Source organism: Trichosurus vulpecula, chromosome 5, assembly GCF_011100635.1.
Source record: "Trichosurus vulpecula isolate mTriVul1 chromosome 5, mTriVul1.pri, whole genome shotgun sequence".
Taxonomy (NCBI): Eukaryota; Metazoa; Chordata; class Mammalia; order Diprotodontia; family Phalangeridae; genus Trichosurus; species Trichosurus vulpecula.
Window position 1 is genome coordinate 197,231,961 of NC_050577.1, and position 144,179 is coordinate 197,376,139.

Below are 144,179 nucleotides of genomic sequence, written 5' to 3' on the forward strand. Positions count from 1 at the left end.
CAATCTAAGTGAAATGAATAAATATTTACAAAAACATAAACTAATCACATTAACAAAAACAACCCTATCTTAAATAACCCTATCTTAATTGAACAAGCCATCAATGAGCTCCCTAAGGAAAAAATCACCAGGACCAGATCAATTCACAAGTGAATTCTACCAAACATTTAAGGAGCAATTTAATCCCAATACTATTTAAACTATTTGAAAAAATAGGTAAAGAAGGAATCCTACACCATTTCTTTTGATACCTAAACTGGGAAGAGCAAAAACAGAGACGGAAAACTATAGACCAATTTCCTGAACATCAACGCAAAATTTTTTTAAATAAAATACTAGCAAGCAGATTACAGTAATGTATCACAAAGATCATATGCTATGAGTAGGTGGGATTTATAGCAGGAATGCAGGGCTGTTTCAGTATTAAGAACACTATCAGCATAATTGACCATATCAATAACAATAACCATAAAAATCATATGATTATATCAATAGATACAGAAAAAGCCTTTGACATAGTACAACACCCATTCCTATTCACACACACACACAAGCATAGGAATCAATGGAGCCTTTCTTAAAATGATAAGTGGCATCTATCTAAAACAAAGAGTAAGCATTGTTTGTAAACAGGAATGAATTTGAAGCTTTCCTAAAAAGATTAGAAGTGAAGTAAGGATGTCCATTATCACCACTATCATTCAACATTGTATTAAAAATGCTAGCTATTTTCTTCCATCAAATGACTAATATAGAAATATAATATAGAAATGTTTTACACAATTTCATGTGTATAACCTATATCAGATTGCTTACCATCTCAATGAGGGGGGAGGTGAAGGAGAGAAAGAAGGAATTTGGAACTCAAAAAATGTTTTAAAAACCAATGTTAAAAACTGTTTTTAACATGTAATTGGGGGTGAAATAATTATTTTTTTAAATTTTAAATACTTATCCAAAAGAAAAGAAAAAAATGCTAGGTATAGTGATAAGACAACAGTGACTTTCCACTTGCCACAGAGCAGGAACTAGGTGGTGCCAGGCCTGGAGTTATGAAGACTTGAATTCAAATTCAGCCTCAAACATTTATTATATATGACCCTGGGCAAGTCACTTAACCTTTGCCTTAGTTTCCTCAACTTTAAAATGGAAATAATAGCACCTACCTTCCTTCCAGGGTTGTTGTGAAGATCAAATGAGATATTTGTAAAGTGCTCAATAGTTGGCACATTAGGCACTTAATAAATGCTTCTTCTCCCTTAGGCCAAAGCCTTTGATCCTCTTCCTTCTTATTTCCTCTGGGAACTTTTCGCTACTCTTCAATCTCTGTTTATCTGCTGCATCCTTCACTGTTGTCTCCACCAGTAGGACATAAGCTCCTCAAGAGAAAGGAATACCTTCATTATGTGTCCCCCAGGCTTTGTACAATGATTTGTGTGTATTAAGCATTTAATAAATGCCTTTTCATTTATTCATTCAACATACTTCTTGGTTGGTCCTTATGTATATCTGTGCCTGTGGGGATGAACAAAAAAGGATTGGTGACTGAGCTAAGAAGAGCTGCCCACTTTGTTGACCATAAGAAGAAATAAGAAATGGGTCCTATCTCCTTTGAGATGACCTCTTTGTTGAAACACAGCAAATACCTAGATCTCCCTTGGACTTCCACTAAGGTAGAAGAAAAAGAGGAGGAGAAAGAGGAGGAAGAAATTTCTCTCCTCTCCCCACCCCACTGGATTTCCTAAAATGCAATAGAGATTTGGAGGCAACTCTGCATTTTAGCAGATTCTTAGCTCAGGTACAGTTTTGGTACAAAATGAAACACTCAAAAGTCAATAAGCCAACAAAAGGAGGCTTAAAATATCTTAACACAGAAAAGGATCCAGTGGACATGTACATGGCTCATCTCATCTTCATATGGAAACTCATCTAGTCATCAGGGTATGATATGGTGAAGGACATAGTGACTCATGTGGTCTTCAGAAACCCATCAAGTCAGAGAGGCCTTGACTGCTCCCCAACTACCCAAGGCTAGAACTTTTTATTCTTTTAGGGCATCAGCAAGCTCCACGAAGTTGCATCAAGAAGCAGAGCCAATTAGGTTCTAAAGCCATCTTTGCCACTTTTGGGGGGAAAACTAATCCTTAAGGATTAGGAAAGGAGTAGGGGCCTAGCCCCACCCCTCCCCCACGCCCCATTTCCCATGTTGTGAGTGGAGGGAGGGAAGCTTCATCAGGGAAATGCTGATAAATATTAGTCCCGTCACAAGAGTTAATAAGAGAACAAAGAGATCTTACAGGCCATCTAGCCCAATGCCATTTTATAAACAAGGAACCTGATGCTTCCAGATGGGAAGTGACTTGGCCAAAGATAAATCATGCAAATTGGAAGTTTCCAGGCCTGGTGGTAACCTCATGGGTTTCAGAAGTTAGGAATCTTTGAGTCCACTGCTGGTTACCTAGCAGGTGGTGGTTTCCACAACAACTTCCTGGAATGGAAGATGCCCATCTTTGGAAGGATGTAAGGCTTGCCAAGAGAAAGTTATCTCTACTTCCTTAGAGAGTGATGGGTTACTGTGTCACATTTTGAGTATAGCAGGTTTTGGAGAGAACAAACTATTTGTAGCTTAGTTGGAGTGGTCCTCTCTCTCTTTAAACTGCTACATGACTTAGGTTACTAATTCTTAGCCTAGTTCTAATGCAACCAAGGGAGTGCCTTCTGATACTCCCTTATAGGTCAGGGGAAAGGGACAGGGACTAGATCTGCGATTTCACTAATATAGAGAACTCCCAGATAAGGAAATTCTGTCTACCAATGCAGGTTGGCACCTACTCTCTCCCTTAAATAACACAGACAGTTGCTCAGAGTACTCAGAGATTAAGCAATAACTTTTCCAAGGTCACACAGAAAGTATGTGGCAGAAGTGTGACATAAACTCAGGTCTTTCTGACTCCAAGGTCAATTCTATATCTAGTATACCACACTGCCTCACTTGATATTTCCTCATAAATTATTAAAACTATAATATTACTCTTGTCGATTGTCAACTAGCTCTATGGCTAGTTAATGTAATTAGCATTTAATTAAGGCTAATTGATGTAATTAAATAAACTGAAGAAATCTCTTTTCCCATAAGCTTCACTTATCATTGCCTATATCAATCACCCAGTCTCATAGGTTTAAATAACATGAGTGTTACTGGCTATACAATTAACTAAACATGTAACAAAAATAATACGAAGACAAATTTAAATATTTCAGTAAGGTATCACAGTGAAAAAGGTAACAACTGAAGGTTGCTAATTCAAATTCTTCTCTTTTGTTCTGGAAAAAGAGTCCCACCATTCATCTCTCAGAGGACAGCAATAAAAGTCTTCTCAAGAATTCTCCTCATAATTTATCTTCACACGATAAAAAAAGATAACCTAATCACTCAGGAAATTTCTCTTAGTCTCTCTTCAGTCACAACAGTTAACAGAATGTTAACTTTCTCCAGAACAGAATGACAGTTAAACATAAGAGATTCCATTCTCTTTTAAAGATATATAGTATCCACAGTCTCTGTGGGAGAAACTATTTAAATTAGGATTACATTAAGTATTTGTCAACCAGAATGTCATCTTTCTGTAGCTATTCCCAACATAAACTCAATGGTTAGGTGCCCGATCATTAGATAATCCCAAGGTCAAGGTACTCTATGGATACTTCTAAAATTGTAGCTCATGAACCCCTACTAGTGCATGGATCTTCAAGAGTCAGCCAGTTGACACAATTAACAAAAGCATTTACTGAAATGGCATTGTATGAAGTAGTAACAGAATATCTCCTTCATAAATGTGGAGTGCACTCTCCCACAAATACATGCAGCATCAGTGGGAAGAATGGGCAAACATATACATAGAGTACAATAGTAGAGAGGAACATATATAAAGAATAACATATAGTGAAGGCAACTCACACCTTGGAACTATAAGATACCAACGTCCTCTCTCTTTTCTTGGTGTCTTTATGCAGCTCTCCCTAGACATAACATCTCTGATACAGCATCACTGAACTGGACTCCCTGGTCCTAGTCTTCTCTGCAGTTGTACTCCTGACTGCCCAGACTAGCTTTCTCTCAAATTGCTATCTGATGAGCACAGTGTCTCTTATTTGTCAAGTTGATCTGATACTTAGCCAAAAAGAGTAGGGCAGAGAAATGCCTCTGTCTCCTCTGTACTCTAGACAAAGTACCAGGGAGAAGGCAAACTCCTAGAAAAACTGCCTACCCCCATTGCCTCCACTTCTCCACCTCCCACAAACTTCTCACCTCCTTGCAAACTAGTGTGTGACTTGACCACTCATCTAAAACTGTTTTCTTCAAAGTTACCAGAGGTTAAGGTCAAGTTCTGCTCAGATATTTACTTAGCTGGGCATGTTGCTTAACCTTTCTGAGTCTCAGTTTCCACATCTGTAAAATAGTCAGGGTTATTGTGAGGACTAAATGAAATTATATATATATATATATATACACACACACACACACATTATATATATATAAAATAGAGAGTAGAAAATGTGAATATAAATGCTACTTATTACTATTATTTCTTAAATGCCAAATCCAATGGCTTTCTGTCAGTCTCCAACCTTTTGACCCAATTGTAATCAAAAAGTAGAAAAAGAACTGACACTAGTATCTTCCTAGTAACTCCCTTGGTCAATTTTTGTGACACTGCTCTTTCTTTCTTTTCCTCTTATCTGTCTGACTTTACTCCCCAGTGTCTTTTTCAGAGTTATTATCCCTAATTGTGGGTGTACCTCAAACCCTCTTCTTTCTCTCTACTCCCTTAGTGATCTCATCAGCTCCCAGGGTTTGAAATATCCTTGCAGATAACTCCCAAATGTACATATATCTAGGCCTCATTTCTCTCCCAAGCTTCAGTTTTATGCCACCAACCACCTGCTGGGCCCTTACACCTGAATGTCTCATAATTCCACATGTCCAAAATAGATTATTATCTTTCCTCCAATACCTGTCCCTTACCCCAACTTCCCTCCTCCAGTTAAGCACACTGACTGACACCCTCCCAATCATTCAGATTCAAAACTTCTGACTCTTCTACTTCTCCCTCATCCTTCTAATCAGTTGCCAGGTTTTGTCAATTCTCCCACCACAGCATACGTTTCATCTGTCTGCTTCATTTATGTAGCCTTCATCTGCCTCTTTGTCCCTCTCAACTACTGAAATAGCCTCCAAATAGGTCTCCCTACCTCCAGTCTCTCCCTTCTCCAATGTGCCTTCCATATAGCTTCCAAATTAGTATTTCTAAAGCACAGACCTGACCAAGTCACTCTCTCCCGATTGAAAATTTTCTTAATTTCTTTACTGCATCCAAGATAAGATACCTAACTCCTTTGGATGGCATTTATAGCCATTCACAATCTGCCTCCATTCTACCTTTCAACAGTTATTTCACATCACTCCCCCTAATATATTTTTCAAACCGGCCTTTCTGCTGTTCCACAAAATAAACATTTCATTTCCCACCCCGCCCCTCACCTCCAATCAGTGCCTTGACATAGGCTGTCCTGAATGCCTAGGGGTTCCCTTTTACCTTCCAGCTCTTGTACCCTTAGCTCCCTTCAAAAACTGGCTTAAGTGTTCTGTCCCTCACTCCCTAACCCCTCCCCCCATTACTTCGTGTATAAACTCAATAGATGGATCAACAAGCGTTTATTAAGCATCTGCCATTTGTCAGATGCTGTGTTTGGGGTGGTGGTAGATTTTGGATCTTCCATTAGAATGTACATTCTGAACCCCTAACATGCTATATACTACTCGTCACCTTTGGCCACTAATTTGGTATGAGGTCTTTGGCCTCAGTTTTCCATTTCTGTTAAAACGAAGGAGGGAATGTGGTATTAGACCAGATGACCTCCAGGCTCCCTTCCAGTTCTACATCCTGATTTTAAAGAAAGGGTGGCGGAAGAAATAGGAGTCTAGATGCATTTCTGTCCCAGACTTGGGAATATGTTACGTATAGCTCGACTCACCTCGCAGGGAGTTCGTGCCGCATTTGCGAACATTATTACACCACATCCCTGCTCAGTTTTCTCATGCGTTCTATGACTACACTCGTGTACCCTCCCCCACTCATCAACCACATTTTGGAAAAGGAGAAATTCAGACAGGAAGCTTCGACTCTGCCTCCGCCTACTTCCTCAAAACCACCACGCAAACACCCTATAGATATCAGGCTACTGACGTCGCTTTCATCACATGCTCTCGGTACATTACGGTCTCCTAATGTACTTACTCCACCCCCCAACCCCCCCCAAAATTAGAAAATTCAAACTGCAAGAAATGACCAATAAGGGAGAATGTGGTAAGTGGTAGGAGGAAGAGAAAGACACGTAGGGAGGAGTAACTTGAGGAAGGGAGGGCTAAAACGGGGCCATGGAGGGTGTTTTCTTATATTGCAGAGATCCAGAAAGGCTTAAACCCAGGTAGCAATATCTCGCGAATCCACCTTAAATCTGAAAATGTACGCTGCGCCGGGGGTCACTGAAATCAGCCAATGCCGATCGAGTTCACTAGCACCACCGTGGTACAGGGAAGGAGGACCGAGAAAAATAAATAACCACACCCCCCCTTCCCTCCTCCCTACCCGAAGCACCAGCACCCCACCCCACCCCGCCAAAAAGAGCGTCTGTAAGCAAAAAAAAAAAAAAAAAAAAAAAAAACTTTTGCAAAACGGCCCGGGGAGACTGGTTTCTGGGGCTTTTTTTTTTTTTTTTAAGGAAAAGAAGGAAAAGCAAGGACTCATCCCCAACCCAGCGCCATGATAGTTGCTACATTTTCCCGAGGTGGAGAGGTTACAATGATGCAATCCTTGGGTGCGCTGGCTCGGAGTTGTTTTTCCTTGCCTTTTATTTGCATTTCCTTTGAGACTCGTGGAAAGACTTCGAACCTCCGTCGACTTTTTTGCACTAATTCCTTCGTGTGCAAACGTTTGTACACATGCACATAATATATAGGACCACGTACATAGACGTACCTTTTTATGCCCCCTCTCGCTACCCGGTTTGCCTGGAGACCTCGGAGTCACTAGTCCTCCCTCTGGCACTTGCATGGCATGTTTAAAAAGGTCCCTACCCGATTACCACATTCACCCCTAGGATCCTTGGGACCTAGAGGAGAGGGGTTGTCTTCTCTTCCACTCCAAGAAGACTTTTTTGGCCAGTTCGCCCGAGGCAGGGCGTGGTTCAGGTGGATCATATGGCTGCCTTTAATTTTGTTTAAATCCGTTCTTTTAAAAGCTAATTGCTCACCCTAAAGAAATATTTATTTTTATCTTCTAAGACACCAAAGTTCAAGGAGACAAACTGCAAATAAAGACCAGGAACGACTGTGGAATGAAGACTTCCCTCGGTTGTCCAGAATGTTAATTTCTGGGAGGATTAAGCAGCCGTGGGTGCATCCTATCCCGGGAGTACCTACGCCTCCCGAGTGCCCCCCTCCCTCCCCGTCACAGTTTCTTCCCAGTTTATCTCCCCGGACCCAGCCCAACTCTCCCCACTCCCTTTCCGTGGGGATCTACAGCAAATAATCGCTTCTTTTCCCGTCTGGGAGCGGCGTCTTCTCCCCGTGTCCTCCTACGAGCTGAGCGAGCTTTAAATCCTTTCGAAATGCGCGGGCTAAGGATCATTGGAGCCCGGGATGAGGGGTGGGAGTAAGCAGCCTGCCCTAGAAGATCGGTTCATTCTTAGGGATTTTCTCTCCCCATTTTCTCTCCATAACCTTGGGTGGAGAGGGGCGGAGGAAGTTTTTGTTGGTTTTAGGTTTGGGTCATCAAAGTTGCATTTTGTTTCTTTCTTATATCCAGGGAAGAGCTGGGCAGGGGGTGTTTCTAAGAGAAAAAAATAACCCCCCAAAGCATCTACAGACGACGGCAAGGCTCTATTTCCCTGGCCTTTCTAGTGAAATTGTGGCAGGGCTCGCCTTCCAGCCTGAAGTCCCTGGAAGCAATAAAGGCGCAGGGGGAGAGGGAGACTAGGGTTCGAGAGGGGCACCAGGCACAGTTGGCTGGAAGAGCGCTCAGCTAAAAGAATGATTTTCTGTTGTCACCCGCCCAGTCAATTTGCCATACCTACTACGTTCTATTGGCAGTCCTCCGTACCTTAGGGATGGCCAGTTATAAGAGTCGAATGCAATAGTGACCAGTAACGCTGGAGGGAAAGAAAAGATGTCAGCCGCCACTGACCCGAGCGATGTCCGCAGCGGGCTCCGGGGAGGTCGCTCGCGGGTTACTCACTGCAGCCCGGGGAAAAGCAGCCGACAGTTAGCCGGCCGGGCGGATTTTAAATTCGAATTCTTAGTACAGGCGCGTAAAGGGGAAGCAGCTGTAGTTGCTCTTGGCGCTATGTTGCACTAAATTTGACTGGCACAGCGAGCACCCATTTTTCTTCGCCCGGTCACCTCAAATCTTCGAGTTATGTAGCTTGTCCTGACGCACGAACTTTGATAGAGAGTGCTGTACTCGCCCCTTCCTTTCTCTCGCCAGCTGTGCTCCAAAGAACTGGTAGCGAACAGACCTGGTAGAATTTTTTAAAACCTTACTGTTTCAAAGTTAGACATTCTTGGATAAGGCAAGAGTTCTGAAGCATATTACGGGATTTCTCAGCAAAATAAGGTACACAAAATGTAAATATCAATTTGTGAGTTGACAATTATATCTTAGGCCAAAGTTTAAATTGTGATTTAAAATTATTTTTGCTTACTTTCAAGAGTGTAATGCCAAATATCTTATTTGCGATGGGAAATGATGTTTTACATTTTTTCAGTTGTATTTGAATTAAGATTCTAAAATTTACACACACACATATTTCTGAACTAAAGGATTTTTCTTTCCAATAAAAAGTGGTATCATCTCAGGGGTCAACTCCACTATCCAACGATCCATACTATGTCTGTAGCAGGGAATGGTGTTTTCTCTAAGGCCTAATCAATTCACCTAAATGGAATTTCATTTTAATTATGTTACAGGAGTCTGATTTTTGAAAAGAGCACAGGAGACTTTCAAGTTCTTATTTTGCCACTAAAGATGTGATCGTAGGCAGTTACTCCACCTCTCTGGGCCTCAGTTTTCTCATTTATTAAATGACATTGTTGGCTTAGGTGTTCTCTAAGGTCCTTTCCAATCCTAAAAGGCTTTGGTGTATCATACACTGGTTTAGTTATCAACATTTTTTATAATGTGCAGAATTTTTTGCTAATTTAGGAAGTAAGAATCTTGTCCCAGTTAAGAAAACCTCAGTACTTCTATTAGAGTTTTAATTTATTACCTTTTCTGGGCTCAGCACTGAATTGTATGTTATGAGGAATGGAAGTTATCTCATATTTGTTTAAAATAAGGAAAAGAGTTCGAAGAGAGATGGATAAAGCACGGAGTGATCAGGAATGTGGAACTTGAACTGGACCTTGAAGGATAACTAGGATTTGGCTGGCCAGAGGGGAAAAGGGGAACAGTCTGGTCAGATTCTTATGTTGTCAGATTTTAATGGGATCAAAATTAGGGATAAAAAAATCCAGATTCTTCTGAGAATTAAAAAAAATAAAATTAACAATTTTCTATTTTCCCTTAAGCCATGATTAAAATCTCAGGGAAGAATAATACACACTAATTTTTAAGGGCTTCGAAAACTTTAAATGGGGATTAACATTCAACTCTCTAGGTAGTGGTGTAAATAAAAAGGAGGGAAAGGATGGAGAATTACCTGCTGTTGACTACTTTGTTCTTAGAGGCCTAGAATTTTAATGCTGGAAAAAGCTTTCAAGATCTAGTCCAATCCCTTCATTTCACAGATGAGATAACTGAGACCTAGAGAGGTAACATGGTTAGTGACTGAATTAAGATTGGAATTTGAATCACCTGACCTGATTCTCATTTCTTCCTAACAGTCTTCAGTGGAACAACTGATGAAGAAAAAGAGGAACAATGCAAAATTTCTACAAGGATTTGCAATTGAAATCTTCCTGGGTAATGAGCCAAATCGTAATTTGGAAAGGTTTTTTGAGAGGACATCTTCTAAGAAAGCTGTACCTAAGAGATCATTCCATGGAAGAAGATTGTAATTTTTTTCTTAATCTCTAGAGAAGGTAATTACACAATCTCCACTGAAATATTATATTTTCTTGTCTCTCACTCAGAAGGAAGGCCTTCCAAATATTTAGCATTAATCTTTCCTATAGGACCAAGCCCCTTTTCTCTTGGGTTAGATTGAACACCTAGCACAATGCCTTGTCCTCGGGATAATATGAAAAGGAGTTATGACTTTTTTTAATGTAAGGCACTCCCTCACACCAACATACTTTGAGGATTTGATGGATGAGGCCTAGAAAATTGTCTAAAACTTCTTTTGGAATCACACAGCTAGTGTCAGAGGGCCAACCTGAACCCAGGTCTTATTTTTCTATAAGTGGAGACTTAGTGTTTGTTGAATTAAATTCTGATTACTACAGTCAAACAAGTTTTCAAGGTCTATTTTACTTCTATTAATAGGGGAGGGGTGAAAAAAGGGATTATTGGTCAAAACATTGTATTTGTGGTGGTGGTTAAACTTTCAAAGTAATATGAGAAAAAATGAGCAAGATATGAATTACATGGTAAAATATTGGTAATATTCCGATTGTTACCTGATTTCCAAGGAAGAGCTTTCTATTACCAGATCAGTGTCTTTGGACCCTGCATCTCTTGACTGTACCCACTAACATTCTTGTACCTCATTTATACAAGATAACCACACCCTTCCCAGCCCCTGATCCCTGAAATCATCATTGGGGTGTATTCTTTTAAACAATTCCAGGAGCTTGATTATTTCATTTCAGACACCATGGCCATGTGGTAATACTGGGAAGAGCATTGGATTTGTCATTAGAGCCCCTGGGTCAAAAATCTTAGTTCTCATACTTTAGTACTTGTATGACCTTGGACAAATCACTTCTCTGGGCCTACTTCCTGGTCTGCAAAATAAAGATTGGACCATGTGACCTCCAAGGTGTTTTTCAAACTGTAAAACTGTATGATCCCCAAAACTAAATGGAGAATTAGGACAAGTGTATTCTGGCCAATATAACACTCACTCAAATTTGGGCCTAAACTTTTAAGATCCTTTGCCGATTCATGGTGTGTGTCCCTATTAAGGCCACTGTAATATCAGGTGTAATGGCTCTAAGGAGCAGCCACATCAGTACAATTCATTTAATAGCTATGGCAGTTTTATTTATTGATTGCTTGATAGGGAACAATTACACATTACAAAAAAAAGTTATACTTGGCTCAGTAGGCAATCCTTTTAAGCACAGCCATATTATTTAACAGAAGAAAAAAAAATCCCTAAAGCCTACCCAATAGAGCATTTACAAATGCACAAAACATGCCACTTTGGCTTTTATATCTTCTAGATTTAAAAAAAAAATCTTTTTAACATAAATAAGTTAGTATAATTTTCTCAGTATCTTTACAGAGTTATGTACACAGGTACACTTTAAAATGTTTCATACACATACAGCAATGTAGAAATACTGTTTAAAGATGCAGTATCCATTTCCCTCTTCTACCAACAACTACCTCTGATCCATTCTCACCTTCCATTAAACACATCACATTCCTCTGGGTAAAATAGCCAAGACCAAAAGAGAAATTTTAAATTAAAAAAGGGTTCCATTTTTTTTTTTTACCTTGAATCTCAATTTTTTTTTTTGTTCCCAGAGAGCATTATTTAGGCCATGTTTACAAGCACAAAATAAAGGGAATGTGTAGACAATTTTCTGGCTTATCTGAATAAGTATAGATTGCCAATTCTGATCATTCAGAACTCACAATTTTGTTTTTGCTCGAATTATGTGGTTTGCTTAAGCCTTAATTAATTGGATAATTACTTCACTTTAAAGAGGTCTCCATTTTATAACCCTCCTTTTAAAAAAAAGCCTTTGCTCTAACATAATGGATACATCAGAGCTCCAGATTCTTAGTAAGTGTAATATGATAAACAGTAATCAGCTGTTGACTGTTTTAATTGTTGCAATTTTCAAAAAGATATATCAGATCTCACTGAAAGGGATATTACATCTTTAAAGGAAAAGCTTAACCACCACCCCCAACCCAAGGTTGCTTCTTTTGATGCAAGTCATACATTTATATTCTTGCTATATAATTTGAAGCAAGTTTGCTATTTTCTTCATATCTTAGCCCACCCCACTGCCCCCCCTTTCCCAAAGTTTATGTGCTACATAAAAGATAAAAACTATATACACAGGTAGTACAATGAAGCAAATAAGGAAAAACCTAATTGCATGATGCTACATCCGATGCTTTTAGAGGCACATCTTTTAAGAGCGCCTACAACTTTAGTGTTACTGTTTTGTTGCTTTTCAGTGCTTAAACAGGATATCCATTCCACGAAGTCAGAGATATGTATTCTTAAATTTGAATTTATATCTTCCTTGTTTCATCAAGCTCTAGTATATCCAATGAACAAGGACACATTCTTAATTCTGCAAAACAAAAGATTAGGGGGAAAAAGTGCATTAGGGGCATTGATATAACTAATTCTAACAGCAGCAAAGTAAATCACTACACTTGGTAAAAATTATTTTCTCACTGTCTTGCTTGCTCAAGGGCTTGAAGTGGGTGGATTATATACACAAGCTAAATGTAGAAGGCTAATAATGACAGATAGATGAGGTCATCTCTTTGGTCATTCATTCTTCCAAACTGAGACCCATAAAGATTTCAAATAGCAAAACTAATTCACCTTAGCTTAAATTGTATCTTATCTTACCACCACCCCATACGATGAAGGAATCTGGATTGATGACTGGGAAGAAAAGGAGAGATACAGAGGGGAAAAAATAAATTGTAAGGGTTAAAAAAAAAAAAACCCCAACAACTCACCTTTATTTGAAAAAATGCCTAAGAATAGAACGAGGGGAAGCATGGCCTTGGAGTCATGAAGACCAGAGTTTAAGTTCTGATTTGTAAATCAATGAAAGTCTCAGTGTCCCAGGCAACTTCAGAGGTAAGTTGTTGATCTGCTTTGGTAGAGGAGAGCACTGGGAATTGTTCACATGGCTAAATGATCAGTACGAAAAAAATTAACAAGATGCAAAATGTATGGGGTATAGGTAAACTGTATGAAAATACAGTTGTGGCCCTTCAAGCTACTTCATCCAGCTGAAAATAACCTTTGGCAATATTTTATGACTATCTCTTAAGCTAACGGGATAAAATGTTTTAAAGCTCATCCTTGTTTCTTGTGATGAATATATGTGTACAGCTTTTTGGTTTGTTTTTTTAAGTTGACAATGTCCCAAGTTAATATTTCTAAAGATTCTTTGAATTTGAAAAGTCCTGCTTGGCCGAATAATACAAGACCAAAAATTTATCAGAGTCTGATACACAAAAACACATGAAAAAGACCTGGCAGCACTGCAGGTATTGATTGACACCCTCAGGTGAATTAGCCAACAATTTTCATCCAATTTCATCCACTATATAGAGAGGTTTTTCAACAAGCCTTGAAGGTAGACACTTTGTATTGAGTAAAGGTTACATACATTTAATCTGTGTAAAAACAAATTGGAGTGACTTTCCAGTTTAAGAAATAGAAACACTCCTCCCCCCCAATTTTAAAGTGTCCTATATCTCTTTATTGTAAAGATTCCATCGACATTTAATCAATGTTTATTGTGTACCTACCATGTGGCATCCACTGGTAAAGAATACAGGGAAGAATGAAACTCAGTTTCTACTCCTAAGCAATTTCAATAACTAGTAGAATTAGCTGGCCTGAAGAATTAATTAAGGCCCCCTAAATAGAGCTTTGGGGACTGAAATATTCCTTCTATCTATCTGATCAGATTCAGCAGATTATTGCACATCTCCACTTCCCTAGAGCTAGGCAGACACAGCCTTAGCCAGCCCTGATATTTATTATTCCTTTTCCCATTAAATACCCAAATAGTGAGTTGTTCTAGCACAATTTGCATATACATGCTGACATGTTCCAGATTGCTTAAGGGGGACAGAATTCATTAACTTTTACATTGCAGCACTTCAGAGCTGTGGAAAAACTTTGTGAGTAACTTTTAATGATTCTGTGTTTTCTTCTGCATAAACAGGTTCCCTCACCCTCCAAAAACCCAGTAGAAGTGGTATGACACTAGAAGGATCAAAATAAATGAGTTGCACATGCCACTTCATCCTATTTCTAAACTCTTCTGTGAATCACTGGAGCTGCGTTTATTCTCAAATGAAAAGATTAGACCATTTGTTTCCCTTTTTTCCCTCTGCGTCCAAATAATGCCTTTATTTGAAACCACTGAAAAATGATAAACCTTAAAATTCCTCTGCTGGGTCAGGGAACAACCACAGCCCTTATTTAGGGCTGAAAAAAATCTCATCTTCCAATCAAGTTTTTGTGAGGGCTCATAAGAGGATGATCTCCCTTTCCCCAGGAACTACCTCCAGGATAAGAAGTCTTCATCCAGGATGCTACCCTTCACTCTGGAGTAACTGCACAGTTTTTCTAAAGAAAAGGTCTGCTTGATGGAGAAAATTTGATATAACTCAACGACGCTTTCCCTACTCCTTCCCTATTCTTTCAACCCCACAAAACGTGCATGAGGTGGGGCGGGAAGGGGCCTTGTCAAACTAGCAAACTTCTTATCCATAGACAACTAATAAATAAAATGTGTTGAGGAGTTTGCAGAGACTACCAGTTCCAAAAGTGCAGTTTGGTTTCATTTCTGAACCCTAGCTAAGCAACCCACCTAAGTAGTTTACGTTTGATGTCTTCTGAGACTGGGCTTCTTGGGCGTCTGCTCCACTGAACTAGCATTGGGAGAAGTGTCTGAAACCTCTTCTTCAGTAATGTTGGCTCTTTTGTTTTGAGGTGAGACATCTAGCAGGGGAAATTGCGGAGAGGAGGGGGGGAAGACAACAGATTTTATTAAAAGCATTAGCTAACAAAAGTTAGCCGGGGGAAGCGGGGGAATACTACCACCACCCACAATCCTGGGTCAATCGCTAATTGTCTTAAAATCCTAAAAATATTGTTGCTATTGACAAAGACCTCCTCCCATGTCCCCGGTACCTATCGAGGGATAATATAGCGCAATCTTTCACGAGGGATAATTAGGAACATCCTAGCTGCAAGATAATAGTTTGGGTCATTCACATACCTTATGATGGCAGACTGGGGGAGGGGACAGGTGTTTTGGGGAGGCGATGGGTTTTAAACGTTAAGTTTACAGATAAAATTTTTACACCGACTGGCAGGAAACTCACAACTAGTAGCTTTTAACTTCAAAAGAAATGATAACTAGTTGGATGATAGCACCGGAGCATAAGGTTAACAGCTTCAGCTACCCATGGAAAAGCCAAGAACTGAGCTGGTGTTCTCTAGACACAACTTCGGGGACGGACCTCCAGTAAAGCCAAGGAGTGGCCCAGACAGACCGAGTAAACAAGGGAGGGGTTTGTTTTATTTTAATTTTAAAGGAGCGATTACCATCCGTGGCTGGTCGTTTCCTCGTCTCAGTGCACTGGTCTGCCAAACTCGTCTGGCTTTCGGATGCACCCTCAGTCTTTTGATCTCTTAAGTGGGTGTCCTCTGAGATTCCCTGAGAAGCAATAAAAAACCCCGCTTGGCGCACTCCGTTTAGATCCCCGTTTTCTTGGCCGGGCCCCTGGCATCTCCCTTTGGGGTTCCGCGGGGGCCTGAAATAAAACTCGGGCAAACTATCTTTCTCCACAGGTTGCCACTCATAACTCCCCTCCAAGGGCTTGTGATTCCGAAAGTCGAAGTTCCACTTGCGCTGGCAGTCCTCCTCGATGTCCCTGCAATGCTTCTTTAAGTCCTGCGTTAAATCTTCATGGTTCACTGGGCCGAAGAGGTTGCGGCAAGCTGAAGGCTTGGGGTACTCCGCCGGCCTGCCTTCCATCCGCTCCAGGGTCGGGCTCCCATCAGAAATACGCACGTTTGACATCGTCCTCCCTCGTCTCCACTCAACTTTTAAAAACGACAACAACAAAAAAACCCGAACACGTAGCCCCTTTTATATAGGTCCCGCGATTCCCTTTTGGGGCCAAGGGAAACAAACAACCACCAATAATTACACAAGCTTTAGGATCAGTGTTGGGTTTGGGGGAGGGGGCAGGGGGAAGCCCGGGAGAGCCAGCAGAACAGTCTCCCAGCAGATCAAGTGTAAGGGAGAGAGGGAGGGAGGGACGGAGGGAGGGAGAGGGAGGGGGGAAAGGAGAGAAGGGGAGGGGAGGGGAGGGGGGACTTGGAAAAGCTAGTCCAAGACCAAGCCGGTACGAGCCTGTGGGTTTCCCAAACCGAGCCGCGAAGGAAACAGAACGGAACAAAACAAAACAAAAACACCTGGCTGATCTCAAAAGTCGTGGTGTAGGAAGAGACTGGGAAAAGGAAGGAATATAAAAATACACCCCGAAAAGCCGAGCACTTTTTTTTAGTTGCCCAATATGGCGGTGGAAGGGAGGCTGCAGAAGGAGAAAATGATTGACATTGCAAATCTATTTAAACAGAGAAGGGGAACCATTGGCTGTGGTGTCGGGAGCCACCCCGCGGAGGCTGGCTCGTTGCGTTTAGGCTCTTTGCCTTAAGGTAGTCCGGCTGCAGTTCTACCAGACACCTCTCAGCGCTACCGAAATCGTGGGGACTTGCAAAGCCGAAGAATGGGACTTGTGCGATCGCGAGGTATCGGGGGTGGGGAGTTGGGGGTGGGGGTCTGGAGTAAGCAACACTCTCAGGCCACTGTTTGATAAATTAAAAGCCAAAAATAAATAACATGAATTAGGAGTTAATGGAGTTAGGCGAGCGCAGCTATTCTCTTGGTTCGGATCATGTTCTTCCTAGTTTCACCGACGGGGGGAGGTAGCGGAGACTTTGGGAAGGAGGCTGGTTCCATACAGTTTGCATGGTACCTAAAAGATCTGCTCATCCTGCTCGGTGGTACCCCCGCCAGATTGGGCTGCGAAGGTCAGCAAACGTAAAGGATATGGAAGTCGCCTGCCAGAATTGGAGGGAGAGGGAGGCGACGGGGCTCGGAACTCGGGGTGGTGAGCCAGCTTGGCGCTCAGGCTTAACTGGAAAACTCCGTAGCTTGTACCGACGTCTCCCTTAAAGAGCAGCCTGATAAGGAGCGGAGGGGCCAAGAGGGTTAGGGAAGTAAACAACAGTTAACTTTTCTCAGAAAAGTCAGGGGTAGTGAGCAGAGCTTGGGTGACTAGAGCATTTAGAAGTCCATAGGAAAGAGGAACAAAAGCTAGGAGACCACATCAAATAAAAAGTAAGAATCATCTGGAGCTAATCCCAAGATCAAAGGCTTTGCCGCTCTCCCTACTGGAGTCCAGGAAAAAAAAAAAACAAAAAAAAAAAAACCGATGTTTCTGTAAATGTAGAAACCTGTTTCTGTCTCTAAATTCAACAGTTTCCCAGGCTGTAGCAATTTCCTCCACCTGAGACCAGCCACTAGCCAACAATATCCTCTCCTCCATCAACTGTTCCCTCATCTCTTTTTTCACTTTTGCCTGTTCTCACTATTACACCTTTCTTCCTACCCACCCCCCCAAAAAAGAAAAAAAGACCCTCACTATCTGCAGCAGCTCACCCAGGATAAAAATTTCAGATGCAAGCGAAGTGATACCTGCAAATTACTGTAAAGTGTATATCATTCTCATTGGACGTGTTTATTGGGATAATTATAAAACTACTACTGCCATATCAGCTCATCTAAACTAGCGATTATTTGGATACTTTGCCAATCTGTTACCCTCTGCAACACTGGCGCTAAGAAACAGCATTTTTCCCCCAACAGTGCTCAGGAAGTTAAAACAGGAAAATGGAGGGGAGTGGGGGGAAGGTGGGACAGAGGCCAGATATGATCACAAAGCAAGAGGTTTTGTGTAAGTACCTCCACTCCATATACAGACTTCTTCATATGAGCCAGTTAGTGCATTTCAGTATAGGGTAGCATCAGGTTTTAAGTCTGCTTTGGAAGAGTTTGATGTGAAACTTGTGCCCAGTCATAGGTGTGTCGGATTCTTGAATTTTTCAGAATTGAATTTTTCTTTTTTGGAGGACTATTTTGGCCTTTTTTTCCCCAGAGGAGAGAGGTGGGAGGGAGGATGTGGAGGATCATTTGCTCCCTGTAGCAGAGAAAAGATTGGAGCATGGATTATTTCTTCGGTGTAATGAGAGGTGGTTCTGTGGATAGCCTCCAAGATATCATGAGATATCTTATGATTCTGTGGATTATATATAGGAAATACCAAAATACCAAAAAATACCAAAGAAACAGCACAACTCCCAGAGAACAGGTGTAGGAGTCAGTGACAGAGAACTAGAGATATTCTTTCCAATTTCTAAACATGCTATATGTTTCCTTTTTTGTTTTTGTTCTCATTCAAAACCTGATGTGCACCAAGAGACCTGAACATTTCCTTGTACAAAGACAAAACAGAAAAAGAGCTTTGCTTATATGAGTCAAATATACATGGGTTGTGGTTTTTTAACATGGATTTAATTTATCACCTCCTTCCAAAAGCTCTTCTGATTGTGTCTGCAAATGTTATGTCCCATTCTGTACCTCTAATCCATTCACCTCTCTGTCAAAAGGTAGAAAGCACATTTCATCCTCCGTCTTAGGGAGTCATGGTTGGTCAGGTCCTTCAAAGTTGCTTTTCTTTACAATTTTGTAGTTACCACTTAAATTGCTCTCCTACTACTGCTTACTTTTCTCTGCATCAGTTCATATCTCTTGGTAAGATTCTCTGAATCCTTCCAGATCATCATTTCCTGTGACCTGATAACATTCCATTATACTTCTAAGGGATTTTTGTTCAACCATTCTCCCAATTGATGGGCTTCTAGTTCATTGCTACAAAAACAAATGCTCTGCTATGAATATGTACATATGAATTCTTTCCATCTTTCTTTTGTCTTCTGGATATATGCCTATTTGAGGTATTTCTGAGTCAAAGGGTATGTACAGCTTAGTGATAGATGTGGTTTTTAAAGAGAGTTTTCTACCTGTCTGTTGTCAAAGAGTTCATACTTTGTAAGTGTATGCCTCAAAGCCCACCTCTTCCTCTCACCCTATGTCTCAGAAACCCTTTGGTAGAGGGAAAGGTCAGGAGGATGGAGCTTGATAGTCTGGGCCAACCTTGTGGCCTACTGCTGCATGCAAATTAAAAAAAAAAAACCTGAAGAAATCATCCAAGAAAGCAAGGTAATTCTAATCTTTTGTGCTTGCTCCTTTTCTAAGGGTGGTAAATAGATTTTAACTTTTACAATTTCTGTTATTGTTTGTTCCTTTGGGAGATGTTTTTAATAACAGTTATATTAATAATATTTCTGTCCCTTCCTTTCTAAAATTAACATGTCTATTGTAGTTAGTCTCTGAAAGTTCAAACTAGGATCATTCCACCTTAAGAAATTCAAACAGCCTACAGAAAGGTTGTATCTTTTGGGGAACTCTATAAAGTGTTTTTTAAAGTCAAGGCACATGCATCTGTGTGGCCAATAATGAGGAGCCAAGGCCTCTGTTTTAGTAATAGAAGCATTTAAAAAATACTGTGGAGCTCCCAAGAAAAGGGAATCTGAAATGATCAGAGTGCCATTCTTCTCCCTAAAGAAGAGAAGGAAAGAAAGGAGAATACTTTGCAGGAAAACAGTCCAGAGTTACTTCCATGTGTCCCAGGTGCCCTCAAAGACTCTAGGTTCACACAGACCCAGGTCTGATCTGGAGGGGCTGAGCCTAAAGGAGGTGTTATTGCTCTTTGCTCCCACTCTGAAGTTTTTACTCTGGAAAAAATCTGAAGAAAGCTTAAATGTAACTCACTCAATGTTTCCTCAAATGTAGGCAAGTGTACCCTAGTCATATATAGCATTTAATGTAAAACATAGGTATTCATTGAATGTGGGGCGTCCTTTATTTCACCCTCTACATAAAATTCTTAAAATGCAAAAGTCACAGGAACCCAAGTACAGAAACATAAAGCACTCAAAACACCCCTTAGATTGTCCCACTCCCCCAGAAGGTAAAGGCACTTCTGGGGAATCCTGAACAAAAGTATTCCCCATTGGCAGTCTTAGTGGCAAACAGATGCTTGGAATCCTTGCTGCTGGGGAGGCTGAGATTATTGGACCCCTTGAGTTCAGGAGTACTGAACTGTAGTATGGCTAAGGTCAACTGAGTCTGACACCAGTATGGTGAGCCCCTGGGAACAAGGGACCAAAAGGCTGCCCGGGAAGGGGCAAACAGTCCCAGGTTGGAAAATTGAATAGGTCAGCTGATCAGCAGTGGGATTGGGCTATGTATGGCTGCTACTCTTTAAATGTGTGTGTGTGTGTGTGTGTGTGTGTGCGCGCGCATGCATATACATGCACACATATATACATATGCATATGTGTGTATGGATGGATGTGTATGTATGAACATATATATGTCTATATGTGCTCCCACCTACCCCTGCTTTGCATGAGTTTCATCCCCTTGCTGAGCTACAGAGTGATCCTCTATCTCTTCTGTCTTCTCCAGTGGTCACTGCTAGGAAAATCTTTTCCCTTCAGAACAGTGGTCTCTAAACTTTTGTCTTTGGTATATATGCAAAGAGCCAGCAACACAGTACAGGTAAATAGAGCTATTATACTTCTACATTACTGTTTGTAATATAAATAGCAAAATGATAAAATAATAGCATAAGTCAATGCCATATAGTAATTAACAGATGCATCACTAAACATATGTAATTACATATAAAACATACCCTACATGAGTAAACATTAGTATTACTGTATTACTTGTATAACCACTTACCCAGTCTCACCTGTAACATCATAGGTTAATCTGTACACAGGTTAGATATGTCTTCATTACTCTCTTGTAACTTGCTGATCTTTCTGCCCCTATACCTGAACTAATAGATGATATGGGCTGACCATATTCCTTAACATAACCATAGTCTTGCACTCATAAATACAAATTTGTGGAGGGTTTGGGTTGGTTATCATTGTTACTAAGCTTTGTGGGGTGTCTTTTCACCCTATGAGTCTGAATGGCTGAAATTCTAGGCAAGAAATGTGGTAAGTCTGGGTTCAGTCTATTCCTATTGTCAAAACTGGATCCAAGCAAGGCTGTTGGATTCAGTAAACAGTGTCTTCTTTGCTGGAAATGTAACTTTCAAAGCCAATACCTGCTTTAGACAGTCTTTACAGCTGGAGGGCAGGCTTTTACTTAGAGTCCAATGAGATAAATGTCCATGACATGTTTCTGCTTGCTCCTCACAGAATCTAACTTTCCTATAGGCAATAAATAGTTGTGATGAATTGTCTTTATAGGGGCCCCATCAGTCTCTGAGGCTGTTTTTCAAACAAGCAAGTTGAGCAGTGTAAGGAGTACCTTCCATTGATCTGCCAACATGTATTCCTTGAACATCCAAGTATCCTTGTTGAAGGTCTTAGTAATGAACTTGGGCATCATAGCATCTTTTCTTCTCTTAGAGGTCTTCTACCTGAAGACATGGCTAATTGATAGGCATCTCTCAGTCAAGAGATTTACTGGTTGTGAATGTTTGCATCCTCTAACATGCCAAAGCACAAGTCAGTAGGTAGGCATGGCTTTCACCCAAACATCAGCAAGTAGACCCTGTGGCATAATTCCTAGTAGAGTCCTGTATCTGCACTAGAAATGCTACATATTTACTTGGAGACTATTGTTCTGGTCTCAGGGTTCTTATGTGTTCAGTAGCGTGCAGTTGAAATGTTCAGGTTATGGGTTTCCTTGAGGATAGTAAAGTATAATTCTAGACTTCTTTATACCAACCAAAGTTAGTATTTCCTTGAATAACTTGCTTCCTGAATCTCTGCTCTGACCAAATGGATCTTGGCATGAAATCCATGCTCTAAGAAATACTTCTTTGACGATAGCTTAGAAAATAGGGAATGCTTTCTAGGTCCTGGGAGAGTTTGCTTTGCATACCTGGTGAAATGGTTATCCAGCAATATATGACACGCTCTTGCTTTCTCCTTCCTAAGATTAAGAAGCCAATGAAGACAGGTTCCAAAGGTTTGCTAGTGCTTATATTCTCCAAATAGGCAGCACAGGTTTGTAGTACCCTTCTTTGAACACCTCAAGTGGAAAGCCCACACTGCTTTATGGCATGTGCTGCTGTGTTAGGCTGATAGAATCTGTCTCTAACCACTTCCAGGGTCCTTTCCTAATTCATATGTACAAAGTCATTATGCAGTTTTTTCCAGGAATGCGTTGGGCAGCACTAACCACTTCCTACAGCCATCTGGTGGGAAAAGTAAGAGAACTTGCTTGATACAGCACCGCATTGCACAACTCCAACTTCTATCCTCGTTTCAATAATAGGGTGCCCTTTTGTGGGGGTAGAAAAAGAGTCTTTTAGCATCACTGTCTTATTTCGTAGCTTGCTTTCCATCTCCTAGTACATTATCAGCTTTTACTGCCGGACACCCACAGACAACTGAGGCAGAAAGTATTTGTTCACTGAAACAATGTCTACAGATGCTAAGTGGGCACCTAGGTGGCATAGTGTATATAGAGCCTGGAGTTAGAAAGACCTACTATCAAATCTCACCTCTAATATTTACTAGCCATTTAACCCTGGGCAAGTCATTTAACCTCTGTTTGCCTCAGTTTCCTTATCTGTAAAATCAGTATAATAAAAGCCCTACTTTCCCAGGGTTATTATGAGTATTAAATGAGATAATATTTGAAATGCTCTTAACACAGTGCCTGGCACATAGTAGATGCTATTTAAATGTTATTATTAGCTACTGGCATATTGTCTAATGAAGCTGTGTAGCCCAGCTTTTTGGGTGTCATAGATAGCTTTCATCATAGGTCACATGGCCTTTGAGACAAAGCATCCATGACTTCCCTGATGGGTAGTAAATGCTGAACTCATAGATGGCCAGTGTTCCTACACATCTGTAGCTGGCAGCATAAAACTAGGCACTGGTCAGAATATGTCAGTGGATTGTTATCAGTTTGTACTTACAGTCTTGCTCCACTTATATATTCTTTGATCTTTTCAGTAACAATGTTACTGAACAGTTTATAGATGGAAGGGTGAGTCTTGCTGTCTCTCAGTGAGTCCTCTACTGGCAAATGCGATTGGCTTCTAGTGACCATCACTCTCTTGGTATAGGACTACTCTCAAGCCCTCCAGGTTGGCATGGAAGACAAAAGACTTCTTTCGATGTATAGAACCATACATTGGTGCTTACAGGGGGCAGTTAACTAACTTGATAGCTTGGGCAGACTTATCCATCCATCAATCACAAAATAGATTGAAGTATTTTAGGAAAATTTGGTCTTCTACTACTACAAAAATATATTATGGACAATATGAAACATGCACAAAAATAGACATTTTAAAGGACGAGATAAAGCTGAAATAAGTGTGATTTTAAAATAATTTTATTTAATTTATTAATGATAAGAAATTTTCTAAAATAATATGACAAAAAATATTTTCTTGAGAGCAGTGGAGTGGGATTGAATATGCTTTATTACTTTTGAAAATCTTGGCTCAATGCTTCATGATGATAATTTAAAGCATTGCTTTTAAGTAATGTTTCCTTCAATATTTTATTTTAATAGCTGCCACAACTGAAAAAGATACCTCACAAAAGCATGTACATCCAAATGGAAGAATTCTATCATTGGCTATATTTACATAACAATTATTTTTCAAACCTATCCACCAGTTATGCAAAGGTTTTTGGTAAAAATTGAGCCAGTAAATTTCTCTCTTGATGTATTCTGTCTTGCCATATCCTGATATACAACTGATTGCAGTTGTTTGTTTTTTGGTTTGTTTTTTTTTTAGGGGGGAGAGGGGAAGACAGGGCAATTGGGGTTAAGTGACTTGCCCAAGGTCACACAGCTAGTAAGTATGTCAGATGTCTGAGGCTGGATTTGAACTCCTGACTCCAGGGCCAGTGCTCTACTCACTGCACCACCTACGTGCCCCAGATTGCAGTTGTTTTTAACTTGAAAACTAATCAGAAGGTGTTGCATTTTTACACTTTTAATTAACAAATGGGGTCAAATTTACTGAAACTCTTTATTTGGAATATCCTTAAATAAGTTAGAAAATTCAGTTTCCAGGTTTTTTAGGTGTAAAGATGAGTTTTCATGGGTGACATAATTACATTGTTTTGGGCAACAGTGACATAATATTAGAAACATTTCCAAACAGAGCATTTTCAAAATGTCCTATCTATTATTGCATGAGTTTCTTTGGAAAAGCAGTACCTTTTCTCACTCATTCTTAAAATGTCACCTTTACCGTGAAGTAACGAATTGATTTCTATAATTTATCAATCTATATCTGTTTAAACAAACAGTTTTTTTTATTCTGTTAAGTAGAATATTAGTCAATAAACATTTGTTAAGTGCCTTATCATCACAGAAACCGTGATCAAATTTAGAATGTCTGTTATTTTGTAAAAAAAATGCATATGACATCTTTAAAGGTGACAGTTCTTTAAAATACTTTGGCAAGCGATAACCAGTGAAATGTATGCTACTATGTATGTGTTTGTATATATGTGTGGGTTTATTTTCACATATATGTGTGTATGTGTATTTTTCCTGGCTACTGCCTATCTCATTAGTAAATATTGTAAATATTTTACTTTAAATAGTAAAAAGAGGGCTACTTTAATACAAATTAACCCTATTGGGAACATCCTATCTTATCCTATAGTATTGCACTTCTGTAATGGCTTGCTTATAAATGATGCCATGAATGAATTTCACATGTGATGCTCTCTCTGCTAGAATCCTTTATTTATTCCATTCAAATCAACCACTCCATCAGTGGCTGCAGTTATATAGTTTTCTTGTAAAACATTGTTTATATTAGAAAAGTAATACATTGTTAAGAATATATCTCTTCTATTATATCTCTTCCTTAGCGGCTTCTTCTCAAAAGGTGTTCTTCATGTATTTGCTAGTTGAAACAATATAGCAAGTGACAAAAAAATCAGACATGCTAGAAACATCTGTACTTTTATCCAGCTTTATAGCAAACCTCACACACTGTAATTTGAATACTTGCTTCTTCAAATCTTTGCCATTGTTTTCTATGTGTTTGCCAACAGTATTGACTGACAAAGGAACACATTTTAATTTCTCACCATATTGTTTTTCTTATATTATTTCCGCCATTTTTACCATAGCATGAAGAACAAGAGTTTCTCCAAAGGTGTGGCTTTTTGTCTTTTGTTGTTATGTAAGGAATCTCCAAAGAGGCTTCTAAATATTTATTGTTGGAGTTAGCAAAATTTTGTAAAGTACTAGATTATTATATGGCTTTAAATATTGCTGGAAATTTTGTAGATGTTTGTCCTTGTGCTATGGATGCTTGGTTTTCAAAATGTTTTGCTAATTATTGTGGCTTCCTACTATGACTAGCTAATATGTCAAGGCTTAACATACACTTAGGGTGAAGTTCATCGTTAATGATAGTGGATGTAAATCCATATTTTAAATAATCTTGATAATTTTTTACTTGCCAGACCCAATTCAATCAGCATTAATTTCTCTTTGTAATATGTCTGACAAGGAGCTGCTACTTGGAGTAGAAACGACAGCCTTGCTGTTGTTTGATCATGCTTATGTTGTTAGTATTATCTTCATTTTGTGGTTTCTTTTCAGCAGTCTTTTAAGGCTACTTATCCACTAATTTAGTTCAAATGATACAATCTGTAAATCCACTTAATCTGACACATGTAAATTGAAATAATTCACAATACACTAAAATAGAGTGAAGTCACCATTGTCAACTCCTCAGCTTTGTGGAACTCTTAGTTCTTCCCATCAGGATAGCTTTCTTACTGCATGTGACATGTGACCATCAGAAAACAATCAGTTTCTGAGGGCATAGAAATGGACTGAGGGCACCGGTGTCAGTCTATGTATTGCTTATTTTTAGAAGGAAAAAAGCAAACTTTTAAAACTAAACTTTGCAATTTGAGAAATTGCTGCTACAGTACCTATATGCCAGAATAACTTCATAGACATGATGATTTTACCTTTAAAATATTGTCTAGGGGATAGGGTACACTTTTTAAGTAATCATTGGTAGTAATTCATTATCCTATTAATTTGATCTATGTAGCTAGCCAACTAGATGAATGAAAAATGATCCTCACCAAAAAGGAAACTCAGACCAGGGTCTTAATCAGTGGCTGCTTCCATAGTGTGTAAAACCAGCAGAAAGGAGTTCACTACCACAGTGATGCCTCTTAGGACACCAGGAGTATGTACATTGTGGGTGGAAAGGGGAATTTTCCCAATGGTGCCTGTGCAGCTGTGTATCTGGGTTGCAGATATAAGCCACATGGAGCATCTGAAACCCAGTGTGAAAGGGAGTAGGTATGGCATTTACACAAACAGTGGGACACCACACGAAGGGGAAGTGTTGGGCAACAGGTGTGAAGCAGTAGTTTTTGAGACATGATTATCAATTGGTTACCAAGTTGAAGGTAGGATGTGACCCATCTTCTAACTGGTTGGTACCATATCCCTATGGATCATCTTATGCACTTCCTTGGGTACACACAACCCACTGGAGACAACAAATGCTCTCAGGAGGCTGGTGCTTAAATAATCAAACTTAGGAATTCTTGATCTCTTGGGAACTTTTAAACATGCATAGAAAAAGAGTTCTCATAAATTCTAGTTTCTGACCTCTATTAAGAAAGAAAAACAGAAAGAAAGAAGACACTCAGGAAATGTAAGCCCCAAAACTATTCTCAGGTTACCTGGGCAAAGAAGAGGCCGCTTGCCATCTGCTTCTGCAAGTATTTTTTGCTGAGGGTGGGTTGCAGAGAAATAAAATTTCTTTCCTTTCCCCCCCTTTACTCATACCATTGAAAAGAAAAGAAATGAGCCACTTCACATCTCAGTCTAGATTCTAGAGTAAGGAGAAAGCATGGCATCTCTGACAAGTATCCATCCTCCTTGATTCTATAACCAGTGATTTTGGAAGCAGCTCAAGTCACTGGAACCAATAAGAGCATTTCCCTGCATTCCCTCACAGCAAGAAGCTAGGCTATCTGTCTGCATCTATGGGAGGTGCCCTTCCAACAAAGGAGGCAGCCTTCCAAATCCCATCAAGTGGATTGGTAGAACTCTTCAAATAGATCAATGATTCCCCTGATCACTTACCTTATACAAGTGGATTCACAGAGAAGTCCTGCCTAAGATCCTGGTTGGAGATAGCTCTATGAACAGAAAAGGCCCATTCCCCCATTTCCCTGAGGACTGAAGTTATAAACCAGTTCATCCCAGTCACAGATCTGCCCTTATCTTAGGAGAACTAAAATATGTCAGTCACTGAAGCCTTATAACAGCAATGTTGCTAGCAGCTGCTGTGGAGGTGAAAGACCAACAACAAGAGTACACAGGAAGGCTGCTAGCACAGGTTCATTGATCTGCTTTTCTAAGTAAAGCAACTTCAAGGGGTTAACAATGTTACTTTAATTAAACATACATATATCATTCACTTAGTTCAGGGGGGAAAGTTAGCACCCTGAACTTTAGAGCAAACATAAACAGATCAACAGACAGGCTTTTGTCTGATCAAGACATTACCAGAAAGAGAAGCACCAACATCTCAGTTTTCAAAGGGGGGGTGGGGTGGGGAGCTCATTAGTGGCTACCCAGAGTCTCCACACCAACACTCTTCCAATGACTGTGCCCCCAAAAACAAAATGCCAACCTCAGAGCTCATATACCCTGTTCAGGGACCTGAGGGCTCAGAGCCTACTTAGCAAAACGGAGGGTGTGGGAAAGATCTTTAATCACTAGCACCACATCATATACATTGTTTCCAATCCATCTAGCTTGATTCAAACAAAGACAAGACTCAAAGATACCTTATTGCCTCAGTGCTGGAAAGCATTCCAAAACAAAAGACCCCACTTTGCTTGCCATTACATTTGAAAGGCAAAATTTATCAAAGGTTCTTGATTATCTTAGCTTTCCAAAAGAGAAAAGAGTTTAAAAAAAAAAAAGTCCCACACTGATTACCATTACAATCCTCAAGAAAAAGATCCAAGGAATATAGGTATCTCTTCCCCTAAGCCTAACTTGAGTCAGTTTCTTGATAATTTAGATTCAGTGTTGGAACAAAATGAGAGACTTGTAAGTCATCCTACAGTTAACAAAAAGAGATTTAGATTAGATTTTATTTGTTATTAGATTGTAAGGTCCTTGAGGTCAAGGATAGTCTTTTGCCCCTTTTTTTTATCCCTAGTGCTTAGTAAGGTACCTGGCACATAATAAGCACTTAATGTTCATTGATTGATGTTACCTTAGCCATAGATGAAGGAGAAGGATATCTAATAAGGATAGGCACTGAGGTCATTCATTCTGTTGAATAAAGCTCCCTTGCTTGAAATGCCCATTGCTTTCCACCAGCCAATCATCGAAGAGCATACCTGAAGTTCCTTGTGGCTGTTTTGTACTCAGATGACCAGAAAAGGATGTCAGCAGTCTGAGCCAACCAGATATCCAGGGTGGTCTAAAAACTTTTAAGGAAAAACTAGGCCAACTTGCGTGGGGATAGTGGAGGTAAGGTCCTTAAAGACTTCTAAAGAGTTTTTCCACAACTTAAATTATTTCAAGACTGTTACTGGTAAGTCCTGCCTTTTCATGTTTAAGAAGCCTGATATAGATAGTCATAAAGGAGGAAGAAAAGAACTAAAACAGAAACACAGCAAAAATCAAAACTACAGAACAGTAATGACAATCTGGGAGAGTCCCAGGAAAGTCTGAGTCCCAGGTCTGTACAATCCCATTTATGCGATGGATGTAAAATCTTTATAGTTCATAGTGGGTCTCACAGTATAAAAATGTGCCTGACCATAAGCAGGAGGAAGACTGGAAATATTAAGACTACAGGAAAGCTGACACTTTCCTGAATAATTACTGATCCTCATCAGAGGTTAGGGAGAATTGCTCAGAACCACCACTGACTATGTTTCCTGGACCACCATCCAGAGTCTCTTCCTTCCTGGGAGTCCTGTGGTGATGGGGGGTGGGGAGTCACAACAATCTTTGCTCAATGAGAGGCCTGTAAGGAATTGCCCACCTTCTTTTGTAGGGGTTGGTTAGATACTTTCAACTCTTCTCTTGCCAAAAAAAGCAAACCCCCTCCCAACAAGGCCACCCCTTGGTCCTCCAAGCCCTCCCTGGGGAATTGTACAATGATTAACTGGATGTAATTAAGAGTCAATCATTTCCAGATTTCAGTAAGCCATGGGCTAAATGGACCTGCCTTTTGCCATTGTTCATGCCAGTGTTCACTCTTGATCCTGGAGCTCTTCACTCCCTCCACTGCTGGCACCCTTGTCTCTGCCTGCTCTCAGAGATGATTGCTACAGTGCTGCGCCCTGGCCTGAATGGTATCTCAGGTGCTGCCACTTCTTCCCTGCGCCAGGGGGCAGGACAAATGCCACTACTGGGACTAGAATTCTATTGCCCTGTGCTGATCCTTGCAAGCATTGCCGCCACCCCCTCCCCCTCCCCCCTGCCCCATGCTCAGCAGGAGCCCTTCAGGTGCTGTTCCTGCTGGAATCTGACTCTGACCTCCTGTGCTGGGGGAAGGCCAAGAAGCCACACAAAAAGCCACACACACACATGCACGCACACGCGCCTAGAAACACTTCTAGGCCAGTATTTGCCATGTGCAAACAATATCCACTTCTATTAGGGTTGAGGAAATGCACCTGAGACCTGCGCTATGCATTCTGCAGGAGCCCCTTACTAGAAGCTCCACAGAAATTTACAATTCACAATTCATAGTTCAAGGGCAAGAATGGGAACTTTTTAAATGGATGCAGCACCTCTGCCTGTCCTAAGCTAATTAAATTGGGGTGCAATTGGCACAACTGTCCAGATTCTCAATTCCGAAAATATTGGGGTCCCTAGGGAGAATGAAGCATTGTCCTTTCAAGTGCCTTCCTCAATGGCTTGCAACAAAGAATCACCACAAAATCCATGTGATAACATTTGGGTTGGCCTCTCAAATTACAAATTAAAAAAACAAAACTCAAAACAATTTCTTCAGCATAGTTATTAGACAATTCTAAAATTTCAGAGATCTGCCCTGGTTTGCATTCTCTCGCTGTCAATGAGAGGCCATCCCTCAATATCTGGTTATATCCCTGTACAATTAAAGGACTGAGGACAAGCTTCAGCTTCATTGTAACTTCCAAAAAAACCATCCAAAACCAAACAGTTCTTCCCCTATCTACATAAAAATATAATTCTTTTAAAACTAGGAGGGCTCTTCTTTGAGTAGGACTCCCCCAAAGTAATTGGGAGATGATGACTATTTGCAATATAAAAGCATCCATTCCCAGCAAAAGCAAATTCATTTTTTTGAAATTGTCCTTTTCTAAATGAAAAGAAAATCAGTCCCCCAGAATACAGTTTTCTTAAGTTTCTCTGAAGATTAACTGAGTTCTGAAGAGCAATGCTTAGTAAAACCTGGAGGCATCTTAAATTACCACCCTGGAAGGTTCAACCCAGGCACAGGGCCTAAAAGCCAGCTTACTGCAGTTATTTTCAAGGTACAGTTCTTAAGGACAGAGCACATGGTCTCTGTCCTTGCAGAAAGACCACAGGCAGTTAACCCTCAAATATCCCAGGTGGGGATAAGCAGCCATTTCTAGTGGTATCACCAAAATCACCACCAGAAGTATGAAAACAAATCTTGGCTCCCTTTCTGCACTGATAATTGTCCATTTCAAGGAACTCATTACATTCTAAGCCCTCACGACTACACCAATCATTCTAGATTGGGCCTGACTCAAGCCAGTTCTCTGGGAGTTTAGTTTACATATTGGAACAAAGCGAGGCACTCATAAGTTATTCAATAATTAACAAAAAGATTGACTTAACCATAGTGGGAGAAGGATATTGAAGAAGAATAGGCATTGAGGAAACCTCAATTTGATTCAGCTGATCAAAGCACCCTTGCCCATTGTTTTCCATCAGCCAAGCCTCAGAGAGTAAGCCAGGAGTTCCATGTGGCTGTTTTGTACTCAGGTGTCCAGGAAGTGATGTCAGTGGTCTGAGCCCTTACTCCCCTGAGTCAACCAAATTTCCAGGATAGTCCCAATACCTTTTAAGGAAAACTAGCCTGACTTGTATAGAGGAGGAGGAGTTCAGGATTTTGCTCTTACCACATTCCCTTTTAAGAACAACACTACCAATTCAACAGGCTTCATCGAGGCAATAGGGAACTTGCCAAGTGTGATAGGCACACTGACCTAGTACCTATTTATGTGACTATGAATGACACTCCTAGTTCATATACTAATCACAGAGGCTGAGAGTTGCAAGAGACTTCAGTGGCCATCTAGTTTGTCCTGCTCCTGAAATAGAATTCCTGTTACCATACACCATTCAGTATTTCCCTGAAGACCTCTCACTACCTCCTGAAGCAGGGTATTCCATTTTTAGATGGCTCTAATTGTTAGGAAATTGTGCTTTCTAGCAAACCTAAATCTCTGCAGCTTCTGCCCTCTGGCCTAATTAGAGCCAATCAAATCATTCTTTTACATGCTTGCTTTTCACATAATTGAAAACAGCGATCATGTCTCCCCCGTGTCTTCTCCAGGCTAAAAATTCCCAGTTCCTTCAACTAATCCTCATTTGTCATGGACTCAAGGCTTTTAGCAATTTTAGTTGTCTTCTGTTTTTGCAACTTATCAATGTACCATATGGCCCAGGGGCTCCAACAATGAAATCTAACTCAAGACACTGACTTATTCCAGGTGGTGGGTTATCTCTGACACTGGCCCTACCCCAGAACAATTCCAAGAAAATCTCCTGTACAAAACTTAGATGTAGTTCATGTTTAGGTTCTCCTTAAAATGTGGATAAGAGGGTTCCTTTTAGGAAAAGTATTTAGTATACAATTTGGGTATCAAGTTATAATAGGACCTGCATTTCCCTGATGCAGCTTCTTTCCTCCCATCCACAAGATGGGAAAGCTTTATGTAAAAGAAGACAAAGCTGCTTCTGGAACCTGACCTGATTGGTCCCTGCTTTCGGGTTTTCCTCATCAACTAAGTACATAAAATGTCGTAGAGTCTTGTCTGTCTAACTTAATGTGTACCTAAGACCACATGAGTCACCATATCATGAGAGGCCAACCCAAATTTTACTACATGGACCATCACACCTTTCTAGATGGAGTTGAGAGGGACCACTTCAAGAAAAACTAAGTGCCACTGTATCCTTGTTTCATATTACTCTTTTAGGGCAAAGTAAATCTCTTTTGTTAAAATGAATGTCTAATGACAGATGAGCACCTCATTTCATCCTAACGTTGAACCTGAACTAAAGATGCTGGCATTAGAGTCATGCCTTCAACCTAAGTATAGAATTTGCTGAACATTCACTTCAGACCTTCACTAACAAGGCAACTCACAAAGTCCAGATCTGCCAACTGGTTGGGGCATCTGTGATAGGACCATTTGATTTCAGGCTCCTTGAAAGCAGAAACAGCTTTGACTTTTTTTGTATCCCCAGTTCCTGACACATAGTTGGTGCTTAATAAATGCTTGTGGGTTTGACTTGATTTGCCCAACATCAGCCAGGGGTCCCCTACCCCTAGTACAAATTAGAGTAGTTTTTCTCTGATATGTAACAAAGCTGTTGCTTGGCACTTGATGGGAGGTGGGAGGGAAGGGTGGGTGAAAGCTTACACTACACTTTCCTAGATGAAGCTTTCTGGTTTACTCTGGCCATATTGACATGACTTCATCTAAGGGAACAAAAAAGTCCTATCTATTTGTGGTCAGGGTCCCCCAGACCTGGAAGATTTTGCAAGAAATTATTAGATGTCATTACACCTTGTCCTGCTGACCAGATGAATTTCCGTATGGAGATAAGAGGGTGAGAAGGGATCCACTCAAGCTGAGTGCTGGAATACTGGATTATCCCTGTTGAGTATCCTTTCTATGCTGTAGATAAATAAACTTTTATTAATGGTTGAGTGACCTACAAGTGCCTCATTTCATCCCAACATTGAATCTGAAGTAATAGGGTAACAGCCTGAGTCATTTCTGCCCTAGTTTTCTTAAATTCTTCAGCCACAAGAAAATCCTGATAATTACATTCTTTGAGAAGCATGCTAGTAAGAAAATCTCTGGGCATCTGGTGCTCAATTCAGGAACCCCTGAACTCATAAAGTAACCACCATTGCTGGAAATGTTCATTTCCCAGGATTGTTGGAAACATCCATTTCTCAGGATTGTAGTTACTGATCTGAGCTCAGGGAATGAAACAAAAAGCTGAAAGAAAGCAGCTGGAGACTTGAAGCTATTTTCGGACTTGCTTAAGCAAGCCTCTCTTACTGTTGGGGAGGGAAGCTTGGGCAGACAACACCTCTCCACTTTCTTGGAATGCAAAAGGAGAGAAGTACTGGGAAAGAGTCTTAAAAGAGAAAGGTGGAGCCATTCTTTCCTCAGCTGTTTCTGTGGGGTAGGGGAAGAAACTCTCAACAAGTTTTTATCTTCCCTCACTGTTTCCAATCATCATTGAAGCAGCTCCCATTTACTTGGAGAACCAATCAGGAGTTCTATGTATCATCCCTGCAAATCACATGCCCATCCTGAGGCAGGGGGCCAGAAGAAATGTACATTTCCATTGGAGATGCCACAGTTTAGCAATAAGCTGTGCAGCTCAGAACTGAATACCATATTCCAAATGTGATCTGACCAGGGCAAACTTGAAGGGTTTAAGAAGGCTATGGGATAAGACCATATAGAGTTCCTGTTCTTTCCATTAATAACACTGTGTCTTTTAAATAGTTTTTTACACTTTCTTGTTTGTTCTTATCAATTAGCTAGATATTACTATTTCTAACTGATATACAGTAAATCTAAATGACCATTAGTACACTTGGATTCCTAAATCTTAATCCAGTATTAATGCTATGATACTACCAATAGAAGATGGAATGAATGGGTAGCTTTTCAAGTTGATTTCAAATACAATACTTTGGTTTCTTTTCTATTCCAGAAAGAGTCTGCCAAAAAGGAGAGCTTCACCTGCCTAGAAAGAGCAAAGAACACATTCGTAGTTACCAAAACACCAACATTCCAAGTTCTACAGCTTTGAAGTTATTAAAGTTTAAAATAGCACTAAAACTTTTGGGACATCCTATTTTTTGAAATCTGTAGCATTGTAGCAACACAAGTCCTCTGACCTTGAATTTCTATCCGTAGATTATGTTGGACTAATCTATCTCCTGATGTACTGGTTTCCAAGTTCCATTCATCCAGTCTTATCAACTTAGTTGCAAGCAGCATGACTCCACTACTTACTGAGATTTCATCCATGTTCTATTCAGTCCAACTTTTCCTACAACTTGGCTGTGTCTTGGTCCATCCAATTGTGCCCTTGGAAATTCCTTCTCCAAAAGTCATACTAAGGGCAGAAAGTCTTTGATGCAGTGAAACAGCATCAGACAAGATATTTGTTGCAATTGTCTGAGAGATTTTATGTTCTCTGCTCCTACATAAAAGCACTGAGTTAGCCTAAATGTGAAACTTTTTCTAGAAATTGGATCTAAGTGTAGAATTCTAGCTAAAATCCTGAGAAAAAACTGGGAGAGGTGACACCTTAACTTTAGGCTTAGCCAGATCTCCCTATTCCCACCTCCTCTGACCAGAGAAGGATCTTCTCAGCTTCTAAGAGTCCGAAGGGTATTGGACCTCCTCATGTTCCTTGTACTAGCAGTGTCCCTGGACCACCTGACAGTAGTGTCTGCATGAGGAGCCAAGAATAGATATCCACAGATTCTTCAAGTATAAGGGGAACTTCCTGAGCACCCCACAAATGAAAGAAAATGACTTCAAGCAAACAAGTGCTATTTTATGTATTCCCTCTTTGCCACATACACAGTCTAAGCTTGACCCTGCTTTTCATTGGACTCTGTGCTCTAAGGGAAAGTGCATCACACACTTTGGTGGGGCACTTTAACCACCTGTTCTTATTGTACAACTTTAGTAAATAGTACCTTTTCAATTATAAATTTATGTTTTTATTTCTAGTTTACAACACTCAGTTTCACAATTTTTGGGGTTCCAAATTTTCTCTCCCTCTCCTCCCCCCACCTCCCCAAGACAGCATGTAATCCAATGTAGGTTCTACGTATACCTTCACCTAGAACTTATTTACATAATAATCCAGTTGTAAAGAAGAATTATAACCAATGGAATGAATCATGAGAAAGAAGAACCAAAACCAAAAAAGAAGTAAAAGAGAGCAAATAGTTTGCCTCAATTTGCATTCAGACTCCATAATTCTTTCTCTAGATGTGCGTAGTTTTTTCCATCATGAGTCTTTTGGAGCTGTCTTTGAACCTTGCATTGATGAGAGGAGCCAAGTCTATCAAAATTAGCCTTTACAGACGCAGTGTGTCTGTAATCATGTATCTCCTGGTTCTGCTCCCCTCACTCAGCATCAGTTCATATATGTCTTTCCAGGTTATAATGAAGTCTGTCTGCTCCTCGTTTCTTACAGCACAATAGCATTCCATTACATTCATATACCACAATTTGTTTAGCCATCCCCCAATTGATGGGCATCCTTTTGATTTCCAATTCTCTGCCACCACAAAAAGAGCTGCTATAAATATAATACTACCTTTTCAGAAAGTTGATTTATGCTGACTGACTAAATGATATTTAACTGATAATCTTGGGGCAAAACACACTGGTGGGGACTCAAGCCAATGGCATTAGATAAGACTCAAGACTATCTTTAGACTCTTGATGGTGTTACATTAAAAATGACATTAGTAACTCTATTTTGCCTTTATCTGCCATTTTTTGAAGCCAAGTTTCAGCTGCTTGTCTGTCGCCTGATTTTGGATAAATCGCAAGATTACTCCCCCACCCAAAGGTCACCTGACTTAAGAAATGCCACAAAACTACCCCTCTCACCTCAGTCCCTCCCACTCTTCTCCACCAATAAGAAACAAGATGTCTCAATCCCTATAATCCTGGTTTTTTATTCCCTCCAAATTGTGTATTAACTGTGCAGAAATCAAGATTCTGGGTCCTTGGCTACTGAGAGCCTTGAACATGGTTTGTTTCTGCAACTGCCAAATAAATTATTCTCAGGGCAGCCAGGCAGTGCAGTGAATAGAGCACCGGCCCTGGAGTCAGGAGGACCTGAGTTCAAATCCGGCCTCAGATACTTGATACTTCCTAGCTGTGTGACCTTAGGTAAGTCACTTTACCCCAATTGCCTTGCCTTTCCCCCTCCAGAAAAAAATAATAAATAAATCGTTCTCTTGATGAAAGCACTCAGTTTCTTTATTCTACCATAACAAAGAGGCAAAAGCTAAGTTCTTGGGTTAAGGATGCTCGAGTGCACACACAGGCTACATTATACGTCTACCTCTTCCACTGTCTCATTCACACTAAAGCAACTCTTCACTCACTCCTATCCTCCTATTCCATCGATCCATTCTGGCTTCACTTGCTTTGTACTTAACCTTGACCTTATCTTTCATTTTTAAAATTCATTTAAAAAATTCTGAACTTTTAAAAAAAAAGAATTTCCATACACATAGAATACAAAAAAAGATACTGTATGTAACTACGAATCTCCATTTAGCTTGTTTTTTAAAAAAATGTATAATAAATTCATTACTTCAGACTTCTGCTTGCCTGTGCTTCCTTCTGTCCTCTTCTGTGTATTTACAAAAATGTTTCAGTAATGCTTTTTTTTTTTTTTGGCACCACTACTAGTTTTCAGGGAATACATTGATTCTTATATTTTTACTTTTTTACTTACTTTTCCAAGTGAAAGATAAAATATCGTACATTTTCTTCTCTGTGAGACTGAAAATATTAAAATATTACCAAAAAATATTCCTGTTTGCCTAGTTTTCAGGGAATCCATTTGCTGGATAATGCTTGCTATGTTCTCCTCTAAGCAATTTATTCTCTTTCTTTTGGGGAGGCGGGTGCTATCGGGTTAAAGTGACTAGGCCAGAGTCGCACATGATGGTAAATGCCTGAGTCAAGCTGAACTTGGGTTCTCTTGACTCCAGGGCCAGTGCTCTATCCACTGCCCTACCTAAGCTGTCCCATATTTATTCTCTTTCTAATCCTTTCCTCTGCTGCTTTAGTTTTTCAATCTCTTGCCTCATTTCTTGTAGGTATTCATGTTGTTCTGCTGGAAAGTTCTTTTTTTTCCTTTGAATCTCTGCTTGCAGCTGTTAAGTTTATGCTTTCTTTTGGGGGATCTCTAGACTTGCTATAATTTTTTATACCGGTCAGTGTTTTCTTTGATTGACTCTTCTTTCCATCTTTAGTTCCTAAACTGGGGCTCTGTAACATGGTCAGGTTCTGCCCCCTTCTGTGCTTTGGATGTGATAGTCACCTGGCTTCTTGAGCTGACCATTACCTCCCAGAATTACCCCGCCCCCTTGATCTTCACAGCTTAAAGTGCTGAATCTTCAAGGCCCTCTCTAGCACTTCAGGATAGGGTGCTATCCCAATCTGCAAGCTACCTCGCTGTGTACTGGTTGCTGCTGTTGCTCACTGCTGCTCTATAGTACTTCAGAGGTCCATATCCTGGGGCTTTCTGATCACCCTGGGGCTTTCTTGGGGGAGCCCTCAATGACTGCTGCCTCAGTTCACAAACCCTTACAGGCTACATGTGTCTCTGGCAGTCTCTGGTTGGTGCTGCATGGCTCCCAGTGCTGGTACTGGCAGACCCCCTTTCCTGTTGCCTACAGGGATCCAATTGATCTCTTGTGCAGCTCTGGGGTAGAAACAATCATATACTGTAGTTTCTCATTGGATTTTTTGATCATTATTACATGTGGTACAAACTTCAGGGTGCTGGTTTAGATATGTGGGAGCTAAATGGTCTGCCTCTTCTTCAGGTAGCCAACTTTGCCAGAAGTTCCCTATGATCTGGGGCTTTAATTTGTCACTTATATCCTAGAATCCCTTCACTCCCTTCCCTTCTATCTTTCCTAGCCTTCTCTATTCTCTTCCTTTTCTTTTCTTCTCCTTTTGCAACTTCCCACCCCTTTTGCTCACATTATTCTCTCTCAATCTCTCTCTCTCTCTCTCTCTCTCTCTCTCTCTCTCTCTCTCTGTCTCTCTCTCTCTCTCTCTCTCTCTGTCTCTCTCTCTGTCTCTCTCTCTCTGTCTCTGTCTCTCTGTCTCTCTCTCTGTCTCTCTCTCTCTCTCAAAAAAGCCAAGGTCTTCCATTTCCTCTGGGGCCATCTCCAGTTGTTCTGACCTATGTCTTACCACTGGACTCAGATGACTCTGGAGGAGAGAGTGAGGCTGGTAACTTTAAATGGCCCTGCCTCACTTAAATCCAATTCACTTGCAAGTCAAGACATCACTCTCCTGGTGGCATTGGTCCGCTTCAAGAACAAAGGACAAACAACAACAATCCCACCCTCTTTGCTGGCATTATTCTCTTTACCTTGTCATATGCTCCTTTCTCCTCTTTGCTGGTAAATTTCTCCCCAATTCAAGTGCCACCTCACCTCTTCCATGGTACTTTCCCTGATCTTCCTTGTTGGTACTTTCTCTACCCATGGTCTTCACATGCCTCTCTCCAATACATTCATCATATTGTATATTACAATCATCCATGTTTATGTTCTATTCCCTATTAGACTATAAGCTCCATGAAGAGAGCTGAGACTTATTTAGATTTTATTTCTCTCATGGCATTTAGCACTATGTTTGGCAAGTGGGAAGTGTTTAATAAATAAAGCTAACTTTGGTCAAGTTCCTTCAGGCAAAGAATCCTAACGTCTAAGTAAAACATAGGAAGTAAGTAACAAGATTGCCAAGCATACATATATTTTGAGAATAGGAAATAAACATGAAAAACTAAGCTTTCAATCTTAGCAATAATAGTAATAATCTCTACAAATATTGACTTAATATTCAAAACATAGTGGGATAACTTGCATGCCTGAAATTCAGAAACAGAAGGAAACAAATGATGGCCATCAATTCACATTTATTCAACTTCATTATCTTTTTTGCACATGAAAGGTCATGGAAAGGAAGCTCTTCCCAAAATCTCCTCTCCAATTCTTTCAGATTTTCATCCAGACAAAGTTAGGTTAAAATGAAAAAGCCACTATTTCCTATCTATCACCTATGGTTGTTTGAGATGCAGTGTGTCATGATGGATGGGGCACCAGCTTCAGAGTCAGGAAGATCTGGGTTCAATTCCTGCCCATGACAGGTATTAGTTACGTCACCTTGGACAAAACATTTAAGGTCTGACTTCCCCAGGCAACTGGTTACAGAGCAATTGTTCTCCCTCTCTGGTAGTTCCCCACCCCAATGAAATAGCACGTCTGCCCCCGTCTTCCTTTCCACTCTATTCCCCAAATGGCTGCCTATGCTGATTACACAGAGATTATTTCATAGCCATGGAGATGGATAGATGGACAGATAGATAGACGGATGGATAGATGGACAGACAGGCCTACTGGTCCTGGAACATAATTGATATAGAGAACTCCCTGATGAAGAAAATCTCTGCCAATGTAGATTGGTGCCTTCTCTGCAACTTATACTCTCAGAGTTTCCTTAGAGCACTGAGAAGTTAATTGACTTGCCAGGGGTCCCACAGTCAGTATCTTAGGCAGGATTCAAACACAGGTCTTCCTCACAGTAGGGGCAAAAATCTCTCCATTTTGCCAGTCTCAGTATAAATACATGTTTATATGTGTGTGAGTATAGTCTAAATTCTGGATATGTCACACATGTAGATTTTTTTTTGTTTGACCTTTTCCCCCCTTTCCTGCTAGATTCTTTTACTGAAATTGTAAATATTAAAGGCTATTAATGCATCATTGGATTATTTTTATGAGTAAAATGCATGCTCCTTGGGGGCAAGGATTATTTTTTTAAATTTATGTCCCCAGTACATTGCATATTGCTTTGTACATAGGCCAGTTAATATCTGTTCATTGATGTGATTTTAATTAACTAATAGCCGAACGAGACCTTAGAGAAAATCTAGCTTAGCCCCTTCATTTTGTATATTTGGAAACTGAAACCCAAATAATTGACTTACCAAAAGTGACACAGAACCTGGATTCAAACCCACATCTTCTGACTCCCAAATCCTGTATTCTTTCCATTATAATAGGCGACCTTTAAAGAAGTGTTGCCTGTATCTCTCCCAGGTCTTACTTTTGAGCACATTCTTGTTCTGTTGAGGTTGAGGGGAACTTAAGTTGATTGAAGTTTGTATTAAGTTGGTTTTTTTGTTTTTGGCTTTATTCATAAGTCACTTTTCTGACCTGGAAACTTTTATCATCATAGTTGTTCTTCACTTTGCTAATGGAATAGAAACAACGATTTGCTAGACCATTCGTGGCCACTGGAGGACAGGAAAGCTTTAGTAATAAGACTGCCTGAGGCTCAGATGATAAGAGAGGATCTGCCACACTGTGGAACACACACAAGAGGGCAGCAGAAGGTCAAAACACTGAAATTTAACTAGTTCATAGTTAACTAATTCATAATTCTAAGCCATGCCTATTACTTCAAATTCTTATATTGTCGTCGTAATACTTTATATTTATGTAAAGGAGATACTGTCAGTTTGATCAAATTAAGTTTTCCGACAACTTCGATAATAATGATAGATAGATAATATTTACATAGCACTTTGAGGTTTGCCAAGCACTTTGCAAATACTATCTCATTTAATCCTCGTGACAACCCTGGGAGGTAGATGATATTATTTTCCCCGTTTCATGGAGGAGGGAACTAAGGCAGACTGATGTTAAATGAGTTGTACAGAGTCCTACAGCTGGGAAGTGCCTAAGGTTGGATTCGAACTCAGATCCTCCTAGCCCCGGGTCCAGCATTCCTTCCACTCAACCACCTAGCCGCTGCCTAACAACAATGAGAAAACTCCTCAATCAATTGGAATTATATTATATAGGGCATTGACCATTGCCCTATATGAAGACAACTGAGCAACGTGAGAAGTAATCTTGGGTGACTTTTAGTTAAGATTGCAACATGAAAGGACATATTAGAGCCCAGCTCTCCCACACACACCACAGATAACATAAGAATAAGATCCCACATAGACCAACTATAAAGAAACTCAAAGAGAAAAAGAAATACTAATCCAAACTGCATTACAAAACACACACACACACAGCAGCGAGAGTGTGTGGAAGCTGGTAGAGGGGTAGCGCAACTGAGCTTGGGTAAATGGGCTGAGAAGAACCGTTCTGTGGAAGCCAACATTAGCTTCTGCAAATAGTTGTGAAGTGAGCCAGCACTCTGAACAAGGGGGTCATCAACAAGTGTGAATTCCAATAATCAAGGATCTAAAATTCACTCTCTACCCTGGCCTCTCAGAACAGGGACCAAAGCCTAAAACCCTGGATCTCCAGCTAAGGCAGTCTATCCCGTATACAGCTTGTTTGTATATTGTCTCCCACATTAGATTGTGAGCTCACAGTGCCTCATTACATAGTAAGTGTTTGGTTAATGTCTATTGACCTACCCATCTTCTCCTGTTTCCTTCTGCAATCAGTTAACTGGAAATCACTGGTTTTAGGCTTTGGTCCCTGAAATGGTCCTACAGAAGACAGCACTGGCTTCAGCCTGCTTTCTTAGAGTATCCCCATACCACTCTTGACCAGGTTTCTGTGCACCATCTCCTCCTGGGAGATGCCACTCCTGCAACAGCGCTTCCTTCAGCTTACTTGATCTTGGAACCCAAAATTCACAAATAATTATGAAATATTTTTAGATGTTAAGATGCCACTTTAAATGTAAGAAAAATCATTTCTACAAAACAGCCTATAACAATTTCTCAGGAAGTTCAAGAAGCATTTCTAAAAGTAAAGGATGCTCACGAATTTGTAATGATCTGAAAAAGAAATGTTCCATAAGTCTCAGGATGAAGTATTGTCATCACTGAGCAAATTGAAGTAGCAGGTATTGAAATATTTAACTGATTTTCAGGTAGCCCTTAAGAAAATTAAAACTAATAGAAATAGGCCTGGCAAGTTGATATAAAAAATATAATTCGGGTTTACTGACATTAGGTATTGAACTCTACATACTATATTGCAGCCAACCTGGCTAGACTTATGGTTCCCCATACGCAACATTCCATTTTCTTTTTTCTGTGCCTGTGCATAAGCTGTCTCCCATGTCTGGGATGTACTTACTCTCTCCTCTTCTTTGCCTCACAGAATCCACTTTCTTCAAAGTTTAGCTCAAGTGATATCTCCTGTAGGAAGAAGATCCTCCTAGTTACTAGTGTTCTCCTTCCCAGGTATATAGACAAAGTAGGTATTAAATTATACCTTCTCTATTTAATTTTCTGTGTACATGAAAATAGTGTTTGTGAATGTGAAAGGCCAGTGGATTTTGATTTGAGCACATGGGCTCAGATCTCAGATCTGCAGCTTGCTACCTCTGTGGCCTGCTGCTAGTTATTTAACCTCTACGGGCCAGTTTCTTCTCCTATAAAATGAGGAGGCTGGACTAGATGGCCTCAAGGGTCCCTTCTTGTTCTAAATCTTTGGTCCTATGAACCTATGTTGTTTTTTTCCAATTGAGTTTATACTCTTGGACACAGGGACCATTGCATTTCTGTTTTTGTCTTTCTAGCACCTGGCACATTGTACAACAATTTGTTGTTGTTGTTCCGTTGTGTCTTTCTCTTCCCGACCCCACTTGGGGTTCTCTTAGCAAAGATACTGGAGTGGTTTGCCATTTCCTTCTCTAGCTCATTTTACAGATGAGGAAACTGAGGCAAACAAGATTAAGTGACTTGCCCAGGATCACACAGCTAGTAAGTGTCTAGGGTCAGATTTGGGCTCAGGAAGATGAGTCTTCCTGACTCTAAGTACAGCACACCATCCACTGCACCACCTAGCTGCCCTAGGTTCTTAATTAATGCTTGTTAAATGAATGAGTGAAAGAAAGCTATAGTTTTATGTCTCTTCTATCTTTTACTGTCAAACTCCTTAAAGAGTAATCTACACTTTCTTCTGTACCATTCTCTCACTTCTCAGTCCTTCAAAATCTGGTTTCTATTCTACAACTTGACTAAAACTACACTGTCCAAGATTACCAGTGATCTCTTAAATGCCTGAATCCAAGCATTTTCTCAATCCTCATCCTCTGTGACATCTCAATAGCCTTTAATCCTGACCTACTTTTTCCTCCCAGTTACTGCCTCTGCTTGGCCTCCATGACATAGTGCTGGTTCTCCTACTTGTAGGACTGCTCAGATTCTTTTGCTGAATCAGCTTCCTCCTTATCATGGATATTTCCTAGGGCTCTGTCCTGAGTCCTCTTCTTTTCTCTGTGTATTCTCTCTTTTTTAGATATTTTATCATCTGCATAAGGTTATCATACTCCATAGAGTATCATCCATAAGAGATGATACTCTACCCAAATGACTTCTCATTCTATATATCCATCCCCAATATTACTCCTGATCTAAAGTCACTCATTTTCAACTGCTTACATGATATGCTTTCCTGGGTGTCTTGCAGGAATTTCAAACTCAAGGCCACAAAATAACTAATTGTCTCTCCCTCCATTCCCAACCCTATCCCTCCTATACACACTTATTTCTGTTGAAGGCACCAATCAATAAGCATTTATTTATTAAACTATTAGGTTCTAAAAGCACTGTGCTTAGTACCACCATCTTCCTAATTAACCAGCTTCTTCATAATCTCGGAGTATACCTGACTTAATCCTCTTCTCTTATCCCCCATATCCAATTAGTTGCCAAGTCTTACTAATGTATCTCCATGACTTCTCTTTCATCTTATCCTTTTCTCTGCAATCACATAAGCACCACCTTAGTTCAAGCCCTCCCTGCCTCTCTCCTGAACAATAGCAATAGCCTCCCAATTGGTATCATTTCCAGTCTCTCCTCCATGCAATTCATTCTCCTCACAATTGCCAAAATAATCTTCCTGGCACAAGTTGTGCCATGCTTCTCCCCAGCTCTAAAATCTTCAATGGCTTTCCATTATCCATGGTATAAAATACAAACAGCCTGGCTCTTAATGCCCTCTACAATCTGTCCGCAGCTGCTTTTCCAGCTAGACTTGATACCACTCCCCTTCATAAACTCTGTGTTCCAGATGAACTGTCCTACTAGCAGATCCCAGAATTTAATATTCCATCTCATGCCTCCATGCATTCATCCAAAATGTTCCCTATGATGGGAATGCACTTATCCCTCATGTCTGTATCACAGAATCCTTCTAACAAGGATCAATTCAGGTGTCACCTCCACTTTTCATGAAGCCTTCCCTACTCCTACCCCATTTCACCCCCTAGTTGTAAGTACTCTCTCCTTAGTTTTTCTTGTACTCAACAGTTACTTGGACTCCTGATACATCCCCAAATTAAATGTAAGGTCCTTGAGGGCAGGGACTATCTGTTTTTGTCTTTGCATCCCCAGTACCTAACGCAGTGCTTTGCATGCAATAGTCACTTAAGAAATGTTCATAGAGCACTATGCAGTCAAATTGCAGCTAAACTAGATCAAGTGGGTTGCCCCTCAAAGCTGGCTCCTCACCAGACTTGGTTGCCACAACTATGGCAAGCTCTGCTAGGAACTTTCATCAGTGGACCACCGGTGCCTCTTCCAACTTTTTGAAACTCAAAAGATTGTTCTATAAATAATGCTCATTAACCTTGTATCAGGAAAGAATAAACACATCAGAGACAAAAGAAACAAAACACCATGTGTTCAATGCCACGTGGTGAGCAGATGCAGAAGGGACTCTACCACTTAGAAGATTTCTACCTTCTCACTAGAGAGCAGAAAGAGATAGGGAAGGAATGAGGGTAGGGGTGGGGGAGGGGAGGGAGACTAGTGGGGAAATGAATTCCTCCATTTAAGCCTTTTACATGAATCCACAGTTCTAGTTCAGCAACCAATTAAAAGGCTTTTCATTACCATGCAAGTCACAGAATACTTATGCTCTGAATCAGGGATAAGTCAGTATGATAACCACACATTTCTGGAATTAGTCTCCCCAAACAAGCCTCCACTCAAATTACCAGTAGGCAGAACATACTGGTTCATACTGCACATGCTCCAAGGATTGAGCTTTCACTGTCCAGTCTCCCATTATATTTCTGTTATTCAATCTGCCCTGAATTGAGTCCACCAATACCTACCTAAATTAGTCCAGCCAAGTGGCTTCACTATACCCAAGATCTTAGATTACTGTTCCAAAGGAGATGTAAATCTCATCCAGGTATGGTCTGTGGGCCAAAATCCAGCTGCCACCTGTTTTAGATGTCCAGTAAGCTAAAAATGGTTTTTACATTTTTAGATGCATTAAAACTTTATTCCAAATGTAAAAACCATTCTTAGCTCATAAGCTTTGCAAAAGCAGGCATCAAGCAGGATTTGGTCTAAGGGCTGTAGCTGAACTTCTAGTCCACTAGTCCACATCCCTGTCAAAACTATTGAAGATAGGTATCAACTGTCTGAGGTCTCACTACGTCAGAGTACCTCCATGAAGTCCTCAAAAATCTACTAACCAACAGCTATGTTATCACAATTAGTATGTCTAGATAATTTTAACACTAGAAATCCCATCCTTGTTCAGTCTATGAGGAAATTCTGTGGATTTCAGGTAAATTTGTACCCGAATTAAAAAAGTGCATTTGAGTACTTTAAAAAGGTGTCCTGAGAGCTCACCAGACACGTAATGATGTAATAGGGGCTTATCTTAGATTCTCTGTCAATGACTGTCCTTATTGAGGATTGCCAATTGTCTTCTCATGCTGACATTTTCTAAAAGGTACATTTTATACACATTTCTAATTGTAGTTTTTTGTAGCTGTATCAGGGGTAAAGGGAATCTGTTCTCTCAGAGTTATCACTTTTTCCTTTGGCTCTGGAATCAGTCACTTAGTATTGTCATACATAGTAGGGTAGAGAGAAGAGACAGACCATATAGTAAATATAATACTGGAGGATAGCAGTGTGGGTGAGGAGGAAGACAGACAATCCAAAAAAAAACATGAAGTCTCCAAAAACCTGTGAGCATAAAAGTTAATAAATGGTAAATAAATAAATTAAATCCGTAACAGGAAAGATTATTCTTGTGCGAAGGTGAAAAGAACTATTCTAGAGTTCTTACATTTCCTTCCTCAGGAACGTTTAACTACATACACCCAAACTAGGCCTGCTACTCAAGACTGCACCAAAAACTCAAATATCTACTTCACTCTTTTCTGTGTAGGCACAACCTAAATAATCCAAATCTAATAGTAATCTCTAAGCACTTTTAAAAGTATCTGAGTGTAAAGAAAAGAACAACTTTACTATTTGACTTATTCATTCTGTCTGGCTCATTTTCCTAAAGAAAATATGGTATATTTAGGCAAAAGTGAGCACAGGATTAGAAGTATGGGATAGGATAACAGACTTTTAACATGATTTCTATATTGGCTGTCTCTGTGGTATGTATGACATGTGTTGAGGCATATCTGTATGCCCGATTCTGTAAATCACTGAGAAATGATACTAATTTATTTATGTTAAGGATGCAGATTTTGTCTGAACACACAAGGATAAACTTCCTAACAGTTAACCGAAAATGGACTGGGTCAATTTACAGGGTTCAAGGTCCCTTTCACTGAATGTCTTTAAACAGAGGTTATATAATAACTTTGTCTTGAGTTGTACATGGGACTCATGATTTGATTAGATAATGGACTAGATGGCTTCTGATGCTCTGTTTTAAAAATAGATTTTCTTAAATGTGGAACAAGCCAAAATGGTATGTTTTGTATATTTTAGAATGCTCTACTGAATGGATTTTGCTTTTTAAAATCTTCTGTTAAATAATAAAGTTACTTTTAGAAGATGGTACATTGAGCCAAGTGTGATTTTTAAAAATGATACATGAAAAGTACACTCTCAGCTGGGGCCTGAATTTTTACAAACTGAAAGTTAGTATTTTCACAACAATTTTCCCCACATATATATGCTTATAATTATCTTACAGCTGATTAGATGTCAGCCAAGTGCCAGTCTTAAAGAAAATGGCAATTCTTTGTGACTAATTTTTGAAACTAAAATAGTTCAAATGACACCTAAAAGAGTACCCAAATTTTATTATATTTAAGTTTTAATTCAATCTTTCATTAAAAAAAACTAGCCCCTCCTAGAGCTAATGTTTTTAGGGTATTTGCCCTTTTTTAATTCAAGAAAATAAAATTATTATCATTCAGTCCTTACGTATCAAATGCTAAGCTTTAAGATGTCCAGATATTCCACTTTGAATAGGAATCTATTTCTCATATTCTTTCCAGAATTATTTTGTGAAGCTAGAGCTTTTATCCAGTTGCACTATTTTAAATAGCCTCTCTACATTAGAAGTGATGGGGCTTGGGGTGAGTTAAGTTTGCTGTCTCCATATTAATTTTGAAATCTTTTCAGGGTATAGGGTCAGTAACAATTGAGCAGTGAAAGGGCCCATTAGGTAAATTTGGCTCTAGAAATGTTAATTGAAAATCCCCTTCACCCATTCAGTCCTTTTCTCTCTGCCTTTCTTCAGTTGCTGGGGTCCCATGGTGACCATCATTGAAAGAAATCATCCTCTTTAGCAGTTACACAACACCATGGCAACTGGGACATCAGCTGAGCTGGATAGATGCTAAATACACAGCTAGAGGCTTCTTTCCTACTTTGTAAATCCTACTCTTTATGAGGCCCTAGGGAAGAGGACAAAGGCTCATAAATATGCACAAGAACACATCTGTTCATATGTACATATGTATAAATACATGTATACATGAATATGGGTGTAAATCTAGATTTATTATGATAAAAACTCTCCTGCCCCCTAATCCAGGTCAGATATTTTAAAAGTTTCAACAGGAAAATACAGGGAGTTAAGGGAGTGGTTGGGGGGCAGGATATGGGAGGAGTAACCCTTGGTTCAAAGGGAAATGAAGCACATTGTGTTGCATAATCAATCAATTAATGGGAAAGGAAGTCAGAATCTTAAAAATATGTCCTGACTTGTGGTTACATGCAGGGCAAAAAAACCTCTTATTTCACCAAATGATGAAATCAACTAATTCCTTTAATCACCTCTCGGGCAGGTGGGACAATGCTGTCCTTGGTGCTGAAGATATTGTCCTTCTTGGGGTAAAAATGTTCTGAGAGAAGTTAAAGGAACATCCTTCCAGCTCTGAAGTCAGAGTAACTATTCTCTTCAATGGTCAGATACAGTCTTCATAGTGATTAGAGAGTGGGATGGAATAATGATAGGGGGAGAAAGTACTATTTTCATCCTTAACCTGAAAATCTTGGAAAACCCAGATGAAAACCTGAGGTGGAAAACAGAAAGGGAATGGGGCTTTTTCGTGTACTAGTAAATGCTTCCTTTTTCATGCTGATTTTCTTGCCTAGAACCAACCAATCTAGTTCAGATATTTCTGCTGCTTTGTTGCTGAAAAGAAGGGGGTAGGGAGATGGTTAGATTCTTCCACTAAGCCACATGATCGATTTCCCATGTGACACATTCCAGAGCCCTGGAAAGAAAAGGGGAGGGGCGCTAAGAGTGGGGCTGGGGGCGGGTGGATGGTTTAGTAGTCAATCCTGCAAAACGTCATCTTGTCTCTATACCAGGAAGCAGGCAATGAGCCAGGGGAAAGGCAGAGAATAGACATGACTGTGCACCAAAGCTTCTCCTGTGATCTGTGGCTTTTTCTAGACTGTGGTTCAAGGGGAATTACCGGCAGAAAATACCCAAGAAGAAGACATCTGAGATCAGGTCATGAGCAAGGTAGGTAATAGGTACCCTGCAACAAAAGAATTAAAATCTCTTTCAGACGACTCGATGTATTTTTCCCTTCCGGGAAATTAGGAAATTGAGACCTACTTGGGACCTGGTTAGGGTCTTTGAGACTGGAGGTTTTATATGAAACAAAATAAATTAAGGAAGGCTTCCGTTGAGAACAAATTTGACAGAGATTGTATGGAAAAAGCTGATCACATGTTTCCTACCGAAAAGGAAAGAATTAGTTTTCATTGAATCCTAGAAAGTATGTGGGGGAGAAGGGACAGAATCACATTGATGAAACCTAATTTTGTTTGCAGTAAAATTCATTATCATCCTTTTAATCTACTCTATCCATGCTGACGTTCTCAGAGAATATTGACAGAGTTTTAGGGTATTTAGGCAGATATGAGCCAGCCTTTTGCCTTGCAATTATCCTTGTTAGGTTTTCACTAATAAGAGGTCTTATACTTTAGGCCAACTCTGAAAGGAAAATTAGAATGTGAAACATTAGGATGATATGACTAAGGAGATCACTTAGTTTTCAGAAGTGGAGAGGCTATTTGCAACAAGAATTTCTTGTAGACATTAACCTTAGCAGATCTCACCATTTTTACACAGCACAGAGTGAAATGGAGAATTGGTAATCACCAGGTTATTTCAAATGATATACAGCCAGCTTGGCCAATTCAGGATTTATAACTGGTCGATCTGCTAAAAAATCCCTAGAGTAGCATATAGAATGGATTATGTTCATTGTTAATTACCCCGAGGAGGCTGCCTGTATAGCCCCAATCACCTAATAATCGGCAATCTTTTCCTTCCTTTCATGGTACCATGATAACAAAGTGCTTTTTAAAAAGTCTAGAGAAAAGAAAAGCTGGGGAAAGGTCACAAGTTTTCTTTATCAATCAAAAAGCATTTATGAAGTGTCCACTATGTACCAGGAAACATGCTAGGTGCTGGAAATACAGATGCAATGAATGAGACAATCCCTACGGACATGTAGGTGACATCCTAATGGAAACAAGGATAAATACACAGAAAAATATATACAGAATAAATCCAAACAAGTACAAAATAGTTAAATATTAGGCGGTTGGGGAGGAAGGGCATGGCAGTTGGAGGAAATCAGGAGAGGCTTCATGTAGAAAGTGATATTTGTGCTGCATCTTACAGGAAGAGAGGGATTCCATGAGGGGGAAGGGAGGAGGCTGGGCATTCTAGGCAGGGAATGCTAGAGCAGAGGCTTGGAGACAGGAGATGGAGGCTCCTGTGTGAAGAACAAAGAGGGTCAGTTTGCCTGAAAAGAGGAATGTGGGAGGGGGAGAAATGCCCACTGAGGCTGGAAAAATAGGCTTGAGCCAGATTGGGAAGGGCTTTAGAAGGTAAACAGAGGAATTTATATTTAATCTTATTTAATTTTAGTCAATAAGGAACCAATGAAGTTGATTAAGTAAAAGAGTAACATGATCAGAACTGTATTTAAAGAAAATTACTTTGTCAACAGTGTGTAGGATGGACTGGAGTGGGGAGAGACTGGGGGGAGGAAGACCAATCAGGAGGCTATTGCAATAGTACAGGTGAGAGAGGATGAGAGCCTGAACTAAGATGGTAGGGTTTTCTAGTAGAGAGAAGGGGTTGGATGCAAAAGATGTTTTAAACATAGGAACAGAAAGATTTGACAACTGATTGATTGATAGGTGAGCTAAGAGAGAGTTATTGGGGCAGGTAGGTGGTAGGGTGGATAGAGTGCTGGGCTTAGAATCAGGAATACCTGAGTTCAAATCCAGCCTCAGACCCTGACTGGCTGTGTGGCCCTGGACAAGTCACTTAACCTTTCTGCCTTGATTTTCTCCAATGTAAAATGGGGATAATAATAGCACTTATGTCTCAGAGTTGTTGAGAGGATCAAATGAGATGATAATTGTAAAGGACTTAGCACACTGCCTGGCACATAGTAAGTGGTATATAAATGTTAGTTATTATTACTAATGCTGAGATTATAAGTCTGGGAGGCTGGGAGGATAGTGGTGCCTAATACAAAAAATTGTGAAGTTTGGAAGAAGAAAGAATTTGGAGGTTAGGTTGGCACATGTTGAATTTGAAAGTCTCTGGGACATTTAATGCAACCTTTTAAAACCATTCCCATTTAAAGACCAGGTAGCTTACCTAGATTTTCGGTAAGGGCACTCGTTTCTGTAGTTAAATAGTTTTTTTAAATCTAAACATATGAAATACATATTGAATCTACTATTTAGCATTTGGGTTTATTGTTGATTTAAAAAGATAAACCATTATTATACTTTCAAATAACCTAATGCTTCCATTGATAAACTAAAAGATTTTTATGTTTAAATGAGCTAAAGAAAAAGTTTTTGGATATTTCTCTTTTCTACCCCTTCTCCATATTCAACCCTTTACATCTGGCTTTTGACCTCCTTCAACAGAAAGTGACCTCTCCAGAATTCCAAATCAGTTTCTCAATTGTCAAATGCAGTGCCTTTTTCTTCATCTTCATCCTTCCTGACCTCTCTGCAGCACTTGATACTGTTGGCTGTCCTTGCTTGGACACTTTCCTCTCTAGGTTTATGTAACACTCCTCTCTCTCTCTGTCTCTCTCTATCTCTCTCTCTCTTCTCCTCCTCCTCCCTTTCTCCCTCCCTCTCTCTCCCTCCCCCCATTTCTTTCCCTTCTCCCCACTCCCTTCTCTCTTCCCTCTCTCTCTCTCCCTCCCTCTCCCTCCTTTCTCCTTTCCCCTCCCCCCTCCCTCTTCCCCCACTCCCATTGGTTCCCTGTTCCCTTCAACATCAAATGCAAATTCCTCTATTTGGCATTTATAGCCCTTTACAACCCTCTCTGACCTACTTTTCCAGTCTTTTTACCACTCTTAACACATCCCAAGGTCCAGACAATTGGCCTCTTCCTGTTCCTCATACACAGTATTCCATCCCCTTTCTCTGCATCTTTATACTGGCTATCTCCTGTGCCTGGAATGCACACCCTCCTCACTCCTTTCTCTTAGAATCCCCAGTTACTTTAAAAGCTCAGCTCAAGTGCCACCTTCTACAGGAAATCTTTCCTGATCCCCTAGCTGCTAGTGCCTCCCTCCTCCCCGCTAAAATTTTTTAACCTAGTATTTATTTTGTATACTGAACATCTGATCCATAACTTTCTGAATATATTGTCTCCCCTGACAGAACACAAGCTTCTTAGTTGTAAGGACTGTTTCATTTTTGTCTTTGTAAGCCCAGAATCTAACAGGTACCTGACACATAGTTGGTGCTTAATAAATGTTGGTTAGTTGATTGATTGTTGGTACTGCCAGACCCAGACTTTTGGGAGAGACTAAAGCCATGTACTATCCCCTTTGATAAAAGTGGATTTACCTGATGTCCATAGAAAGTAAGGTGTGTGTTGGGTTTATCCTGAGTATACTGAGCAAAACAAGTAGGTCTACATATGAAGAGAAAATGAATAGGCCATATCTCAAGTTATGTGAGATTCTTTACCAGATCAGTTTGAGGATACTATGCTTCTATCTTTCCTGAAAGGACCCTCACTCTAAAGCAGAAATTCTTACACTTGTTTGTGCCATAGACCCCTTTGTCCAGTGAAATCATTGGACACTTTCTCAGAACAAATACGTAAAATAAAATACAGAGAATTTTGAAAGAAACCAATTATATTGAAATAGTTATCAAATACACACACAAACAAACAAGTTTGTAGATCACAGGTTATGAATCCCTGCTCTAAAGTCTCATCATCCTCTACCCTAGGCCAAAAACATCCCACTAATCTACTCACTAATTCACCACTAGAGCTTCATTCTCCCGGTCTAAAGATAAAAAATATCATAGGTTTGGAACTGAAGGGGCCTCTGACACCATCAAATCCAACCCCTTCACTTTATAAATGAAGAAACAGGCCTAGAAAAGTTAAGCAACTTGCCCAGCACCATACAGGTAGTTATCCTTAGTATGAATGAAGTACTTGACCAAAGGTTTTGATGCGTGTATAGGAGACAGAATAAGGAGATTGGGGACTTGAATATGAGAATAAGTGGAGTGTATCAAAGGTTAAAAAAATTACACAAAATGTGAAGACTAGGACAATGAAGACCAAACTTGCCTGGCTCATAATTTTGCCTAAGAACTACCCTGCTGCCCAAGATGAATATCTTTCACTTTCTAACACTTTCTCTGTAATTTGTCTCTCAAATGTTTGCCTCATACTTTATTCCAAAAGTTTATCAATTGATCTGAGAGTTTCAGAGTTTTAAGGGACATCCATGGTCATCTAGTCCAACCCACACCTGAACATGAATTCTCTTTATAGCATACTCAAAAAGTGGTCATCTAGCCGCTGCCTGAAGACTTTCAGTGACAGGGAGCCCATTAACTAACTGCTCTTTGCAATTTCTAGTCATTGCTTTTCTAGTCCTGCCCTCCAGAACCAAACAGAATTATCTGACCTCCTCTTCTATAATACAACCCATAAATACTTGAAGAGAGCTATTCAGTCTTCCACTGAGTTGTCCCTAGGCTAAACATCCCCAGTTCCTTCAACTGATGTCATATGGTCATTGACACAAGGCTGTTCACCATTCTGAGTCCCTCCTTTGGACTGCCTCTAGATTTTCAATGTCCTTTCAAAACTGTGGTGACTAGAACTGAACACAATCCTTTATTTACATGGAGGCAACACGATGTGGTGAAAAGAGAATTCGATTTGGATCCTAAAAGACCTAGACTTAAATCTGAAGTGGACCACCCTACTACCCTTTGGGGAAATCACCTAACTTCTCATCTTATTCATCTGCAAAATAAGTCAGGTTAGACTAACTTACCTCTAAGCTCCCTTCCAGCTCTAAATCTAAGATTCTATGACCAGGGCAGGGTATAGCGGGACTCTTATCTCCTAATTCCTGTAAGCTATTTCTCTTCATGTAACCCAAAAGTGCATTCCGATTTTTGACCACCGTATCATGAACTAAACTCAAACTGAGCTCTCAGTCCACTAATCAGTCACTCAATCACTTAGTCAACAAGCTAAATGCTTATAATGCTTACACTGTACTAAAAAGTGGATCTACAAAGAAAAAGGGAAAATCATCCCTGCCCTCAAGAAGCTTACATTCTAATGGAGTAAACAGCGTATACATAGACATATATACCAAAATCCCATATCTTTTTTTCATACAAACTTTTTTTCATGTTTCACCACACCATACCTACTTGTATTTGTGAAGCTGATTTTTTTAACCCAATCGTAAGACTTTTTTACTTGCCCCTATTAAATTTCATATTATATTTGGCCCAGTGTTCTAGCCTGTCTTTTTGGGTTTTTCCTCTTGGTGTGTTAGCTCTCTCTATCAGCTTTGTGTTATCTACAGATTTGATAAGCATGCCTTCTTATGCCTTGATAGATCTAAATCATTGATTGAAGTGTTAAATAGCCATAAATATTTATTGAACAAGGCACGAGCTGGCAAATCTGCTATGTCCATTGAACAAGTTGGAATCTAGCTGTAGGGAAACTTGGAGAGTATTTGGTGGACACTATCAATAAAGTAAGTTACACAATCCAATGTGGAGATAAACCATGAGTACCCAAACCAGTGTTCTGCAAACAGTGTGAGGGCTGGGAGTTGGTGGGTGAGGATGGTAAATATTTGTTGAATTAATATTTCAGTGCGAATTAAGACAAATACATCTGGATGAACACTCATTGAATTCATCTGAATTCACTATACACAGTCAAAATATCTGCCAATAAGGTCATGAATAGCTTCTAATACTACACACTCCTTGAACACAGGAGGAGTTCAATAAAAGTTTTATGAAAGAAAAAATATAAGAAAAGAAACCATGAGATCAAGTCCACAGGATGAAAGTGATTCTAACCATGTGATATTTGGAGATATACCTCTTTTTTGTCATTTCCTGCACATCTACAGGGATAGAGGAATAAAATAGATTATAGAACCATACAGGCTCAGAGATGGAAGGCACCTGGAAGGAGCTACCAGTTTAAACTCCTACATAATACATAATTCCCATATATAAAAACTCTCCAACATCATAACCTAGCTTTTTCTGGAATGCCTCAAATGATGGGGAGCTCACAAAGCTGACTAAAGTCCATTTCTAAATCTCTGTAATGACTAGGAAGTTCTTTCTCACTCACAATGGAGGAAGGAAGGAAAAGGCATGTATTAAGTGCTTACTACATGCATGGCACTGGGCTAAGTGCTGGGGATACCAGTACAAAAAAAGATAGTCTCTGCCCATAAGAATCTTATACTCTAACAGAGGAAAACAAAACTTATTGGGGAATTGTGGGCAAGGAAGGGTGAAATCACTCCGTTGGTGAGCAGAGCCACAGGACAGTTGAACGATGTGCCTTTTCTAGAAGCAATGATTATTTTTGTAAAAATGCCTAGCACAGTGCCTGGCACATGGTAAATGGCATATAAATACTTATTCCCTCCCCTTTACTGCCAATAGTAGTACTGAGCTCATCATTATTCATGGAACAAGAGGTGGAAAGGGGCATGGGATGGGGGGAGAAGGAAGAATGTTTGTGCTGGCACAGAAGGAAAATGGTATGGTTCATTGGCTAGGGCTGGCCAGATGAAATGACCTTTCACCAATGACCAAGGCCCACAGCAAACCACTGCAGGTAGTTGGAGTCATGATAAAGGATGGACAGCCTAGGAAGACTCCTGCTCATCTTGCTACAATGAGCTCCAAGACCACAAGTCGCTCACCAAAGAAGCAGTGGCTCCCTGGAGAATCCTTAGACATTTGGAATTTGCTTGGACTTAGGAACTATGATGTCTGCTCCAATACCACAGAACTCTCAACTTGAACCTCTGGGCCAATTCCAAGGATACCCAGTGTCCTTGGAGTTTAGTTAGACCTGGCAGTCTAACTAACGTCTTGGGGTTCATTTCTTAAGTTTAGTCAATTTCCACTCTGTGATGGCAATTTTCTTGTCCAGTAAATGACTATTTTCTGAAAAGAGCAAAAGTTATATATGATCAGAGCCAGTGTATCCTCCAGTTTTTTGCAGATGGGCAGGCAGTACTGAGAAAGGAACACACCTCACATTTCCCCTGGATGCTAATACCATCTCCCCACCCCCATTGCTGTCATCTAATTCCCCTTCAAACAAATTCAATAATAAAAGGATACTAAAAAAGCAAAACCAAAAAACACCATACCTAAATAGGACTGGCCTTTTTGGGAAAACCTTTATGTCAATACCAGTGTGACACAAGGTTATCGATTACTTCTTCAGGGCCATATCTATTAAAGAGAAACAAACCAGAACAGCATCTTATTTATGGCTACCCACAACAGGAAGACCCTGACTGAATAGTGCTAGATCCAGAAGCAATGTCTTCAGTACATGATATGCTGAGACAAGCTATCTCCCACAGCTTCTGAACCATCTTTTATGATTCTGCTTTCCTGCTCCTTCTTATCTAGTTTGATGAGCCAGGAGGCCTGGATCCATATTCTGATTCTAACCACCTCACCACTCTGAGCTTCAGTTTCCTCATCAATAAATGCAGTACAAATTCAAGCTGCAATTATTTCATTTCTGAGTTAGTAGGAATAGTAATTGTCCCTGTGCTGAAATCAAAGAGGTAGTAAAATACAGCCCAACACCTTTTGAAGAAGTTGGTATAAGGGGATAAGATAAGACCTACCCACTAGGCTATTGCAGTTACAACCAGGATCTTAATGGATGTAATTGTTTTGTTTCCAGGGCTTTAATGGGACACACAAATGGACATTATAACTAGGGCAGTTGGAATAGTGGAAAGAGCACTAGGCTTCAGGTCAGAAGGCCTAGGTTCCAGCCCCAGATCTGCTGCTTATTAGCTATGTGAATATGGCTAAATCACTCACTTCAGCCTCAGTTTCCTCAAAAGTCAAAAGGGGTTAGTAGGATTTGCACTTCTTCACACAAGTTTGAGGAAGGTTTACTTTGTAAATTTAAAAGCATGGTATAAATATGATCCACTATTAATAACAGGGTTCAACTATATATATCTACTATACAGTATTTGCACAATTGTCATGATAATTTCCAGGTGCAAGTAGGACACAGTCAGGAAATAAATCCAGACTTTGAGGCAAATAGTTGGTACGGTGTATAAAGACCTGAATTCAAATCTGATCTTAAACTTTTGCTGGCTGTGTGGCCTCAGCAAGTCAGTTTCCTCATCTTCTGAAACAGAGATAATAATAGCATCTATTTCCCAGGGCTATTGTGAGAATGAAATGAAATAATAAAGTTTATAAAGTGCTTTGCAAAACTTAAAGCACCATATAAAATCTAGCTATTATCATTATTATACCTGGCCTTTGAGTCTCATTTAAACTCTCTTTCCTTCAGACTTCTTCCCTACCATGCCAGAAGTTAACACTGAAAATGTGCCTGTCTGGCTACCCGGCCCAGTAATCAAGCTAGATCCAACAGTATGGCCAAACAGAGCAAGCCCTAGTCAAAGGAGGCAATTTTTATGCCTACATGGAGTGTTTAGGGAGGGACTAAAAGTACATACCCAACACTATATCCCCTTCTCTGCATATAAAGTCTACCATTAGATTTATTCTTTTGAGTTAAGGTGTTCTTTTCAGAAGGTTCCTGTTATAGAGGAAGGATATCTTTTAAAAAAATATATTATCACTCATTCATTCTTTAACAGGGATTGCTTTATCAAATTCATCAAATAAAAAAGCAGGATCCTAAGAGAATGGGAGACAAAAGATAAGAGAAATTTTGGTAGGAGGAAAGATATTGAGAAAGGACTGGAACATGGGCTTCTGCTGGGGAAGAACAAACCTGGACGAGCTGCCATCATGAGAACCTGAAACATACTGTGGGAGTCATTGAAAAGAGGAGGAACGAATCTTAAAGGAGAGAAATATGGGAAGAGGGGAAGCAAAAAAATACATTATATGCTCTGAAATTTTGCTTTGGGCTAGATCTACAATCCCACATAAGCCTAATGGACCGAGCAATATGAGAGGAAGACAAAGAGAAACTCTCCTCTGTATTCTAAGGGAGAACTATACAGGGTGTTCCTAAAGTCTGAACACATAGGCAAAAATTCATATTTTCAAGAAATGAAATGAATGAAATTTTCAACATTTTATTTAATTGGAATATTAACAAATAACATCTTCAATATGATTTCCATCATTTGTGATGCAAAGGTTGATGCGCTTCACAAGAGTCATGTGAACTCGATGCAATAACTCCACATTTCCTATGTGTCCAGACTTTAGGAATGCCCTGTACATTCAAACCAGGACTCACAAACCACAGAACCATTGCAGGGACTTAATAGCCTGGAGATCCTACTTGCCTTTTGAATATGCCAAATGGGAGTGTCTAGTAATAGATATGGATGGTTCTAAAGAAACCCACAAATGTCCAAAAGGAAAAGTAATTAGTCCTTGGTAACATCATCATACTGCTCTCTGCTATGCATCTCCACTGAGCTGTTCTCTGATGAACACATATTCAAAACATCTAGTCTCTTCTGGGTAGGTTACCTAGATTGCTCACTGCTACCATCTGCTGGTCTTCAACTGTGATGCAGCTTCTTTGCAGAGCTGTGGCAGCAGTTAGGACCTCAACGCTGAACATCCCACAGCCTCAATTTATCTCTTTTGATAGTCAGACCAGACCCAGCCAGGTACCTAGAAAAGCCTTTAAGAAAACCTTGTGTTTTGAACTTCCCATTCCTCCTCTATTGCTAATAATAATAGCTAGCATTTATATAGCTTTGCAAAATGCTTTACATAGGTTATTTCATTTGATCCTCACAGTGACCCAAAAGGTAGGCGCTATTAGTATCCCCCATTTTAAGATGAGGAAACTGAGGCTGAGAGGTTAAGTATCTTGCTAGTGTCTAAAGCAGGATTTAAACTCAGGTCTCCCTTATTCCAAGTCCATCATTACCAAGTCCACTATACCATCTGTTTGTTATTCCCAATTAATGTAATTCAGTGGAAAGAACCTCTGGATTTTCAATGGATCCGTGTTTGATTCCTGGTTCTACCACTTACTATCTATATAATATTAGATGAGTTCCATTTCTTATCTAGGCTTCCCCATTTGTGAAATGAAAGAGTTAGGCTAGGAGAATTCTAAGGTCTTTTCTAGCTCTAATTCTGTGATCTAATATATTACATCTCTCAGTCTGTTACCATTCTGTTTTCTTTGTTGGTACAAACCTGTTATTTCATCATTGTATTGTCAGGAAATTCTTTTTATTTCCTATTGTATTTATAGACTTCCCAAATCATTCTCAAGGGCTTTAAATAGCAAAATGACAAATGACCTGTGTGCACTCATAACTGGAAATAAGCTGGAATGAGGAGAGACTTCTCAAATCCCCATCATGCCTCTTGGATACCATCTAATCACAAGAGCTGAGCTAGGTAGAGAATACCAAAAAGGGCTAGTGATCTTTGCCCTGATTCCCTCCAGCAACAAAAGAGTTGCCTTTCTCAGTATATTTATAGGGTATGGAGTTTGATACTATTTTAATGTGTAAGAAAAAATAAAGAGAAAAATCAAGAAATTATAACCTCAAGGGTGGCTAGCAATAATAGCATTTTCACTTGAAAAAGCTTTTCTAACCTCCACATTCACATCTCCAACTACTGATCGGACATCTTGAACTGGATTTCCTATATCAACATATCCAAAACTGAATTATCTCTTCACTTCCTCTTCCCCACTCCACCCCCACCAATCTTCCCCTTCTTTCTAGCTTCCCTAAAAGGGTAACATCATACTCCCCGTCATTCGGGACTTGCAACTTAGGTGTCATGCTCAACCAATCTCTCTCCCTCTCAATCTCTCTCTCTCTCTCTCTCCCTGTCTTTCTCTCACTGCAGCCATATCCAATCTGTTGTCAATTCCTGTCAATTTTTGCCATCATAACATCTCTGGTAAATGCCCCCTTCTCTTCTCTGACACTGCCATTGCCCTGGTGCTGGCCCTTATCACCCCACCACTGGACTACTGCAGCAGTCTGCTGGTTGGTCTCCCTGGCACAAGGTTCTCCCCACACCAATCTGTCCTCCACTCAACTGTCAAATTTCTCTTCTTAAAGCACAGGTCTGACCATGTCACCCTACTATTAAATCTATACCAGTGGCTTCCTCTCATCTCCAAGATCAAATACGAAATCCTCTGTTTGATTTTCAAAGCCCTTTATAACCTGGCCCCTTCCTACGTTTTCAATCTTCTTACACCTTACTCATCCCCACATACTCTGAGATCCAGTGACACTGACTTGCTTGCTGTTCCTCAAACAAGACGTTCCATCTGCCATCTCCAGACACTTTTACTTACTGTCCTTTATGCCTGTAATTCTCTCCCTCCTCATCCCCCACTTCCTGGCTTCCCTGGTTTTCTTCGTGTCTCAGCTAAAATCCCACATTCCATAAGAAGCTTCTTCCAACTTATCTCTTAATACTAGTGCTTTCCTTCTGTTAATTATCTCCAATTTATTCTGTATATGTCTTGTTTGTACATAGTTACTCTCAGGTCGTCTCCCTCATTAGACTGTGAGCTTCTTGACAGCAAGGTCTGTCTTTTGCTTTTCTTTGTACCTTCAGTATTTAGCACAGTGCCTGGTACATAGTAGGTATTTAATAAATGTTTTCTGACTGACTCACTTTTTTTGTATACAACAGAACAAATATTAAGTACCTTCTAGATATGCAGGCAAAGACTACATGAAAATATATTGTAACTGTATTTGTATTTATTTATAATTATACACAGATTACGAATGAATGAAGAAGTTTCTACTGTTTACTGTGCACAAAGCACTGTGTCAAGGCAGTTTTTAAAAAATACTGGGTCTCCCTAATTCACCTGGGCTGGAAGTACAGGGATTACTCATGGACCCCTACCCTTCTGTGATTGGCATGGGGACCACTCTAGAAGCAGCACTACGGGGGATGGAGATACTGCTGTTCCAGGGGTATTAGGCAAAGGGTCTTGGATAGTCTCCAATGGAGTCAGAAGATAGAGTCAGTAGAGTGGCAGGTGGTGGTTTGGCTCCCTTTGCCCATGCATCTTCCCTCAGAGTGCCTTGAAGCTTTGTCCGGCCAGCCCAAGGCAACTCATTGGATGGATCCACTGGGCCTGGAGTCAGGAACAACTGAATTCAAATCCGGCCTCGGACACTTACTAGCTGTGTGATCCTGGGCAAGTCTCTTAACCTCTGTTCATCTTAATCCACCAGAGAAGGAAGTGGCAAACCAGTCCAGCATCTTAGCCTAGAAAACCCCAGATGGTATGGTCCATGGGGTCACAAAGAGTCAGACATGACTGAGCAACTAAACAACAGCAAAATAGATGCATGTTTAATGTAAATTCATATACATCCTTTATTCATAGCTTTATCTTCATAACATCCCTCACAGACGCCCACTTCTCTCCTCTGACATTACTACCACCCTCATGCAGACACTCATCACCTCACACTTGAACTATTTTAATAGCTTTGAAAAGGACTTTAGCAATCATTTAGCCCAAGCCAAAAAAATCTTACAGATAAGAAAATTGAAACCTGGTCCATCTATTTATGACTTTATGGAAATTTCTAGTGGGCTATACAGAGAGGTCATATTTTGTCAATTTGTTGATGCTTGTTGACATGCTCATCATGTGGAACAGATATATAAGTGCTTATGAACAACAAACATTGAGTAACTATGATACTTGCCAAATGCCAAATATCTGCTTTTCAAAAAATTCCCTGAATTCTGTGCACTGAAATAACTCTCTCTTCTCCCTCATTTCTGGGTTGTCTTGATAATTATAGATGCCTAATTATTATAATTCTAATTACACTTAGAAACTGTCTAACCAAGAATGGAGGGTCATGTTATAGTCAATGAATGAGATGTAGAAGGTATTGCAATTCTCTGGGGTGTGTGGAAATAAATGAAATGGGCAAGTAACTATAGAGCTTGACTTTTTTCCCTCTCCACCCATCTTTGGAAAGGAAAATTCATGACAGGCTGGCAGAGCCAGTGTGTGTTTATAAAAGAGAGCAGGGCAGGCCTGAGGTAAATACAAACCTCTGTGCTTCCTTTGGGATTCCTGCTCTGATGTGCTTTAGTGGAAAGAGCACTGGGTTTTGAGTTAGAAGACCTGGGTTTGAATCTTGGCTCTGACATTCACTTACTACTTAACAATGAGTGAGTCACTTAAACTCTTTGAATATGTTTCATCATCTAGGAAATGGAGAAAACAGCATTGAAACTACCTACCTCACAGGGATGTTATGAGAAAAGCACTTTGTCAAGTGAATTATATCAATGTGAACTATTACTATTACTACTGGTGGTGATGATATGGATTATGATGTTGGTGTTGATAACGATGATGATGATGACATGCTGCCTACCTAGAACAAGGTCACAGAGGAGTTCATTCAGGCCTCAGCAAAGATGGGCCCAACTTCTTCCTTCTCTGTCCTCCAACAAAATATACTCCAATTGTTCCTTATTCCCTTAGTTACTTCATTTACTTGGGATAGCGGTGAGGATAAATCTATTAAAATACACTGATCTCTATTGATATGTTTCCTAGTGACTGACTGTACTACACATCCCAGATAACCATGTCTTAACTCATTTAAAATGTCCTGTGAGTCAAAGAATTTCAGAGCTGAAAAGGAACATGGAAATGACCACACCCAACCCCCTCATTTTACAAATAAGGAATCTTTGGGCTGGATAGGTTAAGTGACTTTGTCATAATGACAGAGGTGGGACTGGAACATAAGATTCTTGACTGCTAATTCATTATCCTTCCTACTGTACCATCCTGTCTCCCATATACTATTTAAAGTCTTTAAAGAGTTATTTTTTTCTTTGAAAAAAATTTCAATTTATTGTTTTTAATGTTCTTTTCTTTCAAATTTTTGAATTCCAAATTCTTTCCCCCCTTCCCGCCCCCTCCCATACCCTCTAAGAAGGCAAGCAATATGATATCTATTATACATGTGAAATCATGAAAACATATGTTATTAGCCATATTTTAAAAGCATGAAAAATAAAGTGAGAAAATTATACTTCAGTTTGCATTCAAAATTCATTAGTTCTCTCTCTGAAGTTGGATATCATTTTTTCATCATGAGTCTTTTGGAATTGTCTTGGATCATTGTATTGATCAGAGTAGCCAAGTTAAAGATGATTTTTAATGCTGTTAAGTTCATACATAAGGTAAGGATAAGTTTGTGTAGGGTGGCCTTCTAGTACTTTTCAAATTATCCCATGGGGGCAAGCTGCCTAGTGTTATGGGCAAAGCCCTTTCAGGGAAAGATAATAATTAGGTCACATACTCCCTCTTCAACTCATCTATGTGGAAGCAGAGGTATTTTCTCCTTTTTCTTGACATGAATTGCCTCAAGGAATAGGTTAGAAATGGAGGGAGGCAGGGCAACCTACAGTATAGAGTCCATAGAGCTAACCACTTTCTGCCATCTCTCTCTCTCTCTCTTCTCTCTTCTCTCTTCTCTCTTCTCTCTTCTCTCTCTTTCTCTTTTCCTCTCTTTTCCTCTCCTTTCACCTTTCATCTTCATCTTATCTTTCTTTTACCCTTTTTTTTTCTTTTTGGCAGCTTCTAGGCATTGCTCAATCTAACTGGTAGCACTTAGGACTAAAAAGGATGTTAACACGATAGACTAAAGAGAACTCTAGTTAAGACGCCTTTAGCTGTGGTATCCAATTACCTTTGCCCATGCTTTCGGCTGATCTTATGATCCTGTGTGTGCACACACATGAATACACATATACCATTCCTATTTTTTCATCATACACACACACACACACACACACACACACACACACACACAAAGTACCTTCTGTGTTTTGGGTTTTCAAAGTCTCTGCTTTTTAAATCTCTGCAACTCTCTTTAAAATGCAATGTAGTCATTTTAAAGTAAAGCAAATACAGCCGAAAGGCCCCTCTTTGACAGTCTTATCTCATCTGCCATTGCCCAATTCCAAGCCTAGGAATAATACTGGATATTTTCTTGGCAAAATGATTCATATTTAACCAATATGCCAACAGGATCATGTTTCCCCTGGCCTTTTACATAAAGCTTTTCACTGTAACTTCACACTGGGAGACTCTGATATATCCTTAGCACCGTGACAATCCAGTTTAGCTCCTCCTACCCCTAAAATCAAAATCCTAAAAAAAATTAAAATAAAATAAAAAAGTGATGCCTTGCACCAAATATAACAACTCTGAAATAAATGAAGTTCTTGGCTTTGGAAAGGAAACTAATACAGGAACTACAGAAAACTTGGTATATTTTTACATTTGCCTGCTATTGTCAATTGTTCTCACATTTCTTCTCATGGTCATTCTTTCACCTTCTTAAGTAGCTTTTCCAAAGTCCCTCCATCCCTCCTCACCCTCCAACCCCTGTGTAAAGTTACAAGCTTTACAAGAGTTTGACCTGCAGCTGAGTAACTGCCAGGCTGCACACAAAGTTCAGTGGAGGAACAGAGAGCCTAGTGCATGGAAGATAGAAGCAGGCCCTCAAGAGGACAAAATTAAAAATACAAGAATCCAAGGTTCTGGCTGGGAGCTGTTGACAGCCACTGCTGACTGCTAGGTGTCCTATAGAAGAGAGACAATATTGAAGTTGTCTCATAAGAAAGATGTGTGCGTGCGTCTGCAATGCACAATTCAGCACTCTTACTCTATATTGTCTTGTATTATTCTCTGTGATGGTCTTCTCCCCTTGACTAGATTGTAAATTCCCTGAAGACAAAGAGCAAGTCTCATATCCATTTTAAAACTTTCATGGTACCTAGCATAGTAATGGACATGTAGCATGCATTCAATAGATAATTGAGCTATATCCTTAAGTGGTATATTATATATGTAATAGTGACTACTCTGGCTCCTACTGGCTGAAGTCCAGATAAGTGACATTTCACCTCTCCCCCAGAGTTCTTCAGTACTCTCAAAGGGTGTTTGGGAATGTCTAGTACAACCGTGGGGAAACCTGTGGCCTCGAGGCCACATGTGGCCCTCTAGGTTTTCAAGAATCCAAACTTTTTCAGTCAAAAGGCCACACTTGAGGACCTAGAGGACCACATGTGTCCTCGAGGCCTCAGGTCCTCGAGGCCTCAGGTTCTTCATCCCTGGTCTAGTCTCTCTGCCATTACTCCAGCCCCCCCCCCCCCCGTAGTGTTTCCTCACATCTGCAGGGTTCCTCTGCACTTCAGTTCCATTTAACCACTAACAGTGAGATTAGTTCTTACAAAGGAATATTTACTTCAAAGATATAACAAGGACAAACATACAAAGAATGAAGGAGGGAGGGAAGGGAACAGAGAAAGAAGGAGAGAGAGAGGGAAGGAAAAAGGGAGGGAGAGAAGGAAAGAGGGTGGCATGGAAGGAATGAGGGAAGGATGGAAGAAAGGAGGGAGGGAAGGAAGAAAAGAGGGAGGGAAGAAGGGAAAGAAGGAAAGGATAGAGGAAGAAAAGAACACCAATGAAGCATTTTAAAATGTACATAAGTGAACAGGAGGTTTAGAGGAAAACAATCGAGCAGGATGGCTTTTAGGGGAGGCGAGGAAGCCATGCACATTGAATTTATTATGTATACATATATTTTTAAACCAAAAACTAAAAAGGAAAAAAGTAGTCAAACTGGGATTCAAATGCAGATCCTCTGACTCTAATGCTCATTCTACTGCACCATGCTGCTTTGCTTCTTTAATTCAAATTTTAAATAATAATGTGGAATTTTCCTATTCCAAACGATTCTTTTGATGAATTCTTCCCTCAAATCCAAACTGTGGAGTCCTTCCCTTTTTGGTTTAAAAGGCTGACAACTACCTTTTCTAGGATCATAGGTTTACAGCTGGACCTCACATGCCATCTAATTCGACTCCTTCATTTTAAGGATGAGGAAGGTCAGGTCAGAAGAGGTTGCATCTTGCCCAAGGCAAGTCCCCTGATTCCAGAGGCAGTACTCATTCCATTATACCTTGATTTCTACCTAGACATTCCAGTTGACCTTTATTCTTTATTCCAATGTTGCATCTCTAGATCTACATGTAAAGGTACGTGGTGATACATGGTGGGCGGATGTGATCATGTCTCTTTCAGACCTTCAATATGTCACATATACCTCTGCTACCATGCCAAAACAGATGTATCTGTGGGTGAGTGAGAGATAAATAATCATTACTAGGAGGTTAGGGGGGAACAACAGATGTCCCTAAGATTCCTGAATTGAGGGAGTCAGTGAAAACCTAATAATATGCCTTTTCTCTCCTCTGAATACAATCCAGCCCTCAGTGACCTTGCATGGACTCTAACTAAAATGATGAACCTGTGCTTATACACATCCTGCTCATCTATTTAAGATGAGCAGAATATGGAGTATGTTTTCTATCCTAAAGAAAACCGTATTTCTACTGCTCATTTGAGCCATTTGGAAATCAACACTGTGACGAATCAAGTTTAAGAAATTAAATACATGAATAACAATAGTTAATTTTAACATAACACTCTAAGGGTTGCATTTGATCCTCACCATAACACTGGAAAGTAGAAGCTATTATGAGCCCCATTTTACAGCTGAGGAAACTGAGGCAGACTGAGGTAAGGGGACATGTCCAGTATCATATAGCTTATAAGTGTCTGAAGCTGAATTTGAACTCGGTCTTTCTGAGTTCAGGTCCAGTATTCTACCCACTGTTCCACCTAGCTGCCAATAGATCATAAAGCTAGAAAGAATTTTTACATATTAGAATCTCCTATAGTATAAGAGTATGTGTGAATAAAGCTTTTTCAACTTCAGGAAGGGAAAGTTAATGATGAGAACCTCAGAGATAGACAAGGTTTAGCCAGAGATTGCTCATGGCAAATGTCCAGTTCGGTAGGGCTCCTTTTCTTTGCTTCTGTAGCATTCTTTATGTCCTTTCCTTCTTCCAGGCTTTTTCATGCAGGCCCTGATGGTCTAGATACTTCCTACCCCCAACCTCCACTGTATACCACAAAAATCTTCCTTGGTTACAGTCCCACACCTTCCGTCAAAGTGGTACCTGCTCTGTTCTATTTCCCAACTTGAGATGACCCAGTTATCTCAGTTTCTACATGATAAGAACTTAATATGCTTACTCTTCAAAATAGCACTGAATTGTAATATGTGCTTTAATACCTTAACTCAAAATAAGTGAATAATATCATCCCAGAATTAGCAGAAATGTTTTGCATCAAGCCCCAGAACATTGCAGAGCCTCCTGAAAGACATCCCTAATTATTTCATGGAATTTGGCCCATCCATCAACCCAACACCAACCAAATGGATGAAAAATGTCTATTGCCCAGCTTCCAACATGCGGTTGGATGGACACCATATACAGCTTGTCCACCAGTATGCATTTCTGTGACATAGTACAAATGGAAAATAAGTTGAACCCAGGAGTTGAACAGAAGATATAGGGCATTAGATTGCTTTGGGAAATTGCAAAGCACTTTTACTGACCTAAAACTGTCCTTGAAAGCAAAGGTCTATGTTTTCAATTTTAGCATTTTATTGGTGTTGCTATGTCAGTAAAACTTGAAATAGCACTGCCTCCTAAGAACAAATAATGAGTATCATATAGAGGACAATAAGGAAGTGTATGCTGGATATGAGCAGATTGAAACTTATAACAAAGCCACAAACCCAAAAAATAAAAATAGTAAGTAAAGGACATCCTGAAAGAAATGTATTATATTGTAAAGAAGAATATGAGAGGTAGTGATGTAGGTATCTCTTCATGTAGCATTTTATGGATTTTTTCATGGTTACTGTGTTAGGAAAAGTGCATATTATCAGAATTAATGTTTTGTTATAAAGAATTTTATGCACATAAGTGTATTATCAGCAATCTCTAGTGAAAGATTACAGTTTTTGGTGATTGTGGAAATTGTTAATGCCCTATTTCCCATAAGTTCAATGTATCAATATTCATGTTTTAAACTTCTGCACCATTTCCTAGGAAAATTACCACTTCAAAAGTTGAGGATTGACTATATTTTGAAATTCTTTTGAAGACTGTCGCTTCATATCCTTTGACTACATATCTATTGGGATCTCTAACTATTAAAGTTGTGCTGTCTCCTTGTAATCCAAATAACTTTTCCCTTAAGTACACAATGATATGTCCATATAATAAGTATTGACATAATTTCAATTGAGAACCAGTGTGAAGTAATGGAAAGAAAAATAGCCAGGAAGCCTTAGGTTCAAGTCCCATCTGATACATACTGGCTACGTAACCCTGGTCATATTATTTAACCTCTTGATGCTTGAGGCCAGTAGTGTCAAACTCAAATAGAAATTAGGATCACTGATCCATCCATAAGGATCCCTATGGGCCTTATATTGACTTAGTTTTTAAATGTAATGCTAACCATGTTTTATTATATTTTTATTTTTAAAAATATTTCCTAATTACATTTTAATCTGGTTTGGGCCATACTTGGGAGTTTGGTGGGTTCCATGTGGCCCATAAGTCACATGCTTGATGCATCTGCTCTAACTCTTTGAGACTATAAGTCTAAGAGAAGGAACTGATTTGCATTGGCAAAAGATGCTAACCTATATTCTTCACCTGGTAGTTCCCTGTAACAACGATATCACAGTTCCAGTCTGTTGTTGTTTGTTGTTGTTGTTGGTGGTGACTCATTTTTCAGTCATGTCTGACTCCTCATGATCCCAGTTGGGGTTTTCTTGGCAAAGATTCTAGAGTGTTTCCTTCTTCAGCTCATTTTACAGATGAGAAAACTGAGACAAACAGGGTTAAGCGACTTGCCCAGGATCACCCAGATAGTGTCTGAGACTGGATTTGAACTCAGATCCTCCTGACTCTAGGACCAGCACTCCATCCACTATACCTCCTAGCTGCCCCTATTCTATTTCTAGGTGCCTCTAAGCACAATGTAGTTTCCCTGTTTACCTCTTAATTATGTCTATTTTTAGTGTTGCCTTGTATGAAATACTGATTACTTCCCCTCATTTTTTAGTTTGCTTGAGGTAAAATTGTACTCTAGCCCTTTATTTTAGCTCTGTGAGTAACTCTAGGTTTCCAGTGTGTTTTCTTTCCTTTCTTATTCATTTCGTTATTCTCTTCCACTTTATAAGTGAGTTCATCCTATCCACATTCATAGTCATGATTGTTAATTGTGTATTTCCTTTGATCCTATTGTCTTATACTTTCCCTTCTTTTTCCCCCTCCCTATTTTCCTCTGTGGGGACCATCTCCAGTCATCCTGATCTATTTCTGGCCACTGAACCCAGGTGGCTCTGGAGGAGAAAGTGAGGCTGGTGACTCTGCATAGCCCTCCCTCACTTAAATGCAATTCATTTGCAAGTCATGGCATCACCTTCCTGATGCCATGGTCCTCTTCGAGAAGGACAAACAACAACAACAACCATCCTCTGTATAAGAAAGAAAGAAGTTGGTGATAAAAAAAAGGAATGTGAATGTTGCAGATGTGATTTATCACTGGACTAATCTAGTTTGGTTCCACTGCCCTTCATCTCTTCTCCTAGCCTAGACCTACTCACTAGTTTCCCCTTATATCTCCGTGAGTATTACATGTAGAGCCAGCTCAAATTTCATTATTCTGTTGCTTCTTCCTCAAATCAAATCCATTTAAAAACTTTAATTAGGTGGAAGCTTTTTGGTACCATGGATAATAAATTGTGAAATGGCTTCTACTTTATAATCTGGCCCCAAATTATGCAATCCTTTCTCCAGTCTAAAAAATGCAAAATACCATTACATTTGGTCATACATATTGCAAAAATCTTGTACAAATAGAATAACCACTGAAGGATTAAACATTTGCAATAGTTAAAACTGAGTAGGGGATTACGTTATGACAATTTTTATAATAGTAAAGTTTATTGTTATATATTATTTTTAATTATCTAACTACTCCAGAATTTATAGGAAACAATATTCAGGAAGGAGGTTCATAAAGTTTGTGGTATCATAGATCTAGTCGTAGAAGGTACTTTAAAGTCTATGTAGTTCACCCCCCTTTCATCAGATAGATGAAGTACTGAAGTCAAGGAGATCAAGTGATTTACCTAAGGTCACACAGATAGTGTCAGAAGCTGGATTTAAACCCAGAACATCTGACTTCATAGCCAGATTTTTTAATACTAGTGGCGTAAGATACCTACACACAAATGTATAGAATATGAAAAAATTTAGTCTTGTAGATACCACTGAGATTTAGAAGAATGAAAGTCATGAATAGAATATGACAATTAAAGGCCATACAAATATTCAAGAGAAACAGATTAGATGAAAAGGTGTGATGAAACACCAATGAATATTTAAAAAAAAACTTCTGATAAATTACTTGGGGGGAACAAACTCTTTATTTGACAAAAATTGCTTGGAAAATAGTCCCGCAAAAGTTCAGCTTAGATCAATATCTTACCATACACTGTGATAAACTCAAAATAGATGTTATCTGAATAGTATGGGCCATACCATAGGGGAAAAAAATCATGAGAAGACCAAGAGGATTTGGTACCTTTCAACACTGTAACTAAGGGTTGAATTATTTTTTTAAGGTGCCCTTTATTTTTATGTAAATAGTATGATATTTTTTCTAATTACACGTAAAGACAATTTCAACATTCATTTTAATGAGATTTTTGAGTTCCAGATTTTTCTCCCTCCTTCCTCTCTTCCCCCCTCCCCAAGATGGCAATAATCTGATATAGGTTATACATGCGTAATCATGTAAAACATATTTCAATATTGGTCATGTTTTGAAAGAAGAAATAGAACAAAAGAGAAAAAACACACACAGAAAACAAATAAAGTTAAAATAGTGTGCTTCAATCTGCATTCAGACTCCATCAGTCCTTTTTCTGGATGTGGATAGCATTTTTCATAGTGAGTCTTTTCCAATTGTCTTAGATAATTGTATTTCTGAGAAGAGCTAAGTCAGTCACAGCTGATCATCACACAATGTTGTTTATACTATGTACAATGTTCTCCTGGTTCTGCTTACTTCACTCAGCATCAGTTCATCTGTCTTTCCAGGTTTTTCTGAAATTAACCAGCTCATCGTTTCTTATAGCACAAGAGTATTATGTTACATTCATATACCACAACTTGTTCAGCCATTCCCCAATTGATGGCTTCCCCTCAATTTCCAATTCTTTGCCACCACAAAAAGAGCTGCTATAAATATTTTTGCACATGTGGGTCTTTTTCCCATTTTTATTGTCTCTTTGGGATACAAACCTAGTAGTGGTATAGTTGGGTCAAAGGGTATGCATAGTTTTATAGCCCCTTCAACATAGTTCTAAACTGTTCTCTAGGATGGTTGGGTCAGTTCACAACTCCACCAACAACGCATTAGTGTCTGGGGTGGGGGTGAGTTCTTAACCAAAAAAGATCACAAAAGATATAACAGATAATTTCAATTACTTGGAATTTAATTATCCTGGTATCCTATTTGCTATTCCTCACACAGCACTACATCTCAAATTTCCTTTCTTTTGTACTGTGACTGACCCTTCCTGGAATGCTCTCACTTCTGCCTCTTAGAATGCCAGGCTTCCTTTAAGACCCACATCTAGAATCATGTCCTCCAAGAGGCCGTTTCTCTGGTCTCTGTAGCAGCTAGCACCTTCTCTAAGCTATGGTCTGCCCGCTTTGTAGTTATCTTGTCTGCACCTATATATGTACATGTTATTTCTCCCATGAAGTCCTTTAGGGCAGAGAATGGTTTTGCTTTTTCTTTGAATCCCCACATGACTATAGTAAGCGCTTAATAAATGCTTCTTAATTGATTAAAAATCTTTCCCAGAAACAAAATTAATGCATCTGGACAAGAAGGGAAATTGTTAACTGAGAGAAAAATTTTATATCAAATACCTCTGATACGGGTTTGATATCCAAGATATGAGCAATTAATATGTATGTATTTGTGTGTGTGTGTGTGTGTGTGTGTGTGTGTGTGTGTGTGATTGCGAGAGAGAGAGAGAGAGAGAGAGAGAGAGAGAGAGAGAGAGAGAGAGAACATGAAACACAAAAGCCATTCCACAAAAGATATATGGGTCAAAGGATATGAACAAACAGTTCTCAAAAGAATTGTAAACTACTAACAATCATATGAAAGAATACTCCAAATCACTAATAATAAGAGAAATGCAAATCCAAACAACCCTGAAGATTTTTTCTTACAACCAGAAAATTGACAAAGATGACAAAAAAATGTAACAATGAGAGAGAGGTTGTGGAAAGATAGGCTCATTAGTGTATTGTTGATGGAGCTATGAATTAACATGATAATCTGGGAAAGCAATTTAGAATTATGTAAATAAAGTGATTAAAATATTCATTCCTTTTGACCCAGAGGTTCCACTATGAGGCTTATGCTTCAAGGAACATAAAAACAGCAATATAATAGACAACAAGTGTTGCAAAATTATAAAGAACAAGCTTGGCTGCAAAAAAAGAGATATGAGAAGTCACCCCTCTCCTTTCACAGTTGTGGGAAGGTGTAGAACATTACATATATTGTAAGGTTTGATGATCAATTTTGTGTTTTTTTTCCTCTTCTCTCTCTCTCTCTCTCTCTCTCTCTCTCTCTCTCTCTCTCACTTGCACAAGGCAATTGGGGTTAAGTGATTTGCCCTGGTCATTTGGGACTAAAGTGATTTGCCACACAGTAAGTGTCAAGTGTCTGAGACCAGATCCTCCAGGGCTGGTACTTTATCCACTGAGCCACCTACCTGCCCCTCTTCTTTCGCTTTAAAAAAAATCCTTTGTTTTTCATAATTTTTTTAAAAAGATGGCTCTCTGGGAAGGGGAGGAATAGAGGGGAAAATTTGGTTAGCAAAAAAGATATAAGTAAAAATTAATTAAAAAAGAAAAAACAAATTAAAACAAGTCCTAGGTTTTATCTTATATCTAGTAAATTGGCAAAGGTGATAAAAAATGACATTGGTCAATGTTATAGGGATTGTAGGGGAAATGGCCCACTCATATGCTATTGGTAGAGCTGTGAATTAGAGGAACCACTCTGGAAAGTAATTGGGAATTAAATAAAAAAGTGACTATTAATGTCCCTACATTTTGACCCAGAGTTTCCACTGGTAAGCACATATCTTAGAGAAGTCGATGATAAAAGGAAAGGTCCCATATGCAACAAAATATTTATAGCATTTTTTATAGTAACAAAGAGTTAGAAACAAAGTAGATAATCTTTGGATAATGGCTAAACAAATTGTGATACATGAATATAATAGATTATTATGTTATAAGGAATAATGAATATGACACAAAGAAGCATGGAATAGTTTATATGAACTGATACAAAATGAAGTAAACAGAAACAGAAAAAGAATATTCATGGTGATTACAGCATGTAATGCTCAGTTCTACGGAGAGAGGTAAAAACGATGCTTTCCCCTCTCTTCCCCTCATCTTCTCGCTTTCTCTCCCAGAGAGAGTGAATTCCTGTTACAGAGTTTTTCAGTTCGTTAAGGTTTTATTATACTCTATGTACAAGCATTTATTAATACCAATGCCACCTGTTTAAAGAAATAATCCTAACTGCTCCTGGCACTGTGCTTCATTATTTGAGAAGGTGATGGAAGAGAAAAGGGTCATGGAATGGCTTATTGGATAGAAAGGTAAAGGAACAGAGGAACAAGCTTCCTGGGGACCAGTTTGATGATATCGCCAGAAGATGTTGAGGGCCCTGCAGGGTCAGAAGCATGAACTGCTTATTCATGTATTGGATCTGGCCACGTTTTCCCTATGTATACCCACTCTTCCCACTAATAGTAAGCATATTTGTGGGAGAAAGAAAGAGAGGGAGGGAAGAAAGAGAGAGGAAGTGTGTGTATTCCCTAAATTTATGAGGAAAATGATCTATTGATACTTTTCTTACTGTGTTATTTCATTAAATGTCTTTGCTTTCAATTAATGATGTACTCTCACTGACTAATTTTTGTTTTTGTCATTTAATCATTTTTCAGTTGTGTCTGACTCTTCATGATCTCATTTTGGGGTTTTCTTGGCAAAGATACTGGAGTGGTTTGCCATTTCCTTCTCCAACTCATCTTACAGATGAGGAAACTAAGGCAAACAGGGTTAAGTGACTGGCCCAGGGTCACACAGCTAATAAGTGTCTGAGGCTGGATTTGAACTCAGGGATATGAGTCTTCCTGACTCCAGGTCAGGCACTCTACTGAGCTACCTACCTGCCTTTGCTGACTCATAAAGGTGTACAAGTTGATGAGAACTTCTAAGCTATGGTTTTTAGTGAGTTTGGACCCGCAGAGAATGTGAAGCTGAGGGTAGCCTAGTCTACCCTCTTTGAGTTAAGGGAGTGTCCCTAGGTGCTATATAAAGCAAAGGACCTAATATTAGCACTATCCACAAGTGGAATGGGCTGATTTAGGTGACAGTGGATTCTCCTTAACTGGAGGCCTTCAAGTTGGAGGACCAGTTTATGTTATATAGAGGTTCCCTCAAGTGTGTATGGGACTAGATGATCTCTGAGGTGTCTTACAACTCTGAGATGCCACAATTCTGTAAGAACACACATCATGAGACCCAGATGAACTACAATACAGGATATGAAGACTTGTAAATAGGAAAATGTCTAGAGAATAGAAGAGTTCTTTGGGACTAAAGATGGGAAACTGTTACTGGGTTTTCAAAAGGGGAAAGACAGTAGATTTTTCAAACTATAAGGGAAGGGGAAGGGAACAAGCATTTATTAAATTTCTACTGTGTGCCAGGCACTGTGCTAAGTGTTTTTATAAATATTATCTCATTTGATCCTCTTATTGTCCCCATTTTGCTGTTGAGTAAACTGAGACAGAGTTAAAGTGCCTTGCCCAGGATCACACAGCTAGTAAATGTCTGAGATCAGATTTGAATTTGGGTCTTCCTGACTCTAGGCCCAGCATTTTATAAGCCAGCAAGCTTAACCTTGATTCCTTACAAAATTCTAAAATGTATTTTATAAGGACAGATAGCAAACATATAGAAATGGAAGTGTTAACAAAAACCCAGTAAGTCATGTCAAACTAACTTCATTTCTCTCTCTCTCTCTCTCTCTCTCTCTCTCTCTCTCTCTCTCTCTCTCTCTCTCTCTCTCTCTCCTTAAACAGGATTACTAAATGGGAAGATCAGGAAAATTCCATAGGCACAGTATACTTGGATTTCACCATGGCATTTGATGAAGTCTTTCATGGTATCTTTGTGGATAGGATGGAAAGGTGTGAGCTAAATTATCGTATATTCTGGTGGATTTGGAATTGGTTCAGTGACTGGACTCAAAGAATGGTAATTAATGGATTCATGTCAACTTCTTTAAAGGACTCTAGTGGAATTCCATCGAACCCTGTAATTGGCCCTTTTCCATTCAATAGAGCATTTCCGTTACACAGCAGATCACATGCACATACAAAAAGGCATATGAAACTGTGAATCACTATTTCATACCACTTGCTTTTTTTTTAAGTGCCAGACTTCTCTTATTATCTGTGAATTTTTAAAAATTCAGCAGTGGTCCTTTTTGGCATCACTATTACCAACAACCCCCTTCCCCAATCACCCTTCCCAATTAAGAAGCCTAGAAAAGGAATAAAAAAAACCCTTGTAACAAATAAGTAGAGTCAAGTAAAATGTATCCACACAGTGGCCATGTCCAAAAATATATGTCTCTTTCTTCACCTTGAGTCCAACACATCTCACTCAAGAAGTGAGCAAGATGCCATCATAGGCCTTCTGGAGAAACAATTGATCATTAAACTGAGTGGAGTTCTCAAGTCTTGCAAAGATATTTTTTTCTTTACAATGTTGTTGTCTTTGTATAAATGGTTCTCCTGGTTCTGCTCATTCTGAAATCAACTCTTTCAGCATTATTCATGGTGCAATAATATTCCATTACATTCCCATACCATCAGTTGTTCAGCTATCCCACAATTGCTAGGCATCCCCTATAATGGTATTTCTTTTCCTTTCTTCTTTCCTTTTAATCCCCCCTTCAAGATCAGGAAGTATGTTTGGTTTTGACCCTTCCCTACCCTGTATTATCCTCTCTTAATGACCAATACCACCTCTTCATCTTGATTTGTTTCCTATTGAGTTTGCTGTATTGCTACACTAAATTATCTATGTGTTTGTTCAACCCTCCTTTGCCTATTTTAGATAAAAATAAGGTTCATCAGAGGGCATCTCCCCGACCATACTCCTATATTCATATACTCTTCTCCTCATGAACAGTTATGAGAAATAGCAAGTTCCAACTCCTTCCTTTCTACAATAGCAAATTCTTTAAAAATTTTTCTTTTTACTTTTTTTCCAGATCAACAAGGATTTAATTTTTTAATTCAATTTTATTTTATATTCAGGCTCTAATTCTTTCCCTCTATTCCTCTCTTACTGAGAAAACAAGAAAAAATATGTATAATGAAACAAAGCAAATTCTTGCATGGACCATATCCAAAAAAACCCAAAAACTTGAGCTTCAATCTACACTCTGAGTCCATCACTTCTCTATCTGGAGATGGGTAACATATTTCATCTTGAGTCCTCTGGACTTGTGGTTGGTCATTGTGTTTATCAGAGTTCCTAAGTCTTTCACAATTGTCTTTACAATATTGTTTTTATTCTGTAAATCGTTCTCCTGGTTCTGCTCACTTCACTTTGCATCAGTTCATACAAGTCTTTCTGTGTTATTTTAAAACCATTCCCTCCATCATTTCTTACAGTACAGTAATATTCCAACACCTTCATATACCATAACTTGTTCAGTCATTCCCCAATTGAAGGGTTTCCAATTATTTGGCACTAGAAGAAAAAGAGCTGCTATACTTTTTTTTACATATAGGTCCTTGACCTCTTTCTTTGATCACTCTGAGGTATAGACCTAGTAGTGACATGCTGAGTCAAAGGATATGCACAGTTTTATAGCCCTTTGGGCTCAATTAACAGCTAATTAATAGCTTTGGGAACATAATTCCAAACTGCTTTTCAGAATGGTTGGACTAGTTTATAGTTCTACCAACAGTGCATTAATAAACTTACTTTCCTACATCCCCTTTAGCACTTGTCATTTTCCTTTTTTTGCTAACTTACCCAATCTTGTGGAGATGAGGTGATAACCCCAGAAATTGTTTTAATTTGCATTTTTTAAATTATCAGCAGTTTAGAGCATTTTTTTCATATAGCTGTTAATAGCTTGAATTTCTTCCCCTGAAAACTGTCTGTTCATATCCCTTGATTATTTATCAGTTGCAAAATGTAGATCCCTTTTAATGTCTTGTCTCTTTCCCCTCTTAAACTCTGAACAGAACCAATTCATCCCCTGGTCCTCTGTTTTTCCTTTTTGATTCCCTTAATTACTTTTAAATTCATTAGACTCTGAAGAGACACTTGTTTCTTCTCTCCTTTTAGTCTTACATCATCATCCAGCCCAGGGTGGGGAACCTGCAGCCTCGAGGCCACACGTGGCCCTCTAGGTCCTCAAGTGTGGCCCTTTGACTGAATCCAAACTTCATAGAACAAATCCCCTTAATAAAAAGATTTGTTCTATAAAACTTGGACTCAGTCAAAAGGCCACACTCAAGGACCTAGAAGGTCACATGTGGCCTCCAGACTGCAAATTCCCCACCCCTGATCCAGCCCCTTCCAATTTCCCATATAAATATATCTTTCTAGGTTTATGCTGATCCCCAGAACTTCCAAGGCCCCCCACCATGGATTTACAATGACCATGGGACTTGGGTGGGAGGAGTTCCCTTGCTGACTCCAGGTCAAGAGCCCTTCAATCTACATGTGACTTTGGCCAGTCTCTAGACATATTGGGAAGCTACACACTTCTTTGCTTTTATGAGTACTAGCTTTACTGATAACCACCTTTCCTAATATCTGTGGGCTTCTGGCTAAATTTTTGTTTTGCCCCTAGAATGGAAGAAATAATTTACTGTTGTTTCTCATTGGATTTCTTGATCATTATTTAGCGTGAATTTCAGATTTTTGAGTATGTATGTGGGAGCCTTGTGGTCTGCCTCTATCAAGGCAGCCATCCTGGCAGGAAGTCTTTTATTATCTCCATTTTATAGATGAAGAAACTGAGATTCAGAGACGTTAAGTCACTCGCACATGGTCACATAACTGGTAAACAATAGAGGCAAGATTTGAGTCCAGGCCCAACTCTATCCATCTTCCAGACTGCCTCTCAGGATGTCCCAGAAAGTTTGATCAATAATTAAGGAATGTGTAGCCTAGAAATGAAACTATTTAGAGGAAGGATATTAAACATATATTAAACATCTGAAGGGCTGTCATTTGGATTAGGTACCACAATGGTTTTCCTTGAACCCAGAGAACTGGGGCTAGCAGGAATTGACTGAAGAAGAGAGGCAGGTTTGGGCTTGATGAAAATCTTCTTAATAGGTTTGTTAAGAAATGAGACAGATTGCCTTGGTAGTGTCATCATTGCTGGAGGTCTTCAAGCAGACAATAAATGATCACCTGTCAGGTTACTGTCAAGAGCAGACCTGTTCATTTTTTAATTGGACTAGATGGTTTCTATAATCCCTTTTACCTCTTAGACTCTAGAGTTTTATGATAAGTGACCCAATCCTTCTCTGTGAGAAAACACACACACATCCACACCCCATACTATATTTTATGCTTTACACAGTATAGTATTATTTTTCCCTTCAAAATAATGCCATTAGTCAGTATGCATGGTATTGGTCTCTATTTACTCATGGACTTCAGTGGACTTTTGGGTCCACTGAAAAATGTATCAAGACCTGATCCTGACATTGAAGGCCTTTGATAATTTGGCCCCAATCTACCCTCCAATTCAATTCAAGAAACATTTATTGAATGGCCTACTATATACAAGGCATTGATGGGCACTGGAGGATACAAAAACACTAGCTAGTCCTTCCCTCAAGCAGCTTACATTTTATTTGCATTCTAGCATTCCAACTTTATTTTATCTATTTTCTTTCACATACTCAATATAGCAGCCAGACTGTGAGCATCTCATATCTAGAATACTCCAACCATTAAGGACATCATGCTTTTTGCTTGCCAGATGCTCTGGTTGCTCTTGCATTTTCCCAAAGTGACATTTGCATAATTCCATCTGCCTGACTTTTCTCTTTTTGCCACTGCAATGCTTCCATGTTAGGACATTCAAGAATGTTACACATACTTACTCAGAATTCCTGCATTTTCTGAAATCATGAAAATACCCTCACTACATAGCCAGTTTATTTTTGTTTTTATTTTTTGCTCTCTGACCCCAAAATTTCAATGAAAAGGAAACAAGAAGAAATTCCAAAGAGTAGAGCTACTGGCATCTCTTAGGAACCTTTTCCTCTGTCACTAGTCAAGGTATCACCCTCATGATATCATTGCTCTTCTTCAAGAATGAAGGATGAATGACAGCTTCAGGCAGGGAAAGTGGCCTACATGTGAGGGAACACGTGTTCAGGACAGCTAAGAAAGCTCTTAAGGCACTGAGTATTGGAGACCAGAGAAGGTTCTTAATGTTCACTCTCAAGCGGAAGAAGTTTCTCCAATATACTTGTCATTTTCAGCCCAAAGTCAGCCTAGCAAGCAACCAACATAAAGTGTTGTTACTCATGGTGTTATGGCAGCCAACCGAACTATTTTATTACTGTAGATTGCTATCATTAGTAGTCAAGACATATGTCTCTATTTTAACAACAGCCTTCTTTCTTCTCTTATTCAGAGTTGAGGGAGAAAGAATGGACATGGGTCTTGGTCATGCAGCGGATGTCAGCAAACTTCCTCTGGTTATCCCAACAGTCCTGGTGCCACTTCAGAACGATAGCCACCCTAAGACGTCTATGCCTCTGATAGGTCGTGATATGACAGAATTACACAAGGAACACAAACTGGAAAGAAACGACACCAATTTAGCATATGAACCGATGCCGGGAGAGATCGCCACAGTCAGCGTGATTTTTGGGATTCTGTGGTTGTTTTCTGTCTTTGGAAATGCCCTGGTTTGCTTGGTCATCCATAGGAGCAGGAGGACTCAGTCCACTACCAACTACTTCGTGGTTTCATTAGCATGTGCTGACCTCCTCATCAGTGTGGCCAGTGCTCCTTTTGTCCTACTGCAGTTTACATCTGGTAGGTGGACCCTGGGCAATGTCATGTGTAAACTAGTAAGATACTCTCAACACCTTACACCAGGGGTGCAAATCTATGTGCTCCTTTCCATCTGTATAGACAGGTTCTATACCATAGTCTACCCTCTGAGCTTCAAGGTATCCAGAGAAAAAGCCAAGAAAATGATTGCAGCATCTTGGATCTTTAACGCAGCCTTTATGTCCCCTGCATTCTTTTTCTATGGCTCCAGTTGGGATCATCATTGTAATTTTTTCCTCCCATATTCTTGGGATGGGACCATCTACAGTATTATTCACTTTCTGGTCGGTTTTGTGATTCCATCCTTCTTCATCATCATTTTCTACCAAAAGGTCATCAAATATATTTGGAGGATAGGCATTGACAGTCGAACAGTGAAGAGGACAATGAACATTGTTCCAAGGACAAAAGTGAAAACTATCAAAATGTTCCTGATGTTGAATCTAATATTTTTGCTCTCCTGGCTTCCTTTTCATGTGGTCCAGCTGTGGCATCCCCATGAAAGAGACTATAGGAAAAGTTCCTTGGTTTTCACAGTAATCACTTGGATATCATTCAGCTCTTCAGCCTCCAAGCCTACCTTATATTCCATTTATAATGTCAACTTCAGGAGAGGAATGAAGGAGACTTTTTGTATGTCCTCAATGAAATGCTACCGAAGCAATGCCTACACTATTACAACCAGTTCAAGAGTGGCCAAAAAAAATTACGTTGGCATTTCAGATATCCCTGTCACAACCAAAACTGTAACCAAAGACTCAATATATGATTCGTTTGACAGGGAAGCCAAGGGGAAAAAGCTTGCTTGGCCCATTAATTCAAATCCACCAAATACTTTTGTCTAATTCCTCTCCATTCTTTTGATAACTATTATGCACCAAATAGACTAAAAAGCTTTACAACTTCGGGAATGGATGGATATTTACTTTTTTGCATACACATTTTAGGGGGAAATGTTTTATTTTGTTAAGATGCATTGATTTAACTGTCATATAGTATTTTTTAATAATTCTAGTTACTTCCTAGTTTTTGAGGTTCATTTACCTTGGAATTTATGTTGACTGCATTTTATGGATAGGAAGTAGGTTGTATTGGACATAGTCCATTAACAGTTTAAAAAAAAACCCATAAAGCTAGCCAAGGCCGTATGGTACACATAAAGATACTTTTTATAAGTGCTACTTTTCTTTTCTATAGAAGTGTTTGGCAACTCTAGGGCTTCCATCACATGGTTTAGTTTTCGCTTTTCATAGGTTTGACTTCTATGAGATAACCCCAGGTTAATGTTGTTTACTTGCCTTATGAAACCAGCATTCTTCCAGATACTCCCATTTGGATCCACAATGGGAATCATGGATGACTTTGCAGGACAGCATGTGCCCTTATTCAGTGATCAGTTTTGACTCTAGATTCTGATCTACTCCTTACTTTCTGATTCTTTCTTATCTAAGGCAAAGTGAAGCCCTAACAGCTTTAGCAATCAGTAATTTCTTCCCATTTGTTTCTAATCTAGGTTGCATTTGCAGCTTTCATTTCCTTTTTCTGATTTAAATGTTATTGACGCAAATTAGCAGGTGCATGTGCTGTGCCCAGAAAATGCCAAGGTGGGAGTGGCAGATGACTTTTCCCTTTATTTGGTGGTTCATAATGAGACTGTGTGCTTCCCTTATCCCCACCCCTCCTCACCATCCCAACAATGATATGAGACCTTTCTTCCCAAGTCCCCAAGGCCCCAGAACAGAAAGCATCTTCCCAGCCAAGCTCATTTCCATCTCCTCACTTCTCAGGTCACACTGCCATACATTCTTCAGACCTAGGCTATCCTGTGACTTTTACAAGCCTGTATTCTTGAGCCTCTATCTCTGGTGTCCATCTTTCTTCTCTCCCCATCCACCCAACTTGTTTTCAGTTAAAAAATAGAGGGCTCATAATAAATCCTTGCATGTTTATCAAATATCCCCACTTTTCGACTGTGGCCTTGGTTTGCTGCTTTCACCTTAGCTTCAATTGTAATTGAGTAATGGGTGTGGTGCCAGCAGGTACTAAATAAGACCCACAGGCCATCAGCAAACCACAGTCTCCAATATCATGGGGCTTTATGGTAGAGTTGCTTCTTGGTCTTTGCTCAGCACACACACACACACACACACACACACACACACACACACACACACACACACAACTTCCCAAAGAAAACACAGTATGCCTCTTTTTGCCTGTTTTTCTTATTGCCTATTAGTAGGCAATTGGGTTAGTGAGTGAACACTTTTCATCTTCACCTCTAGAAAGCTGCTGCCCCAATATCTCTGAAATCCCCTCACCTTAAAGATAGTGTGGAACAGGAGAGTAGAGATGAAGGGAAAGAAGGGGTTTGTAATGGCAGCAACAACATTTTTTTCTGGCACTTTTTGCCCAGCAGAACTGACCTTAGAAGAGCAATCACTTGCCTCCATTAACAAGTTCCAAAGCTGACAAAGACATTCTATGTGCCCATTCACTTTTTTGCTCCCAAACTCTTCTGGGTTTCTGTGGTCTCTTATTTCAGACTCTTCTCAAACTATTGCCTCTCAGTCATAAAGCTGAATAAACAGGCAGTGCAGCACATTTGGATGAAAATTTGGACAAATTCCCAAAACTTCAAAGAACAACATTCAATCTCCTATTTGCCTAGCAACAGCCAAGAATTAAAAACATGAGCAGCTGGGAGGTGGGTGTTTTTTATTCATCTTCATTAGGTAGCTAAGAAAACTGCAGCCTGATCCCCAAGATCTCACATACACTTGACCTGTCACTGCCATGCATGCTATCATCCTGTACTTCTCCACCATTTCATATTTAGACTCCTGGAAAGAGTTATCCGTATTATTGTTTCCATTCCCACACCTACCCACATCTCGGCCCAGAGTCTCAGTACCTTCTGTTAAATCAAATGGCCCTTTCTCAGTCATCATCTTATCTGACCTCTCAGCAGGGCTGTCAGATCCCCGCTTCCCCAGGATATTCCTCTTTTCCTCTGGAGTACTGCCTTCTCTGGTTCTCCTCCCACCAGTTCTGACCACTCCTTCTTAGTATCTTTGGATAGATCATCATCCATATCCCACTCTCTGTCCTCTCTTTTATATGTCTCCTGGAGCTCTTCTAAGCAAACATGATTTTTATTATCTCCTGTGTGCAGAAGATTCAAATCTGTATTTCCAGCCCAAATTTCCCACCTGAACTCTAGTCCCACTTGCTAACTGTTAGACATCTCCACTTGGATGTCCCATCAGCATCTCATCTTATAGCATGTCCAAAATAGAACTCCTCCCCTTAACCCGACCTCCCTCCACTTTCCTATGTCTTTAGAGGATACCACCATCCTTCCAGGCACACAGGTTCACAACCTCAGAGTCTTCCCTGACCCCTCCTTAACTCCCTACATCTAATCAGTTGGCCAAGTCTTTTTCCTCTATCTGTATAACATTTCTTGCATCTATGCCCTCCCTTCCATTAAGAAGACCACTATTCAAGGCTGTCATCACCTCTAACAGACTATTGCCATATTGCCATAGCTTCTGAATTGGTCTTCTTCTTTACAATCTACTGTCCATACAACTGCCAAATTGATATTCCAAGACATGCGTTTGACCATGGCATTCCTTTGCTAAAGAACTTCCATAACTTTGGCATCCAAGACAGAAATTCCTATGTCTGTCATCTGAAGTCATCCATAATCTGACTCCCCTTTTCTAGACTGATTTCATAGTACTCCCCTTTGTGCATGCTACATTCCAGATCTCTGACCTTCGTGCCTTTGCACAGGCTTGTTCCCCTTGCCTGGAATGTACTATTTCCTCCCCTCCACCTAGTAGAATCCCTAGCTCCCTTCAAGGCTCAGCTCAGATTGAGCTCTTGTGTTGACACTTAACCTTCTCTTCTTCTCTCCTTCCTACCATGTTAGTGAGCTCTCCCTTCTCAATTCTCCTTGCACTAAATTTATCTGTTTATATGTTGAGTTCCCCAGTAGAATGTAAGCTCCTTGAGGGCAGGAACTGTTTCATTTTTATTTTTGTATCTCCAGTGCCTATCAAAGTGCCATGCACACAGTAGGCATTTAATAAATGTTTGTTGAATTGAATTCAATTGACTATGTAGAGTGATAAAGAGTCTACAAAGGGGATGACCTGTATTATATTGGGATAGAGCAACAAGAAGTCATTTGGAAATAACATTCTTGCCCAGCACACAGATGCCCACAGATTGCCTTACACATCATTTATGTTTTTGTTCCTTTCTTCAATTATGTGTAAAATGAGAAATTTGGGCCACAACATTTCTTAAGTTCTTTCCCCTTCTAACATGCTATTGTTTCTATTTTCCACCCCACCCCCCCATATAAGGAGAAAGTCACACACCAATTGAAATGGTCTTTGATTTTTCCCTTTCCCAGGTATCATGCAGTGGGGACATGAGCTATTTCCAGCTGCAAAACAGCCTCAGTTCCATTACAGGTGTATGTTTTCTTATGTATCCACTGCTTTACTCAGGTTGGCAAGAAGGGAAAAATGATGCCCTGTCCCAAAATCCTTCCTAAGAAAGAACAGCTCTATATGGGGGTCATTCTACAAAGGCATAACCAGTGGCCACATATATTTTACAATCATTCAGCTGATTACCCTGCTGTACTTTAGCAATGCTCAGCTCTTCTGTAGGAAGCAACATAGCTAAGAAATTATTCACCACTTTGACTTGATCTAAAGAAGAGACATAGACAATTCGAACTGGAAGGATCAGTTCCCTCATTTAACAGATGGGGAAACAGAGTCAGAGAGATGAAGGAATTTGCACAAGACAAAGTTGAGACTAGAACTTAGGGGTACAGGCTGCTATGCCCTTGCAATCTGGAAAATCCACATAAAATTTTTTGGCCCTCCATTCCAGAAAAGAAGTCTGAATTTTTTTTCTTTTATGGGTGTTTATAGTACCTTATTGTAAAATTTGCGTTAAGTATAGTATTTTACGCATTTCTGAGTTTCTAAACTTTTTCTGTGTCATCTGCTGGCCTTCATGTGCGTGTTTTCTGTGGTTTCCACAAAACTCCCCCAAAATTCCCATTTACAGTAATTTCTTATGCTGAACCATGATATATTGAAACCAAAATGTGGAAAGTCACAATGTGGAAGGGATAACTGTACTTTACACTAGACTGTGGAGGTTTTTACTCATATCCTGCCTTATAGATGTGTCCTTTTTTTACTTATTTTACTGGTTTCTCTTAAAAATCATTCAACTATGTGACCATGGGCAAGTCTCACTTTGCCCTTCTATGCCTCAATTTCTTCATCATGAAAGAGACATAATAATGGCATCTACCTCTCAATGAGTTTGTAAGGATTAGATGAAAGAATATTTGTAAAGCACTTAGCAAATTTTAAAGTGCTGTGTAAATACTATTAACTTTGATAATTTACTTAATTTATTCTGTTTTATTAGAAAACTAACAGTATTAGGGATTAGGTACTTTAGTTCAGACCACACAAGACTGATCAAAATTCAAACAGCCTTTTTCTATTGGTTTTGCAGAATCACCAGTTGTGCCTAGAAAGTAGGTATGATCCAGCTATGCATAATACTTGGCACATCAGTGGTGTCCAGGAAGTACCAGATTTATCAACAACAAAGCAGTGAGAACTACTTAAAAAACTTCTGTGTATTAAGAATTCACTGCAAATATAATTAGTGAATCAATGTGCTAGAAAAATAAAATATCTCCACTTTGAGGGAAATTCCAAAACAATTTCCTCCGCAGACTGGAAGTGACTACTCAAAATATTGTGGTAAACCAATATCTTACCAGAGCCAAAAAAAAATTCCTATTGGGGCTGCCAAATGTACAATGCCACCATGAACTCTTACCTGTGCCTCTGCTACTCTTTCACATTTCTAGCCTCCCATTCAGAGGTGAGACTAGGGACAGGAAAATGGGCAACTACCCAGAGTGAATACAATCATGTACAACAAGGAACACTTTTTAATATTATGTTTTATAGATGCTGTAATGATTGGAAATTATTCCCTATGTGGGATGCAACTACTTATTTTGTGGTTAATTGAGTCAAATGCGTATCTGCGACCCAGAAGCAAAACTTTGGGGTTTACAGGAACCACATTCATGGGGAGGAAGGGTCTGTTCCCCTGAGAATAATAGAAATTGACTCATGTCTAGTCCTACACATTCAAAGGAAAGGTCCTTCATCTCCCAAGCCAACATAGAGGCCAACAAATGAATCCCAAGAGGCTTAGCCAAGGAGTTCCTCATTGTTCTGCTTTTCTTTGGATCACTTGGTTCCCTCTCGTCTTGGCTCCTAAGGTTCCCTAGAAGGGCATGCACGAGCTTCCCTCAAGGGACCAAACTCCGCCTTCCAAGTAAAGCCTCTTTTCTCTCAACGTCTCTCTCAGCTTCCTTCATCTATCTCTGTTCTCTGTCTTAAAATTCATGCCCAGGTTTATCATGGGGCCATGAAGCTATGTTTCATCCTTGATATGGTATCAATGGGCCAAAAAGCGTTGGAAGGTAAGGCAAGTTTTGACTTTGTCAAGGAGCCATCGTTGGTGCCAGAACAAAGGCCCTGTTAATCTTTTTAACACAGGATTAACCTTGATAACTGGTTAAGGAGATCCAAAGGAGATTTAAGGAACCCTTACCCATCTACTCCTAGTAATAGCTAAAGTCCCAAAGTCTCTAATGAATAGTAATACATAGAAGTATGAGTTTCAGACCTTGCCTGGAATATTCAAATGCCTTGTTCTGACTTTTATCCCACCCCACCTTTATTTTTCTCTCTTTAACACTTTCTGTTGTTCAGTTGTTTTCAGTCGTGTCTGACTCTTTGAATCCATTTGGGGATTTCTTAGCAAAAATACTAGACTGTTTTGCCATTTCCTTCTCTAGTTTATTTTACAGATGAGGAAACTAAGGCAAACAGGGTTAGGTGACTTGCCCAAGGTCAGACAGCTAGTAAGTATCTGAGATCAGATTTGAACTCCAGGCCCTGCACTCTATCCAATGATCACCTAGCTGTCCAACCAACCCTATCCAAAAATAAGAGAGTCAGAAAACCCGACTTTGAATCCTCATTCTGCTGTGTGACCTAAGGCAGGTCATTTAAATTTTCTGGGTCTCCATTTCTTCATTTATAACATAAAAAGTTTGGGTAAATAACTTCCACTGTCTCTGCTAGATCTGTATTATGATTCAGTGAACTTCTTAAAAGCAAAGGTATCCAGAGTTCCCCCCACAAAGAAAAGTTTCTATTCAAACTAAAACAAAAGGGAAGAGGCAAGAGGACACATTAAACTTCCATGAGGCAGGATTATCACTTGATTTTCTCCTGATGCTCCTCAGGAGTTTTAGTCCCTACATATGGAACATATCAAATTCAATTTAATTAAATTCAACATATATTTAATAAAGGACAGCTAGGTGGTACAGTGGATAGAGTGTCCTACCTGGAGTCAGGAAGACTCATCTTCATGAGGTCAAATCCAGCTTAAGACACTTTCTAGCTGTGTGACCCTGGGCAAGTCACTGAACCCTGTTTGCCTCAGTTTCCTCATCTGTAAAATGAGCCAGAGAAGGAAAATGGCAAACCACTCCAGTATTTCTGCCAAGAAAACCCCAAATGGAATCACAAGGAGTCACGCCCAACTGAAACGATTGAACAACAATATTTAATATGGACCTACTGTGTGCAAGTACTAGAAATACAAAGACAAATATAGTTCCCAGCATGAAAGTGTTTACATGCTTAGCACAGTCAGACCTCACATTAGTACACAGTAAACGCTTCATAAATGTTTCTTAACTGACTATATTCTGCTGAAAGAATAAAATATGGTCACAAATCAGTATGCTACATGGAACACTGAAGAGGGAGAAACTGCTACATCTCCCCTCTCCACCCCTACCCCACCTTGTAACATTCCAATCCTCCCTCTGCACTCTCTCTTCCATGCCTGGAGTGTATTCCCTCCACACTCCTACTTTGTAAATCTGTAACAGATTTTGTAGCACAGTTCCAGGACCACATCCTACACAAGGTTTTTCCAAATCTCCCCCCCCCCATTAGTGCTCCTGCTCTCAAAATTACTTTGTATTACTTTATGTCTCTTTGGCATTTGCCACATACACATTGTATTCCAACCTCCACCCCCAACCCCACCCCAAAAGAATATAGGCTCCTTTAAAAAAAAGAACATAGGCTTCTTGAAGGCAGGTATTGTTTCATTCATCTTTGTGTCAGGGATTAGAGAACACACCATGAAGCACATGAAATGCTGAGCTCTCCTGGTCGCTTGTACTCAGGTCTGAAGAACTTTGTGCAATACTTTGGTTGCTATAGTGGCAGCAGAGAAAGAGGGCTGTGTCAAAGGAAACTGGCCAAAAAGCCAGGAAGAGCTGCCCACTTAGTAGACTTTAAAGGGAGATACAATTTTTACTCTAGCTCTCTCTCTGCTTCTCTTTGTGTGTATCTGTCTCTGTCTCTCTATGTCCGTGTGTGTGTGTGTGTGTGTGTGTGTGAGTGTGTGTGTGTGTGTGTGTGTGTGTCCCTCTCTGTCTCTCTCTTTGTCTCTGTCTCTGTCTCTCTCTGTGAGGCTCTCTCTTAGATTTTCCATGAGGAAGATGCCCTCCTAACCACTCCTCCCTAAACCCCCAAGCTTTTTTTTTAATTAGTATTATTAAAGGGGCCATCCCTTGACTGACATCATAAAGAGGCCTATTCACTGAATGGGTGTTGCCTCACTCAAACTGAGAACCTGGAAAGACCTTAGCTTAAAAGGGTCAAGCTCTCCCACTGCATCCTGGGTCATCTTCAGTCATCCTGATGAGTATCTGGCCACTGGATCCAGATGGCTCTGGAAGAGAAAGTGAGGCTGGTAACTTTGCACAGCTCTCTCTCACTTAAATCCAATTCACTTGCAAGTCGTGGCATCACCTCCCTGATGTTATGGTTGTCTTTGAGAACAAAATACAAGCAACAAGTGTCCACTGCAGTTTCTGGTGATATTAGTTGTACATTTCAACATTCTCTTATTGTTTTCTATTTTCCTTCCAATGTCTTTGCAATTCAAACTTTCCAGAAAGAAGTGGAAGTAGCAGAGGATAACTAGGGACAGATCCACCCAAAAGTCCCAATGCCACAGAAAGAATTTCTGAGCCTGGAACAGAGATAGTGACATGGGGAAAGCCAACTCAGCCATGAGGAGAAAAGATCTAGATTGCTTTGAATCCTATTGTGTTCACAAGCTAGGGAAGGTAATTTCTCTCCCTCTCTCTGGTTTTTTTAGTCTATGATCTTGACACAAGCACACTTGCCCCTATTTCTTTCCCAACAACACAATATATGTAGTCCTGATTCCTTTTAGCAACACTAGAAGATCTGGGAGGAGGAAGAGGAGATGGTTAGAAATAAATGTTTCAAAAGGAGCATTTGGTCTAGTTTCCTTTTCATGTTATTCCATGTACAATAAAATACATGATCATAGTGTGTTAAATTTCTGAATCTGGGAAGTTAACTGAAAGAGTGGAATCCAAAGATGAGGTGGGGGATCTGAGCCAGGTAGAGCTAACAGATTTTATATTTTAATATATTGAATAATATTCCCATTCATCCCCAAATTAAATTCAAACAGTCAGTGAGGGATCCATGTTATGTTCAGGCCTCAGCTTAGTACAGGAGGGCTATTTTCTAAATTCTAAATTCTAGCCATTTTTAAGCTGAGCGCCCTCTGGTGGCCTGCATGAATGCTGCAGCTTCTTAGGAAAAAGCTACCCGAATGATGCACCAGAGAGAGGAACTGAAAAAGCTGGACTAGACCTTCCAGTAGAGCGTCATCTGGTGGTCAGGTCGGGTATCTCACCCCTTCGCTAGTTAAACACTAATAAGCCATTTCTATAAGCTTAAGAAAGGCATCATTTACTACACAACCAAAGGGTTCCACGTGATAGCTAATGTTACAAAAAGAAAAATGATCAGAGAAGGATTTATTGAACCCCTACTATGTGCCAGGCATTGTGCTAAGTGCTGGGAATACACAGAAAGGCAAAAGACAGTCCCTGCCCTCAAGGAACTCACAATCTAAAGGGGAAAGACAAGCAAACAATTCTATGCAGGATAAATTGGAAATAATCAACAAAGGAAAGATATTGGAATAAGGGGGAATTGGGAAATGCTTTCTGTAAAAGGTGAAATTTTAGTTGGAACTTGAAAGAAACCAAGGAAGTCAGGTGGCAGAGATGAGGAGGAAAAGCATTCCAGCCATGGAGGACAGACAATGAAAATGTCGGCAATTGATAAAGTATCTTGTTCCTGGAATAGCAAGGAAGCCAAGGGAGTGGAAATTTAATATATAAGAAAACCAGAAAGGTGGGGAGGGCTAGGTTATGAAGGACTTTGAACATTAAACAGAGGTTTTTATATTTAATCTGGAAGGTGATAGGGAGCTGCTAGGTTGAGTTTATTGAGAAGAGAGTTGTGACATTAGCAGACCTGACTTTTAAGAAAATAACTTTGGCATTTGAATGGAGGAAGGATTGGAGTGGGAAAAGACCTGTTGCAGGCTGACCAACCAGTACGCTATTGTAAAAGTCCAAGCATGAGTTGATGCTTGCACTGGGGTCATGGTAGTATCAAAGGAGACGGGGGTAGGTTCAAGAGACATTGCAGAATCAACAGGCCTTGGCAACAGATTGGATGTGTATGTGGGTGTAGGGGAGTGTTGAGAGATAATAAGTAGTCTAGAATGACACCTAAGTTGAAAGCTTTAGGAAACTGGCAGGATAGTGGTGCCCTTGAGGTAACAAGGAAATTTAGAGAGGAGAAATGTTTGGAGAGGAAAGAGAATGAGTTTAGTTTTGGACATGTTGAATTTAACACAGATTTCTTTAGGACATCCAATTTGAAATGTCTAATAGACTGTTGGAGATTTGAGACTAGAGGTCAGCAGAGAGGTTAGGGCTGGATAAGTAGATTTGCCAATTATCAGCAGAGACACGGTAATTGAATTTATGGAAGTTGATGAGAATGCCACATGAAATGCTATAGAGGGAGAAGAGCAGAAGGCTCAGGATAGCCCTATGGGATAGCTGGGGTCGGCTGGCAGTGAAGAGAAGTTTGGAGGAGGAATGTAATTAAGGGATAAGATATTGAGTTACACGTTCGGATATTCATTTCATAAGTTCATTTGGAGTACTATGTACATGGGACTGCTGGATGCTACAGATACAAAGAAAAAACAAAGCAAAAAAGTCGTCTGGGATAAAGCAATCACTGCCCTTAAATTCTAGGGGATGCATTTAAATGGACAAATGCAATATAATTGTATCAGTCTATCAACAAGCATTTATTAAGCCTTTACTGTGTGCTAGGCACTGTGCTAAGCTGATTGGTTGTTGATCATTGTTCTCGAAGACGCCCAGAATGACATCACCATGCTAGAGTCAAATTTCTATGTGTCAGACTGTGGTTGATCAGACTAATTCAAGCTCAGAATGCTCAGCCACAGGTTGGGCACAACTAGTCGGTGTGAACATTTGGGGTGGATTCTCTAAATCTGTGCATCTTGTGTTTCCTTTGAGCTGCTTCAATTCTGCTTCGCTCATAGAGCACAGCACTTTCTCTGATGCAGGCATGCCATGCTGAGCAGTCCTGTGCCAGTGTCTCCCATGTCACACAATCAATTCCAAAGTTCTTGAGAGAGACCTGGAGAGTGTCCTTGTATCACTTCTCCTGACCACCGTGTGAATGCTTGCCATGTGTGAGTCCTCCACAAAATAGTATTTTTGGCAAGCAAACGTTTTGCGTTTGAGCAACACGGCCAGCCCATGGGAGTTGCACTCTGTGAAGCAGAGTTTGAATGCTTGGCAGTTTAGTTTGAGTAAGGACCTCAGTGTTTGGTACCTTATCCTGCCAGGTGATCTTCAGAATCTTCCTAAGACAATTCAAATGGAAGTGTTTCAATTTCCTGGCATGGCACTGGTAGACTGTCCAGGTTTCACAGGCACACAACAATGAGGTCAGCACAACAGCTCTGTAGAACTTCAGTTCGGCAGTCAAATACCTCTTCCATCCCATACTTTCCTTCAGAGCCTCCCAAATACTGAGCTAGCTCTGGCAATGCTTGCGTCAACCTCATTATCAATGTGGACATCCCTGCAAAATACACTACCAAGGTAAGTGAACTTATCCACAGCATTAAAAACTTCTCCATTTGCTGTAACTGATGGTTCCATATATGCATGGTATGGTGGTGGCAGATGGAGCACCTGTGTTTACTTGGTGTTAATAGTTGGGCCAAAATTAGCATAGGCAGCAGAGAAGTGATCCACACTTTGTTGCATCTCAGCTTCAGAGGCTGCATTGAGCACATAATCATTTGCAAATAGGAAATCATGCACCAACACTCCCTCCACTTTGGTCTTGGCTTGTAGCCTTTTCAAGTTGAAGAAATTACCATCAGTGTGGTAGCTGACCTTGATGCCGTGGTCATCTTCATTGAAAGCATTTGACAACATGGCTGAAAACATCATTCTAAAAAGCATGACTGTGCTAAGCACTAGGGATCCAAAGGAAAGGCCCCCCAGAAGTGCATTCCAATGCAAGGAGACAACACAAATACAGAGTTGATGGAAGGCACCTTACAGGAGAAGGCATTAGCAGCAACTGAGGGGATCAAGGCAGGCCCCCGGTAGAGAATGACTTCTTTTGAGGTGAGTCCTGAAGAAAACCAGGAATTCTAAGAGGGAGAGGAGAGGAGGAAGAATATTCAAGACACAGGATAAGGAACCTAGGTGACGCCATAGTGCAGAGAGCCCTGGGCCTGGGACCAGGAGGACCAGAGTTCAAATGCAGCCTCAGACACTTACTAGCTGTGTGACCCTGGGCAAGTCACTTAACCCCTGTTTGCCTCAGTTTCCTCATCTTAAAATGAGGGTAATAATAGCACCAATCTCCCAGGGTTATTATGAGGATTAAATAAGATAATAATTGTAGAGAGCTGAGCACAGCGCCTGGCACATAGTAAGCACCAAATGAATGTTAGCTATTATTATTATTTTCAAAGGCACTCAGATGGGTGATGGAAAGTGAAGAATGGCAAATAGGCCAGTGTAGCTGGACTACAGAGTCCATGCCAGGGAGTAATATGTAGGAAAACTGGAAAGTTTTAAAAAAAAGTTTAAAAATATCTCTTAAAATATTGGAAATTTAGGAAGTGTCCAGGTTGTGAAAACCTGTAAATGACCAACAGAGGAGTTTAATGTTTAATCCTAATGGAAATAGGGAGTCCTTGGAATTTATTGGGTACAGGACCAATCTGACACAGTCAGACCTATGCTTTACTAACAGTTAGCGGGATCAGAAAAAGCTTCCTGTAGGAGGTAATGTTCAAAATGAACCTTGAAGAAAGCTAATGCTCCTAAGAGGCAGTGTTACGGGAGTACTGATCACATAGTACTTCCATCTTGAACATGGAGTGAACATATGCACTCAATCAAGGACTTTAAAGAATGTGAATAATATATTGTCTTTTGTGTAAGTTTTGATAACCAGATATTGGTCAGGACAGCCTGACATGCATTTAGCTAGCTCTTTTCCAAATATAAAATAACCCAATAGACTTGCCAGGAAGTTGTTCATAAAATATGCAATGGGAATTTCCTGCCAAAATGGCTGGTGAAGGGGGGCATTCCTGAGTTCCCATATACCTACTCTAGCAAAATCCAAGTTTGTACCACACTAAATGATGATTAAGAAACAAAAAAAGAAAGTACAGTAAATTAATTTTGTAATCCCAGAACCTCACAAAAAGCCAGCCATGAACCCACAGGCAACAGGAAAAGGACCTTTCCATCAAAGCTAGTGTAATCTTTACCAGAGAAAGGTCATGTAGAGCCTGCAAAGTTCTGTGTATGAAAGCAGCAAGAGCAGAGTATTCCCCAGAGAAAGCCCCAGAGGAGTGGGGAAAAGCCCTGGGTCAAAACCTTGGAAGCCCCAAGGAATAGTCAAGGACAGGGACCAAAGACTGGTGAGCCCAGTACCTCCAGTGCAGCCTTTCTGCTCAGACTTTAACATTTCAGGCCCAGGGGTTCCAATGGCCCATAGAATACCATCCAGAGACGCCAGCACAGACCCTCAAAGATCCACGGGGTCCTAACCCCAAGAAGTGAGGGTCAACACAAAGTCCAGAGGACTCAGGGTGAGACCAAACAAGGGAGACCTCCTCACCCACAGCACAGCAGCAGGGAGAGATTGGTCCTATTACAAACCCTTAATTCAGAAACTCAAGCTAGAGAAATTAGTAAATCAAACACCAAGCACTATCAAACATTATCAAACATTATTGCAAATATGTCCCCTGGGAAAAAAATAAAAGGATTGAGTAATTCCATAACAGTTGAAAGCAGACACTTAAAAGAAAAAAAATGAGTATCCAAAAGAAATTAAAAAGAGTTTAAAAATGAAGTAAAAGCTCTAAAAGAAAGAATTAGACAATTAGCAGCTTAGAACAGAAAATAGTAAGCCTTACCCAAGAAATGGATTCCTTGAGAACTAGAATAGAGCAGACAGAAATCAACTTTATGATGTAGCAAGAAATGTTAGAATAAAATCAAAAGGAGAAGAAGAAGATGAAGAAAGAGGAGGAGGAGGAGGAGAAGCAGGAGGAGGAGAAGGAGGAGGAAGAGAAGCAGGAGGAGGAGGAGAAGAAGGAGGAGGAGGAGGAGGAGGAGGAGGAAAATACATGCTCTCAAAAAAAAAAAAACAAATAACCTGGAAAAAAGGTCAAGAAGAAAAATTTAAGAATCACCAAACTCCCTGAAAATCATGATAAACCAAAATGCCTGAGTACTCTGTTTCAAGAAATCATCAGTTAAAATGTCCAGGTCTATTAGAACCAAATGGCAAAGTAAAGATAAAAATAATCCCCCAATCACCTTCTGCAGGGAACTGCAAAAAAGAAAAGTCCCAGGAGTGTCGCATTCAAAATCCAAATCTCCCAGGTCAAAGAAAAATCCCTGCAAGCAGCCAGGCTGTACCAGGCCCAGGTCCCCACCACAATTTTTGACAAATTAAGCTGGTGCTACAGTATTGATCAATGTCTCTAGAAAAGTTGTGGTACCTGGATAGTACAAGCCTGTTAAGGAGAAGAAAAACCACACCTTGCCTCTTGCTTCTAGAGATTCCAGAGGATATTAACTGACCTAATTATCAGTGCCACAACCCCAGATTTAATTGCCTAGAACTCTCTTTACTCCCAAACCACAGACTTTCAATCATGGTAAAATTGTCCCTAGGGTGGTGTAATAGATACTAGGCCAGGAATTCCCCCGTAACTAACTTTAGGGGTATTAGGTAGTTTCCATTGTGTGGTGAGGAAACCAGAGAAGGGGTTTTTCCCCTCCCAGTAATTAGCTCAGTGATTCGTTGTTGAATGCTACAGAGCATGCATCAGTTTAACTTGGAGTGAATAAAGCATATCTTGTAATTCAACGCAAAGTGCCCTGTCTGTCAATGGTATGGAAATGCTAATAATAAGTACTATCCGCTCTTACAATATGCCTCCTTGAATATATGTACTCAAGAGGTCAGTAAGAGAACCTGAGACAGAGGGAAAGAGAGAATGCATTCCAGGTATGGGGAAAGAAGAGGAATAAGCATTTATTAAGCACCTATTATGTTCCAGGCAATGTGCTAAACCATTCACAAAAATCCCATTTGACCCTCACTGCAACCCTTTAAGATAGGGGCTATTGTTATCCCCATTTTACAGTTAAGGAAACTGAGGCAGACAGGTTAAGTCACTTGCTTAGGATCACACAAAGTTAATAAGTGTCTGGGGCTGGATTTCAACTCAGGTACTCTGGATTCCAGACCCAGCACTCTATCTATTGTACCACCTAGCTGCTTCATATGCTTTTGTGAAGGTGAGAGATAGAATTTGAAGTTAGGAGAGTAAAAAGTAAACCAGTTTGTCTTGAACATAAAGTCCATGAAAGGAAGTAATGTGAAATAAATTTGGAAAGGTGGACTACAGCCAGATTGTAAAACATTTTAAATGTCAAACTTAGCTCTTATAGGCAGCACACCACCCCCAACCCCACCCCCAATCATTCCTCCAGCTCATGCTCACACCGGTAGGTTGAGTCCCTAGAGAGGAAACTGCTTTAATCAGGTTCAATGGGCACGCCAAGCCTGTGGGTGACTTCTCACAGGGTTCCTCACAGAGTGTGTTGTTTCAGTTTTATGGGTTAATCTGTTGCTGGACTAGTCCAGGAAGGTCACTCAGCTTCTGGGCTGGCTCCTCACAAGTTGGGGCATCTCTAAGTGGTAATCAATCAATCCTCTGGACTCCCCGAACTCACTCTGCAATGAGTAACTGTAATCTAGTCTTATGTTTAGTTGAATACTTCTGTGCTCCCTCTGCTGGAGTAGTATTGTACTCTTTTTGAAAGTACAAAGGTTCTCAACCTATGATTGGCAGTATTTTATCCTATAGGAATTAGAGGGTCATTGAAGCTTCTTGAGCAGGGTAGTAGTGTAGTCATACCTGTGCTTTAGGAATAGCAATTTGGTGGGGCATGGTTGTTCATATCTCTAATCCCAGTATTTGCAGAGGTGTGTGGATCACTTGAGCTCCAGAGTTCTAGGCTGTAGGAAGGCTAAAGCTGACTGGATATCTGTAGTATGTTCTGTACCAATATGGTGAGCCAATCCAGGTCAGAAAAACAGAGTAGGTCAAAGCTTTTAGGCAAATCAGCAGTAGCATCAAGCCTGTGAATAGTCACTGGACTTTCAGCCTTGGTAAGAGAGGGAAATCTACCGGTTTGGAAAAAGATGCCTCCAGAACCCCATTGTACAACCTTGTATCCATCTTTCTAGACCACCTTTTAGTTTTGTGAGTGTCTCTGGCTCGTGTTACTCTCTTGCCTGTTTCATGTTTCTTTGTACTAGATTTATTGGTATTTCAAATTTTCCTAACACTTCAGTAAGGGGGCTTTCTGGTGCACTTGCTGGTTCACCCAGAGCCGTGAACTGAACTGGTAAGAGGGGAAGGACTTACTTCCCTTGTTCCCTCTCTTACCCTGGCTCTGAGAAATGGACCTAGGGATATTTGTTTCTCTTCTATTTCTTTTGTGCTTTTAGATTTCAGGTGCCAGCAGCAATCCCCGCTGGACTTGGTAGTTCAAGCTATGCAACAACCTTGGAGCCACGATTGCAGGAAGGATGGTGTAGCTGTTGTAGTAGTTTGGGGTGCTGGGAACCCGGAAATGCAAAGATATAGAGGAGTCTGCCTGGAAAGAATTCAACCACTCAAGCCTACTTTCAGTCAGAGTAGCGAGGTTTTATTATAACACCAGTTAGGTGGGCAAGATTCCTAGTAAATCTGCTATTGTGACACCAATAGGAGCCTGTTCAATTTAATGGAGGTAAGACTGGTACTTATATACAAGAAAAGATAGTAAGAAGATCTGGATGGGATTAAGGAGTGGTAAATGGCCTGGGTGGGCCAGGTACAGATATGAAAGGAGTTAAGTGGTCCGGGCTGGGTCAGAGGGCCACAGTGAAAGGACAGTTAAAAGGATTATTGAGTATCTAGGTAGACAGACTGGGGTGGGCCAGATGCTGGGATCTGGGCTGCTGAAGTGTATGGAAAAGTTCAAGGGCTGGGTTGCATTCAAAGACATGGTCTTTTCCTTTTAGGAGTCCAGCCACCCTGCCACGGATGCTCTAAGAAGCCAGGGTGTCTGGGACTCGAGAATAAGGGGTTTTGGAACTTGGGCTGTGCTCTATAGGAAGTGAGCTAAGCTCTGAACCCCTTCCCCTTCCCAGAGACTGAGGTGTTATAAAAATGCGGGGGGAGGGAGGAAAGGCAGAGAATTATGCCTACCTGTGTTGTGGGAATGTTTGTGTATTTGTGATTATACTTTCTGAAGTAAATATTTCTTTGTAAAAAAACAAAGCCAAACCACAAATCCACATTGACACATTGCCAGTTTTTCTTTACTTCTTTGAATGTGTCTGCTTTTTTCTTGAGAACATCTTTTAGGGTATTCTGTGTAATTTTTTTTTCCTCCTTTTTCCATCTCTGTTACTATTAGTAGTTTAGCTAAAAACATGTGTCCTACTATGTATTTTTAATTACATTAGCATTCTGTTTTGCTTTAAATCTGGGACTTTAAAAATTGTTTTTCTTCTGTTTCTACCAAGGGACATAATTAAATATTAAAAATCACTAGGTACATGGGGGAGGCTCAGGATGTAGGGAGAAAAAGGAATAGTTTTTTCTGGAGTGTGAAAGGAACCTAGCTCTTAATTCAGTCTCAGCCAACATCATTTTTTACTATAAGTTGAAATATAACGGCAAGTTCGGTTCAGTTATTAAAATATCCCAAAGAAGACTCTATTGATTAGTTTTGTTTCTTGTATACCAAAGGGTTCATTTTGTACTACAAAGATATGACCTTAACTCTAATTTCCAAGCCTGGGTTCAACTGGCAATTTTTTTTTTAGCCCACATTCTGCTATGACTTAGAAGCGCAACATGGTATAACAGATCTAAAACTAGACTTGGGAATTAGCCAATTTAAGTTCTAGGTTCAATGTTTATTGGGCAAATCAACCTCTCTGGATCTCAGTTTCCTTATTTCTAAAAATGAGGGTAACACCAACCTTATCTATTTAGCAGGGTTGTCAGGAGAATAAAATTATATAAAATTATAGTAAAATTATATAAACCTATATATTATATAGGTTTAGACTCATACAACTGTATGGAACTGTGCAAAAGTGTTACTTTCACCTTGTTCTGCCTTTAGGGAACTTCCTGTGATTCAAGATAGTAGGAAAAAGGGGGACCAGTAACCTAAATAATGGGTAGGTATTTGTGCTGCTTCACCACCCACCACTAAATAACTTTCTTTTCTCTCTCAGAGAGGTGTTAAAAGAGAAATAGTACTGAAAATAGGATTTAGAAACACCACTTCAGGGTTTAGGGCTTTCAACAAGCTATTATTCTTTAGGATTCTCTCTCATCTAACAGAGAGGGATTGGTGGTTTAAAAAACCCAACAATTGTGTTTTGTTTATTTTCTACCATTTTTGTATTTTGGTGTTTTAAACTGTTCCTATGGGAGACCTCTTTTCCTGTGGAGACCAAATCAGTGCATATTGTGGAAACAGCTTGAAAATTCATACCTGTTAAAATCCTGAAAACAAAGGAAACACATTACTTGAGTAAGTCTTGACCGAAGTTAGCAGTAGACAGCTGTGTTACTATAAATAGTGATTTTATATAAGCACAGAAACCAGAAGTGAGCTGTACCACAAATGAAAAACAAATGAAACCAAGGTGTTTGGTTTTTTGTCTTTTGTTTTAAGAATTAGGGCTCACGATTCTGGATATACATATAGGAAGGAACTTCTATATTTACTTTGCTAAAAAATGTTGATTTAGGGTCAATGTGAGGAAACCAAAAACCCTCTCTAGGGAGAAAGAGGGATGAAATACATCTTAGGGGATAAGGTATAGGATGTAGAGGTATTGCTTATTTAAGATTTTGTGGTTTAAAGATGTGCCCAGCCAAAAAAGGGCTATTCATTACCATCCTTGGTATGTGATACCTTTATACTTAAAAAAAAAAAGTAAAAATCTTCACACAAAGACTGGAAGACCACTCATTAGTGACATTTTAGGCTTTTTGTTCATATATGGGTTGGACTACATGATTTCTGAGGTCTCTTCCAATGCTAAGATTTGTTTAGCAAACTCAATAGAGATTTGTACTGATATTCACTATACCTTCTCTTTACACAAGCATTTGTTGTGTGGGGGAAAAAATTTACCTAATAAAAATTCCTGCCCTCCCAAAGCTGTTTGCAAATGTTTGCTATGGAGTTTACCATGTATTCTTCATAAATATTTTGGTTTCAAATTGATCTCTAGCTGGTTGTGGCTCAGAACACTTTAATGGTTTTTTTTTCATATTCTTTATTAAGGAGCTAAAGATCTATAGGATTCTTGAAAGAATTAGGAGAGTTCCAATTTATCTGTTCAGTGAGTTTGTCTAAGCAGGGGCATGTCTTTATCTTCTTCAATGTCATTGTCTTCTGAGATTCAATGAGTTCGTTCCTAAAACTTGTAATAAATTTATGTAATGAATTTCATAATTTCTTAGTATCTTGGATATCAGATAAAAGGTGTAATCCATTTTGAACTCAAGTTCTGCACATTTGGTAAAAATAGAAAATGTCAATAAATATTAAAAATAAAGAAACTAAATCTTCACTATATTATATAACACAGAAAATATAAGCATGGGAAATACTTTCCTTAAGAACACATGACTGTATAATGCAGACTTTGTCTACATTGCAACAAAAAAATACCTTGAGAAATGTCTTCTAGACAGGGTATCAAACTCATGGCCCCCTTTCTAGTCAGCAAAACTCCCTAATGCAAATGGAACCAGATTAAAAAATAATTAGGAAATGTTTGATAAAGTAAATTAAAATGTAGTACAACAGAGATATTGTTAATTTGTGGTTTTCTAAGTCATTTTGTGGCCCACAGAGATGTGTTTCTATTTGAGTTTGACATTGCTGTTCTAGAAAAAAGTAGAGGAATAAAGCACAGACTTAATAATAAAAATGAAAATCCCTGACCTTGTTTCACAGAAATATTTCTTTCAAACTGTTATGTTCTTTTGTACTGAGGAGAATATTTCCTGTCAAAATTTCAGACAAATAAGATTCACTTATTGGACCTTTGCCCACACATAGCTATATAGTTGTGAAGCTATTCTATATTGGAGGATTTCAGGTACTGTAGGGGTTTCCACCGTGAGCCCCAAAACTCTACTGTATTTAAGTCTAATGATATTTAAAATTTGCCTTCCTATTGAATTAGCTAAACATCTCCATGCCACCTATATCACTATAAATGAGTCATAAGCCTCATTAGTCACCCAGACAGGTGAAGTGTCTAATATGGGCATTATCAGCCATGTGGAAATACCCCAAATATTATCTTTCTAACTATATTCTATAATGATGAATTATGTGACCCCAAAATTTTCCAACCTTGTTTACTGCCTGCCTTATAGTAAAATGGAGCAACAGAAAGAACTACATAGGCCTAAATAAAATGACAGTAATAGATAGGAACACTTAATGCCACAATTACTATGCTGATCTTGATCAAATATCAGTGATTCATAAAATTGACCTACTTACATGGAATCTGGTGAGATCCCTTTCAATTACAGGGATCATAGTGATTATGTTATGCCAGGAGTCCCCAGCCTATGCTGTTCTATAAACAAATGTTAGCACAACATGAAAAAGTCAGACAGGCAAAAAAAAAATCAAGAATGTGCTAAGTATCAGATTCAATCAAAACCACATAGCAATGTGTTTCTATTTCCTACTTCTATGAGAGGTGAGGGAGAAAGGACTTAGAGTCAGAAGACGAATTTGGGAAAGAAAAATTTGGAGAAATTTGAGAGAAATTGAGGGAAATTTGACAGAGGATAATCTCTAAGCCCAGATAATAGGGGTTGAAAGATGAAAAAAAAATCAAGGGCACCGAAGAAGGATATAAAGGAGGATCAGAGAATAGGATCTGAGGAGGAAGACTCAGGAAGGAAAAGAAGGTAGCTAACAAAATAAGGCAAGAGAAATGGAACGATTGAAGGGCAAAGCAAAATAATAGAGTGGGTTTGTGGACAAATGGCTGAAACAGGAAACTGGTTCAAAGCAGGAGAGGTAGATATGACTATGAAGTCTTTGCTTAGGTTAAGGAAAAGAAGTTAAATGAGGTTGTCAAGTTGAGAGAAGATGATTGACTGACTTAAAAAGGGTCTGTCTGTGCTTAAGGTTGAGAAATAAATATCCACAAGTAACTAAAATTTAAACAGATTGAAAAATCACAATCAATAGGCAACATAGGAGAAGCTATGCAATGACTGGCATCAAATGTGTGATGCTTCTTTTTCTGTGGGAACCAAGTAACTTTATCTGTTTTAAGAGGGAGATCAGTTAAAGGGCCTGGAAGAAGGCCTTTCCATACTCTAGGTTGTTTCTTAGAGGAAATTAAAATGAGGTTTCAGTGGGAAAGGGGGGTTCTTGATTTAACCTTTTTCAGGATCTTGGTAAGTGGAAGTATCATATAGAAGATAAAGGGAAGGAAAGGGACAGCTATAAAATTAAGAGTTTAAAAACAGATTTGGGGGAAGCTAGGTGGCACAGTGAGTAGAGCACTGGCCCTGGAGTCAGGAGGACTTGAGCTCAAATCCACCTCAGACACTTGACACACTTACTAGCTGTGTGACCTTGGGCAAGTCACTTAACCCCCATTGCCCTGCCCTCCCCCTCCAAAACAAACAAACAAACATAAAAACAGATTTGAAGGTCATCTTGAAAAAAGAGGGAGCTAGATTCTCTGATGAAGCTGCTCGTCCACCAAAGAATGACACAATGGACTTCAGAAGCCATCAGTTGATATCATCCAGAGGCAGAAAAATAACATAAGAATAGTAGTAGTAATTGGAGCTTCCCTAGCAGGGGTGGGAGACCTTCAGCCTCGAGGCCACATGTGGCCCTCTATGTCCTTGGATGAGGCCTTTTGACCGAGTCCAAGTTTTACAGAACAAATCCTTTTATTAAGGGGGTTTGTTTTGTGAAGTTTGGATTCAGTCAAAGGGCCACACTTGAAAACCTAGAGGGCCACATGTGGCTTTGAGGCTGCAGGTTCCCCACCCCTGCAAGGGAGCAACAAGGCAGCTTTTCTTTGACCTGTTAACAAGAATAGAGAGGTCTGTTCTCTTCATGTAGTATTATATATCCAAGACATAACAAAGAACCTCCTGAGACTTATTAAAACCAGATGACAAATACTCACTTCTTGTGATTGATGTGGACACAAGTGATATTGCCAGAAAGAACCCAAAAAGTATTAGCAATGAAGTCTTGAGCAAGAGACTGAAATCACAGTGTTGTTCCACCCTCTTCTGCCCATTGGAGGCAACAGTTGCAGAAAATTTTATTTGGGTAGTAAACTGGCTAAAAATTTGGTGTCCGAAAACAGGATTTGGTATTTCTGGTATTAAAATATAGGGTTGGGGGGTGGAGCCAAGATGGCGGCTGAAAAGCAGGGACTTGCATGAGCTTCCTGCCAGGTTCCTCCAAAAAAGTATAAAAAATGGCTCTGAACAAATTCTAGAACTGCAGAACCCACAAAATAGCAGAAGGAAGCAGGGATCCAGTGCAGGACAGCCTGGATGGCCACTGGGTGAGGTCTATCACCCACGGAGCTGGAAGCAGAGGGGAGCTGAGCCCAGCGTGGGTGGCAGCAGGACCAACCAGACCAGGAGCTGGGTGGAACAGGCCCTAGTGCCCTGAATCAGTGAGCCATGGCTGTTACCAGACTTCTCAACCCACAAACACCAAAGACAACAGAGAAGGTTAGTGGAAAAGCTGTGGGGGACAGAGTGAAAAGAATTCCTGGTTTGGCCACTGCCCTGGAGGCAGCAGGGTGGTGCGGCTACAGAACTACAGCTGCAGTTGCTTCTGGCCCCAGGCCCACCTGGTGGGAGGAATTAAGTAGTGGATCAGAGCAGGAGTGCAGAGCCTGCTAAAAATCCCAGTCAGGTCCTGGCTGGCGGTTCTTGGGGAAGGAGGAGTGCTGATGTGGCAGAGCTGGCTGTATAGAAATAGCTCTGAAAACTACAGCACATCCCTTCAAGCTTGGAACAAAGTACTCTTTACTCTACAAGCAGTCATACCCTGACAAAAAACTCAAGGGTCAAATAAGTTGATGGGGAACATGGCCAGGCAGCAAAAACACACTCAGATTCAGTCTCAGACTTTGGAATCTTTCTTTGGTGACAAAGAAGACCAAAACATACAGTCAGAAGAAGTCAACAAAGTCAAAGAGCCTACATCAAAAGCCTCCAAAAAAAACATGAAATGGGCTCAGGCCATGGAAGAGCTCAAAAAGGATTTGGAAAAGCAAGTTAGAGAAGTAGAGGAAAAATTGGGAAGAGAAATGAGGATGCGAGAAAACCATGAAAAACAAGTCAATGACTTGCTAAAGGAGACCCAAAAAATACTGAAAAATATACTGAAGAAAACAACAGCTTAAAAAATAGACTAACTCAAATGGCAAAAGAGCTCCAAAAAGCCAACGAGGAGAAGAATGCCTTGAAAGGCAGAATTAGCCAAATGGAAAAGGAGGTCCAAAAGACCACTGAAGAATATAGTACCTTAAAAATTAGATTGGAGCAAGTGGAAGCTAGTGACTTGATGAGAAATCAAGATTTTATAAAACAGAACCAAAGGAATGAAAAAGTAGAAGACAATGTGAAATATCTCATTGGAAAAACCACTGACCTGGAAAATAGATCCAGGAGAGATAATTTAAAAATAATTGGACTACCTGAAAGCCATGATCAAAAAAAAGAGCCTAGATATCATCTTTCAAGAAATTATCAAGGAGAACTGCCCTGATATTCTAGAACCAGAGGGTAAAATAGAAATTGAAAGAATCCACAGATCACTTCCTCAAAAAGATCCCCAAAAGAAAACTCCTAGGAATAGTTGCCAAATTCCAGAGCTCCCAGATCAAGGAGAAAATACTGAAAGCAGCCAGAAAGAAACAATTTGAGTATTGTGGAAACACAATCCGAATAACACAAGATCTAGCAACTTCTACATTAAGGGATTGAAGGGCTTGGAATGTGATATTCTGGAGATCAATGGAGCTAGGATTAAAACCAAGAATCACCTACCCAGCAAAACTGAGTATCATGCTCCAAGGCGAAATATGGATTTTTAACAAAACAGAGGACTTTCAGGCTTTCTCAGTGAAAAGACCAGAGCTAAATAGAAAATTTGACTTTCAAACACAAGAATCAAGAGAAGCATGAAAAGGTTGGGGCCATGGTGGTGATCAGTGTGGTATGTGTTGGAGGCATTTCTTGCCAAAATAACCAAAGTTCCTTTTTAGCGTCTATGGATCATGGATATATGTCCTAACGGCATCTTTGCCAGACTTGCAGACATCTTGAGGAATAACATACTTACTAGACAGATGTCATCAACACCAAGGGTCAGCTGGAGATCCTCGCTACCCTAGTTCCAGAGAGAAGCCTCTGGTATTACCTTCACTGCTAATTCCCAGGGTCCCCCCAAAATAATGGCATCAACTAGCCTTCCTGTCCACCTTCTTGAAGCCTTGCTGTATCTCCTTCTCCTTGTCAAGTCTTGAATTGAGCATTAGAGATCTCTAGGGGCATGTGGCTTGATGACTGAGAACTCTTAAGTTGAGTATACTGAAGGAGGCGAATGCCCATATTATCTTCTCTGGTAGCCTGTTCTATTTTTCTTGGGCCATACATAAATGGGACAGGGATGTGAATTTACTTTAGAGTAAAAAATTAAGCAAAACATCACCAATAAAAAAGAGCCTATCCAAAAAAAAAAAAATACAGGGCTGATACTCCTGGCCAGATTGTATAAACCTAATGAATACTGGTTTAAAATGTGATTGCCTGACCTCAGACACTTGACACACTTACTAGCTGTGTGACCTTGGGCAAGTCACTTAACCCCAATTGCCCTGCCTTCCCCCCTCCAAAAAAAATAAAATGTAATTGCCATGTAACTTGCAAATCTCATCAAGAAGACTTTAAACAAAAAAAGGTTGGAGGAAGAAGACTGCCCATGTTTATTTCTCAATGTTGGTACCGTAGGGAGTAGTTACAAAGTAGGGAAAATAGGAGTTGGCCTACCCAGAAGTGCCTAAGAGACAAAATCCAAGAAATGAGTTGAGTAAATAAAGCCCATACATTCAACTGTCTTACACACAAATGCTCAAAAGTTCAAGCAACAAGCAAAAGGAACTAGGAGTTCTAAGTGCGGTCCTAATCCAAGTAGGCAAATTTGATCTAATAGGTATTGCTGCGTCTTGGTAGGAAGAAACCCGTGACTGGACCATGGCTCTGGATTAGCACAACTTATTCAAAAGGAATATAACAGGTACGATATGCAAGAAGGCAAATTCATGTGAGGAAATCCAAGAATAGGAGCAGGGGGAGGGGGAGGGCAAAGGGGAGAATGTTGGAGACTATTTGAGTGAAGGTCAACAAAGGAAGAAATGGAAGTGATTTTATCATGGTAGTCTGCAAACCACTTGAATGAAAAAAGAAAGAGTGGAGGAGTTTGGGACACCAGTCACAAGCCTGGTAAAGGAGGCTTCAATTATCCAGATATGTCTGTTTTCTTTCTCTGCCAAAAGCATAATAGCCAATAACTTTCTGATTTGCCCTATTGACAATTTCTCCTTCAAATAATAGCAGAGCAAACAAGGGGAAATTCTATTCTGTATCTGATTCTTATCAACAGGGAAGAAACTGGTTGCTAGAATGGAAATGTCCAGAGAGCAACCAGGATGGTGAAGGGCTTTGAATTCATGTCACGTGAAGATCAGTTGGAAGAAATGGTTATTTTTAGCCTGGAGAAGAGAAGACTGCAGAGAACACAAGTGTGGTCTCCATGTGAAAGTTGTCACGTAGATGGGGGCAGGGGGAATCAGATGTATTCTGTTAGTCCCAGAGGGCAGAACCAGGAAAACAGGTACAAGTTGTATGAGGTAAATTTAGGCTAAACGGAAGGGAACACTTCCCTACAATTAGAGCTCTCCAAAAGTGTCATGAGCTACCTCAAGAGTTGTCGAGTTTTCCCTCTTTGGAGGTCTTCAAGAAAAGGCTGGATAACCACTTGTGGAATATGTTATAGGGAGAATTCTTTTTACATATAGGTTGGACTAGATGGCAGCTAAGGTCCCTTTCAATTCTAAAATTCTGTGCTCCTGTAAATTTAACTCTCAAAAAAGCCAGTCACATAATTTTTGTTGTTTGGTCATGTCTGATTCTTCACAACCCTATTTGGGGTTTTCTTGGCAAAGATACTGGAGTGGTTCTCCATTTCCTTCTCCAGCTCATTTTATAGATGAAGAAACTGAGGCAAATAGGGTTAAGTGACTTGCCCAAGGTCACACAGCTAGTAAGTGTTTGAGGCCAGATTTGAACTCAGGAAGATGAATCTTTCTGAATCCAGGCCTGGCACTCAATCCACTGCTCCACCTAGCTGCCCGCAGAATGTATACTATTAAGAGAAACATTTAAGCAGAAATAGTTTAGTAATTTGAACCATGCAATTGAGACCTCTTTTTTATTTTTAATAAAAAATATAAATGTACAATGCTCTTTAGAGAAATGAAAATTCCTTCAACGTCCCAGAAATACCATGCGGTTTAAAAGTCATATTTCTTTTTAAGCAATATATGTATATCTAACCGATTTCTTGTGAAATATATCAACTATGTTATTTACAACATTTTGCCTTTATTTCAATTAAAATTCCAGACATTCTCCCTTATAATAAGCCAAATCAGGTCTATCATAATTGAAAGATGATCAATTGCTAATAGATGGCACTGGTAAATATTGTCAGTAAGATGGTGAACAATGATATAAGTTTACTACATTGATGTAGGGATTATATGTAAAGTGCCACGGAAAGATATATTTTAGTCAGCTAGACTCAATTCTAAGCTTCACTTTTTAGAACTCATTTAAGATCAAACTCTATTGATTTGATGTAGAGCAGTTTTATAGGAAATTAATGGAGAATCCAGTGTCTGATAAAGAAAACATATTTTCCCAGATCTTTCTTAAACAGGAAAGAAAAGTGCCAATGTAGCTATTCACCCAAAGTGTGATGTCATAGCATGCAATATCTCAGAACCGGTGATTCTCTCATTATCTCGTGTTCTCTCTCTGCTTTTTGCTGTCCAACCACACGAGAAATGCTAGAATTTTCATAAACAAAAAATGCTTTTTAACTGAAATGGGACAGGAAGTGCTCCAGTTCTTTTAATCAATAACATTTATTACCATGCTTTAAAGTAACCAAAATACACTGACAGTACAATCCCCAAAGTACTCAAAACATTCCTTTTTAAAGCCAAGGCACCTTCTCTTGGTTTCATCTGTTTGTCCACAAAGACCAAAGTGAAAGTTCTGGGAATAAAATAAGCACAACAAATTGTAATTTACTCTTACATGAATTCCATATCCTCTATGTGAGGGTAAAATTATCAACTCTTGTAAAGATATTGTTAACAAAAGCTCAAGTGACCCCACATGATACAGAATTACTACCAGGGAGGAAATATTTCAAGCATAACAGGCACATTCCATCGAACAACCATTTTAATTTTGGAATATTTACATTTACAATAACTACCTGGACGGTATTCAAAATGGTCCAGAAACAATGTAAACCAAGTCTTAGGATATTCTGGAAAACATGTATGATCAAGTAACCAAAAACAACAAAAACATATCCAGTTTCTAAGACATTAAATATTCTTCATCCCTTTATTGCTCCAAAACACAAAGACTGGGGGAAAGGGGAGGGCTGAGCTAGCAGTCTACTAATGGTGGTCACAACACCAAAGGGGAAAACCTGAGTTTGCACTCCAAAGAACACCAGGTTGTTAGGCTCCCAGGCCAGATGAGGGCATACCTTACAGCCTAAGAATGATATATATTCACTTGTGTGCTCCCCATCATGGTCCACATCATCTTCCTAGGAAAGATGTATCTTCCCTAAAATAACATTTCGTAACAAATATTTGGTGAAAAAGCCAATCAATAGGGAATAGTGGACCAATTATATGTAATTTTGGTTTAGTAGTAAGAGATGACAATTCCTAATTATCTAAGAAAGAGACAATGATAAAAACCTCATCACAGAAGCAGGAGTAGAAATACTAAATTGTATCCAGTACTTACTTGTATTTGTTTTAAACAAGTATATTTTTCAAAGATTTTTATACTTTGTCATAAGCCTGATTCCTCATACTGTACCAAACCCTCTTTTGGGGAAAATAAACCTCTCTGCTCCCTCTGGCCTCACACATTTATGGCAGTGATGTGTACAGCCAGAATACCTGTGTTTGAACCTAATGTGAGGCTCAGGACAGAGAGCTGTGGCTTGGTCAGGACCAAAGAACTCATTTGCTCTGGTAGGTATCCATCTGGTGTGAACAAGTAAGAATGTAACAAGTAAGAAATGTAACCCCTCTATTGTGCCTTTCTCAGAATGGAGCATAAATCAGGCTCAATCTCCTTTAGTCTCAATTCAGGAAAGAAGCTTGGTATTTTGGTTACTGTGGCAGCCATTAGAGCTATAAGCAATCTGTATGTCACTTTATTACAGATCTTGAGGCAGAACAAGATCTCGAAGGACCAGCAGCTAATTTTAAACTATTTTCTCTAGAACAGTCTCCCAAGCTTGTCGAGTGTACAAAAAAAGTGTTTTAATATCTCTCTGTATATACACCTGTCTACATTCTCTTTTTATATATATATATCTCTCTCTACATTCAGCAATAACAAAATGTTCATTGCATCTGAATACCTGAAAAGTAATTTTAAAATCTGATTAATTTACTTGCTAATATAGATGGGGAAATTTCAATAATTTATAAATACAGTTGGGGAGGACAGCTACAAGAGTTTCCAAGAGAAGCTTCCCCAAATAACTTTTCATATAGATTGTCCCTATAAGTACAATATAACAGAAAGATCATCATGGATTACAAAAAATAGAAATGCATATAATTGTTACCATATATGCACAATTTATGTTGGAATGATGCGCAGAACATATCTGTGGTTCCTGCAGGAAATATATATTACAAATCACTCAAGTGAATTTAATAAAAAAAGTTCAGGTCCATTTTAAAGGCTGAAAACTTATAATTTAGCAAACAGCCTATTTGGTTTCTCTGAATGAGACTATACAAAAAACAAAGGAAATGAAGTGACACCAACACACACGCAATTAAATGAAAAGAACATAATTAACCAATATGGAGCTAAGGTGCAAAACTACCACCTTTTAACTCATTGTCCTCCATGCCACATGGGTCTTTCCAAGCATCACATCATGTGCAAATCTATTGTAGCTATCAACATCAAATGAAAGAGGACTGAATATTCTGAATTTTCTTGGTGTTGAAGGTTAAAGCAAAGTCCTTCAGCATGTATGATCACAGATTTTGGTCAACAACTGCAGGTTAACATAAATGACCACTGAATTGTAGGTAGCAAATTAAATTCCAAAGCCCAATCTTGTCCATTCTTCATGTGATTCTGAATACTCCATTCAGCAATTGATTCATGAGTTTAAATGGAAATGATCTTCACCCTGAAGGAAAAAAAACAACTTTAGCACCAAAGGAATTTCAAAATAAACTTTAAACCTATGACAATTTGCTTTTTTTGCTTCAATTAGGCACCTACATGCAAAACAGTTTGTACGACTTTCTAAAACTATATTCAAAGAGTAATAGGTTGACTTACTGTTCTTCGATTTATAATTAAGATGTTTCCTCATCAATGAAGGTCATTGAAAAACCAGTTCTCTTCATGTAAGAATAAAACTTCAGATTAAAAAAAAGGAATGTGAAAGATTATTTATAATGTTCTTCCTTTATTAATCCAAGTGCTCCTAGAGCAACTGGTGGAATGAAAACAATTTCAATATGACCAAATAGCATACTGAAAATATCTAAAATAACACAAACCCCCCATCAATAAGACAACTGTTTCTACTAAAACGTTTCCCCATAAGGAGTATCAGGTGCTCTTTATGCACTCAGGTAAAACATGTTTTAATATTGGAGACTCATGTCACTGCATTTGCTCATCATAACAAATGACACAAAAATTTTGTTTTAATCTAAATTTTTGGTTTAGGGAGAGAGAGAGACTGCAAATGAAAGACCTACTATGAAACACTTCAACAATTATCAATTTAACAAACACTGGATACTTACAGGAATTGTTATTAGCTTCTGTTTTTACAGCCTTGGTATGTCTACTCGAGTTCTGCTGAGATTTACTCTGCTCCTCTCCAGTTAGTAGAGCTTTTATTTCAGAGGGGATTTTTCCTTGATCCATTGCCATGCACCATTGCTTGTACTGAAATAATGGAAAATACATTTAAGCAAAATTCCGTCAAGTCATATTCAAGAAACATTTATCACACACTTTCTATGTGCAGAGAAATAAAACCAATGGGAAATACACCAAGAAATTATGACACAATCCTTGCCATCATGGAGCTTATATGGAGGGGGGCAGGGGTCCCAGACATAAAACCAGTAACTATACTATAAATGGGTAAATAAAAGCACAGAAAAGAAATGTAAAGTGCTGTTTAAGGTCAAAGATAAAAGCACTAAGAATAAGAGGGAGTGGGAAAGGCTTAATGCAGAAGGTGGGACTTTAACTGAGACTTGAAGGAAGCCAAGGAAGCTAGAAGCTAGAGATAAGGAGAGAGAAAATACAAAAGCATGGGGGACAGCCAGAAGAAAAAACTCAGAATCCAGAGTTTAAGCACTAGCAAAGAGGCCAGTGTCACTAGATCGCAGAAGAAGCAGAAGTAAGGTGTAAGAAGACTACATAAGTAGTAAGACTAAGTAGAAGACTGAGTAAGGTGGGGGAACCAGGTTATGAAAGGCTTTGTATTTGATCAGGGAGGTGATAGAGAGCCATTGGATTTTAATGAGTGGGAGAAGGCAGGGGATATGGTCAGACCTGTGTTTTAGGAAGATCAATTTGACAGCTGAGTGGAGGATAGATTGGAAGGGGAGAAACATGAAGAAAGGAGGCCAACCAGCAGGCTATTGCAATAGTCCAGGAATGAAGTGATGAGGGCCTGCACCAGGGTAGTGGCTGTGTCAGTGGAGAGAAAAATACATATGTAGTAATGGCTAAGTATAAGGAGTACAAATAGTAATGGCAACTCTTTTCATGATAACAAAGAACTGCAAACTGAAGAACTGGCTATCAGTTGGGTAATGGCTGGAAATCACCAAGTGAAATATCATAGAGACAAAAGAAAATAAGATCCAGGACAGAGCCTTGGGAGGATCCCATGGTTGGTAAACATGACAGAGAAGGAGAGATCAGATGGGAGAACCAGGAGAGGGCAGTGTCACCAAAACCATAAGAAGAGAAAGTATAAAGGAGAAAATGGTGATTGAGAATGTCAAAGACTGCAGGGAAGTCAAAAAGGTTGAGAATTGAGAACTAAAATGAATTATCATACAGAGGGTAATGGAGTGTGAATAGTCTGCAACACATAACCAACTAACAACTCAGAAGAAAACAGGAGTAAAAGACATCATTAAGGAATTAATTCCCTAATTAATCATTAAGAAAGAGAAAATTGGCTGGTTATATAGCAAGAGTGGAGAATGACAGGTGGATAGTCAGAGCTCCTGTGATATCCTCACAATAGCAAAAGAAAGCAAGCAAAGCCTCTAAGACATTTGGTGGCCCCCTTATGGAGAACTTTTGGGAGGACAGGAATAAGACTTACACAGGATGGGCATGAACAGATGTGTTGTACTCTGCATCATTAGAGGGAATTCATGAATCAATGAGATCACACATCTTTTAAGCATATGCCTACCTTTATAGAGTCCCACCCTCTGCTATAGTTAGGGAGGTGAATCTTCTTTCTATAATATTGGGAAGAATGGGGCACAGTATTTCCCATAGGGCTAATCCCCTTTCCTCCTCAGGTAAAAGAGACCTGGCTACGCTTTGCCTAATAAAAGTTCTGAAGAAAGCAAAATGTTTTGAGAATCAACAGGGATGTTTTTATGCCAATTACAAACATTTACATATATTTATATGTTTGAGTCCATATGGCAAGACAGTGTGGTATTCTGGACAGTGGTATCAAAATTGGTAAGAAATGGATCTCTGCGGAACACATAATGATTTAGAAAACTACAAGGTAACATCATCCATGTTGTATTGTTATTCATTTTGCTAAACATTTCCCAATTACATCTGGTTCAAGCACTTGGGAGTTTTGCCTGTGACTCTGACTCCTCTGGACTGTAGTAAATAAAACTGGACTTAAGAGTCCATAAAACATGGATTAGAATCCAGTCTCAGGCAGCTACTAGCTGTGTGACCCAGAGCAACTCAATCTCTGCTTCAGTTCCCTCATCTGAAAAAAATAGGAATAATATAGCACACCTACCACAAAAGGTTATCATGTGGATCAAGTTAGATTTTGTAAAGCACTATGTAAACATTAAAGTACTATTATATAAATGTAAGAAAATCCCCATTCTGCCACTTAGTAACTGATCCTAGGCAAATTTCACCCCCTTCTTCTTCCATTCTACACATCTATTCTTTCTCTTTCCTGTCTTCAAAACCTCAGAATAGAACCAAACCACTCTCAGGAACTTTATTTTTCTTATTTAACTCCATTAATAGCCATCAAGAACATTAAGGTTCTGAAGGAATACTTGTTCCTTTTCCCCTTATTTGAACATTAGCATTACATCACCATATAAATAAATTTACTTTCCTAGGTTTCTCTGGACTCTTGTATTTATATTTCAAAATTTCTACTCATATATGTTTTTTTCAACAGAAATTCTTGAAAGTGTTCTATTCCATTAAAAATCCGTTCCTCACCACGCCCCCCGCCCCCCGCCCCCAGCATAGAACTGTACTCAGCTTTGCAGGGTAAGTTATTCTTGGTCGAAAGTCTATCTTTTTTGACATCAGGAATACTGTATACAAACATTTCCTTTCAATTTAAGTAGTCGCACCAGGTCTCATGTGGTCCTGACTACAGACCCTTTGGTACTTGAACTACTTCTTTCTGGATGCTTGCACTATTTTTTCTTTGACCTGAGAAGTGATATTCTTGAACTTTTCCTTTTGGAGTTCCTTTCAGAAGGTAATTGGTGGATTTTTCCTATCTTCACTTTGCCCTCCGGCTCTAATAAAGGTGGGCAATTTTCATTTATGATTTCTTGAATCAGAGTGTCCAGGCCTTTCTTTTTTTCTTGTCATGGTTTTCAAGGAGACAATTAAATATCTCTCCTTGATCCATCTTCAATCATCTCTACTCTCATACACTCACCATATACTTTTTTGTATTATAGCTTAGTGTCTTATCTCCTCTACTGGACTATAAGGGTCTCAAGAGCAAGAACTATTTCTTATTTATCTTTCTTTCTACTTCATTGCCTTAGTTAGAGTGTCTTAGTTCTACAATCAATAAATGCATGTAGAAATCTACAAATTGCTCCTACAAAAATCTCCCCACATAGAATTGTCAGCAGGGCATTAATAATCCAGTACAGTAATTCACCCGATATACTAAGTTCAAGTTCCTCAGCTTGGCATTCAAAATCTTCTCATCTTATATTCTCTCTACTTTAATAAGCTATATTTGGTCTCCCTACACAAATCCAATACTTTGACTACATTACTTACCTCTTCCACTACCAACCTCACAAGATTGTTATAAGGAAAAGTCCCTATAAACTACAAAGGGCTATATAAATGTGAAGTAGTATTACTCTGCCTTCCCATAAATTATCATACCTCAGAGGATGTCTGGCTGGTGAGGCAGGCTACACCAGAGTGTCAGCCTCGTAGCTCACAAAACTCTCTAGCGTGGGCCAAACCATATTAAAATGTAATTGGGAAATGTTTAACAAAAAAATTAAAATACAATAAAACATAGGCAATGTTAATTTGTGGTTTTCTAAGCTGATAGGCAGCCACAGGAATCCATTTCTATTTGAGTATGACACCACTGATCTACACGATATAGTATCTAACAAATTTTCTTCTCTGTCATAAATTAAATTTGTTGCTCTTTGGGCTAAGTGAATGGAGACAGGCACTGGATTAGAAATAAAGTTAAAATGAACAAAACAGAAATGGCCTTACCATTTCCAGTTCTTCTCTGAGACCACAGATGGCTCTCTCCCGACTAGATACCAATTCTTCCAGATATTGATATCTCAGCTTCTTTCTGGCCCTACATTCTCTTGCACTCTGCCGGCTTCTCTCAAGCTTTGCCTTCAAGTCAATTTTGGCTGGCTTCCGACCACGTTTACCTGGTTTCTTTACTTTGCCTCCAACTACCTTTAGGAAAAAAGAAAAACTATCAGTCATTGTCTTATCAATAGGATTAGGATGTAGTCTATTACTAGTCTTTTTTTGAGTGGGGAAGAAGAGGCAATTGAAGTTAAGCGACTTGCCCAAGGTCACACAACTAGTAAGTATCTGAAGCCAGATTTGAAATCTGGTCCTCATGACTCCAGGTCCAGTGTTTTATCCACTGCACCACCTAGCTGCCCCTCTGTTACCAGTCTTGTGACTAATATTGCACACTGGCAAAAAGGACACTTTAAAAATAATAAGGGACAGGTTAACAAAATCAAGGAAGCAAAATCCTATCAAATGAACTATGGATGTGAGCCTCACACAGTTTTTTTTTTTAATGACAGATTTTTTCCCCCCTATGGCATAGAAGGGGACAAATAGAGGCTTTAATTTTATTAAAATGTAACATTTTTTCATGGAAGTTATGAAGTTGGCAAATTTTTTTTTTAAGAAAGACTAGCTCACCTAGGCATATCTGGCTGTTGTTGCTACCCTTCAAATCAATTCAAGTTCAAAAGTATCAATAGAAAGTCACAAGTGTTTTAGATAATGCTTTTTTCTTTTTTAGGGGCAGAGACAGAAGCCTAGATAATTTCTATAGGTTCAGAGTTTTCCCCACAACTCCCAGGTTCCAGGGAGACCTTGCCTGTCCTGCCATTCATAAGCATGGAATCACAAAATCACAAATATACTGGAACTAAGTTCAAGAACATTGTACACAGTAACAGCAACAGAGTGTGATGACCAACTCAGATAGGCTTAGTTCTCAGCAATACAATGATCCAAGACAACTCCAAAAGACTCATGAAGGAAAATACTGTCCACATCCAGAGAAAGAACTGTAGTGTTTGACTGCAGATAGAAGCATACTATTTTCTCTCTTTCTTTTCCTTGTAATTTTCCTCTTTTGTTCTGATTCTCCTTTCACAACACAACTAATGTGGAAATATATTTAATATGATTGTACATGTATAGCCTATCTCAAATTGCTTGCTGTCTGGGGGTGGGGGAGAGAAAAAAATTTGGAACTCAAAATCTTATAAAAGTGAATGTTGAAAACTATCATTATGTGTAATTGGAAAAAATAAAATACTATTAAGTGTGAGGTGGGGGGAGCAATCAGAGTAAAATGAAGAAGACCAATATAATGGTTGCTTTTCCTCTCATAAAAACAAACCAAAAAAAAAGTGGAGAATTAAAGCTGTTATCTAGAAAAAAACTGAAGAGGCTTGCCATGCCTCCAGGTTCAGATTAATGTCCCACTTCAATGAACCTGGGACTAATTTCAGGCCCAGTTTATCAGAAGTAATTTAGGCTCTTTAAAAACAGTTATACCACAAAGCGAGATCAGTTAGGCTCTACAGATGGAGAAACAGAGATGTTGAAAAGTGAAATATCTTGTTCAAAGTTGTACAGAGTCAATGAAATAGACAAGAACTGACTCTTGATGTCTTTAGATTCTAACAGCTTCTCTATGGACAAAATCAGGTGATGTTTGTATTTTTAAAAAGACAATAAAAAAAACAAGTACATGAAAATCATTTTAACAATGAGTAATTTAAATTTTTTAAAAAAGTTTAAAAACTAATGATACATAATTTCATGCTACATCATAGTTTCTCAAACACTGGGATGATTTATTTATTTATTTTGCCCAATCACATAGACAAAGAAAACACCAAGATATTTCAATAAACATTTAAGTCAATAAGTATTTATTAAGTGGCTATCTTATGTCAGATACCGTGCTAAGGTCTGGAGAGATAAAAGCGAGGGAAAGATAATCCTTTCCCTCAAGAAGCTCACAATCTAACGAGGGAGACAACAAGCAAGTAAAAATACACAAACAAGCTATATACAAAATAAATAAAAAATAATTAAAAGAGGGAAAACACTAAAATTAAGAGGGGTTGGTAAAGGGCTCCTGTAGAAGACTGGATTTTAGTTGGGACTTAAAGGAAGCCAAAGAAGCTCAGAGAAGGTAGGTGACTTGTTCAAGGTCACAAGGTGGTACTAGGGATGAGACTTAAGATCCTCCTGACTCTAACTCCAGCACTCTATTTTGTCATTCTGCCTCTATCAAGAACAGTAAAAATTTTATGAAGGATGTCACATATTAGTCAGTGGCACTACCTCTTTATTGCAAAATGTGACAAACACACCGGAAAACTAATAAAATGCAGCATGTGACAACAGAATGTGAGTTGCAGTAACAGATACCTTCATTCCTGAGGATGAACTAGTCTTTGACATTTATAACAGATAATTTTTAAGAACTTTCAATTGCTTATGTTACTAGGACTATAGTGTTCTATTATAATCAACAAAGGAGGAACAATTGACCTTCCTGGGTCTCAAGCCTTGAAAAGAAAGACAAGATGTCTCAGGAAGTAGAAAGTGTCTTCCCTTTAGTGGTGCAGCTATGTGAATTGGCAAGGCAAAAAACAAATCTGTAAGAGATTTCATCTTTTTTTCTAAAATTTAACAAGAATAAGCTTACAGTAGAAGCACGGAAAATATATTCAGGAAAGGTACAGATCCTTGGATCTTTTCATTTGTCATAGTGGTAGGCCCAGTCAGAGAGGTATGTTGACTGCACAGCAACAGGGAGTCCATCAAGTCTGAGAAGCCCCATTTCCTTGTGCACTGGACTTTTTATGTCTTGGAAGCTATACTAGCAATTCAAACCTTAACACTCTGGACCAATTAAGGATGATTTCATTGCCTTTAGAGGGGAAAATCAGCCTAGCGTGTGTGACTTAGTAGATATTTCTCCGACAGGGAGAATTTCCTTTTCCTCTTCTGTTGCTGGTAACACAAAGATGAATTCTTAAGGCAGCCAGCTCTCTAAAGGGGATATGCAAGGCAGCTAAAGCAGGAACTACTTCTACTGTTCCAGGCTGACTTTTTTGTGTTATGGCCTACTCTGGACGTCTGGAAAACCTATGGATCCCTTATCAGAATAATGTTTTTTAATTGCACAAAATAAAATACACAGAATTACACAGGTTAGTAAAAATAAAGTAAAAATAAAGATGTAATAAAGATGTAATCAGTCCATGAGCCCCAGGTTAAGAACTTTTGTTCCACAGGAAGTACAAAATTTCATCTTTAAACAAAGTTCTTTCCCCTCTGCTAGCCGAATGAAAACACATTAAAAGGGGTGGTACGAGTCAAAAATGGAAGAACAAAATGCTTAAGGAAGTAGTGCTTTTTCTCTTCAGAGGTAAATGATCACACTGATTCCTAGCCCTAGAGAACACAAGTTTCAAGGAAACTTTTAAAAATCTATCTAAAAATCTATTATATACTGATAAAGATATGAAAAAATCTTTCCTGTTTTCCAGCCTGGTTACTGCCCTTCATCACCATCCTAGAAGAATTAAACCAGGATAATTCACACTGTGATCCCAAACCAAAATAACTGGATAAAATAATTTGTAGAGCAAACCCTAATAAAGTTTTATGTAAATCTGTTGTGTGTTATTTAGAGTCAATCAAAACTAGATGATGTGGAATTCAACAGATCATCCTTGGGACCTCAGGAAAGGGAAAGGATATGCCAATGGAAAAATATGAGGGCTAAAAGAAAGGGAGTCAGATGTTTAGGAAAAGCTTGATGTTTTGTGTATTCTGAACTACAGACCTACTTTAAAATAATCAGTTCTAATTCTGTTACATAAACTTCATGTAGCAGATGGTTGTTCATCTTTTGAGTTTTCATTTTTATTCTTCTCATTCCCTAAATATAGGCTCTTTTCTATTGATGCAAAAATTTTAAATAAAATTTTAGCAAAAAGATTGCTGCAACTTATCACCAGAATAATACACTATGACCAGGTAGGATTTATTCCAGGAATGCAAGGCTGGTTCAATATTAGGAAAACAATTAGCAACAAAACTAGCAGAAACCATATGATCATCTCAATAGATGCAGAAAAAGCCTTTGACAAAATACAACACCCATGCCTATTAAAAACACTAGAAAGCATAGGAATAAATGGAGCCTTCCTTAAAATTATAAATAGCATCTACCTAAAACCATCAACAAGCATTATTTGTAATGGGGATAAGCTAGATGCATTCCCAATAAGATAAGGGGTGAAACAAGGATGTCCATTATCACCCCTACTATTCAATTTGGTACTAGAAACGTTAGCTGTAGCGATAAGAGAAGAAAAAAAAATTGAAGGAATTAGAATAGGCAAAGAAGAAGCTAAATTATCACTTTTTGCAGATGATATGATGATTTACTTAGAGAATCCTAGAGAATCAAGTAAAAAACTACTTGAAATAATAAACAACTTTAGCAAAGTTGCAGGATATAAAATAAATCCACAATAAACCTCAGCATTCCTATACATTACTAACAAAGCCCTACAGCAAGAGATAGAAAGAGAAATTCCATTCAAAGTTACTGTAGACACTATAAAATATTTGGGAGTCTATTTGCCAAGACAAACCCAGGGCCTATATGAACATAACTATGAAACACTTTTCATGCGAATAAAGTCAGATCTGAATAAATGGAAAAATATCAGTTGCTCATGGTTAGGCCGAGCTAATATAATAAAAATGTCAATTTTACCTAAATTAATCTATCTATTCAGTGCCATACCAATCTAACTACTAAAAAATTATTTTACTGGGCTGGACAAAATTATAACAAAATTCATCTGGAAAAACAAGAGGTCTAGAATATCTAGGGTATTAATGAAAAGAAATGCTAGAGAAGGTGGCCTAGCCATACCAGATATTAAACTGTACTACAGAGCAGCAGTCACCAAAACTACCTGGTACTGGCTAAGAAACAGAGGGGTGGATCAGTGGAATAGGATAGGAATACAAGATAGAGAAGTCAACAACTATAGCAATCTACTCTTTGATAAACCCAGAGAGGCCAGCTTCTGGGCTAATAATTCACTATTTCACAAAAACTGTTGGGAAAATTGGAAAATGGTAGGGCAGAAACTGGGCATAGAGCAATATCTTACACTATATACCAGAATAAAGTCAAAATGGGTTCATGATTTAGGAGTAAAAGCTGATACTATAAGTAATTTGGGAGAGCAAGGAATAGTTTACTTATCAGATTTATGGAAAAGAAAAGAATTCATGACCCAACAAGAGACAGAGAGCATTACAAAATGCAAAATGGATAATTTTGATTATGTTAAATTGAAATGTTTTTGTACAAAAAAAGCCAATGCAACAAAAATTAGGAGGGAAGCAGAAAATTGGGAGAAAATCTTTACAACTAGTATCTCTGATTAAAGGCCTCATTTCTAAAATATACAGGGAACTGAGCCAAATATATAGGAATACAAGCCATTCCCCAATTGAGAAATGGTCAAAGGATATGACCAGGCAATTTTCAGAGGAAGAAATTAAAGCTATCTACAAGCATATGAAAAAATGCTCTGGATCACTACTGATTAGAGAAATGCAAATCAAAACAATTCTTAGATACCACATCTCTCCTGTCAGATTGGCTAAAATAACAAAGCAGGAGAATGATAAATGCTGGAGAGGATATGGGAAAATTGGAACACTGTTACATTGCTGGTGGAGTTGTAGGATAGGGATTCTTAAGTTTTTTTTGCATCACAGACTACTTTGGCAGTCTGGTGAAACCTGTGGATCATTTCTCACAATGTTTTTAAGTACATAAAATAAATTGGATTAAAAGAAAGTCAATTATATTGAAATACAGTTATCAAAATATTTTTTAAAACATATATAAATTCACGGAATCCAGCTAGGAACCCTTGGTCTAGAGTCAATCTTTTAAGTTAGGAACTACCTCCAGGATGGGGCCTATTAAAATGCACATGTTACTTAACAAGATGAAGAAAGAATATCAATACATTGGTACCCACTAGTAAGGATGAATTTAGATTAACTAGCTTTTACCTAGAAAGCAGGAACAGGACTTTGTGGAGATGATACACAGGGCAGATGATAGAGCTGGGATGGAAAGGGTAGGAAAGGTCTACAGTATGAGGTACAGCTCAAGGAGGAAACTTGGTGGTTTCTGTTTCTTTTTTGTGGAGGTACATAGCCAGGAGGAAGCATGAGAACACGAAGAGACCTAAAATTTGGCACAATTTTGCTTTATAATGATTGTAGGAGAGCTATGTGATGATAGTGACTAATTTATATAGTGCCTAAGGTCTCCCAAATAACAACCCAATGAAGCAGGCACTTATAATTCTCATTTTACAGAAGAGAAAGCTAAGATTCAAAGAAATTAAGTAACTTGACCAGAATGACTTGGCTATTAAGTGCTAGAGGCCAAATTTGAACCTAGCTCTGACTCCAAGTCTAGTAATTTTTTTTACAATGACCACAAACATGCCAAAAATCAGTCTTTTTACTCCTCAACCAACTTTCTGTCTTTGCATTAGAAAGGGAAAATCAGAAGGAGATAAAAGGTCACCATTACTAGACTGTAACCAAAGATGATCCTATGTTCATCTTGTCCTCTGAAAGGTAGGGCTGGGCCCTAACCTATAATATTATACTCCTAAACTGGCAAGCTAGGCAAATGATAGACTAATAGTAGAACTTAGACTCTGGCTTGATGACATCAGAATACTGAAGAAGAGAACAGTATGAAAGTCAAGATTTAAATAATAAACTATGACAAAAGTTTTTGCATGTGATTCCTTACCTCCAAGGACTGGATATTTAAATTTTGTATTGCAGACATGGTAGGTAAGGGAAAGTGGATTTTCTTAATACATGGATTAGTACACCTGTATGCTCTATCAGAGAAGCAATGTGGGGCTACACATAATCTCCACTTCTAGTTTCATGAACTAAGGGAGCTGTAGAACTGATGGAAGCACAACTTGTGGAATTACAACATGGCCCCTTTAATGAAAAGCACCTAGTGTAACACTATGCTAAGGCAGCTAGGTGGTTCAGTAGATAGAGTCCTGGGCTCATCTTCTTCATCTTCAAGAGTTCAAATTTGGCCTCAGACACTTACTATATGTGTGACCCTGGGCAAGTCACTTAACCCTGTTTGTTTCAGTTTCTTCATCTGTCAAATGAGCTAGAGAAGGAAATGGAAAACCACTACAGTATCTTTGTTAAGAAAATCCCAAATGGAGACAGAAAGAGTTGGACACAACTGAAATGACTCAACAATAGGTACTGAAATATCTGAAAAATATTTAGTTTCCCTAAAGTTGAGAAAATAAGACCTAACAAATGAAAAGTTAACAATACTACAATAGTAACTATGTCAAGCGAGTGATAGAATAACAAGTAAATGCCCGAAGTGTGGCCTGGTCCAAACTGGCTCCTAATCCTGTCACTCAACTTTCTGCCAAGTTTATCCAGGCATGTGTCTGTCAGCTTTGTTCCCTTGGTGTTGCTGTTGGGAATCTATCAGTTTATTATCTGTAGCTGCGTAAGTCAGTCAATCAAAGCAATGTGCTATTAAAGCCAAGGTCACAGTGAATCCCTGTGTAGAGCACTTAGCTCTGTTCTGTTCATTGATTACAGACTGCAACCTTATCCAGCTCTCTCAAAAATGTATGCTGTAATGAGAAGTGAGGGAGATGGAGGGAGAACAGAAGTATGAAAGTGAATACAGACCAGTGCACCACTAGAAAATTAATGCAAAATACCCACTTCACTAATGATAGTTCATAGTTGCATTCTTTATAGGCAAACCACTGATCTCCTCCCCTCACCCCCGCCCCGAAATAATACCAGTGATACAGGACACACACACATTTCTCTCCCTTACTAGTTGCATCACTCTTCCTTTTTTTTTTTCATTATCTTTTCAAAGAGGTAACACAGGAGATATAAGGCTGGACTGGAAGTCACGAAGCCATAGGGTCAAATCCTGCCTCTGGCACTTGCTGGCCACGACCCTGGACAAATCATATAATCTATCTGGACCTCAATTTCCTCATCTACAAAATGGGGATAATACCTATACTACCTCACCAAGTGGCTCTGAGATTCAATTTAGATATTGTATATAGACTTTGGAGAAGAGGTATGTGTGTCAATGCACTTTATGACTCTGGACAAGTCTCATGAAAAGGAGGGGAAGGTCAGACTAAGGGATTTCCATGGTCTCTTCTAGCTCTAATACTCTAGAACAATTTGCACAAAATGTACAAAGAAAAGGGCAGATCTGAGAGCTACAGAAATCTGGGATCCTCATCTCATCTACAATCCTAACCAGGAGCTGCCTTTTCAGTGTCCAAATGCCCAGAAATATAGTTCAATTTGGTTTCAAACAACACTAACTTTGTTCTTAGTTCAATTCAAATGAATGACTGACGATCAAAAGAATGAAAAAAACAGAAGAGAATGTGAAATATCTCATCAGAAAAACAACTGATCTGGAGAACAAACTGAGGAGAATAATATAAGAATGGTCAGAATGCCTTAAAATTATGATTAAAAAAAGAATCTTGATACAATTTTACAAGAAATTATCAAGAAAAATTATCCTGAAGTTCTAGAACAAGAAGGGAAAGCAGAAGATCCACTGATCACCACCTGAAAGAGATCCCAGGAGGAAAACTTACAGGAGTATCATAGCCAAGTTTCAAAGCTCTCAGATTAAGCAGAAAATATTGGAAGCAATAAGAAAAAAAAAATTTGAATATCATGGAGCTACAATAAGGCTCAGACAAGTCCTAGCAGTTACTATGTTAAAGGACCATAGGTCTATATTTCATAGACAAAAGAGCTGGGGTTACAACCAAGGGTAACTTACCTAGCAAAGTTAAGTATAATCCTGAATGAAAAAAAAAATGGATATTTAATGAACCGAAAGACTTTCCAGTCTTCGTAACAAAAACAGCAGAACTTAAAGGAGTATTTGACATACAATATCCAGGAAAAATATAAAGTAAACATTAAGGACCAATTATAGGGTACTCAATAAGGTCAAATAATTGACTTTTTATATATGAAATTATTATCAGATCTTTTATGACTCATTTTTATTTGGGTAGTTTGAAAGAAAGGCTTGGGTTGAGCTGAGCATGATGGGGTGATTCTAAAAAAGCAATTATCTCATATAAATGAGGTGAAAAAAGAAGAAGCTAGTGGGGGGAGGGTGGGTAGTGCTGAAACCTTACTCTCATCAAGAATAGATTAAAAAGGGAACAATATACATATCTACAAGGGTGTATAAAGTCTTCTAAATTTCTAAATTCAGAAAAAAATAAGAGGACACGGGGAGAGGATAAGGGAGGGATTCTTGGAGGAGTAGGTAGGTTAAGGAATAGGAAGGCAAGTGTAGAAGTAAAGGAGAGGAATAAAGAGACAGGAATAGAGTGAGAAGAATAGTGAGGAAAAATTGGAAGAAGGAATATATACAACAAGTAATTGTAGCTTAGAATGTGAATGGGATGAATTTACCCATAAAATGAAAACTGACAGCAGATTGAAAATTTGAATTCAACAATATCTTGCTTTCAGGAAATGCTATAAAAATAAGAGCTATACACAAACATAAATAAAGGTCAGGAGTAGAATCTGTTACATAAAAAAAAACAGGGGTAGTAATCATGATTTCAGACAAACTTAAAGCTAAAATAGATTTAATCAAAAGAGAAAAATAGGAAAACTACACTATGTGTCACATTTCTCAATATTGTTTTAGACCATTTAAAATAACTAGATAGTATAAAATACCTGAGAGTATACCTGCCAAAGCAGACACGGGAACTAGATGAATATAAACATAAAACACTTTTTATACAAATAAATTAGATCTAAATAAATGAAGTTAATATTTATTGTTGATAGATAGGTAAAACCAATATAATAAAAACATAATTTTACGTAACTAACCTATTCATTTAATGCCATCTCAATTAAACTGCTAAAAAATTATCTGAGTTAGAAAAAGGAATAACATATTTAATTTAGAAGAACAAAAGGTCAGGAACTTTAAAGACACTAGGGGGAAAAAGATGTGAAGGAAGCAGATGCAGCAATATCAGACTTTAAACCATACTATAAGGTGAAAATATTGTTGAAGGGTAAAATGCATAATTTTGATTATTTTAAATTAAAATTTTCTTGTATATATAAAAACCTATGCAGCCAAGAACAGAAGGAAATGCAGAAAATTGGAGAAAAAACTTTCATAGACAATCTCTCAAACAGAATGTGACCGGGTTGGAATATTGCTGTGGTGTAGGAAAAGATGAGCTGGTTGATTTAGAAAAACATGGAAAGACTTGGTCTTACATACATGTATATGTTTATGGATATCTGTGCATATGTATATATATATATGCATATACATATATGTATATATACACATACACACACATGAACACATATATATGTATATATCTGCACTTAACTGGGGTGGGGGGAGAAAGGGAAAAAAATAAAGTAAAAAGTACACAGCAAAGAACAAAAGAAAACCTATATGGAAACAAAGAAAAGCTGAACAGCTTTGAAAACAATGTATAGCATTTATTATATAGGTTTTCTTGAAAGGGAAATTTATTGCTTTATACTGAATCCTTTCTTATGTTCTGCTGTGTACATGATCATTTTTTTCTTTTTGTATTAAAGTTTAAAATAAATTTAAAAACTTAAAATAAAAAGAATGAATGTTCATTTTGCTACCAGTATGACCCCTAGCAAGACCACTTTGGCAGATTAGTGGAGAGACTTGAGGCAGGGAGACCAAGCAGAACAACAGTCCAGACCTGAGGAGTGGGGGCCTACTTCAAGGTGGCAGCTGTGTAAGTGGAGAGGAGGGGACAGATACAAAAGATGTTGTGAAGGTAGAAATGACAAAACTTGGCAAAAGACTGGATATGTGGTGTAAGAAAGAGGATGAGACTGCAAGCGTAGGTGACTGGAAAGATAGAGGTGCCTTCAACCATAACAGGAAAGTTTAGAAGAGGGGCGGATTTGAAGGAAAAGATAATGAGTTCTCTTCTGGATATCTTGAGTTAAGATACCTAATGGAACATCCAGTTCAAGATTCCCACAGAGCCAGTTCAAAACTTTACTTTTCTCTTCTCAAGAGAAAAGGTCCCACATGACCTTCCTTCTACTTTACCCTTTCAGCAGAGGACCTCAACTTCATACTTGGGGAAAAAAATTAAGGCCATTCACCCAGAGCTCCACCTTCTCTCATGATTAGGAACTCAAAACCTCTAGACATTATCTCATATTCTCTTCTCCTTTACTTCAGTTTCTGGTGAAGAGGGGCCTTTTCTCATCAATGCCAAGCCCTATCCATGTTCCAATCTCAGTTGCTTCATCTGGAAGCCCTTCCTTGATCCCTTACTACCTTTCCCCATCTCCTTACATCTTACTCACTTTCACTTACTTTGTCATGCAGTAACACTGGCCTCCTTGCTGTTCCTCCCACATTATACTCATCTCCCAACCCCAAGAGTTTTCACCAGCTACCCCCCCACACCTGGAATTCTCTCCCTCCTCATTTCCACCCCTTCACTTTCCCTTCAAGTCTCAGCTAAGTCCCACTTTCTGTAAAAAGTCTTTCCCCATCTCTTTAATCTTAGCACCATCTCTCTGAGACCACCCCAATTTATCCTTTAAATACCTTGTTTGTACATAGTTGTTTGCATGATGCTGCTATTAGACAGCTTTTTCAGAGCAGGGACTGTTTTTAGCCCTTTTTTATATTCCAGTACTTACTCAGCACAGTGCCTGGCACATTAGGGCTTTAAAAATTTTAACTGACTGATCCTTCATCCATTCTCTTCAGTAGATTGCGCCTATGATCAACTCCTTTCCAATTTTCAATCTCTCCCTAGCTACTTGCTCCTTCCCTGTTGCCTATACAAATCCCTCACTTGACCTTATCAGATACCTGCCTTCCTATGATTCTCTTCCCTTTATCAATCAAATTCCTAGAACTGGCTGCTGCCTCCACTTCATCTTTTCTTCTAGATATTCTCTCTATCTTCTCAAAATTTTTAATGACACTGCTGGTTCTGGTTCTCCTCCTACCTGTCTGGCCACTGCTTGTCAATATCTTTGGCGGGACTTAACAAACAAGTATTTATTTCCCTGGTTCTGCTTATTTTTCTTTTCATCAGTTTATATCTTTTCTTATGCTTCTTATATTCACCATATTCATCGTTTTCTAACAGTGCAGTAATATTCCACTGCATTAGGGACTACACCTTGTTTATCCATTCTCAATTGCTAGGGAATGGCTTTGTTTACAATTCTTTGCTACTACAAATATTTTAATGTATATAGGACCTTTTTTTCTTTCTTTTTAATCACTGACTTCCGGAGGGTATATGAATAGCAGTAGAATCTTTGGGTCAAAGGATATGTACATTTGAGTCACTTTCTTAGTATATTTCTAAATAACTTTCCACGATTGTTGAACCAGTTCACATTTCCACCAACAGTGCATTAGTCCCTGTCTTTCCATAACCCATCCAGCCTCCTACTTTTTTTTATTAATTCCCTTCAACAAGCATTTATTATAAGACCTTAATATGCATGAGGCACTTAAGCCATAACTGAGGGTATACCCCAAGGCTCTGTCTTGGGCCTTCTAATTTCTTTATATAGTCTCTTTTCTCTTTCTTGGTGATCTTGTTAGTTCAATTGTAATCTCTACACAGATGACTCCTATGTGTGTTTGTCTATGTGTATGTTTATACACACACACACACACATATATATATATATGCATATATATACATACATACATACACACACACACATATGTGATTCTATTCTCTCTCCTGAGCTCCAGTCCTGTATCACCAACTCTCTATTGCACATTTCAAACTGTATATCCAGGAGGCATTTCAAACTCAGTATGTTGTAAATGGAAGTCATAATCTTTCCACCAAAACCTGCCCTTCTTTCTAACTACCCTATTTCTATGAAAGGTACTACCATTCTTATCAATGCCCAAGTTTACAGTCTTAACACCATCCTCAACTCTTCTCTCCCCACTCACTTTCACCTATACAATTAGATGCCAAATCTTATCAATTCTACCTCTAAAACATCTCTAGCTCAAATACCATAACCACCCTATTTTGTTCCCTTGTCACTTCTCACCTGAATTACTGAAGTAATAGACTTCTCTTTGGTCTCCTGCCTCCACTCTCTTCCTTCACCAATCCATATTCCACAGAACTACCAAAGGGACATTCCTAAAGCAAATGAGCTGGAAAATAACAAAACAAAAAACAACTCCAGTGGTTCCTGATTGCCTCTAAGATCAAATACAAACCTCTCTATTTGGCATTTAAAGCCCTTCATAGTATGACACCAGTCTGCCTTTCCAGGCTTGTTACACACTTCTCTCCTTCACATATACTATGCTCCAGCCAAACCTATTTGTTTATCTTCATATATGAATTTCTATCTCCGGTAACAGTCCCTTTCCAGTCTCTATGCCTTTGCACTGGCTGGCCCCCATTCTGAAATGCATTTTCTCCTCTCTTTCATCTCTTAGAATCCTTTGTTGTTGTTCAGCCATTTTCAGTTTTGTCCACGTCTTTATGACCTCTTTTTTTTGAGAGGAGGTTTCTTGGCAAAGATACTATCGTGGTCTGCCATTTCCTTCTGCAGCCTATTTTACAGATGAAGAAACTGAGGCAAACAAGGTTAAATGACTTGCCCAGGGTCATACAGCTAGTGTCTGAGGTAACATTTCAAATCAGACCTTCCTGACTCCAGGCCTACCACTCTACCCAGTGGGCCACCTATGACCCTTACAATCCTTAGCTTCCTTCAAAGCTCACCTTAACCATCAAGTACTATGTAATACTTCTGCTATCTCCCCAACTCTAAAATTAACTTGAATTTACTTTGTGTCCACTTATGTCTATCTCTTATCTCCCACATAGCATGTAAGCTCTTTGAGGGCAGGGCTGTTGCATTTTTTTCTATCTACAATGCTTAAGCACAGTGCCTGAACATTGGTAGACACTTAATATATACCTATTGACTAAGATAAACCTACTTTAAACAAGGCAAGTCTGAGTCTTTTCTAAATAGCAAAACATACTAGAGCCAGGGTGACTGGTTATCTGCTTTTGTGGAAAATCAGAATGCAATTACAATTAGAGGGGAAACAGGTAAGGAATTGATTCAAATTTAAAGACTAAAAGTCATTCCTCAATGACAAATGGTTAAGGGATATAAGCAAGCAGCTTTCCCAGGAAGAAATCCAAGCTAACAACAACCATATTAAAATTGCTTCAAAGCACTAATAATTAGAGAAAACCACATAAAACAATTCTGACACACCCATCAGATTGACAAGGATGACAGAAGAAGAAAATGTCAAATGTTGAAAGTGATGCAGGAAAATAAGCACAGTGGTGCACTGGACCACTGTGAAGTATTCCAGTCATTCTGGCAAGTAATTTGGAACTACACTCCAAAAATCACTAAACTCTGACCCTTTGATCCAGCTATACCACTACCAGATCTATACGCCAAAAAGATCAAAGAAAGAGGAAAAAGACTCAAATTTACAACTGTATTTATAGTAGCTCTTTCTGCTGAGACAAAAAAACTAGAAACTAAGGGGGAAACCCATCTATTAGAGAATGACTAAACAAATTATATATGAAATGTAATGGGATATTGTATCCACAAGAAAAGATGAAATGGACCCTTTCAGAGTCACTTTCTTAGAGGAAGTTTCAGAGCAAACTGGAAACAAACCTATGAAATAATGCAGAGTTAAATGAACAGAACTGGAAGAATAATTTCTACAATGACAACAGCACTATAAAGAACAAAAACTTTCAGAGATTTTACAACTCTGATCAATGCAACGATAAACTACCAGTCCAGAGGACTGAAGATGAAACACACTTACCTATCTCCAGAAAGAGGTAATGACATGAGACTAAACTAACCACAGAATTAAGGTAATTCTTACTACCCTACCTTTGTATATATGTAACAACAGATACACCTCCATATCAGAAAGGCTCTAATTGGAGAAAAGATGAGGAAAAAAAAAACATTGGATGCAAAAGAGATATGACAGAGAAACAAATGATGTAAAGAGGCTAGCTGCCAGTGAAGCTGGGAAGGCCTGATTGCTACTTCAAAAGAGTCAGTTTTAGAAATGTCCAATTCCTTCTTATTCATGGAGATGAGTTTCCCACCTCTTAAATGGGAATTAGAATCTTATCCTTAAGAAATCTGCTATACAAGGTACCCTCACAGCAACAAAGATATACAAAAATAGTCATGGCACATTTTGTGGTATGAATCATTCCATAGCATTAGCTAGCAAAGCAAAGGAGAAATTAACGAAAGTGGGACAGAAAAGTTGCCCAGAAAGAAAGGGGCTTACTACTTGTCTTAGACAAAGCCCATGACATCAGGAAGATGATGACATGACTTGCAGTTGACTTTGAGTCACCAGCTTCACTTTCTCCTCCAGAGCCATCTTTTGTTGTCAGACTATTTCAGTCATGTCCGACTGTTTGTGACCCCATTTGGGGTTTTCTTAGCATAAATACTGGGGTGGTTTTCCATTCCCTTCTCCACCTCATTTTACACAAAAGGAACTGAGGCAAACAGGGTTAAGTGACTTGCCCAGGGGTCACACTAGTAAGTGTCTGGGGCCACATTTGAACTCATGAAGATGTTATCTTCCTGATTCCAAGCCCAGTGCTCTAACCAGTGTGCTGACTGACTACTCCTGATAAAGCTTTCTAGAGGAGACCAAATTTCAGAATCTGGCAGAAAGAAGAAAGTACATGGGCAAAGGTGTCCTGGCCATAAGAAGAAGTTTCAGGGGTAGAAGTGGTTTCAACCTTAAGGGGTTGTGGGCAAAGGAGAAGGGGAGTTTGCCCAGGGCACAAATATCATAGGAAATTACTCTAATTAAGGACTCCCAAACTAAGAGAGATGGGAGACAAAAAGAGACAGCCTGACCTGGGGCAGAGAAGTCCAAGGAAATTACTGCAGTCACCTAACGAGAGAGGAAGGACTCCCCAATTAAGAGCGATGGGGGGCAATGAGGGACAGGAGGGCCAATTTTTCACCTCGGTGAATAAAGAAAAAGGAAAAGGCCGGGGGTCGACAAACAGACCTGGGCTGGCCCTGGAGGAGAGGAGCCTCCAAAAGGCTGGACCCTCAACAGCCCTCGCCACCCCCGGTCGAGGGCGCTGGAACTCCCCACGCCCTGGGGTGGCCCTCGAAAATAGGCCGAGCGGGGTCTGCAGCCGCGGCTGGCCCGGGCCAGGGCCAGGGCTTACCTTGCTGTCATCCATGTCCGCAGGCTCGCAGGCCGGGCCTCACAGCCTCGCCCGCCCAGCTCCGCCCCCGGGGAAGGACAGGGATTTATTTTTTCAACGCGTCCTCAGGTCTAGCCTCTAGCCCTCTCGGATCCCGAGGTCCCAGGGTGAGGGGGCCCGCTCAGAAACGAGCCGGGAGGCCCCCGGAGCGGCCCCAAACGTCCCCCTCTGCAGCCGAGGCCTCCTCCCCCTCCATGACAGTTTCTCCCGTGTGTTTATATTAGCGCCAGGGAGAGGCGGGGGCCCGGAGGGAGTTCGGCGAAGGAGTCCCTCGGGTGCCGTAGACACGGGGGTTTCTGGGAGTTGTAGTTCTCCTCCACCGGGCCCGCCATTGGGGCCCCGACCTCGGACGGGCGTAGGTGTGGACCAGGGAGAGTAACAGCTTCCAGGTATATTGTAGAAGAAGCATGCCGGCGGTCTTCACCCCCTTCTCCAGGCACGTGCTCCCCCTTCCGCTCTCCTCCTTTTCCCCAAGGACAAGGCTACCCCCGCAGCGACGAAAAGCTGGCTTGAGACGACCTGGGGGTGGGAACTACGTGTCCCATCGTTCCCTGTGGGTTCGGAGGGAGGGAGGCCAGAGGGCGAGGGGTCGGAGCCGCTCCGGAGGGATGTCTGTCTGGAAGGAAGCTGGGGTCCGGCACCTGTGGCGGGTCCCGGCTCGAGTTGGCTCCCCTTTTCAATCCGGATCTGAAACATGGACCAAAGCTGCGTGGTTCCTGGCAAGAAAGGGTCTCGTGTGCCTCCCGAAGGAGTGACTCGTTAGGTGAAATGGATTCTTAAAGGAATTATCATTCAGGAATTATCCGTTATAACGAAGGAGGAGCCTATACCGGACTGCAATGATGGTTAATACCAATAGAAACAATCAATTTCATAAGTCATAGCAACAAGGCAAGAAATAGGAACACAACCAACCGGCAATGTATACACAGCTTCCTCACAACCTTGTTAAGGTTTGGTTTTGTTGCGGGGAGAAGGGATAGACGCCGGACCTGGGTTTTCATTGGCATAGGAACCCCAGTGCAGATGGGTACCTGCTCTGCAGCTTTCTTTTAGTGTCACTAGAGACCTTAGAGGCTAAGCGATTTGCCGAGATTTATGCAAACTAATCTGGGTCAGAGATAGGAAGTGAACCCAAGTCTGCAGCGAGGTGGTGCAGTGGACAGGGCGCTGCACCTAGAGTTTGGGAGACCTGGATTCAAATTCTGCCTCAGGAACTTACTTTTGTCTGTCTTTACTTCCGACTCCTCAGCCGTAAAGTGGAGAGATTATAATAGCACCTAGCTCCCAGGCTTGTAAGGATTATATGATATTTATAAAGTGCCTTGCACATTTTAGGTACTTAATGAATGCTCTATCCTCTCTCTATACCAATAATTCTTAATCTTTTTTTGTGTCTTGGACCCAGTCGTAGAACTCCGTCCCAGAGTAGTGTTTTTAAATGCATAAAAATACATAGGATTACAAAGGAAACCAATTATATTGAAATGGTCATCAAAAAAAAATTTTTTTAATTCACAGACCCTAGTTTAAGAACTTCTGCCCAAGGCTGTCCCTCCCGAGGTAGATAAAAGAAATATTATTCTTCCTTGTTATAGATAAGGAAAAGAAGACTGAGAAACGGAATGATTTCCGTTAGATCACAAAGCCAGTGTTTCAGATGAGATTAAAATCAAGGTTTCCTGACTACAGGTGCAACACCGTAACCATAATTATGCTGCCTTTAAAGACGATATGAATGACATTAAATGTAGAGATCGAAAAGGTCGTATCATTTTTTTAATTGAGGAGGATGAAATATTCCACAGCCAATTTTGGGGACCGTATTCATAACTAAACAAGAAATAGAGGAGAATAGAAAAGATAAAATGGACGATTTTTTAAAAAATATTTTATTTCATTAAATATTTCTGTTACATACAAGAAATTTAACATTTATTTTTAAAATTTTTGAATTCTAAATTTTCTCCTCTCTTGTCCCTCCCCCATCTTGAGGAGGCAAGCAATTCAATATAGATTATATATGTGAAGTCATGCAAAACATTTAAAATGGACAGTTTCAACGAAGGAAGAAAGGGAAGGTTGCATGTTCAAAATTAGAAGAACTGGAATAAGAGAGAAAGGTATTGAATGGGGGGGGGGAGGGGGAACTCCATGCATCAAACATATGATAAAAGGCTGATCTCCAAGATATATGGAGAAATGGCATAACTATATGAGGGGCAGTAAGGTGTGCCTTGGAAGCAAGAAGACCTAGGTTCAAGTCCCATTTCTGATATAGCTGTGAAGCCCTGGGCAAGTCACTTAATCACTGAGTGCATCAGGAAGCTCTAAAACCAGACATCACAGAAAAGTTACCATCGGTGGAAGGAAATTCTACGCTAGGACTCCTTCACAGTGAAGAAATCACCGAGTTCAGACAAAAATATTTATTTATAGATAGATTTTTGCCTGAACTCTGTGATTTCACATGTATACATTACACATAATATACAAACATGTATTTTATATACATGTACACACATATATGTATATCTGTGTATGTGTATATAACTTAGAATTGAACCATTCTCCTAAACATGTTTCGAAAGAGAAAATACAAATATCCACAGCTATATGAAAAAATACTCCAAATCACAAGTAATAAATACAAATAACTCTTATGTTTTACCTTATACCCATCAAATTGGCAAAGGCAATAAAATATAAAGTTCCTATTGGAGGAGTTGTAAAAAGTCAAACACATTAACATGTTGGTGGTTCTAGGAATCGGTCCAATTCTTCTGGAAAACAATTTGGGTTTATTTGAGAGACGTTGCTAAACTATCTTTACCCAGCAATCCCACTAATGGGCACATATCCCCAAAGAAATCAAAGACAGATAGATGGAAAGATTCCATGTGTACCAAAATACACATACTTTTTGAGATAGCAAAACGCTGGAAATAAAGTGGCCTTATCAAGTGAGATTGACTAAACAAATCATGGCATGTGAATGTAATGGAATATTATTGTATTGTAAGTAAGGAATATAAGGAATTCAAAGCTGCATGGGAACATTCTTATGAACTGATGCAAAATGAAGAAAGCAGAACCAAGGGAACAATACACAGAACATGTAACTTTGATAATGTAAATGAAAAATGAAAACGCTAATGGGCATCAGAATTCTAATTAAATGTGATGAACAATCTTGGTGCCTGAAGATCATACTTCCCTCAATAGAGAGGTACACTATAGGTTTGAAATATTGCACAGCTGGGTGGTGCAGCGGATAGGGTGTGGGCATTGCCTCAGTTAAACTGAAACCTGTTAAAAACCTTAGCTAAAAAAGGCCTGGGTCTCCCACTTCATTCAGGGCCATCTCCAGTCACCACTGGAACCAGATGGCTCCAGAGAGAAAGTGAAGCTGGTGGCTTTATACGACCCTCCCTCACTTAAATCTAATTCACTTGCATGTCATGGCATCACCTCCTTGATGTCATGGTCCTCTTTGAAAACACAGGACAAACAACAGCAATAGCTGGCTATGGATAGTGGATAGAGTGCTGGCTCCGGAGTCAGGAGGACCTCAGTTCAAATCCATCCTTGGACACTAGCTGTGTGACCCTGGACAAGTCACTTAACCCTGTTTGCCTCAGTTTCCTCATCTGTCAGATTAGCTGGAGAGGAAAATGGTGAATCATTCCAATATCTTTGCCAAGAAAACTCCAAATGGGGTCATGAAGAATTGGACACAACTGAACAACAACACACGCTATTAGGTATGGTTTCTGTCACAGTTTTCTTTGCTTACCTACTTTTCTTTGTTATGAGAGAGGGTTCGGTACAGCTAGGCATGGTATTAAGGAGTGATAATGTTATTTTTAAAAGATTAAAATAATTGTATTACATAATAAAATATAGAAATTTTTTACAAAATGAAACGTTTGTATTTCTAATCCAAAAAGAAAAAATGGGGGAAAATTTGCCTTAATAAAGATAAAAATTATGTTTCTAAAACTATGAGTTGATGTTATATCTAATGGAGAAACATATAAAAAATTCCCACTAAAATCAGGTATAAATCAGAGCTATCTTCCATGTCACCAACCCATTTTTTTCTGAGTCATATATTTCTTTGATGACTTTTTTACATTAGTTCTGTGTAACTCCTTAATGTAATATGCTATAGATTGTTTAATTCTATTCTGCCCCTCTCCATTGACTTTTGAGTGATCTTCATTTTTAATTTTTTAGTCTGTACCTGACTTGCAACCATATAATATCATTGAAAAAAATATGGTGGTTAAAAAGATGAGTCTTTATTTCAGGGAGAAACCTGAGGTCATTAAAAGAACTTTGAAATTTCCCAAAGCAATCCAACTAGTAATTCTGTACAATTCTGGGTCCAGCTCATTATCCGTTTGTAGTGGCTGTTCAAGACATTTACTGATGGAGAAGTGCCACATTCAATTGCATATCATAGCCCAGACAGTAGAGGTTCTTCATTTGCTTTTTTTTCCCTATGTGGATGGATGGATCAAACCTTTCTGGGATGATAGATCTTCAGTGTTCTAGGACTTGCCGAAATGAGCATAATATTATCCACAAACAGAAGCATATAGAAGACCTTGGAAAGACCTTATCATCTAAAGCAGGGGATCTTAAAATTTTTGCATCACAGACCCCTTTGGCATTCTGGTGAATCCTATGTCCCCTTTCTCAGAAAAGAAAAGAGATTTTAAATGCACAAAACACTTAGGATTACAAAGAAAACCAATTATTTTAAAGCGCAGTTATAATTTTTTAAGTTCTCTGTAGAACACCTGTTCTACAGAGAATCCCTCTTTGACTTGGCCCCAGCACTAGATATCTTCCATAACTGTAGCTGACACCTTTGGTGAGTGTATATATTTCTGTTATATATTTAAAGAAATCTTATATAATCTTATATATGTTTGAGAAACAACTTTAAGACAGTCACCACATAACTTTTATAGTCAACATAAAACAAAATTATCTGTATCTTTCAGTCAGTTTGGGATGATAAAGATGTAGTCTACTGTGTAGTATTGTTCGCAAAAGCCTGCTTTTTATTTCTAGTACTTTTATCAAGTATACCCTTGGTACACAAATAGATTATTCTTATAAAACTTTTAAATTCATTATGTCTGTCTCAGTAGAGGCGTCTATTAAGGGGTTTTCCCACTTATTTTGCAGGGTTTGGATAAGGACTCTCACCTTCCTCCAGGAACTCAATAGTCCGTTAGGGTATCCCTCCCTTTCAGGAAAATACACATTCATAGTTATTTAGCAAAAGTTTTACCTCCCCACTATATCACCCTTTGGTTTCTCAAGCCCTTTCTAGGAAGAAGTTGGCTGAACCAATCCAGAGAAAAGGAGGCCTGTCAATTAAACGGGAGCCTGAGCTGTTTTTTCAAGGTTTATGGAGCCTTCTGAGGTGGCAAGGACCTGGAAGCCTAAGCACCTTTCTGTTGGGAAAGAGACGAGGAAGGGCTGGAGAAGAGTACCTGGAGCTATGTCCCAAAGCAGTCAACCATTATCAAGTAGGTCTTTCTGGAGACTGCGTCTGAAAAACCACTGAGCCATAGAGTGCTGGCCCTTTCTAGCATGGCATTGATTGATTACAGACATAGTTTCTGAAAGGTAGAACACCTAACCTTGGAAGTTGGGTCATGTTAATGAAGCTGTTGATTAGAAGGGAGCAAATGTCTTGTCCTAATATGGGATAAAAGAGCCAGTTTGTCAGTTGGGGACAGGTTGAAGACTACGTGGTCAAATGGGTACTCCCATTGGCATGAGGAGCCCAGTTGGAAAAGATTAACTGCTTTGTCCTTAGTTAAGGTTATCATATGGTTCTACGTCCAGTACAACATAACATCATAACCCCATGTCCAGCTTGGCCAAGGCTCCACTGTGCAACCTCTTTTGTTCTCCTGATTGTTTATGCAACTGGGGACGTATGTTATCTTTCATGCATGGAAACATTCCCCACAAGGAAATGCCTGTGATAGGAGGCAACAGAAAATTCCTTCATTGGTCCTGACCTGAGCCTTTATTGGTCCAGTCTCTCCAGGCCCCAGACCATTCAGCCAAATGCATGGCCACTACCCAGGAATCAGTGTAAGTATATTCCTCTCATATCAGACAGAGCTGTTGGTAAACCAGCAAAACAGGAGGCAGGTCAGGGGTGTGTTGGAGTCGGTTCAAACAGACTCAAGAGAGCCAATTTTTAAATTTTCATCTTGAGCATTTATACTTCAGAAATTAGCAATCACTACAATTCAGGGATTGATTTATTTGTTGATTGCGTAGACATAAGGAAGTAGTGGAGAAAATTTTAATAAGATAAATTACACTTTAAAGTATGTCATGCATACATTTTCTTTTCAAAGACCTGGTTGGCAACATTTACCAGCAGACCCCTGAACCAGGTCCTTATGAGGGAAGAAAGCACTGGGCTCACAGAAGAAGGCAGGGTGTGAGAGCCTGCCCTGGAAGCTTATTCTGTACTCTATCTAGAATCACCTGGGTCTCTGGCAGAGTCAAAAATCTGTTTGTGTTTGTGAAGGGCACTGATAGTCATGGATGAACATGATTTTTTAATTTACAATTTCCTGTGTTCTGTATATCTTGTTAGAGAGGTCATCTTGGGTCATCCAATTCAAAATAGGAAACTGATCGTATAAGTGACTGTTTGACTGTGAGCCCAGTAATAGGCAAGCAGTGGCTTTTCGAAAGTGATAGATTAAGTGGCCACATAGGAGAATGTTCAGCTTCAGAAATCTAACAATCATTTGTTTTTGCCCTCTCTGGGTACCTACTAAAACCTCCACTCCTCCTGGTCTTTATGAACAGAGACTTTAAAATATATAGGCCCTACAAATCATAAGGGCCCAAAGGAAGAAACTGCTGGTCAGCCTATTTTAGTTCTTCCATGGTTATAGCCTGTTACAGATCCCACTCAAAAGAAGCAGTCTGATGGGTGACTCAATAAATGAGGGCCATCAGGATATCTGGTGGAAAATGAGAGTTCTCCAAAACCTGAAGAATCCAATAAACCTCTAGCCTTCCATTTTAGATTTTGAGAAAGCATGTCAGTAGCTTATTCTGGACTGGATCCAAAATCATCTGGGTTTTACCTATCCACAGAATTCCCCTAAGCCCGAATAGGCATATCTGGACTCTGTACTTTTTTAGGTAGGATTGATTTTTTTTCCTTTTCCTTTTTTCTTAAATTTTCTCCCCCTCTCACTTCCTCCCACCCATTGGGAAAAAAAGAAACAAAATCCTTATGACAAATATGCATCATTAAGCAAAACAAATGCCCACATTAGCCATGTCCAAAAATAGATGTCTCATATTACATCTTGAGTCTATCACCTCTGTCAGAAGGTGAGCAGTATACATTATGATTATTTCCCTGGAATCATGGTTGGTCATTGCATTGATCAGAGTTCTAAAGTCTTTCATAGTTGTCTTTAAAATGTTGTTATTTTATAAATTGTTTTCCTGGTTCTATTTACTTCACTCTGCATCAATTCATAAAAGTATCTCCAAGATTCTCTAAAATAATTCCTTATAGTATAATAGTGTTCCATTACATTCATATAACACAGTTTGTTCAACCATTCAATTGGTTTCCAGTTCTATGCCACTACAAAGAGAGCTGTCCCTTCTTCCCTCTCTGATCTCTCTCTCTCTCTCTCTCTCTCTCTCTCTCTCTCTCTCTCTCTCTCTCTCTCTCTCTCTCTCTTCCTTCCTCCCTCCCTCTCTCTGCAATAATGACCGTTCCTGAAAACTACCAGTAGAACTCTTTGCAATATCTACTTTGCCAGGTCTAAAACGAGAAGAACTCCTTTATTTGTGACAACTGCTTAGCAGCTGTACCTGATCAGCTCTCTAGGGTGCATAATTCAGGGGAGATCTAAATAGGAGAGACTACTCTAGTAGGCTTGTTGAATATCCTGAATAAATCAGTGATATCACAAGGTTCCCATATATCTACTGTTTTCAGGGTGTTTGCTGGAGCTTCCTGCTATTGCTGGAAATATGCTTTCCATTTAATCTTTACCACCTTTAATAAAATTACTTTTTGCTCCCACATTTTGGTTCTCATTATCTTGGTGGACCCACAATTCAAACCCAGGCCCTCTGGGGGATACCTTCTCATACCTTCAACAAAAATACCTTTGTGTAGATTATTCAAATCTTTTATAGAGATGAAAAAGTAAACATATTCTTGATATTTTTCAATCAAATTTTTAGTAATAATATCAATGAGTTTTCCCAAGCATTTCACATCCTCTCTTCTTTCAGATATCTTGAGAATCAATCTCTCAACACCCTCCCCACCCCTAAACTGTCACACATTCAGTATGGAGCACCTATGGGTACTTTTTTTGTTCATCTGTTTTTGCCATCTCTGTTCTCTTTAATGATGGTCTCCTTCCTAACATAGTGCATTGGACAAATGTGATAATAGAGTCCAAACATGGCAACTCCACTATTATTGATGGAGAAAAAGAGTTTATTATAGAAATCTTAACAGAACTTTTTTTTATTTTCACAAAGATTTCTGTAATTTTGTTTTTCCCTCTACTGCTTCTTGTTATTTTATGCTTGAAATCAATTTTTCATCATTCTTTTCAATCAGATTTTACAAAGAAGTTTTTTCCTTCTGAACTGGTATCGCCTTTGGTGGTAATATCTCTCCACTGGGCAAGCAGACCCAACAATTTGTTGCTGGAGGTGCTTTCCTTTCTCTTTTTGTCTCTTCATTGTGGCAACTGATTTAAATCAGTTAAATCTCCTCAGAGAGTTTTGATATTCCGTCAGTTTCTGTTCTGTTATCCATTTTCCATTTTTCAGCATCAACAATGTGTCTAATAGGTTATTGTTTGCCAAGTTGTATGTCATATCCTTTCCATGTTTGTTATTTCTCCTGAGTTGGTATTACATTTGATCTCTGCCCTAAAATTTTGATGATCTGACTACATTTAGAAATGCCTCCCACACCAGTAACTAATCATTTCCTGGCTGTTAGAATGTAAACAATCTCAATTGCTGTGGTATTATTTGGTGTTCACCATATTTAGTGCTTCCCATAATACATATATATTATATATAGATTTATATGTATGCATATATATATACATATACATATATACACATATTTCATAGATATAGAAAACAAATAGAACACCCAGGTACCACACAGAAACATTGTTTGTTACCCACGCACCAAGTCTCCACTTGTATTTGGGAAACTCCTATGAGGAACACCATGGCAGCATGGCCCACTAACATCCTTCATTGCTCCACTTCTGCCATTTTATCCTGTTCCCCACTGTACTGGTAATTAAGGTGGGACTTTTTTTTACTGTCTTCTCTTTTAGAAATGCTAAAGGAGGGGCAGCTAGGTGGCACAGTGAGTAGAGCACCAGCCCTAGAGTCAGGAGGACCTGAGTTCAAATCCAGCCTCAGACACTTCACACATTTACTAGCTACGTGACCTTGGGTAAGTCACTTAATCCCAATTGCCATGCCTTCTCCCCTGCAGGAAAAAAATGTAAAAAAAATGCTAGAGTAATCAAATGCTTTTGGTTAAGCCTCATAGGTGCAAAGCTGCAGGCCCACACCCTTTTGCTAACTAGGTACTCAACCCCAGGCTCACAGCCTTCTGCTGATCAGGTGTGAATCCTTTGAGCCCTGAACAGAGTATAAAAACTCAAAGGTTAGCATTCTGTCTGGGGCTCTCAGCCATTGGAAGAGTGGCATGGGACTCTGGGCAGCTGCTCTAAGAACCGCCTGGCTAGCAAATCCAGATGTTGATGCTTTCCTGGTAACTATGAATTGTGATTTGGTCTGTTTATGTTGTGTATGTTTGTAATTTGTTTGTATTTGCTCTGAAGTTCAGGTTGCTGGCTTTTCCTCCTGAACTAAGTGAATGATATTTGTATGTTGGATTAAAGTGAGAGTGTTAACCCCTTCATATTGCTTTCCTTAGTAAAGCGGATCAAAGAATCTGTGTTAGCAGCCTTTTGTGTGCTGGTCGTTGTGGGTCTTTCACCCCTACAGCAGCTGCTAGCAGATTGTTGCAACACCTATATCTCTAAGCTAAGAGAACAAAGGTGTTGAACTACTGCCAAGATGTTTCATGTTCTCCATTTTGCTGTACAGGTTCCCACTGGGAAATATCAAAGGGAAAGGGTGCTTGTTAAAATGGTTTGTTAGGTTCACAGGTTGCTTTTCATTAAGCCTTATGCATATGAGTCATTTTAAAAATATGTATATATATATTTTTTAAAAATTTAGAAAAAAATTAATGTTTTTTTAAAAAAATATATCAAATTCTTTCCAAGTTTCCATTAAAACTGGTTTAGATATTTGTTTACATAGACAATTCTGTTTCAAAGCATTTCAACTATAGTTCAAGAGAAGTGAACATTTAAAACATGGCCTATCGAAAAGTATGAAAGGTGTGGGAATTGAGTGAACCACACTGATTCCATCTTGTGACTCAATTTGGATCCAGTTCCATTCCCTTTCTATTCAATTATGAGTCTAGTCCAATTTCTGTCTTGTGAGAAAACTTTATTCAATTATGGGAATTGTAAGAAAACTTTATTGCATCGTTTGAACCTAGCCCTGCATGTCTGGAAGCTGGACCACCTCTACCTGCTACTTAGAGACCCTCAACCAAGGATCTAGGTTATGCCAGCCAGAAACACAAGCAGATCTAAAGATTGATGCAAGGAGTTTTCTCACAGTTATACGGCTCAAGCAACCCTTATGTCATATCTGAAAACTGGCCCCATATCGTTCAATCAGTTATTGTTTCCATGTTCCTTTGATTGAATACAGACACTTGGAGGGAGTGGGACACCTCTTTTTCTGATTTCCAACTTGGAAAGTCTCTAATCTTTCTTCCAGTTAGAAATCAGATTACCTAATTTTGTATGCTGGCTAACTGTTTTCTTTTAATTAACTGGTCTCATTTGATTAATTGTTTTTAGTACATGAAAATCTGTCTCATTCTGTCTTTGGGGTTTTTGAACCCACTGGGGAGTCCATTGACCCATTTATCATGGCTGTTTTGCTAATAAATTATATAGCTTGGATTGTTTCCTCAGTTGTTATTAACTATCCATCACAAAGGGAAGTTTTCAGTTTGCTGCACTGATTTCTTTTCTACTCCATCCCCTTTTTCAAAGGGATGAGATTCATCTTTGAACCTTTTTTCAGTGCCTCCTCACAGAAACTATAACCTAAGGACCTTATAGCATTCATTTATCAAATAAGATTCCATATTTGTAGTTTGGAGACATGTCTTTGGAATTACCAAAGAATACTGTGGATTTGTGAATAATTCAAGTCATAATGAAGACCATGGAAAAGAAAGGAAACAGTATTCAAAGGAAAAACAAACCACTGATTGAAAGAATATAGGGGGGTGGCATGAGATTATGTGAGGTGGGTAAGGGAACAAAAATTAATCTTATTATAAGAACAACAAACAAGGATGAGCAGTATAATATTTTGCATTCAGGAATGTCATGGCTATGTTGATATGTATATTTGGCAGTGGAACAACAAAGCATTATTCCTGCTGATATGGTAATCATGAAGATATAGAGGAAAAGTGGGTGAGTCATGTGAAATTCATGAAATGCTTGAGATGAACTCATTGTTGAAGTGTTATTCATGTTTTGTTTTTTATGTAGTTCTTTTTTATTTCATTTATGGGTTTTTTTCCTGAACCTCTTATTTCCCAAAATTTTAGTTCATTTTTATGTGGCTTAAAAATATTCCATCTCAGTGTTTGTTTTTATTCCAGAAGCATTTTGCAATGTGCTTTCCTATCCTTGGCCTACGCTGACAAATATTCCTGCATCTGCATATGCCAAGTACTCACCACTTTCACCATTTTCTAGAAAGCCTGACAGCAGGTTAAATCTTCACCACATAGGCCTTGATACACATTGTGTGAATGAGTGAGTACACAATGGAGACCCCCAGGGTTCCAGCTAACTAATCAGGAAGGGCTGCCAACTGAAAGTCAATGGAGCCAAGAGTAATTGAAACAATTTGTTCACAGGCAAGGAAAAAGTGACTCAACCAACATGTGAAAAATGAAGATTGTCTTGTGAAATTTGGTAGTGTTTCTAATGGTGAGCTACAATAACTTTAGTGATGTACACCAGTTTCTATGATGCCGCTTGGGTAGAGTTGGACAATTAGTCAATAAGCACTTATTAAATGCTTACTATGTGCCAGGCATTGTGTTAAGCCCTGGGAAATACAAAGAAAGGAAAAGAAAGACAGGAAAGGCACTATAATTAAGAGGAAGAAACATTGACGTAGTAATTGGTAAGGGTTGGTTGCCTGTTTATATAGAAGGATCACTAGAACCAGGCCAAGGTGGAGTAACGTAGGTTATATACACCTACCAAAGTTCCAAACTCTGGGAAAAGGAATCCTGGGAGAGTAAAGTCCAACATGTAGGATCATCGGAAGGGGAAAATGCCATTATAGAATTGTAC

At 39.3% G+C, this 144,179-nt stretch overlaps 3 protein-coding genes across 8 annotated transcripts; 1 reads left to right on the forward strand and 2 right to left on the reverse strand.

Moving 5' to 3' along the window:
• Positions 1 to 11,233: 11,233 nt before the first annotated feature.
• On the reverse strand, positions 11,234 to 16,394 carry CDKN1B (cyclin dependent kinase inhibitor 1B). 2 transcript variants are annotated; one of them, XM_036759478.1, is made up of 3 exons: positions 15,556 to 16,394; positions 14,816 to 14,946; positions 11,234 to 12,538 (listed from the first exon to the last, which is right to left on the reverse strand). In XM_036759478.1, exons 1-2 carry the CDS (start codon positions 16,031 to 16,033, stop codon positions 14,825 to 14,827), a joined length of 600 nt encoding a protein of 199 aa, XP_036615373.1. In that variant the 5' UTR covers positions 16,034 to 16,394; the 3' UTR covers positions 11,234 to 12,538; positions 14,816 to 14,824. The 2 variants fall into 2 exon arrangements, with proteins under 2 accessions (XP_036615373.1, XP_036615374.1); XM_036759479.1 differs by lacking the exon at positions 14,816 to 14,946.
• Positions 16,334 to 84,357, forward strand: GPR19 (G protein-coupled receptor 19). Of its 4 annotated transcripts, none has more exons than XR_005010459.1 (3): positions 16,334 to 16,767; positions 28,538 to 28,690; positions 34,157 to 34,288. XR_005010459.1 is itself a non-coding variant. In XM_036759475.1 (3 exons), the coding sequence occupies exon 3, from the start codon at positions 79,834 to 79,836 to the stop codon at positions 81,085 to 81,087; it is 1,254 nt and encodes a 417-aa protein (XP_036615370.1). In that variant the 5' UTR covers positions 16,747 to 16,767; positions 75,208 to 75,382; positions 79,818 to 79,833; the 3' UTR covers positions 81,088 to 82,372. The 4 variants fall into 4 exon arrangements, 2 of the variants coding, with proteins under 2 accessions (XP_036615370.1, XP_036615371.1); XM_036759475.1 differs by lacking the exons at positions 28,538 to 28,690; positions 34,157 to 34,288 and adding exons at positions 75,208 to 75,382; positions 79,818 to 82,372 and having other exon boundaries at positions 16,747 to 16,767; XM_036759476.1 differs by lacking the exons at positions 16,334 to 16,767; positions 28,538 to 28,690; positions 34,157 to 34,288 and adding exons at positions 48,740 to 48,968; positions 75,208 to 75,382; positions 79,818 to 84,357.
• Positions 84,358 to 108,206: 23,849 nt separating this feature from the next.
• On the reverse strand, positions 108,207 to 131,877 carry CREBL2 (cAMP responsive element binding protein like 2). 2 transcript variants are annotated; one of them, XM_036761073.1, is made up of 5 exons: positions 131,593 to 131,849; positions 115,130 to 115,327; positions 111,187 to 111,331; positions 110,711 to 110,790; positions 108,207 to 110,555 (listed from the first exon to the last, which is right to left on the reverse strand). In XM_036761073.1, the coding sequence occupies exons 1-4, from the start codon at positions 131,605 to 131,607 to the stop codon at positions 110,744 to 110,746; spliced, it is 405 nt and encodes a 134-aa protein (XP_036616968.1). In that variant the 5' UTR covers positions 131,608 to 131,849; the 3' UTR covers positions 108,207 to 110,555; positions 110,711 to 110,743. The 2 variants fall into 2 exon arrangements, with proteins under 2 accessions (XP_036616968.1, XP_036616969.1); XM_036761074.1 differs by lacking the exon at positions 110,711 to 110,790 and having other exon boundaries at positions 131,593 to 131,877.
• Between the last annotated feature and the right edge of the window lie 12,302 nt (positions 131,878 to 144,179).

Bases quoted from the DNA above. Each gene is read 5' to 3' on its own strand.
- CREBL2 (XM_036761073.1), bottom strand. The intron at 111,332-115,129 runs GTAAGGCCATTT...CCATTATTTCAG, and splicing joins TCAGAGAAGAACTGGAAATG to TACAAGCAATGGTGCATGGC. The intron at 110,791-111,186 runs GTAAGTATCCAG...TTTAATCTGAAG, and splicing joins AGAAGCTAATAACAATTCCT to TTTTATTCTTACATGAAGAG.
- CDKN1B (XM_036759478.1), bottom strand. From the start codon at position 16,033: ATGTCAAACGTGCGTATTTCTGATGGGAGCCCGACCCTGGAGCGGATG. The intron at 14,947-15,555 runs GTAATCGCTCCT...TTCCCCTGCTAG, and splicing joins GAAACGACCAGCCACGGATG to ATGTCTCACCTCAAAACAAA.
- GPR19 (XM_036759475.1), top strand. From the start codon at position 79,834: ATGGACATGGGTCTTGGTCATGCAGCGGATGTCAGCAAACTTCCTCTG.